The sequence below is a fragment of the Rhineura floridana genome, chromosome 11, assembly GCF_030035675.1.
Source record: "Rhineura floridana isolate rRhiFlo1 chromosome 11, rRhiFlo1.hap2, whole genome shotgun sequence".
Classification (NCBI taxonomy): Eukaryota; Metazoa; Chordata; class Lepidosauria; order Squamata; family Rhineuridae; genus Rhineura; species Rhineura floridana.
Window position 1 is genome coordinate 45,773,519 of NC_084490.1, and position 127,630 is coordinate 45,901,148.

At 41.0% G+C, this 127,630-nt stretch overlaps 1 protein-coding gene across 2 annotated transcripts; it reads right to left on the reverse strand.

The window, feature by feature from the left end:
• Positions 1-5,995: 5,995 nt before the first annotated feature.
• Positions 5,996-103,618, reverse strand: NPEPPS (aminopeptidase puromycin sensitive). 2 transcript variants are annotated; one of them, XM_061587999.1, is made up of 23 exons: positions 103,177-103,618; positions 86,365-86,449; positions 57,728-57,805; positions 53,325-53,446; positions 52,054-52,161; positions 48,143-48,343; positions 47,037-47,133; positions 46,891-46,924; positions 42,273-42,387; positions 37,469-37,633; positions 37,131-37,235; positions 32,300-32,360; positions 28,352-28,461; positions 25,007-25,070; positions 22,192-22,331; positions 14,685-14,819; positions 11,659-11,878; positions 11,147-11,289; positions 10,729-10,785; positions 9,372-9,479; positions 7,810-7,965; positions 7,679-7,726; positions 5,996-6,416 (listed from the first exon to the last, which is right to left on the reverse strand). In XM_061587999.1, the coding sequence occupies exons 1-23, from the start codon at positions 103,432-103,434 to the stop codon at positions 6,264-6,266; spliced, it is 2,763 nt and encodes a 920-aa protein (XP_061443983.1). In that variant the 5' UTR covers positions 103,435-103,618; the 3' UTR covers positions 5,996-6,263. The 2 variants fall into 2 exon arrangements, with proteins under 2 accessions (XP_061443983.1, XP_061443982.1); XM_061587998.1 differs by having other exon boundaries at positions 102,811-103,618.
• Positions 103,619-127,630: the final 24,012 nt, after the last annotated feature.

A 127,630-nucleotide genomic window follows, 5' to 3' on the forward strand; every position in this document is an offset into this window, starting at 1 on the left:
TGCTGGGCCAAGAGGGCAATAAAATAACTGCCGCCTGGACATAAGAAATGGGCCAAGCTGCCTTGAAGCAATTGTATGAGGAAGTGTTGCAGCATTTGGGGCTTTTTAGTTTAGAGAAAAGGCAAGTAACAGTGACATGATAGAAGTGTATAGAATTATACACAGCATGGAGAAAGTGGATAGATAAAAGTTTTTCTCCCTCTCTCACTTAATGCTAAAACTTGTGGACATTTAATGAAGCTGCATGTTGGAAGATTTGGGACAGACAAAAGCACTTCTTCACAGAGCACAGTTACATGGAATTCGCTCTCACAGGAGGCATGATGGCCACCAGCTTGGATGGCTTTAAAGAGGATTAAACAAATACATGGAAGATAAGGCTATCAGTGGCTTCTAGCCATGATGGCTATGCTCTTCCTCCACAACTGCAGGCAGCTTGCTTCTGAATATGTTACTGGAAACCGTAGGAGGGGAGAGTGCTCTTGTGCTCACATCCTGTTTACAGACTTCCCATAGGCATCTGGATGGCTGCTGTGAGAATAGGATGCTGGACTAGATGTGTGTAATACCTTTCTGTTGATAACCTCTTTTTGTGCATGGATTCATCTAGATCAATTTTAGTCTGGATTCAGGTCCAGCTTTGGTAGAGAACCTTACCTCGGTCATACTGATGGATGACTTATGCCAGAAGAATGGTGGCTTTCAATAACACTAACTATGGTATCCTTCTGGATAGGCTCTCTGTTTTGGAAACTGAACTGTTTAAGTGGGGGTATACTGGTTCTTCTGCATTTATGCTAAGGAGTCCCAGAGGGTTTCATTTTGTCCCCTCTGCTTTTCAGTAGTCTACATAAAACTTTTGATTCATATCATTTAAGGTTTTGGAGTTGTGTGGCACCATCATATCGGTAACATTTAACTCTCTCTTCCTAACATACAATTCATACGAGGTGAGGCGAGGGAAGAGACAAATCACTGCTTGGAATGAATTATGGACTGGATAAGGGCCAAAAAAGTGAAGCCCGATTTTAACAAGATAGAAGTACTAGTGGTAGGTGGTTTGTGTGTCCAGGGAAATGGGCTTTCAAACTGATTTGAATAGAGTGCACTCCCTCTTAAGGGATCATGTATACTGAGACTTGTGTGCTATCTGCAACCCCTCTTGGATACAGTCTAGCCATGGTTATCCACATTCTGGTAGTTTCTAAAATACAACTGTTGTCATCTGTTGTATAGGACTACCATTTAACACTGATTGGCAACTTCAGTTATGAAGCTGCCTTTTACTGGGTCAGGCCATTGGTTAATTTAGCTCCGTATTATCTGCACTGACTGGTACCCCAAGTTGGAGATGCAGGGATTGAACCTGGGACCTTCTACATGCAAAGCAGTTACTCTACTACTGAGCTACTGCATTCACAGTCAAGAATATAAGTGCTAGGCTCCTAACCAGGACCCGTCATTAGGAGCTTATCTTTCAGTCCATTTCCAAGCATAATGCGAAGTACTGGTGACTGCCTTTAAAGCCCAACAGTGCTTGGGACCAGATACTCAAGGGACCATATTCTTACCTGGCTGGTTATTAAGGTCAGTGTTTGAGGCTTTCCTCCAGATACCAATGGCCAGGTAGGTGGTGACTGGAAAGAATTTCCTAAGCTATGGAATCCACTTTTGGAAATTTTCTACCAAGAGAGAAACTGCTATTATTTAGGCACCAGATAGGACCCCCCTTTTTAAATTGCTGATGTTCTAACTTGAATGGCTGTAATGTTCAATACCAACATCAGTTTGTGTTGTTCTTTTGTCATTGTGTTTTAATTGCATTATGACCTACCCTGAAAATATCAGACTTAAGGGGTGGTATACACAAATTAAACAAAGTAAATAAGTCCCATCATTCCCAATTCTAGAAGCAGAAGAGGTTGTCTTTGGGGTAAAAGTACAGAGCCTGTAAAAAGGTTGCTTCTGTACCTCTCCAATCTGATCTGTTATCTCCAGTGTTCAAATCATTTTAATGTCTAAAATGAAGTATCAGGGCCCAAACCTGCCTCAAAACCACACTTTCAAAAGTCAGAGAAGCTCTACTCTCAGTTTAGTTGTGCTTCTGAATCTATAGAGCAATCACTTTTAATACTCCACACCTTCCACAGTTGCAACAGCTGACTGTAGCTATACTTTATTTTAAATTACTGTAGCTTTTGTCATTTCAAATGGAATTTGATGCTATATAACTGAAGACCCAAGCCTTAGAAATAATTGAAATCCACCTCCAGAGTTAAAGAATCCAGGCTAGAGAAGAATCAATGAACTTTATTTTGTCTACGGTAGTTCTTTATAGACCAGATGGGCTAGATTATCTTGCAGCTCCTGAGCATGCCGACATCTGAAACAGTTTAATAAAATTAAAAAAATAAAAGTCTTAACCTAGTATGCAAAAGAGAAACTGTCTTTCATCTTCCCTTTCTTTGCTCTAGGAACATGCTGTGGCTGGCGAGGTAAAATGCTAGGAGAGACAGGAAGAAGGCCAGAGCACCATCACTAACCAGGGGGACCACAAAATGAGAAGCTATGGAAAACGGACTAGGTGGCATGGGGAAATAGGAACATGGCAGTAAATTTAAGGGTTGCATAGCTATGTTATGTGCTAGACAGAGCAATACACTAAACCCAGTGAAGACAAATCTACAGATGGAGTAAATATCCACAGGCAAGTCTTCTGTACCAGCCTAAAGGGAGGGAGGCCACATCAATCTGTAGGATAATGTATGTACATCACAGGGCTATTTGTATTTGACAGCTGCACTGCATAATTGAAGAATTTGGTATTGGGTACAGTATTCAGCATCCTTGGAATATAAATTTCCATTTTAAAAGAAGTGATGTTTCTAGGCTTTAAGGCCTATATAAGGCTTGAAAGTTTACAGTAACGTCTAGTGAAAATTCACTCAAGGAGGAAGTTGCTTAACTGGTTCAAGCATGTGCACTTTACAGATGCTTGCTTCTCCCTATGGCCTGAAGAACAAAACATTTTCTGAGCATGTATAATTAATACAATTATCCAAGCATTTGGATTATCTTCTTATAGACTGTATTTTCATTCTGTATTTGCTGGTATGGAGAAGTCTGAACTTACTCTGTAAAGGCTTCCCATATATTCCAGACACATGCACCACTTATCTTCAAACACAACATGGGATAGGAATGTGGAACAAAACACCCTGAAGAAAAAAAGGCAGGTGCTGCTGCCAGCCTGGTTATGAGGAAGGCTAAAGAGCCCTTCCACCATTTAGAACCTGCAAATTTTGTTTTAAAAATGCTGCCCCTGGGCCCTAACCTCCAGCACAAACTTCTTAAGGGTGTGTACATTACACGCAGGTTGTTTAGAGTGATTGTTCCAGTACAATGCCATGTTCTTCAAAACGGCACTACTACTTTTAGTGCACTTGTTCTATGAAAGCTGGCACAACGTGCATGGTTCAGCACCATTTGGGAAGTGGCTGCTGAACAAAAGAGGGCAGAGTAGGAGGTAATCAACTGGGCTGGAGTTCTCACAATGTTCAACTCCAGACTAACACAAGATCATGTTGCAGTTTTAAGTGTGTGAGTGTTAGGTATATACTAGGGCAGCCAACCCACATCCTCTTCAAGAGCCCCATAAATCTCAATACAGGCACATAAACTCAGTGGTAAGGGAGAATCAATATTCAGTGCCAACTGTTAATTCCCTGCTACTTTGTTCCACAAGACAGCAGAAGTACATAGACAGACACCAACATTATAACTTAATAGCATTAATAAAGGTACTTTGATAGTGTGTGTAGTGCACAATAGGTATTTGGTTACAACAACTCTCTCTACATTAAAGTGCAGATATCCATTTAAAGACATCTCCTTTTTGGATTGCATTGTGGGCATACTCAACCCCTAACAATCTACGGCTTTGTGCATGCTGTATTGTAACGTTAGTTCACTCAAACCAGGGATTGTTGTAGTGTGGAGTGTGACCAAAAAAAAGTACAGAGAAAAAGCAGAAAGTCCCTTCAAAGACATCAATCCTCTAATTCAGGCATGACTAATGTTCCTTGGCCAAAGGGCCACATTCCCCTTTGGCCAGCCCTCCAGGGGTAGCATGCCAGTGGCAGGTGACCACCCACATGCTTTACATACACCCCTACCTCCTCAGCTGATCCATGGACATCAGATGGAAAGCATTAACTTATCCATGGAGTAAGCTTTTTTCTTTGGCTGCCATCACCAAAATCAGTGAGGTCTTTTGCCAGGGAGCTCTGTGTATGTGTCAGAAGCATTTGTGTGAGGGGCCAGATCAGCCCCAAAACATGTGGGTTGGATCCAGACTTAAGTGAGTTGAATCTAGTACCTACTGATATCAACAAGACAAGTCCCGAGTTAAGTTTCATAGATGCTAATGGAAACTAACTTGCCTGGAACCAGTGTTTTGGGCACAATCCATTATACAGTCCTCCTGTGCAAGCTCCACTGAAATGAACAAAAAATTCACATGCATGCTATTTAATATGAAGCACAACCCACTGAGAAATTCTCCTGCAGAAGCCCCATTGAAATCAATGTGAACTGCCCAAGAGTACTACTACTTCAATGGGGCTTCCATGGGAGAATGCTCCAGTGCATGTGCCCCATGGATCAGATGTACTTTATTCCACTGCCCTTTGTGGTACCCAAAATGTGTCTCTTGAAGCAACCAGCTGACTTTGCTTCATGATAGGGTCCCCTCTGGGTTTGAATAAAAACATCAGAAGTTGCAGTAGAATTAAGGATAAAGGGAAAAACTACAACTGGTTAAAACTGATTCATGGTCATGGTAATACACCCAAAGCTATGTACAAAAAAAACATTTTCCAACTTTGCCAACATACACACACCAAAACCAAGACTTCAGTTTCACATTGACTTTCCTTTTTATTAACGCCAACTTGTTTTAATTTTTTTCCTTTTGTTTTTCTTTTAAAACAATAGCACAAAAATGTGTTTCCAGGGAAGCAGATTGACAGCTAGTATCTGATGACCTTCTGAAATAACAGTTAAAGCCACACCAAATATGAATTCCTTTTCAAAAAGGTATCTTTTAAAAAAGGGAACTGTAAACGTCTGTGGGGGGAGTGGTGTCAGGTTTGAAATCTGGTTAGCAGGAACATGCTAATCTGGTAAGCAACTGATGGCACACAAATTAGGATTTCATCACCATGCCAGCTAGTACAAGTTTTAAGGCTTCTGAATCAAGTTACCAGACATCACCAAAGAAAGGGGGATGGAAAGCTGCAATCACAAGGAATTTAGGGCAGTGTTTTGGTTTTTAAACAGGGGGAGTCTTTCAGACTACAGTGTTCTGCATGAAGGGGGTCTGCCCTTATAGCGGCCCAGAAGAATCCAGTCACAGTACTAAATATTATTTGCATGCAGTGGAAGGATATACTTTAAAGAATGAGAAAAAAGTGGCAAGAATTCTCTTTTATGTGGCTGAAAGATGTTTTCATACCGGTTTTTAAAAAAAATTCTAAGGAGGACATCAGCAAATGAAATCAAAAGGAGAGGGGCAGAGACAAAACATTTTATTTCTTCCCTCCCCAAAAGATAATGAGACAAGGGATCAGGAAAGACAGGACTCTTACAAGCCTTCAAATATGAACCAAGATTACAGGACATCTTCAGAAACCTCCAACTCAGCACCACTCATTCGGTTATGCCAAGCTGTCTTTCAACATTGAGCCATTCCACACAACGTATACGTGTTTTTGCTGTCTTGTAGCATGCTCTCTGGCATGCTCAGAGGCATTAACATCTTCCTGCTCTTGATGTGCCATAGAATTCAACTTGCCTAGAAACCACTGGTTTCCTTGCTTCTTCTTCTTTTTTTTTTTTTAAGAAAAAGGGAGAGGGCTGGTTAAAAAATCATTCACCAGTAAGCGTAAGGAATGGTGGTGTTAAATATTTTGACCACTGACAAGGCTTAAGGAAGTTTCACAGTTTTGTTATGCTCTATTTTATTACTATTATATTTACAGGATGTTGTTTTTGCTGAATTGCTGATAAATTTTTAATAGAATTTAGTTCTGGAGTGTGAGCAGGACCCAGTTAACTACATTCATTGTCCAATCCCCATTGGTTTCAGAAAAGACTCCAATTTCCTTGGCGTATGATTCAGCTGTCAGGTAGCAGCTCCTCCTCCTCGCACCGAGGCAGTTGGGCCACAGCAGTTGGGATATCAGAGGTGGGTGAGGGTGTACTCACACAGCAGTTGGTGAGGCTTTGCGCTGCAGCAGGTACTGGTGGACACTTTCAGCATCACGCTTCAGCCATGCAGCATTCAACAGAATGTTTTCACAGCACTGCTGGATGGTGCGCTCAGCTGATGGAGCTGGGTGACTCTCAAAGAAAGCCTGTATGAAATGAAACAACATCCACTGGGAGTGCTACATATGATGTCATCTAAAATATTTTAATCTTATCAGTCAGGATATAGAGGGTCTCAACTGCAAAGCAAAGAAAGATTTTGCTTTTCTATAGGGGGGTGAGCACAGAGAGACCGTAACTACAAAAACAGACTGCTGGGTTGGGCATGTGCATCTGGACACTAAAGAGCATGTCTACCATTAAGGCATCTAAGAACACTTTAGCAAGTTTCCGTTTTAAATTGTCTTGATTTTTTAATGTTGCCAAAATGAAGGGACCTCCTATATTCTCAGGAGAAAAGCCAGGTGTTAAACCTACAGCCATAGATATATTTTTTTTACAATAAACTGTCCTTGCACTTATCCAAGACTGCAGGATGATGTAGAGGATAGCAAGACAATCACAACATCCTAGGATGTATTCATCCATCTCAGAACACTGAAGCTACAAACGGCTTCTTCACACAGTGTGAACGAAGTTAGTAAAATCAATCTTTGTTAAGGTTAAAACAGTGTTTCCTAGAGCCTTGTGGCACACTGAATAAGTAGTTACTCAGTATGCACCTTCACAGACCAAGTGAGGCTTGCCCTGAGGCTTGTGTCCCTGATCACAATGTACTCCCAAACTGTCATTGACTCTACACTTGCCTGATTTGGACCCCAACTAATTGATATAAAGGATTTGTTTGTGTTATCTGTGACTGTTATAGTTAAACCCCACCTTTACCCAGGTATAGCTCAATGACAGCCACCATGGCAGTAGGACAGCAGGTGAGCTAACTCTCCCAATTGTTTGTATGACAATGTTTTATGGCCTCATCCATTCTGATTAATCCCTCTACAGCACAATCCTGGAAAAAATGACACACACACCCTTTATTGTAGAATGCTTATAACTTTCAGCTCTTTTTACAAGTAAAAAGTCTACAACCATGGCATTCTTACAACTACTTGCTTGGTCCATCAACTCTTACAAGACAAAATCAATTTACACTAATGGGCTTTTTTGCACACTTGATTTTACGCATTTGGAGAGTGCACTGACTGGCCAAAAAATGCCAAGGGGGGTATACAGTTCTAGAATATCTTGCTCTGGCATACATTTGCCCTTTGTCTATGCCCCCTAACAATGAGGATGACCCAACAGTGTGAATAAAGGAATGAATTCATGTATTTCACCCCTTCATTGGAATCTAAATCCAAAACTCCTTACAATGCCAGCATCCAAGATGCAGATCAAACTGTCTTACCTTAACCTCTGCAGCCATTTTGTCAATTGCAAATCCATCCACCGATAGCTGAAATAATAAGGGTGTATGGTAAATCAAGAGGGGTATTTTAATCACATTTCTGATGACTGCTGTAGTCATTTTGTGCATACCTTTATTAGCCTGGATATTAAGAAGCCTCCCTGGTAGCGATTGTAGAGCTCTTCCCAGTTGTCCCTGACAAACTTCCAGGCAGCTTTTCTGCCATGCTTGCTGCCTCCAGCCACTCCACCAATGACAGATACTGTGTCCTGGGGACGTACCTCTTCCTGCAAATGGAATAAGAAGATGCAGTAACTCTAGCAGCCTTGAATCCACTAATTAACCTATCCAAGAGATGCTACTGTTGCATGCAGTTACAGCACCAGCTTGCCTATTTAAATTGTCTAGGAAAATGGTTTTCAGACATTCTAGCTTCATATAACTCATTCCATAGTGACCTGTCTGCTTCTCTGTGTTGTAAAGGATCCTTGGGGGGGCGGGAATTTTCCAGGACACCCTTGGTTCATGCCAGTACTAGCCAGGTCTCTTGGACTTCACTGTTGCACTGTGTATATTGTCATAACTAGGTATTACAAGCAGGAAGGGATATGAGATGGTTGGTTTTGATCATAGCACTGTTTTGTCACAATTACTTCCTGCGTGTATTACATCTATGGTGCATTCAGCACAGAATCAGTCACTAACCACTTCAGAAAATTGTTCATGCTTTCCCCCCCTCTAACAGTAGCAGGCTATTCCCACAGCCAATTTCAGCAGAAAATATTTCAATTCTGTAATGCTGACATGATCATTCTAAAGGAGATGCAGTTGTTACTATTTTTTGAAGATTTTTTAATTTGAATAATCAACAAACGTATAAAAGAACAAAAACTGGGTATTGCAATTGATCTAAAACAAGATCTGTGAAAGGAATGTTCCAACATGCCTTACACCCCAATATAATGCACCCCAATATAATACACAATTATTACTATTTCTTAGTTATTTAACCCTGTACTGTGAAGTTGCAAGTAACCAACACTTCCTTGCACTGAGAATACTGATTTTGAACAGACCACTTTACTCATTTTTCTATAGACTGAAGCATCTACTCTTAAGTAGCCCAGCCTCTTTCAAGCACCCAGAGGAAAACAGTAGCAACCGCTGATTAATCTTCCAAACTATCACAGGTCACATTAACCAGATGCAAGGGCGCACTCAGCAGTAAGCTGGTGGTAAACTACCAGTGCAAGTCTACCATCACACAGGTTTTTTCAGGGCTTCAGAGTAAGATATTAATTGTGGCTGATGCATGTTCCAATTCTGAAAAAACACAATGGCAAGGAGGCCAGTCATTCTGAACTCTATAGCTTTTGCAGCTTTGTATCATTGTTTTCCCCTCTAATCTCATCTAGGTTATTCTGCATAATTTATATTGCTTCTCCCTAATTGTGGGAAGGGCCAAGGAGCTAAATGGGTCAACTGGAGTACCAACTGCTGAATGTCTCTTTGGTTTCTCAGATGTCAAAAAACTGGGTACATGTTACAAGATTATGCTTGTAGCTAGACATTTTTTAAAAATTAAGTCTTGTGATAATATAAGGAAATTGTGTTTTGTAAGAATATCAGTAATCATTTACTCAACTGCCAACACATGGGATACACACAACCAAATATCTTGATGATTACTCACTGAAAGTGCAAAAGTGAGAACTTTCTGTATTAACTCAGGCTGAGATATTGCGCCAAGTACACGTTCTATTCGGTTCTTCTCTTCCTGCATATCAGCTTGCTTGTGGAGCTGCAGGAAACCAAACAGAACAAATGACAAGACTGCTTCTCTGCCATGAGAGTCATCCTCTGCTTCAAGCTAAATCCAGCGAAGCTAAATTAGAAACCTGACATGTGGTATGTTGGCAAATCTGCTCAGCCTCTGGGACATGGCCAATGGGTAATCCACACAGGAATATTTGCCACTTAGTTTAGTGGAGGTCAAACAGAGGCCACACTTCTGAGTAACTGCACATTTGATTTGCCAACAGAGCCACTAGGTGGCACCCTAGATCTACACAGTGGTGAAATGGGAGCCATTTCCAAATAACCTGCAGAACTACCTACATTTCACTGAACTACTAGTCTCATTTGAAGTGTATCCATGGCCGGGCTTGTTATATAGGGGTAACATGCCTCTTAGTTTAAAGCTCTTCTGCAGGAGCAAATACAGCTGCAGAAGGTGAAAAGCCACTTAGAATGATATGGGAAATGAATAATCTTCCTATAAACAAATACTGAAACAACTGGAGCTTGTCAAGATTGAAAAGATGGGGGAGAGGGCAGAACACGACAGATATCAACAGTTGTGCCATACAGTGCACATGTATCAGAAAAGACCCGTTTTTACAAAACTTTTGCATCATCCTCTGAAATTACAAGGCAAGTTGCTCTCCCACCTCTGGAATCAGTTGCTATGGAATGATTTGATGGCCACTACCATAAACAGGTAGTCAGGAATCAAAGGCTATTATAGCCAGAAATACAATTTCCATGGAATGGGATGGAGCAGAACCCAGGAAAGTCTGTTTAAGCTGCATTTCTCTAAGATTTTTAAGAGAATCAAGATCATTCAATAATATCCATTAGATTATGGTTTGTAATGCCCAATCTCTTTCTGTCAACATTGTACTCATGATTACAGCACTCCCAAGGACTTTCTGAATATTCTAGGCTTTATGGAACTGATCTGTTACTCATTTTGAAGAATATTAACAGGACTACATTCAAAAGAATGATTTCAGTTAATGTGTGCACACACATGTGGAATAAACATAGTAAGTAAATGTAAAAATCTCTCCCACTGAATTTAAGTGAGTATGCTTAAAGGAAATTGCTGTTGTCCACATAGGATAGAACAAAAAGCATACACTACTGAAACTGCAAAAATTCAAACCACCTGTGCCCTCTTGTTCATTAATCCACCTGGGCACATCAGGTTCATTTACAGATAGAATATTTTCTCCTTAGATTTTTACATGTACAAAAAGTCAACTCACCTTTAGCATAGTGTCTAAAGTAGTACTGTCACCGTGCTTCAAAACAGTAACATACACCTGGAAAAAGTGATTTTAAAAAAGCAAAGTAAAAAAGTAATTTTTTCAAAGCAACACATTTACTACCACCCAGTGTTAATGCCAAGGAATTTCAAAAATGTTTGGAAGCATGCTACCTTGCCCCACCCTATTAGCATATTTTCTGCTTGGACAATTACATTTTTTAAATAGTAGTGTTAACTGCTCTCTGAACTGGCAGTACTGGGGCATGATGGAAAGCTGCTCAAGGAAACTTATTGGCAAACTAAGCAGGCAAGTTACTCAGCCCTGTGTAAAAGACAGGATTTGTATACAGGCAAGGGACTGGGGGGTGGAGGAAGTACAGGTCCTTTAAGGAGGACAAGGTGTCAAAGCAACCTACAGGACTTCTCAGATCAGCGGAGAGGATGTGCTTCCCTTCCACATGGTCTTTAAACCGGCGCCGAGCTTCTTCCAATGTTGCCTTATGACCAGCTTTTCCTAATTTGCCTAGAACTAAACCCCTCAGAAGTGCATCTAGATGGCCTGATGGAAAACAAGAAAATAGTTTTAAAAAAAACATTAGCAGTTTTTATTACCTGAATCTGTGGGATTATAGAATGTGAATGGAAAAAGACACAAGATTATCCCCTGGGGCCTGGAGCCAAGACTTTGTGAAGCATTCTAAAAGATGCCCTCCTCTTCCTAAACGTGATTAACAGAGCTTCATATATGACCTAGGTGTGTGATGGGTAGTCACAGCTTGGGTAAACAGCTTCACAGGCCAAATTAGAACCTCTGCTGGGCCTAAATAAGCCCATAGGCCAAAGGTTCCCCATCACTGATGCAAGCGTCTGGAAGTCTATTCTACCACAGCTGAAGTGTTGAAAGATCAAAACAGAGAAACCTCCATACCCTCGCCAGGTTTGGCGTCCCAGCCCAGCTTCTCTCCTATGGGCGAAAATATATCACGGACGAATGCCTGGATCTCCTCATAGAAGTCTGTGTGGGACAAGAGAGTCGAGAGAATCCCCAGGTTACAGCTCAGGTCGCTCCACACGGTATAGTTGGGCTCATTCACAAATGCTTCCATGACTTTTAGAACCTCTACAGTGCTAATAATTCCAGCTCGGGCCTGAGAGAGGAAAAGAAACAAGTTACACTCATTTCCACAACCAAAGTGAAGTGTTAAGGCTTACCACATTGAAAGTTCTTTTGTGTTTCTCCCTCATATGTGGAGACTGGATGTAGATTGCACCTTTCTGAGGATAAGAGGTTAAGGAGAGAAAGGATAGCGCTAGTTCACATGGTCTGCATACAGATTTGGTCTCCAGCTACGCAATCAGCCAGGAAGACTAAGCATGTGTTTAACTCAGCCCTCTTTCTTTTGTAGGACATTTCAAGCTCTAATGGGTTCCTAGCCCAATATATTTCCAGACAAATGGTCAAGCCCCTAAAAGGGGATATGAAAGAGGTTTACTGATAAAACAAATGTGTGGAGAGAGAACTTTCCCCTCTCTGTCTCATGATTGTAGACTCTAGGGTGCCCTAATGGCATGGATTTGCAGTAGGTTCAGGACAGACAGAAATGCTTCATATAACTCTCAATTAATTTATGGAACTTGGCTCCAAGAGATGGAATTCAGGTCACTAGCTTAGATGGCTTTAAAAGAGGATTAGACAGATTCATGGGGGGTATGTTTATCCATGTCTATTAATCATACAATTTCTGAACATGGAAGCTACCTCTGAATACCAGATTCCTAGGATACCACAGGGGGTGGCCTGCTAATGGGTTTCACAGAAGCTGCACACTACTGAAAACAAGATGCCAGATTAGACAGACCTATCTTCCTCAATGTTGGTTCCTGCCTTTCCTTCCTCATTTCTCTTCCTACCAGATGCTCTTTTGGATGTCAATTTCAGCTACTCTTGGTGACAGATAACTTGCTACTGGGTAATCATTTCCATAAGACCCTCCCTCTTGGCTTGGCTCATGTCAGAGGCAGTGAACTCTATAGTTTTCAAACTGTGAGGAAAGGGTCCCTAGCGTGCTCCAGAAGATAGATTTCTCAATGAAATCAGCAATGGCAGACAATCATCCCTGAATTACAACTTGCCCATTGCTAATATACCCCTGCAACCTCAGGGCAAGGTAGACAAGTAAATTTGGTGCACTGTATCACTAAACCCCTAACATTCAAGTCTAGCTATAAAGTTGCACTTTTACTGATTTCATGATGGTTTCAAAGACTTCAACAAATGAAAAATATGCATTTATCATCTTGTACAAATACTGGCTTCCTAACTAGACTGCCTGTTCGTGCTCCCCTCTTTCCTCTGACGTGCAGAGAGCTTGAAGGAGAAGGTATTTCTTTCATTTGGACTGATGTATGATTGTGGTTCCTGCTGTTTCTACTGTCTCCAAATCTTATTGCAAGTGAGCTTAGCTGGAGGGAACATGCACCGCTGGAGATGTTGCTTGCCACAGGCACTCACCCTTAGCTATTTGTGGATGCCTGCAGCTAGTGATGGGCAGTGAGTGAACTCAGCCCGCAGAAGTGTTTATACTCTCAGATCATTTAGGATTACTGCAAAGCTCAAAAGGCCTGAGCAGTGTTCTGTGTTAAGTGAATGTGTGCCTAAAGCACCCCAAAATCCTTGTAAAACACTGTCTGCAGATAAATTGATGTGGAGGAAAGGGTTCACTGAATATGTACATTTAAAAAGAGATGGTTTAACTGAGTATGAAACATTACACCCACCTAAGTCAGTCATTCTTGCATTATCTTCACCATTCTCAATTTTAAAAGCCATGTCATTTGAGAAACAACTACATCCTCTATGCAGGACCCAATGGAACTTTTAGTTAAAAGTAAAAGCCCTAAGATCTCCTTAATCAACCCTGATATATCAAAACAACAAACCAAGTTACTCACAGCTTTATTGTGCAAGTCCTTCAATTTCACCTCCTTCCACATAAGAAAAAAACACTGAAACCTGGAGATCAGGAAGTGTGGGGAATCTATGGTATGGACATGAGCGTACGTGTTTCATGTATCTGAAATTGCTTGTGGAAGAGCACAGTTTAGCACTAGGCACAGAATACAGCACCACCTCTTTTTAAAAAGCAAATTTCTAGCACTTGCAGCTGTAGCAAGCACCTCCAAAATGCTAGTCACTGCTCATGAGAGATCTTGGGAGACAGGGCATCCAAATATCACAGAGTAGCGATTCTGTGCTCTGCATAGTACCTCTCCACCAGAAGCAGCAAAATGAATCATGCCAAAATTAGCCAAAGCAAATACAGGGTTGTATTCGACTAATTTTTATTCAGAGAAGACACACTGAAATTAATGGCCATAACTAACTTAGGTCCATTAGTTTCAATGAGTCTACTCTGAGTAAAAGTTAGTTACAATCTATAGTGGCCGGGAGCCAAAGAAGCATGAAACCAGTTTCAGCACTTGGCCAACTCCTTCTGAAATAGAGGGGAATATCAAAAAGCAGCTGGAGATACTACACAAGAATCACCTATTCAAACCAAATAAAAAATACCACTGGGCTTGCAGAATTCCCCTATGCAGCAATCTGGAACTCCCATGTGATACCTCATTTGCACAATTCATTCATGTTTCAGAATATTAGTTACCTTTAAACATACAGTACAGAGATCTCAGGCTGCTGATTTACAATCTCTCTCGCAGGAAAAGAACACTCTAGACAGCAATTTAAGATGCAGGGCCTTTGGTTATCATGCTGAGGTGAAACTTACACACCTCACTAACAAGATGTCAGATTCATTAACTGCAAAGATGCTGTGCCTCCAGAAATAGCACCTAGCTTTTGAGAGACATTTCTACAGCAACAGGAGCAATCTGCTATAAAGCAAAAAGGGGGGAAATCAGATTAGTAAAGAGGGAAGGCAGGCAATCACTTACCAAAGAAAAAAGATCATTCTGCAGACCCAGCCTGTCCACAGGGGGTAAGGAGAGGTCGCGGATCGCCGGGAGCAAGCTCTCCAGCATGTCAGAACTGTACTGTGTACGGTAAAACCCTACCGTTCCCAGGTTTAGCTGAAATATAGAAGCGGAAATCCAATCAGCCGCTCACAGAGGCCAAGAGCAAGCTTGAGAAATGAACCCATGGTCCCCAAGTTATCCTTGTCTGTATTTTTGAGCCAAATATGGAGAACAGAACCAAGCAGAAAGGTTTGATATTTAATAATCTCACTGGTGATATTTTGTGCAGCAAGGTAAAGAAGCATTACCAACAACAGAGGGGAGTTTCAGCAGAGAAGTGTTTCAGAAAAAGAGAACGAGAGAAAAAAATGAAAGTTCTGGTACTAACTGGCAATCAACAATATGGCCAGTTTTCCTTACTGGCAAGGAGAATGCTGTTTTTAAAAAAACTAAATTTGTGCATCAAAAGGAGTCCCCAAGTTTTACAGGAACAAAGCAAAATACAAAAATACAATTTATAACAAAATATTGGTTAAAATGATAAAAATATACTAGAAGTGTTCATCCGCAAGATCACTTAAAAATAAAAATTACCACCCTGACCCAGTGCAAGAATGATCAGTAGAAAACAGCCACTGAAAGCTAGACTATTGGTGATATCTAAACACCCCCTAAAAATAAATGTTTGCCTGACACCAAAAAAAAAAGATGACTATGTTGGCACCAGGTGAAGTTGGTGAACTTTCCTAGAGCCAACACAGAAAAGGTCCATTTTCTTGTTGCCATCCTCTGAACATCTCTAGGAAAAGGCACACAGAGAAGGGCTTCATCAATCTCAGGGTCCAGGTATGCTTCTTTATATGGGGAAAGGAAACCCCTGAAATATTGGGGTCCCAAGCTGTGCAGAGGACCAAGCCAGCACTCTGAATTGGGCTCATAATTAAATGGCAGAGGATGTGCCTCCCACAAAGCTCAGCTCAGGGGATTCCTTTTTCAAAGTGGTTGTAGTTGGAAACTTCTTAAGGTACAAATCAACACACTCATACTGACCACATTTTTGTCTTGTTTAAAATGAAGGAGACCATATTCTCAAAGGGAAAGTATACATCTGAGCAGGTCGATTAGCAATACAAACCACTGAATAGCCACAGTTGAATCTGAGTCACCTTTTGCCAAACCTTCAAAATGTCTACTAATGGTAGGTGTTGCTACTGCTGTGCCAAACAAGAGTGCTATTTTAATTTCTATAGCACTTTGCATATTGTGTTTCACAAGGGCTCTTGGGAGAAATATATAAAACGCTACAATTCGAACCTGTTAAAAATATATGTCAAGAAAAAGTAGAAATGAGATCTAGCTAGAAGGATTCTTGATGAAATATGAAGATGGGGCTATGGGAAAGAATACCATATTATACATTATGCATGAATCTAAAATAAAGTTTCTATAAATTAATGATGAGATGGTATCTTACTCTCAATTGTGGAGTGCCACAGGGTTCTATCCTCTCCCCCATGTTATTCAACATCCATGTAAAGCCGCTGGGGGCCATCATCAGGAGATTTGGGCTGCGGTGCCACCAATGACACCCAGCTCTATCTCTCATTTAAGTCCTCACCAGAGTTGGCTGTGGATACCATCTCCAAGTGCCTGGAATCCGTTAAGTGGATGGATGGGAAGGAATAGGCTGAAACTAAATCCCGACAAGACCGAGATGTTGCTTGTGAGAGACAGGGGCAGGCTGGGGGATATAGACCTGGTGTTCAATGGGGTAAGATTGCCCCTAAAAGACCAGGTTCGCAGCCTCGGGGTCATTCTTGACTCCCAGCTGTCCATGGAGGCTCAGGTCTCGGCAGTGAGCCGGGCAGCTTGGTATCAATTACATCTGATTAGGAGGTTGCAACCCTACCTGCCTGCCCATCTGCTCCCGGGGGTAATACAGGCTCTGGTCTTCTCTCGCCTAGATTACTGTAATGCGCTCTATGTGGGGTTACCCTTGAAAACAGTCCGGAAATTGCAACTGATACAGAATGCGGCGGCACGTTTGATTAAGAACAGCCGCCGCCGTGATCATATCACTCCGGTGTTGATAGATCTACACTGGCTACCAGTTGTTTACTGGGCCCAATTCAAGGTGTTGGTATTGACCTTTAAAGCCCTATACGGTTTCGGCCCAGTTTATCTGAAGGAGCGCCTCCAGCATCACCAATTATGCCGCCTGACGAGATCAGCCGTGCAAGACCTTCTCTCGGTCCCACCAGTTAGGACAGTGAGGCTGGTGGGACCAGAGAGAGGGCATTTTCGACTGTGGCCCCCACCCTCTGGAATTCCCTTCCTTTCGATCTTCGCCATGCCCCTTCCCTGATAGGTTTCCGCCGGGCCTTGAAAACCTGGCTGTTCAGGCAGGCCTACGGGACCTCTGGGGTGGTTTAGTTTTAATACTGATATTATTATGATTATGATTCTTGTGGTGTTATTGTATTTATTGATGAAATTGTACGTCGCCTAGAGTGGCCGTTGATTCGGCCAGATAGGCGACTCAGAAATAAAATTTATTATTATTATATTATTATTTATTATTAAATAGAATATACCCTAATGCTAGCTAGTTATTCACTAATAGGCAAAAAACCTTGCGGTTTAAGAATGTATTTATAGCCCACAGATATTTCTATCACACTTTAAAAAGCAGGGAAATTGGGCAGCTATAGTGAATGAACCAGGGGAGCTGGGGACCTGACCTCCTCTCTGAGATATTGGACTGCCCTACAATTTGGTCAAAATGCAAACACAATTTGGGTTGGTCTTTCACAGTCCAATCCACTTCCTGTGGAGCTTGAAAGAATTTGGTAATGTGTGCCTCTGGGCATATGGGGAGTGGTGGCATCACCTGCCACCTCCAAAGATGGAGAATTGTATTTATTTCTGTATGTTTCTGTATGCTTTTTACTTTGCTTCTTTCCTGTGTTACTAATGTTTCTACAGAGAATCTAAACTAGAAAATTTTATTTCCCTCATTATTCATCCTAGAAATCTGTGTCAAATTTATTTTTAATCATTTCAAAGCCTTTTTATTGGTCAATGTCATATGGTGGTGAGACAGCCTTTTGTATTTCAAATTGGAGGTTATGTTCTATTTCTATTTTGGGTGCATTAACAGTTGAATCTGAAACTGTAGTTTGATGTAAAATCAGACTGATTACAATATTTTGCTTATTCAACAATGACTCTAGCTGTTGGAAAAAAGAAGATGCATGTTTTCAGTCTGCTATGTGTAAACCACTTCATTTAAGACAAGGTGGGCATGGTCAATTAAAAACATAGAGCACACCTAGAATTTTGCTACAATATATTTCACCTCCCACTGTTTTTTACAAACTGAGACACTCCTGATGTCCACAGGAGACTAATCTGCAGAATAGTCAGTGCCATTATTCCACAATTATTTTTGGAGGTTTTTTTAGTGTAAATTTTGCAAAGTGTTGCTCTACTTCACATGTTCACAGAAATTGAAACAAAAGAAAATGATTTCCTATAGGAAAAGTCACTAAAATTACAAAGGAAATCAGACATATTTAAATTGACCATCTGAACTATATCAACTGTCTTAATAATGTTGCCTCCTCCCTACTAAAACAAGATCAGCACAGCACATGTCTTCTTTCTATAATTTGGGCTGATTGCAGGTGTTGCCACCACTCCCCATATGCTCAGAGGCACGTTACCAAATTCTTCCAAGCTACACAGGAAGTGGATTGGACTGTGAAAGACCAACCAAAATGGTGTTTGCATTTTGACCAATTTGTAGGGCAGTCCAATATCTCAGAGAGGAGGTCAGGCCTCCTGCTCCCCTGGTGCGTTCAGTGTAGCTGCCCAATTTCCCTGCTTTTTAAAGTTTGATAGAAATATCTGTGGGCTATAGGTACATTCTTAAACTGCAAGGTTTTTTGCCTATTAGTGAATTTCTCTGCTTTTTAAACTGGGAGGGAAGAAATGGGATCCTGTGCAAGTTTGCTGAGAATGGATTGATCATTTGCGTGCTTACTGAGTTCAGTGGGATTTACTCCCCTGCAATCATGCTTAGGATAGATGAAACTGACCACACGGGATGAGGAGGGGAGGAGGAGGAAGGGGAGAGGGGAGGAGGAGGAAGGGGAGAGGGGAGGAGGAGGAAGGGGAGAGGGGAGGAGGAGGAAGGGGAGAGGGGAGGAGGAGGAAGGGGAGAGGGGAGGAGGAGGAAGGGGAGAGGGGAGGAGGAGGAAGGGGAGAGGGGAGGAAGGGGAGAGGGGAGGAGGAGGAAGGGGAGAGGGGAGGAGGTGGAAGGGGAGAGGGGAGGAGGTGGAAGGGGAGAGGGGAGGAGGTGGAAGGGGAGAGGGGAGGAGGTGGAAGGGGAGAGGGGAGGAGGTGGAAGGGGAGAGGGGAGGAGGTGGAAGGGGAGAGGACAAGTCTGATCATTTGCATGTTTATTGAGTTCAGTGGGATTCACTCCTGTGCAATCATGCTTAGGATAGGTAAAAGTGACCGGCGAGGAGGGAGGTAGGCCTGGAGTGGGCAGTGGAGGAAGAAGAAGGAAAGGGGGAGGGGAGGAAAGGCAGGTCTGATCATTTGCATGCTTACTGAGTTCAATGGGATTTATTCCTATGCAATCATGGTTAGGATAGGTAAAACTGACCATGGGGGGGGAGGAAGAGAGGGAGGGAAAGCAGCAGATTGGAGGGGGGCAAAGGAAGGGGGAGGGGAGGGCAGAATGATCATTTGCATGCTTATAGAGTTCAATGGTATTTACTCCCGTGCAGTCATGCTTAAGATAGGTTAAACTGACCATGGGGAGGAAGGGGAGGGGGAGGACGGGGAAGGAGGGAATTAGAAGAGGAGGGGGAGGGGGAGGGAAGGACAAAGGAAGGTGGAGAGAAGGAGCAAGAGGGAGAGGGGAGGAGAAGGGAGGGTGGGTTTGATCATTTGCATACTTCTGAGTTCAGTGGGATTTATTTCTGTGCAACTACATGGGAAGTGTAGTTAGTGAAGGGTGCTGAGAGTTGCTAGGAGATGCCCTGTTCCCCTCACAGACCTTCAATCAGAGTGGCTGCTCTTAAACAAGTCTGGCCACTGGAGCTCTGTCAGTGGAATAGGAGTCTCCTCTCAGCACCTTCACAAACTACACTTCCCAGCATTCTTTGGGGGAAGCCATGACTGTCTCAAGTGAAATCAAAGTCTGGTGTGGGTGTGGCCCCCAATTAGGCAAGCCAAGCAGCTGTGACTCTGGCTTTTAAAACACTGACAGTTGGTTCTTACTGACCATGCCTGACACTATCATTCAGTTCAATGCAAAATTTCTTAATTAAAAATCAGCCAGGCATTTTTTTTAACTTTTAAACTGCAGAAGATGAAAGTCAGAGTATGGGGCAAGGTCAGTAATAGGATTACAGGTACTCTGTGAACATGGATGATTTTTAATGAATTTCAACAGATTATGACAACTCTGACAGAAAAAAGTCCAAAAGGGCTCTGGTTTTTTCTCTCTTTTTAGACTTTGAACTCTCTATTCTCTCTGACTGTTTTGTGTATCGCCATGAAAATTTAGAGGGTTGTTGAGCAAGCATTTTCATGGCTGTATAATGTTGGAGGTTTCAGTCACCAAATGTAGGGATTTTACACGTTCTCTAGTCAAATCCAAACACATTCTGTAGTCAAACATCTATATTGGGGCCAAATATTAATGGAAATATGGGATATGAACTGCCTCAAAATCCTTTAATAATATTGTTTGGATATGTCAAGGAAATTGTAACACAAGAAGATTAAGAAATGATTATTCATCTTCTTATAGCAGCTATGTAATGACTATGTCAAGCATGGAAAAAATCAAATCCTCCAAAAATCAAACTAACAAATATAATAAAGGTTAGAGAAAGTAGATGGCAAGATGATAGATTCATAGAAAAATTGAGTTTGTTCATACTGTATTGCAACAAAAGGATGCAGGAGGCGATAAACCGGTATAGCATATTGGGGGAGATATAGAATTAAATATATTTAAGGTACAATTGTATTTGAAATAGACTCAGTTTGATTAATCTTTTTTAGACCCATGATTATTATTTTCTTAATTTCAAGGATTGGATTATCTTAAATTTAATAACGTGGAATGCCTTTGTATAGCATGTATTTAATATGTGTATAACATCTGTATATTTATAGATGGATGAATTTAGTCTTCAATTTTTTGTATTTAGAAATTGTAATAAAATTTATTAAAAAAGAAAAAGAAAGCATATTGAATTTCTTCTGATTGATCATTGCAACAAACCTACAGTGAGAGGTCAGGCTCTGAGTACTGCTATGCATTAACAGTCATACTTGCAGAGGGATTAGGAAGCCTGCACCTCATCTCGCCCAAGCTCATTACTGTGTACACATCATCATACTCGGTAGCTACTGGTGGATGCTGAAACATGCCCAGTTTGCTGGCCTCCAGGATGTGGGACAACCACTTGGAAACAAAGGGACTGAAATGGCAAGCTACAAAGCCAGAGATAATCAGCCTCGACAGCAACGTACACTTTGTTCAGCAAGCCCATAGCCATAATCTTTGCTCTACCTGCACACATATATTAAAGTGCCAACATTTACCAAATTTCAACCCTCCTTTCCCTGTAAGTAAATTAGGTGTGATTATCTTATAACACTCCAAAAGTATGCAGCAAAAACAGCTTGCACATTAATGCAGATATCACAGGTTTGCATCATTTAATCTAAGTGAAAATGGAGTTCCCTACTTCTGGAACTCCCTCCCAAGGAATGTGCAGTTGCCATTTGTTCCAACTGACTTTTAATTAAGATGATTTTATTACAGTTGCTGCTGTTTTTTTGGAATCACCATTTTACAGCTGATTGGATTTTGTTATTATTTTGCTTATGCTGGGCTGAATGATGTTTTGTTACTAGCTAGCTTTTTGCTATGCTAATATTTGTACTTAATATTTTATTGGAATTGTGATGTGTGTTATATATTTGTAAGCCTGTTAGACAGAACATCCTCGAAATAAATAACCAAGCACATAGTGTTAGAATTCTTCTGTTCGGAAATCCACAACTAAACTAGCACATGAAGTATCCGATTCATAGGTACTTTTCAGACAACAGCAGCTACCATAACTTTAACAGCCTTCTGAATGACTCAGGACATTTCCAGAGTCCTGGGGTCGTATTCAACTAAGTCCTACTCAGAGTAGATCCACTGAAATGAATACACCTAAGTTAGTCAGGTCTATTAATGTCAATGGGTCTCCTCTGAGCAGGACTAGCACTGAATACCACGCCTGGCATTTGGGTCATGGAGTAGCACAACATTAAGAGAACATCATCATATCTTAGAATACATAGTTGAGGCTGGGTTGCTGGCTAATCAAGATGCTGACCATCTTAGGACAGCGGGTTGGACAATCTGTCAGATCTATTGAGACAAGTATCTCCCCTTTCTGCTCACCTTCACCCACTGCTCTGGTTTAACATCTTTCAAAACCAGGGTCAATTCAGGTTTGTCCATCAACACTTGCATTTTAGCATGGGTTGGGTCTTCACTTGTACAGATGCTGATGGGAATCATCCACAGAGGGTAATCCTCCCCTATTGGAAAGAAGAGAAGAATGCCTGACAGGGCATGGTATAGTAAACTGCCTGGCCCCAAAGAAAACCACCCCTTTAGAACAGTAAACTCATAGCTGCTTCAAGCCAGCAATTTTACAGCATCAATGCAATAATTCTGCAAGGGGGGAAGAAATCCAAATTCCTATTTTTTTGTTGTTGAAACAATCTGTACAGCACTTTGGAAATCTAGCATTTGTATTTGAGAATGGTAGCTCTCAGATGCTGTTTTGCAATTCAAACAAAGTGATCAGTTGAACTCCTTTTGATTGCAGCAGAAGGAAGCAGGCCCATTCCGTGGGCTCTGCTGAGATACCAGCTCCACTGGTCAGTTCCCTTCTTCAGCTGTCACTTGACAGCAGCCATTCCATCAGGCTGCAACAGAGGGAAAGATGGGAAGCAGAGCCATTATTAGCTCTCCTGGGAGAACAGCTCCATTTGGCTCCTGCTCCCCATGAACTGTTTCCATTACAGCTGGTTATTATAAGAACTACTATGTTACTAAGAACTGGTGTTGGAGTTTGCTTGTTTACCTCTTCCCTCCTTGTCCTTTTCATTTAGTGTTGTATCTTTAGGTTATAAGCCTGCTGCTTTGAGGATGGAGGCTTGAATAAAAGTTAGGCTATATTTACACAAACTATTCATATGTACACGTATTACTTCACACAGGCTTTCAAATCATATCGTGTTCAAGTTAGGCAGTGAAACTGAAAGTCAGAACTATGTGGTACCAGTTCATTCGAGAACTAGTTTGTGTGAAGCAGGGTCCACAAGGTTGCAACCATTGAACCAAGCCAACTTGAAAAATAAGGGGATTAGGTCTGGTAGTTAAAAGCAATGTGTCCATGCTGCAACTAAATGGTGTCATTCCACACAACCCAGATGGTTCTAATGTTTAGCTATTAAATGGAATGCCTGAGGGGGAGATAAAACGGAGGCAAGAAGAGCTATATGAATATATTTTTGCAGTTTGTGTGACCATTTGTTCTTCACCAGAACCTCTGTCAACCTGCGCAAATAGCTACTTAAGCAGAACCAAGGAAAGTTCTGGACTATCCCATGTGAGTTCACTTAATTAGTTATTCATGGAAAGGGGAAGAAATAGCAATATACTCCAACTCTTCCTGACTTTTCTTTGAAATGTATTTATACCACTTTTCAAGCACAATGGTTTTCAAAGTAGTTTAAAATATTGTTAAAACTACACAAACATCATAGAAAATTTACCCCTCTGAATAAGATCTGCAAAATTATTCAATTCTTCTGACTGACATTTACATGAAATCTTATGTTCAGTCTGGTAAATGAACATAAATAAAATCTAGTATTTGCAAGAGGAGCAAATAAAATGGTCATGGGAAGGAAGTATATCACTAAGATATGATAACCTAATCTGTTTAGGTAAGCAAAATAAAAGTTGAATAGAGATCACACAATAGATCATAGAATGAAGCAAAAATGGAAAGTAGAAATAGAAGCAGTTTGGGTTACAGATAATTGCAGATATGACTATGAACTGACCATTATCAAATATAAACTTGAAACTAAAGGAAAGTTTTGAACTACCAAGTTCTGGAACAGTGAAGATAGTTTGATAATTTAAAGGTATCTAGTTCCTCAGTTATAGCCCAATAGAGTAAAGAAGGGTTCTCTGCCATGTAATATTATGTGGATTCTCTCACTTCTCCTCTGGTGGGGGACTACCACAACTAGCAACAAAATATTATATGCTTTGGTCTTTCTCCTCAGTAAGACATCCTTCAGAAAAATTGGCTGAATGAGTCTATCTCAAACCCAAGGTCTGACTGCTATATTTGCTACCAGGAAAGTAATCCCCTCCCCCTCATGTTAGAGTAGCCAATGGCCCATTTGCCTTTTTATTGTGTGCTTCCGCCTGGAGCAGATGGTGTGACTTGCTTGCATCAGTCATCTGGAACTACTTGCTCTAAAGCAGGGGTTGTGGCCTTTTAGGGACTGTTGCACTCCAGTTCCCATCAGTCCCAACCAGCATGTCCAATGGTCACAGATGATGGGAGTTGTAGTCTAGCAACATCTGAAGACCTACAGGTAGCCACCCCTAGCCTAAAGGCCCCTTCCTAAAGTAGAGCTGCTCTGTTACTGCAATCCTGATTATATGGGTTGATGGCTCCGACTTCCACACAAATAATGCCAGAAGGTTTTTTGGTTCTTGCTAACTCCATGATACAATAAGCACTCTGCTACCTACTCACTACATGTCTGACAAGAGCCAAAAATCTGACTGGTCAGGTATGTGTGGCAGTGAAGCAGCTGAGTGCAGTGTTCAATGCTAGATTTCCACATGGATGGAAAAAGAAGAGCTGTGTAAATCAACTTCTACTGCGTTCCAGAAAGGCTTTGATATATAAAGACATTGTGCACACAATGTAAAATAATTTTAAAGGCAGTTTACAATCTTCCTAATTAAAACATGCAGACTGTAAAAAGGAAAAAATAATGAAGCACTGGAACATCAGTCTTAGTTGTTTTTAAAAAAATTCAAGTTATTTCAAACATCTAAATCCTAAAAAGGACACCTGCCTGCACAAACTGACAGTGCAAGTGCTGTTTCGCGGAATGGTTGGTGTCACGTACAATATGATGCGCTGCTTGGCTCCTGCTATTAGCCATCGCCTTACCACTATATGGTCCGCTGGCACAGAATTTCTTCTGGACTAGCTTCAATACTTTGTCATCTTCTTGCTGGAGTGGAGAACAAGAGGCAAGAACAGTATTCACAGGTTTCAAAATAACTTTGATAAAGATCCTATGGCCAGAACTCTTACAACTTTGAGGGCCTAATTCCTTCCCTTCACAGGCCACATTAGGTTGGTCAAATGTCCCAAAACAATTTGCTGAGCCAACTTCTATTTTCCCAATTCTTATCCCACTCTGTTGTTCCCCTCCATCCCCACATATTTTATTATTAAATTTATATCCTGTCTTTCCTTCCTTCTGTCTGCTGCTCCCAATAATCTCTGCTGTCCTAGTCACAGCTAAGATGTTTTCTTATGGCACTGTATTATATCACATATATCATAACTAAAATATGACAACTAGGACTAGGTTATCAGTAGCTACAGGTAACTAGGACAGATGAGACTCTAGCATGACAAATTGGTTAGTCTCTGGCCTGGCAAAATGTGGCACTGTCTCAACTTAATCCAGGGCTCATTTCAGCAACCTAATTTCTATATACAGCCTCAGACCTTTAACATAATATCATATAATCAAATGCATTTGGATGAGGGTCTTCATTAAATCACTATCCAAGCCTCTCAGACAATGCTGCTAATAAGACTGGAGGGATATACAGAACCAGCATATAAATTTTAGTGGTTGAATGTCTTCACCACAAAAACAGATGAGTTCCCATGTTTACTCTCAACCAGACAAACGTTATTCCAGGAGTGAATATTGCGGCTTATAAACTAAGTTAGCTACCTGAAAGATGGGTATCGAAGAGAATACCTCTGAGGACTCAACAGAGTAATCAAAGCCACTTCTTATCTGGGATTAGGGGGATGGTGCTCCCAAATCAATGGCTTCAGTGCCTCATAGCTCCTTACTTTTCATATGAAGCAAATTTGTCACAATTAATGCATCTTCATATTGCTGTACTATATATCTAAAGTACAATTATTTTAGAGCAAAGTCATACAAAAGCTTTGGTATAGTGCTTAAATCTTAATCTGTAAAAACATGAGTCACGACACAGGAAGTTCCTGGTACAAATCTCAGCCTAGCAATGAGATCACTGGATAGGCTTATATGAGGCACTTTTTCTGCCCCCAAATACCATCTGTAACATGGGGGTTAAACAGGCCCACTTTAGAGAGTTATGTCTACTAAATGGGTAAGATATGCACTGTGGAAAATGCTATATAAATAAAACTAATTAAAAAACAAATATGGATATTCATATACTAGTCAGAAAAATGAGGTTTTTACACCATTTGCACTTCCTGTTTTCTCCCCAATGAGTCTCATTTTCTCAGTCTTCTCCCATCAGTTCGACTCTCTACTGCTTAATCCTTTTGGTTTTTAGTTGCATCTCCAAGTATCAATTTAGGACAGTTTCATTTGTGCATTTACAATCATGCTATTTTTTAAGGTGGAAGCCCCCAGTAACACAAAGAACCTTCTCTCAAGGTTTGAAAGTTGTCAGAGCAGTGAGTTGTAAAAAGAGTAGGCTACGTGAAGTACTGAAGGATCAAGGAACATTATAGCAAAGCAGCTCATTCATCTCACATTTTTAGCATCTGCTGTTATTCCTCAGATGAACGGTATACAGGACTGGGCAGCGGGTGGAGCGGAGAGAGATGTGAAATAGTTTTAGGGATTTGGGCATACCCACTACATGTGTACGCAGCTTCTGAATGGACCTCAATGGCCAGTCCAAATTGAGCAACAGCCATTTCAGTGTTGTACAGCCTGTCTCCCTCATTAACTACTTTCCAGCAGGATGCACAAACACTTATGGTCTCACTTTTTTTCCAGCTTTAGATTTTGTATTATTTTAAATTGTTTCATGTTTTATTTGCTGATGTACAATGACTGAAAAGCAGCATAGAATTCTTTCTGTTAACTAAAATACTGAAAATTATGCAGCGCTATCACTGAGATCTGCAGGAGTGTCACTGATTGTCCCAAATGAGTTGGTGAGGCTCATTTGGCATCCACACTAAACCTTCAGTGTCATTGGCCCAGTCCTGTGGAATGCTCTTCCAATACAGATTCAGCACTCATCTTCTATAGTAACCCTTAAACTATAGTAAATTTTTCTCTGCCACCAAGCTTATGCAGACAGTTAAGAAAAACATTTTCTGTAATAGCTAGCTGGTGACAAGTTTTCAATTGTTCTGTTTGTGTGTTTGTTGTAAACCACTTTGATTTTTTTAATGAAATTACAGTATTTAAGTATTTTTATAAATAAAATATAGAGAAAGAATATGCCATCAACAAGGGACTCCAGACTGAGACTGTTGGTAATCCATGAACCCATGTAAACAGACACACCAGACTGTATCAGTGGTTTTGGTGCAGCAATCAGCTTTCGGAATTTCAGACTTTCTGGCTATGACGGGAAGACTTGAAAGTACATGAGAGCAATGCTGAAGTGAGAGGGGGTAGCTGAATAAAGTTTAAAAGTGGGGCTTCAATAACTTGCATCTTCATTCCTCATTTGTTCCAGAACTGGAACTACACAAAAATAAACGCAATTTGATTGAATTGCACAATTAACACAACACTGGATTTTTAAATGCAGAGCATGTACAATCAATATCATCATTAATCCCTACACTAACTACTCCATTTAGTTACTCCCACAAGTGATGCTAGCAACAGTTGTTTGCAAATTTGCTTCATTTGCATAATGTTCCCAGTTAATTCAACTATAGAAGCCATGCTGATCAGGAAGTCATTTTTTTACTTTTGGTCTTTGCCATCTCTAAAATATCACAAATTCTAAGAGACCTTCAACCTTGTAAATGTTTCTGAAAATTTGACTCATTTATTCAACTTAGATATAGGTGTTTTTTAAAAAATAGAATATTCATAACTATAAACAATTCGGGCATCATGTTCAACCAAGATTCAGGAAGCATTAAGTATGATTTGACATGTCTGCATTGAGAAACCATAGTTCATGATCAGCTGTTCTTCAACCTTGGGTCCCCTGATGTTATTGGACTACAATTCCCATCAACCTTGACCATTGGCTAAGCTGACTTAGGATGCTGGGTATTGTAGTCCAATAAGGTGGGGACCCAAGGTAGAAGAACACTCAGAAACCATGGTTTGTAACGTGTACACCAAACACTATTGCTCCAGAGGCCTTTCTCCAGGCAGAAATGGGAGTGCTGAGCAGATGGAAAATGAAAGCAAAGAAACTAACTGTAAACCATGGTTTCTGTCTATCTTTGGAACCACCAGCAGTTTTGTATGTGGTCTGAATCAAAGTAAAAAAATAATATATCTACCTGTTCTGCCTCCACATAAACAAGTGGAAACCCCATTTGCTTGGTCCATGTATTCATCACAGCAGCAATAGGTTTACCGCTAGCATATTCCAGACTTTCCCAAAGGTCCTCTGCAAAAGGAAAAAACACTTACATTAAATTACCCCATCTCCTACCACTAAAGACAACACTTAAGGTTTCATTAAGTTAATACTGATACACAACCGACTAAGATCCTAGTGCTGTTATCATTTTTACATCATTTTAATGTACAGAGTAATTTCCAAACTATTTGTTCACGGCTCCAACAAATTATTTTGATAAGGCAAGCTATAGCTATTCCCAGACAGGTAATAGATGGGGAAATGCAGCCACGAAATCCTACAGGGATATTTGTTTTCCCTGTTCAACTCTTTCTATCCACTAAACTACATGCAGCTGCAACATACACAGGATACTCCCAACGTAAAGCTGCTGCAACCTTTAAATGATTTCTATCTTGAGAAGCCTGCTTGGAGACAATGGGAATACTCCAGAAATAAGACAACAGTGTAGGAATGCAGCTGCCTCTGCAATCACAGTTTTAAGCTATGAGAGCACCCCAAATTACTAAATTCATATTTTCAAGGGATGAGCACTGAGAAAAAAGTATTTTGCTTCTGGCAGTCCCATTTGTTTTGTTTTCCATTCATTACTGTCTCATTTCATTTGTTTCTTTACAGTTTCATTTCTCATTCCTTATAGTTCTACACTGATTACAGTGCAGACTCAGCCTCTCTTCTGATGTCTATTAAGAATGTCATGAAATCTGCAGGTGTTTCAGACAGAATGCACAAGGGATTCCCAAAAGCAATTAAAGGGTGGCATTTGCTAAGCTTCTCATTGTTTTATGTTTCAGATTGGATAGGTTTCATGCCGTGTTACTTTCAGAGCACTCCAAGATCCCTTTTCCCAGTGCCCCAACAGGATGTTCCCTGGATGCATCCTTTGCTAAGCAATGTAATGCCATGACTGGGCTCCTGCTGGGAGAAAGGGAGGGATATAAATCAAATAAATAAATAAATAATGACTTGCCAATTTCTGGAATCCCTCTTATGAGACACTACTAAGAGAAACAAAATTAAAGGATTTTTGTTTCTTCCATTCATTTCTGTATTTTCATTCAATTATCTTAAGAGATGAATTAGAAACTAGTGGTTTTGTTTTTCATTTGTTTTAAATGAATATTTTACTATTCCTGTAATATTTTCTATAGGGCAAATATGGCTGCTGTTTTGTTTAAATAAAAAAATCTATCTTACTATTCACTGAAGTTCCATAGAGGTTTACAACAATTAAAACAATAACAAATATAACTAAAAATACAATGTAAGAATCAAAATAAAACAGCAGAGCGGTGGTTAATTCCCAAAGGCCAACTGAAACACGTCTGCATATTATGCATCTGCAGACAGGGGAGCTATGACCAGTTCAGCCTGCACTAATTAATGAATTATGTAAACACTGGATCTTAAAAATCACTGGGAGACCTATCAATCCAAGATCTGATTTGCATCAGAAATCTCTTCTCAGTCCTGTCTTGCTGACTGCCAATAAGTGGCATCTTAGAATCATTTGGCTGCTCAGTGTCCATTGATGCTGGCCTCCCAGCAAGAAAACAGGCTGCTGCCAGGCTGGTTCACAGAATGTGCCAGGAATTCTTTGCTTATGCTTTGGCCTGATCTCATTTGGGTTTTTCATTTGTTTCTCTTTGTCCCTTCTGTGAGCTTGCATTCTGAGGCTGTTTGTGTGCCCAGTCTCTTATGTTTGCCTGTTCACTCCTATCTTTCCACTCTGGCTTCCCTACTTCCAATTTGGTCCAAGCACCTAGGCTGCTCCTAGCAAGTCTCTGACAAATGGAAAATATTATCTGTAATGTATGGATTTGACTTGGCAACACACAATAGGAACAATCCAGATACAGTAGGGCAGGCATAAGTTCAGCTGACAATTAACATTTAAACCTTTAGTTAAGTACTTAAATCCCACTTATTTCAATGGGGTGTAGGCATGCCTCAGTTCTCTGGATTGTGGTCAATATGTTTTCCAAGGAAATGGAAAATTAGTCCAATACTTCAAAAAGCTAACATCTAAACTATCCCTGGGTTGTTATAACCTGCCAAGTTGCATTCTGTTAGAAAATAATTGCTGACAGAACTTCCTCCCCCTCTCTCCCCAAAAGCTCTTTCCCTTGATGAGAGGCTGGGATGTAAGGAACCACACAACTACTTTGCAACTCCCAAGTAAGCTTTGGATTTGCCTTGTTAAAAGGAGCAGCCTCTTTCCCCCAGGGAAACCTACTTTTGAAACAGAGGGGACTTTCAAAAGACAATTTGTCATATGGCTTGAGGCTCTGTTGGTCAGTCAAAAATCCTATTAAGTACTGTCAAGTCCCTGAGCAAGTCAAAGTAGTTCTTTGGATATATGGCCAGAAACACTACTGAATACCTGGAACACCAACCCCCAAAAGGCATCAACAAAGTGCAAGCCCTCTAGGCTTGGAGTTGGTGATGGGCTGGATGTGGACCAACAAATTGAGACTAAACCCTGAAAAGATGTTAGAGGTGTCATGTGTCCAGAGTTCTCATGTCCAGGAGGTGCAAAGATGGCATGTTCTGGATGCAGATGCACTCCCCTGGAAGGAGCAGGTCCTTAGCCTAGGGGTACTCCTGGATCCAGTATTGTCACTTGAGGCTCAGGTGGCCTCAGTGGCTAGGAGTATCTTTTTCAGCTCGGCTGCTTCACCAGCTTTAGCCCCTTTTGGACAGAGATGACTTGGCCGCCAGACTCCATGCTCTATAATTTCCAGATTGGATTACTACAATGCACTCCACATGGGGCTGCCCTTGAAGAAGACTCGGAAACTTCAACTGGTCCAAAATGCAGCAGCCAGATCACTAGCTGGGGCTCCTTTTAGATCTCACATAACCCCTCTTTTGAAAACAGCTGCATTGGTTGCCATTTTGTTTCTGGGCCAAATTCAAGGTGCTCATGTTAGCATTTAAAGCCCTAAATGACTTATGTCTCAAATTAAACCACCTCCTTCCCTACAGACACTCTCTCAGATGTAGAGATCAACAGAGGGGGTCCTTTGGTAGTTCTGCCACCACCCCTCTGCTCAGGAGAGGGCATTCACTGTGGCAGCCCCTACATTGTAGAACTCCCTCCCTACAGAAGTGCATCTGGTGACTTCATTGGGCAGTTTTAGGTGAATGCTGAAGATACCTCTTTACCCTGGTCTTTGACATCTGAGACATATTATTTTTAGGACCCACCCGACTTTGTGATTTTAGATTATTTTTTTTAAAAAAAATGATTGTTATACACCTTATACATAACATCTACCCTCACCTCACCCACCAATGTTATTAATGCCATATTTTAAAACTGCTGTAACCCACCCTGGGACCTCTGCATGAAGGGCGGGTAATAAATGTTAACAACAACAACAGGAAGAGAGGTTTGATTTCAGCTCTGTGTTCTGTACAGCACCTACTATATTGCTAATATTACATATATTAAGAGTAGTAACAGCAAAATACGAACTTCTTCCTATTCCATCATTTATTATTGATCTGCAGACATGGTCATTTTTTTTTAAAAAAAAAGAGAGCTAGCAGAGAGATCAGTTTGCATCTGGGGGAGGAGGTATCAAAAGATAAAAGAGCCAAGTTTCCAATCCAGAATATGATCTGAGTTTTTCCTAAAGTAAATTTATACTATTACTACTACAAATTTCCAGGAGATCAGAGAAAAGGACTGTGAGAAGGATCACACACATATAAAGGTATAATTCAATAGGAACCACTTTGCTGGTGAATTCCCCACCTTTCAAACAGAGAAATTAATTACTGGAGGGTGCAACTTCTGCATGTAATGTGATATTCTGGAGCTAAGGGGACAACAAAAGGGAGAATACAGCCTATTTACCTGTAGCTGCATTCTTATGTTGGAACTTCGTGAGATAGAGGTGCATTCCTTTCCGGAAGTCCTATGGACATAAGATTTGTAATTTTTAACAAAGTTTTCAAAATTAGCTTATCACTGTACTGGACCAGATGGTAATATGTTCTTTTCCACAAAACAATCCTTTTCGTGAGCTTACAGGGATTTTTTGGCAGCCAAAGCTAAACTTGTGCACCACTCTTCCACACCTTCCACACAACTGACAGACTGCTTCTAGTACCATGCATTCCTTTAAAATTGACACACAGCTGAGGAGCAGAGCCACAAGTATTTCATTTAAGACAGTGCTGGAACGTGTGAAACTCCCACATAACCCTTAACTACTTGTTATGCTCACCTCTCAGCTGTTCACATGGTTATTTTGTGCTATTTGCAACAATTTTGATGCAATAATGGTTGAAAGGCATTTGAAAAGGGTTAAAAAAGCTTCCAAAACTATGCATTAACTCTTAAAAGCAAGCCTTAGGAAACAACCTTGAAAATGAAAAAGCCAATAGAAAACCTACATTAATAGTCTAATTAAAATCAGTTTTAATCTGCTTTTTCTTTATTATCATAATTATTCTTGAAGACATCAACAAAGATGTTTTTAAAGTGGTTAATGTTGTTGTTGTTGTTATGTGCCTTCAAATCAATTTCGACTTATGGCGACCCTATGAATTGGCGACCCTAATAGCATTTGTTACAAACCACCCTGTTCAGATCTTGTAAGTTCAGGTCTGTGGCTTCCTTTATGGAATCAATCCATCTCTTATTTGGTCTTCCTCTTTTTCTACTCCCTTCTGTTTTTCCCAGCATTATTGTCTTTTCTAGTGAATCATGTCTTCTCATTATGTGTTCTCAGTTTCATCATTTTAGCTTCTAGTGATACAGTAGGGCCCTGCTTTCCGGTGTTCCGCTTTCCGGTGTTCTGCTGATGCGGCAGCTTTCAATCAGGGGAAATTCCCCATTTTAAAGCCGATTTTGCCGTTTTGTGGCATTTTCGCATGACGCGACCCATGAAAGTCAATGGGTTCCGCTTTATGGCGGGGGCCTGGTCCCTAATCTGCCGTATAAGCGGGGCCCTACTGTAGTTCTGGGTTAATTTGTTCTAACATCCAATTATTTGTCTTTTTCGCAGTCCATGGTATGTGCAAAGCTCTCCTCCGACACCACATTTCAAATGAGTTGAGTTTTCTCTTATTCATTTTTTTCAGTGTCCAACTTTCACATCCATACATAGCGATCGGGAATACCATGGTCTGAATGATCCTGACTTTAGTATTCAGTGATATATCTTTGCATTTGAGGACCTTTTCTAGGTCTCTCATAGCTGCCCTCACTAGTCCTAGCCTTCTTCTAATTTCTTGACTATTGTCTCCTTTTTGGTTAATGACTGTGCCAAGGTATTGATAATCCTTGACAAGTTCAATGTCCTCGTTGTCAACTTTAAAGTTACATAAATCTTCTGTTGTCATTAGTCTTCTTGTTCAGCTGTAGTCCTGCTTTTGTGCTTTTCTGTTTCACTTTCATCAGCATTTGTTTCAAATCATTACTGGTTTCTGCTAAAAGTATGGTATCGTCTGCATATCTTAAATTATTGATATTTCTCCCTCCAATTTTCACACCATCTTGGTCCAATCCCGCTTTCTGTATGATATGTTCTGCATATACATTACACAAATAGGGTGATAAAATACACCCGTCTCACACCCTTTCCGCTTGGGAACCAATTGGTTTCTCCATATTCTGTCCTTACAGTAGCCTCTTGTCCAGAGTATAGAGATTGCGCATCAAAACAATCAGATGCTGTGGCACCCCCATTTCTTTTAAAGCATTCCACAGTGTTTCATGATCTACACAATCAAAGGCTTTGCTGTAATCTATAAAGCACAGGGTGATTTTCATCTGAAATTCCTTGGTACATTCCATTATCCAACATATGTTTGTGATATGATTTCTGGTACCTCTTCCTGTTCTAAATCCAGCTTGATCTGGCATTTCTCGCTCCATATATGGTAGAGCCTTTGCTGTAGAATCTTGAGAATTACTTTACTTGCATGGCAATAGTTCAATAATTACTGCATTCCCTGGGATCCCCTTTCTTTGGAACATTCTTTGGAAAGTTGCACGCTTCCAGTTTGTGGGCCATCATTTTATTTTCCATATTTGTTGACAAATGTTTGTCAAAATTTGGACAGATTCAGTCTCAGTAGCTTGTAGCAACTCTATTGGTATGCCATCTATTCCTGGTTATTTGTTTCTTCCAAGTATTTTAAGAGCAGCTTTCACCTCACATTCTAAAATTTCTGGTTCTTCATCATACGGTTCCTCCATGAATGAATCTGTCATCCTAGCATCTCTTTTAGAGAGTTCTTCAGTGTATTGCTTCCATCTTCATTTCATCTTGGTCAGTCAGTGTGTTCCCCTGTTAATTATTCAACATCCCTACTCTTGGTTTAAATTTCCCTTTCATTCTCTAATCTTTTGGAATAGGGCTCTTGTTCTACCTTTTTTGTTGTCCTCTTCTATTTCTATACAATAGTTATTGTAATAGTTCTCTTTGTCCCTATGTACTAGTCACTGTATTATTGCATTTCTATCTCCTTTTGCTTTCCTTCTCTCTTGAACCATTTTAAGAGTTTCATCAATCGTCCATTGAGGTCTTTCTCTCTTTTTAACTAGAGGTATTGTCTTTTTGCATTCTTCCCTGATAATGTCTCTGACTTTAATCCATAGTTTTCTGGTTCTCTGTCAACTAAGTTCAAAGCCTCAAATCTATTCCTTTTTTATCTTTATATTCTTCTGGGATGTTATTTAAATTGTATTTTGGCATTATGATTGCTTTGCTGTTCTTCTTTAGCTTTACTCTGGTTTTCAATATTACCAGTTCATGATCTGTACCGCAGTGTGCTCCTGGTCTTATTTTCACAGAAAATATGGAACTTCCCCATCTTATGCTACCAATTATATAATCAATTTGATTCCTATATTGACCTTCTGGTGATGTCCATGTGTATAGTCATCTTTTCAGTTGCTCAAAAAAGGTGTTTGCAAGAAACAAATTATCGGCTTCACAGAATTCAGTCAGTCTTTCTAGTTCTTCTCTGTTCCCTACTTTTGCATTCCAGTCCCCCATGATTATCAGAACATCTTGTTTTGTTGTGTGATCAATTTCTTCCTGTACTTTTGCGTAAAATCTCTCCAATTCCTCCTCTTCTGTGTGCCATTGGAGCATAGACTTGGATGATGGTTATGTTAATGGGTTTCCCGTTAAATCTCAGACCTTGTGTTATAGCTCCTAATTGCTTTTGCTACATCACTTCTCACTACTATAAGCAACCCCACTTCTTAATTTTTCATTTCCTGTATAAAATATTTTGTAGTTGTCTGATTGAAAATGTCCCATTCCCATCCATTTTAATTCACTCATACCAAGTATTGTAATGTTGATGCATCCCATTTCTTGCTTGACAATTTCTAACGTTCCCTCTCACATTCCATATTCCTATTGTTTGTCATACAACACCGGACTCTCCTTTCGCATCTGTGCACGTCAGCCTCTGGGCTTCCATTCGGCTTTGACCCAGTGGCATCATTAGTCACAGTGCTACTCATATTTGTCTGTTGTTCTTCCCCAATAGCTTGTTGAGTACCTTCTGACCTGAGGGTCTCATCTTCCAGGACTATCTCATGTTGCATTTTGGATATTCTGTTCATAGGATTTTCATGGTAAGAGATATTCGGAGTTGGTTTACCATTGTTTTCTTCCGAGTCTGGATGCATCTTAGTCTGGTGTTTCAGCTTTGACCATTCTGTTGGGTGACTCTGCTAAGAGTCTAGCCTCTTGGTCTAGACTCCTGATGGCATTGCTCTCAGCTTCTTTGACACTCTCAAATCCCCTCATCATGTTAAGGTGTGCATCCTAGGGAAGGGGTTAATCTTAGAAAAGCCATATATGAGCAGCTATTTGGAATAATGAATCAATGTAAATTAAAACAGTAAAGGTTCAAGATCATTTTACTGGAGTATAATAAAAACTAGGAGCATGAAGCCTGGTTTTGACTTACAATCCAAATTATGCATACTATGCCATAAAAAACAAGGGGAATCGACAGCAAGTGAATATATGTTGCCTATTTACATAGTATGTAAAAGCAAGATTTGCAGATGTGCCTCATAGGTAGATTCTACACACCAGAAGATTGTGAACCAACCTTCAATCTTTGGAAAGGTGACAGTATGTAAGCTTAAGGCAAATAAAGATCCTGGGTTACATCTAGATTTATGGAGCATATATATTTAATATAAATAAAAACAGCAATTAGACATGATGGATAAACGCAGCCATCACAGAGATAACAAACGTCAGATGCTGAAGACAAAAACAAGGCCATCATTTTTGTGTTTTGCTTCTGAATCCCTAGAGGCATCTGGCTGTGCAGCTGCTGGAAACAGAATGCTGGACTAAATGGGCCTTCACGTGACCCACCAAGGGCTGTAGAGTTCAGTGGCAGAGTATTTATTTATTTTATTTGTTAAATTTACATCCCACCCTTCCTCCCAGATGGAGCCCAGGGGTCCCGGGTTCAATCCCCAGCATCTCCAGGTATGTTTGGGAATGCTTCCAGTCTGAGACTCTGGAGAGCTGCTGCCCGTCAACATATACAGTACTGAGCCAGATGGACCAATTTGCCTATGTCCCAAACCATCACCATACACTCTTCTTCCTTCCATACATAAAAGATCAGAACATCGACAGTTATCCTAGAAGTCAATGGCAGAAAAGTTTTATATATATATATATATATATTACCTCATCCCCAATGTAGTCATGTAGCATTCGAATTACTGATGCACCCTTGCTGTAAGAAATTGCATCAAATATTTCATCTACTTCAGATGGATGGCCAACACTGACCTGAGGTGAGAAAAACAAGTCATCAGAACAGACTGCATTTGACTTGCAACTTCAGTTATGGAAATACTAATCAGTGTTAAAGAACTAAAATCAATTAATCTCCAAGACACACTATTCTTGGTTGCTTCCCTCTACCCTAGTTGTCAGAAGAGTTTCGAATGATGAGAGGGCATGTGCGAACTGGAGGGGGGAAGCACATGCAACCCCCACTAATTACAATGGTTGACACTCACTTCAATAGGATGACTGTTGTCTAAGGCATCAAGCTCCTGTGCTCGTGTGTAATCAGCAGAAACAAACTGGGTCCAGATATCATATTCTGGAAAGCAATGGTCCACACAGAGGTACTCAATCCAGGATGCAAAGCCCTCATTGAGCCATAGATGGGTCCACCATTCCTATGAAAAATTGATAAAGTTACTGATACTAAACACAGAGCTTCAGAGCATCAAGATACAAGGAAAAGGAGTTGACATGAATTACTAGGATCTCAGTTCCCCCATTGCTGATACCCCTGATTCTTTTACATGGAATTGTGGAGCCCAACGCAGCTGCAAATATTGTGCATTTCTGTGCAAAAGGAAAACAAAGCCAGAATTCAGCGTTCTATGAATTTGAGTTTTTAAAACAAGTTGCTAATCTCCACACCTTAAAACTATTTGGACAACAGTGGATGAAATCTCAGAAGCAGCACAGGAAAATGTGGCTGCAATATTCATGGCACAAATAAATCAAATCTCTGCCCCTGAAGGAATGCTTTTGTTCAGTGGACTGAGATTTTTAACTGAACTGGAAGCACAATACAAATGAAAGCTGCAACATAATAACTCTTCTCTGTACAAATGAAATGTATCAAGTCAGCATGAACCCTCACCAGTGGATAAGAAATAACTGACTGAATTCTATATAGATAAACTCATCCTTAATTTGACATTGAGGAGGGAGATTCCCATCTCTATTGCAGTTCCAGTTAGATCAGGTTTCAAGGTAAAGTTCTATGGCTTCAGTGTGTGGAATCACTGCCAGGATTAATGCAAACAAGGAAAATAAAATCAATTCTAATCTCAACTTTCAAGTCCCTCCATGAAAAGTTTACACACTTTTCTGTAGTCTTTCAGCATTTAGGCTCAGCTAGGCAGATAGCTAAATGCAAGCCTGCAAGTCAACTTCAGCCATGAAGCAATCATAGCTGGTCCTGTTGCTGCCTTCCGTTTAGAGGAACAGGTTAAAAAGCCCTTTTCTCACGTCTTCATTTAGGCAGAAGAAAGCAGCCAGGATGCATAAGTGGTGTGCGCACATGCCTTAGGATTGGGCGTTAGAACAACCAGCTCAATCCTCTTAAGTTCCCAGCTGCTTTTCTTTACTACAGAGCCTGACCACTCAGTGGGTCACGCCATGTTGCAAAAACCACTTTCAGCCCTAGAACCACTAGCTGAGAAATAGTGCAGGTGCTGGACAACACAAGTTTGTCATCTCTGTCTTAGGCATTCCTGCATTAATTTAATGGAGTTTTCTACTTTGTTTTGCTTGCCCCTTGCTTTACACCTGTGCCTTATTTTGGCAGTTTTTTAAAAAAATGGTCATCCAATTATTATATATTCTATAGGTTAAAGCAGGACACACTATACAGATGGCTATGCAAACCTACACACACACACAAGTAACTTTACCAAGATGTGCAGATTTTTCAGGGGACGCTGATAGAAGCCAAGGTTAGATCCCATCCCAAAACAAATGATTATGTTCAGAATGTGTATGCCCTACACTTAGCTATTTCTGTACCACAATAACAAAAATTAAGCTAAAAATGAATTATGCAATGTGTATAAAATTATGTAAATTAGCAAGTCTATTTTCATATATTCTGTTTGCCAGTTATGGAGAGAGTCAAAGAACCACAAAGGGCACTGAAACACTGATTACTGAAAATCCTGCCTTAGCACATCTCCTTAGCTCCGCCAACTTCAATGTTTCAACAGGTGTTGTCTTTCAAGCCAATATTCACAGCCATGGAAGCAAGATGTGATTTTTTATTTTTTTAAAAAATGGAACCTGAGATTCCCACTATTATTAAACATATCCTTTCTTTCCTTTTCTTTCAAGGAAACTCAGAGAAGCTTATAAGTAACTTATGGGCAGCCTCCCATCCAGGCCACGGCACAACTTATCTCTAACATAACAGCATCATGGGATGCTCTTAGACCAGTCTCTGGATGTTTTCTTCATATATAATTCAGGATGCTGATTTATGCAACCAATACAGTAGGGCCCCGCTTATACGGCGGGTTCTGTTCCAGACCCCCACTGTAAAGCAAAAACCGCTGTAAAGTGGATCCCACTGACTTACATTGACCAAAATGGTGCCCGGCGGCAAAAAAACGCCATAAAAGCGGAACAAGTGCTGTAAAGCAGGGCCTTTCTACAATTCACAACCGCTGTATTAGCGGAACGCTGTACCGCGAAGCGCTGTAAAGTGGGGCCCTACTGTACACATTTCTGCATAGTCAGTCGGGGAACAGACAAAAATCAGATTTATTTATTTATTTAACAGGCAGAATTGAAGGAAAACAAAGGAAGACAATGCAAGACATTTGTCCACACAAAAAAATGGACATTCCTTGATTAATGTGGTATTAACCTTGAAGCTCTCATGCTAAAGAGTGGCACACATGGTATTCAAAATAGAGAGAGGATGAAATGTGAACTGCATGAGCTGCGTGTAGTATTGTTAGGCACAAACATGAAAATCTACCAGTGCAGTCACATTCTTAATCTTTGCAACAGTTATAGGAAAGAATGGAGAAGAGTTTTATTTAGGGATTCAGAACCAAGAGAACTATTTTGCCAACATCACATGCTCTCCCTTACTGTGAAAATTATCTGATTAGCTCATGTCTGTGGTGCCTGTTGAAGTCTAACACTAACACAGCAAGTGTGATGGAACCAATTCTTCCTGTGGGAAGTGTCTGTGCATGCCACTGGTTACCCATGCCAGACATGCAGGCAAAAACAAACAGTGTCTTGATATCATGCAAAGAGAAAGAAAATCTGATAATTCTTTTCCTTTTTTTAAAGGGAAAGAGGGGAGGAGACTACCTTGATTTGATACATGGATTTGAAAAGCCCTGAGGGACATGCCATGTTGCATGTTTTGGTGCAGCTGGGTTTAAAGAAAAAGTCAGCTCTCTCCAGAGTTCCTCCTTCTCTTCACAGAAGAGCTGGTTAGTCACACAAAGCTGCCTCTCCCATGTTTCCAACTGCCCTAGTGGCATGTCAACGGCTAAAAATACACAACAGGTTTTGTGATTAATACTTTTCCATTTCAACAACTCTCACTGTAGCAACTGGGAGGTCATGTGACAAATGAGGAAAGGTGGCCTTGTCAGTAACCATGTAGGCAAAAAAAATGACCCATAAAATATTACAGTGCTATGGAAAGAGATCAATTGCAAGTAAAGTGCACAGGCACATTGTATGTTATCTTATGGCTGCTGACAACACTGTGGTGGAGAAGCGCTCCAGCTGTTGCCAGACTACAACTCCCATCCACTCTGACCACTGGCCATGGTGACTGGAGCTGGTGGGGGTTGGAGTCCACAATATAAATATTTGTAGGCTGCTTTAAAGACTTTATTAAATTTATTAATCGTATATAAATAAATAAATAGCAGACAAATATCCGGAGGGCTACAGGTTCCCCATTACTGCTGTAATGTATCAAAATCTAACGAGCACCTTGCAGATTCACAGATAGAAATCCATGTCCACAAGTGGATATTATTTGATGGATTGTAGTGTTAACTTTATAAGTAGGCCTTTATTCAGTGATTTCACACCCACACCACCAAAATATAACTGGTGTCGAACTCAGCATCCCAAAAATCTCATCTCCCCCCCCCCTTTTTTTTTTCAGGCTTTATTGCTACAAAGTTAAGTTTGTAAAAGTGTGGGCAATGAACGGTGGATCACCCCAGATGCCAGATGGAACATCAGCTCCTTTTGTAGCTCCTCTCTCCATGTATAGTAAAAATATAATTATGAAAAATAAGCAAATATGTTCAGTGTGGTTAACTTGCATAATTTGTGGAAATCAGAGATTTGTGACCTGCCTAGACTTGAGGGGGGAGGGGCTCATGAAGCACTTTCATTTTCTTCTTCCTTTCTCAGGAGGAAATTATTTAATAGAAGGGTTTCCCTCTAATATTTGGGGGTGGGGGTAGAGAGAGAATTAAAGAAAAACATGTAAATTTGGGCAGGCAGAAAATGAAGGATGTTTTAAATGACTTTGTACAGCATGGCAATGTCACAACATGCCACCATGGGCTCCTGCCGGGAGGAAGGGCGGGAGATATATATCAATCAATCAATTCTCCAAAAGCCATGTGCCAAATGCATCCTATTTTTAACATATCCAGTCCTTTACAGAAAAGGGATGTCATAGCATTCTACAGGAAATGGGGCACATGCCCCAAAGAAATGAGAGAACACAGTCATTTTATAGCCCTGAAGCAGTAAGGAACTGATTCAACCTAGGAGGTGACCTTCCACTTTATACCCTTCTGCAATAGATCAGATCTACCAAGAACTCTCTATTATTTCATTGATGCACCAACTTTGGACAGCAAAGGCAAGGACAGATGCACTCTCAGTGGGTATGTGGGTTAAGCAGTTAAGTCAAGCATGAGATTTCAGCCTTTTTTATTAAGTCCAATAATCTATTGGGTATCATGGCGTATTCTTTTGCAATGCCAAGTATTCTAAGCCCTTCAAGTAGAGTAGATGAAATATCCACTTAAAGTGCACAATGCTTCTGTTTATAGTTTCTCATGAGCCAGCCCGTGGCCCAGATCTAGCCTGCTGAAAGCCTCCCAAAGCTTAAGTGGCTACCCTCGAGGCATATGCAGATATGCACACTTGCAGTACCGTATGAAAATAGAAGACATCTGCAATGATACACTCAGGACTAGTAGTAGGTGGCAAATTAAGTAACCCTGACCTAAACCCAGAGCAAGGTGAAGCCAAATACACTTTTAGTACCATAGTCACAAGGTTTCCAAACCACTGGTGAGCAAGCTCATGGCCCACAACGAGTGCCACCCACTGGCGTGAGGAGGAACAGGAATTTTTGGGATCAATCAGCAGTGCAGTTTCCCTGTGTATGAGAAAGAAAAAGGACTGAAGCAAGACAACTTAGAGAGAAAAGTACAATTTTTAAAATCAGTCAAACTAGAACTCATCTAAGCAAAACTTAGGAGTGCTTCTTGCTCATATGTGAAAACAAGGTTAACATTTTATATCTGCTAGGATGCAGCAAGGAGTACATCCTTCAGAGCATGCAAGGGAAGAAGAAAGCACCACCACCTCTCAAAGCCCACACGCATTTAATGACTAGGCTAAAAAAATCCAGCTCAGCAAATAACTTGCCACACTTACATGACAATTTGCTGTGTTCTTTTCATAAACAATCACAAAGCTACCAAATATCTATTCAACCCCATAAGAGCTCACCAGCCAAAACCCTCTAACAAAAGGAACTGTCATGTAATGATTTTTTAGATTTGGGGTATTTTACTAACTGGCATAACCAAAGCATTGAAAGAGGCTTCCAGGTCCCTGTAACTCTGTGGCTCTGTGATACTGCCAACCTATTTAGTGGGGCTCTGCTATCCACTCTCAGTTAAAGTGTTAATATGGCTGTTCTGCAGTAACCTACTGACACCTAGCAGCTTGCCCCACATTAATGAGATTTCTATTGCCACGTAGAACTCCAGGTAGTCTGGTTAACAGGGCCAGAGCTAAGAGGGTGGGCACTTTTTTAATGTTGTGTTCTTTAGCTCAGCACATCTAGAGATGCTAAGAGGGAGCTATAGATCTACAAAGCACAGGCTTCTTTATAAGCAGAATGTGGCATACCAAGTGAGCAGCAAAGCTTACTCTGGAAATCAAACACCCCCCACAAAAGGATACAAGATGAGTTGTGCTCAGGGGCACTAACTCTTCACACTAATACATCTGAACATCTCCAAATCAAACTGTTTTCAATCTAGCTACCAGGGTATAATATCAAAAAGGGCTCTGTCAAGGAACAAGAGACTGACAAAGAAGGAAATAAAACCAAATATGTGATACTGTGCAAAAAAGCGGAGGGATTTCCTAAAGCGCCTTGTATAATTATACAGGCAGTTGCTGGCCTATACCTCTTCGTTTTGAGTATGAACACTAATATATTGGCCAAATAGGCAAACCATGATCCATTTGTTCCAGTTTTGAATATTAATTTGGTCAGCACAGAGTGAACATTAACTAGGGCTTTAAAATAATCAATCAGTTAAAAACACTGACTGAAAAGTCAGGGTGGCTTTTAGACACTCAGAAGTTTTTTAGAAATGTATTGCTTCGTACAAATGCTTGTACGAACTGTAGATAGCAAGTGCATTTTAAAGAGTCATTCCCTCATATGAGAGAAAGATTGGGAAATGCCTTTAAGATGATGCCTGTACATGCATTCATCTAAAAACCAATAGTGGTTTTCTTTAGAAAAACTGCCTTCATTCAAATTTATGCAGATTAGCCCATTAACTAAATAATTAAATCCTCTACAATTGAAATGACTAACTGATCAGGATGTTTAAACTGGGTGGCAGTATTAATATTGGCTAGTGTTTGTGTGAGGAACTGTCTATGGGGCACAGATCCAGAGCCCCAAATGACCATCACCACAACTTCTTATCTTCTTCTTAAAACCTTTTAGAGCAAGATGTGCTGCTACAGAACAAAGCTCCAGACAGTCACATCTTCCATTTTCATTTATCTGAATGTCTCTGGACTCAGAGGGAAGGAACAAAAGAAGGGAACTTTTTACATAAGTGGTTGGATACTATGGAGTCAACCACACCTGATAACCTCAGTAAAAGTTTTGGAAATGGAAAGAAAATGGGACCATTTGTTCCCTTCCCACAGCTGATACCCAGTAAGCAGGGGAGGGGAGGGAAAAGCATGCAACCACGCATCAGGCATTATGGTGGGAAAGGAACAAATGGGTCCCCCTTTTTGTCCCCCAAACTTTTTACAGAGAAGGCTGTTGGGTACACAGGGCAGTAAAGCAGCTGAAGCTATGCTGTGGTTGCCCACTGCACCTTACAACAACCTCTGTGAAAGGGGAGGGTGGGAGGAACTTGTTCATTCTTGTGTTGACTCCTAGTAAGAAAGAGAAAAGGGCAGGATATTGGTGCACACAGAACAGGGCATCCCTTTAAGAGCCTCTTGCCCAGGGCCCCCTCAAATGTGGCAGCATCATTGTAACAAGCAACTCCAAAATGGTCCAGCATCCCACAATTAACACAGTAACTGCATAGGGAAACAGCTGCTATAGTAAAACTGACCTGTGACATGAATAGGCATTATGGGCTGTGGTCAAAGATACAGAAACAATGGCAACTGGATGGGAAAATCAGAGCCTGTTACTGTGGCCTACCAAATCCCTACTGATGACCTGGACAAGAGGTATTTTATTTTAAATCAAAAGATTTTAAAGGGCACATTCTTTTTCTTTCTCTCGCAGCTACACTGGTGGTGACAGTGAGCTCAGTCACCACTCCCCATTTTGCCCAAACTGCCTGACCAACCACAGCAATAGAGAAATAATGCTGGAGATCACTGGAAGAGAAGGGCCAGGATTATGTGCGAGGGAAAGGGGATGAGGTTCAGTCCACTGAAAGCTATAGCACTAGAGTGTTCTGACATAAGGGGACCTCTTTTTGTTCTGAATGTAAGATAAGGCTTTTAATTGATGAGCACATACCTGAGAACCCTAGGAGTTTGCCTGGCAGTTTGAAGCCTTTGGAAACAGCAGGATGGGTGGAGAAAAGAGTGTGTGTGCACAGGCCCAAAGACTGCAATAAATCTGGAGTGAGGGAATTAGTATTCCAAAGAAGGTAGATCAGCTAGAAATGTGAATGTGGTGGGAGTAGGGAAAAGGGAGCATCGAATGGATATAAAGGCTAGGGAGGAAGGAGAGCTTGGTATACTACTTTACAAATTCCACAGAGATTTTTTTCTAAGGGTGCAATGAGACTTATCCCCCTCAGATACAGCACAATGTTCTTGCATTTCTTTAACAGCCTTCCCCCGCCCCAACCCGAGAAGCATCCTCAAACTAAAGATGAGGTGGGGAGGGCAGATTGGTTTGAGAGAGTTCCTAACAGAGACACTGCCCCCATGGGACAAGTGTTATCTTTTACATGACCTTGGGTCAGCTGGCCTAGCAACAAACCCCTAACTGTTCTCTATATTTGTGGGAAATTAAAAGCAGTTTGGTGTGAAGGAAAGGAAGCTGTTCAAGGAAGTTCCTCCTAAGGAAAGACTGGTGTTCAATGCACTATGCATGCCACTGAACATGCACCAATTCCAAGTCATGTAGTTTTGGAGATTTACTGTTGGAAAACCTGTCAAAGGCATACACAGCCCCTAAATTATTTGAGAGTCATATATTAGGAAATGTACATGAAATTTTAAATTTTTGCATGAGGGGCTTATCACTCAAATAAAGCAGGACCAAAATATAGATAAAATTTATTTTCACCTTGTAATTACAGAAATTTACCTCCTTAATGAGAAAATAAAGTAAATTTTCCATCCTCTGAATGGGTGCAGGGCGAAATACGGATGTACTCTTGACCGTGATTAAATATTCTCCCTATCCCACTTCATCTTGGGCGTGAATTCCTCCTTAAGTAAAGTTATGTATGGAAGCACTGATGCTGTTCCTGATTATGTCTAAACCAACTTTAAACTCTGCTTTCAAATCTTGATCAGCTACCCTGGTTAGCCTTAACTAAAGTGAGCATCAGTGTCAATTAAGTTAACTGTGGTTAAGAAGAGGGCCAAATTCACTTCTGAGAAGAGGTATAGGGGGAAAGCATGCAATTCCATATCTTGTTTATGGCTGTATACACACAAAACGCAAAACCACAGTTTGAGTTTGTGGTCTTGTGTGTTCCCAACCTCTCTTCTTCAAGCACAGAAGATTGGAAGCTTTTGCTTCTGTTTTAATTAGCTGCAGTTTCTTATTATGTCTGAACAGGTAGCTGTGGTTAGTGTTATTGAAACAAACCCATCCTCACTAACCACACCTTGAAGTCTGACTTGTTTCAATAAACATTAGTTAACATTATCTATAGGTTGTCTGGGTTCAGACATAATGAAAAATAGTGGCTAGTTAAAAATAGAAGAAAAAGCTTACAGTCTCCTTGTGGCCATGGCAGTGCAAAAGATGTGAGCACATAAGCCAAAACATGGAACACTAAACTATGATTTAGCACTATATGTGATTGCAGCCTATGTCTGCACTGGGCCACAGAAAAGTGGGAGAAGATGCAGACCAAAGATGCAGACCATCTAAAAAAGACAACCTGATTTTTTTAAAAGCGTAATGCTCCCAAGTATAGTGCCATTATAAGGCTCTAATTTTTTCAAGGGGTCTGCTCAAACATATATTTTTGTGGAAATAGCTAGTTGCCCAAAACGGAAAATAATTTGGAGGAACTTACTGAACAAGCCCAAATCATTACAGCTCTCTACACCTTATCTGATAAACTTGGAAAAATTAGTCAACAAAGGACACGGAAGGGAGGAAAGACAGTATTTAACAGCATACCTATAAGTAACAAGGCCCCAGTTCTCCATGGCACCTTTATAAAATAAATACAAAGGTTTATTGATATTGATACACACAACCATCTCCTAAAACGTTTTACAATTCAAAGAAAACTCAGATTTCAGAGATAACACAAAATACTTTACCAGCTGCAAAGTCTGCAATAGCTATGAGATCAATTTTAGGAAGAGGGTAAGGAACATTGAAGTAGTCCTTATAAAAAGGCAGTGTTTTAGCAGCAACCTATGAAAAAAGGAGAAATATTATAGTGAACATGACATGTTAAGTCAAAATAAAGGAGACCTGCACTTTCAACAGACTTCAAGACACTCTTAAGCTTTCACTCTTACTCCTAAGCCAGCTGCAGTTGTAAAATCTAAATCAGCTGTAGACCTAGCCTTATGCATACACATGGCATGATTGCATATCACATGACATGATTTTCTAGTGAATACATGCAAGGAAAGGCCTGGACAAATCCTACACACTTGGCTGAATTATGTAAACACTGACTCAGAGAGGGCCAAATGATTGCCCAGGGGACAGATAAGGACTCTATAGCCATTTTATTTGCCTCCAAGGACCGTATCATATTCTTCTTTAAAATACGATGAAGTATGTGTGCATAATTTTACTCATAAGGAAAAAAGGATTTAACAGAAAGTTCACAATTTATCACCTCTTTTGGCATTTTGTTTGAAATCCCCAGTTCTACCCAATCACACAAGCCCCATACCTCTGAAGCCTTAACTATTAGGTGACATTACAAATTATGGACCTACCCATTCATGAGAAGTTCAGTTTGTCCAACAAAATACAGCATGCTTCCAATCAATGTCTATAACACATAGCGCCCTCCTGCCACAGCATGAAAAATATAGGAAGCTGTCTGAGTCAGACCATTGCTTCAGCTAGCTCAGTATTGTCTGCACTGACCAGCAGCAGCTCTCCAATGTTTCAGGCAGAAGTCTTTCCCTGCCTTACCTGAAGATGCCAGGAACTGAACCCGGGAACCTTTTACATCCAAACCACGTGCTCTGTCAGTAATCATCCTGCATTAGGCAATGGTGTCTAAGGTTTATTATTATTATTTACATTTTCTCCATTTTTACCCAGGAATGGCACCTAACCATTTGAAGCTGGAAAGTTCAAACATCATCAAAATGTTTCCCAAATCAGTAACTGGGAAATTGGTGTTTGTTTTTTAACCAATTGCCATAAAGCCATTGAGAGATATTGAAGCATGATTTACCTCTAATGCAAACTTTCCTTGTTCTGCTTTGCCAACAGGAGTGTAAACACGGACTAACACGCCATCAGTGGACCTGGTCTCAACGAAGTCATATTCTCCAACCACAAAAGCAACAAGATACGTTGACATCACAGGAGTTCTGGCAAACTTCACTTCCACCAGATTTTCATCATCAGGGTAGGGCCTCCGATCAGTGACATTCTTTCCAAGAAAAGATGTTTGGAAGAGACTTGTTAGGTTGGCTATGAAGCAACACCAGATTTCACGAGATTGCGGGATATATCAAGCCTGGTACTTCCCGGGCTATTTTGCAATATCAAAATAAATGTGTGAATACCCAAATAAAGTTTTAATAAGAGAAAAACTTTAAACAAATAGTGGGCCAATCAGGATTTCAATGGCTTTTTTGGAGACAAATTCATGATTTTCTTTCCTGCCCAAAAATCAAAGCACAAGAAATATCAAACCTATCATCTTTTGAAAATATAATTTTGGCAGCACAAAATGGAGAAAAAGGGATTATCTCTAGACTTTCTTTTAGATATGGGGTCAGAACAGATAATAGGACTCAAACATCAATGGGAAGGAGATTGGTTGACAGAACTGGGTCAGAGAGACTAGGAACAATTATGAATAACCATTTGATGCCCACTTCCTCCCATCAAGTTCAGAAGGTTATGTTAAAAATTGCCCATCACTGGTATGCTACTCCAGTATACCTACTGAGGGTGAACCACACCCTCTCCCCTAAATGTTGGAGAGGATGTCATTCAATTGGTACGTACCACCATATGTGGTGGACATGTGAAAAAGTTAAAACCTTTTGGAACGCCATTTTCAAAGAAATTAATCAAATAACCAATCAAGACATCACTCAAACACCACAACTTGCTATTTTAAATCTATTTACTGATTCCAATAAGACCGTACAATGTACGAACTTGATAGGTCATCTACTTATGGCAGAGTGTCTTACAATTGCCAAGCACTGGAAAGACCTAAAGGGTGCTTCAGTAAAATATTGGTCGCAGAAAGTATGGCATATAGCATTCATGGAAAAATTAACATCTAAACTCCGAATAGCAGGGGGAGAGTTGAAGAAATATTTTTTTGTGGACTCTTAGTACCCTTTCATAATGTATATAAGCCAAACAACACAGAGATAGACCCCACGAAGAGAATATGTGGCCAGTTGGAATGCCTAAACCATAAAATACTTTAATTTAGGTAAGGCTTTGTACACCTATTTATTTTCTAATTTTGTTAACATATTAAATATTATAATAAAGTACTTAAGTGCATATAAAATATACAATTGCCTGGGAGGGGGGATGGATATAGTTTGGGGGATATAGTAAATATAAGATAATTTAGTAAGTTCAATTTTTTATGTGCAGATTGTATTTTGATTATTGATGTTGTGCTAAAGATTTGTAATATTTTGTACACTTCCCCCAATACAATTCTATCATACGCATCTCCTTGCTTTCTGCCAAGTTGGCCTTCATTCTTCCCATGTCAATTGTCAAAGCACTGCCTGCTCTTCCTTTGAACCATACTTTAACCCACTTTAGTGAAATCTTTCCTGAATCATCCTAGTTTCCCTTTGTCATTGCCTTCACAGCTGCCTGGCACTCCCTTACCCTATTTCCATTATTTGGCAACACCAGATATATTCCCGACCAACTGCTTCAGGGTCTATTTCCATTTCAGGTTCTGAACAGCACAAAGGATATGGTTGGTTCTATGTAAGAGTGTAGCTGCAGCACCTACAAGGCATCGCCAACTCTGTCTTGTAACTCCAAAAGTGGCAAGTTTTTATTTTGTGGTCATTTATTTTTAAAGATAGTTGAGCACACCACACCATAAAAATGGGCAAGAGGGTCCATATCTCTAGTTCCTCTTTTAACCATTACCAATGCAGTTGAGGTACAAGGAAGATTAGCACACACTGTAAGGAAAGCAAGATTTTTAATTTCTGGATCTTCATACTATTTAGATAGCCAACTGCTGCCCTAGAAATATTCTCAAATTTATTTATTTATTTATTGTTTGTTTGTTTTATATCCCGCCCTTCCTCCCAGCAGGAACCCAGGGCGGCAAACAAAAGCACTAAAAACACCTTAAAACATCATAAAGACAGACTTTAAAATACATTAAAACAAAACAACTTTAAAAACATTTTTTTAAAGCTTTGAAGACATCTTTTAAAAAAAGGTTAAAAACATTGTTGTTTTTTTAAAAAAAGGTTTAAAACATATTAAAAAGCAATTCCGAAACAGACTGGGATAAGGTCTCATCTTAAAAGGCTTGTTGAAAGAGGAAGTTCTTCAATAGGCGACAAAAAGATAACAGAGATGGCGCCTGTCTAATATTTAAGGGTAGGAAGTTCCACAGGTTAGGTGCCACCACCTTTCATCAGTTTGTCCCCCTGAGCAGTTGAGCAAGCAGATTGTCCACAGACAGAATTGCCCATAGAGGTTATTAAACTGCATTACTAACAAAATATTAAAAGCTGCTAACTTTATTATACTTACATTTAGCAAACATATTCTGTGACCTGCATCCTAACCCCTATATCCTATTCACATGAAGTAGAGAGTTAAAAGTAAGGAAAAGTTAGACACAATTCCTCCCAAAAACTACTATAACCAAACCTTTGCTCCCGAAATCAAACCCACTCTTTTCTGTCCTGGGGTGTTACCTCTAACAGGGATAGCAAGACCAAACAGTATGATGGGATACACACACGACTCCCTGAACATAATCATCATATAGTCCTTTTTAGAAACTGACATTAACATGTAACTAAGGTTTATTTTCCTTAAACATAGTTAAGCACTGCATCTCAAAACCTACACCATTGTTAAGGTAAGTGAAACTATGGTACAATTTAACAAACGAAAATGTAGAATGGGTTCACATGTCCTTGCCTCCCCCTCCCGTTTCTCTAGTTAGCTGTTAACCATAGTTTAGTATTCTTTCTGCACCAAACCTTGGCTAGAGAGTTGTTCTAAACCAAGATTTGAATCTACATCAAGATTTCAGGATTGCTCAGAACCATACTTTTAAACAGGCTTGCAAAACATGGTTTAGGGCAATCTGAATGACCTAAAGGTTTGAAATGGGTGGTATTCCCTGTCTCTCTGCCTACAAGAGAACAAATGGATTCAAGTGTCTCTCTATACAAGCTCTCCTGGTACAGTGCTTAGCTTGGAAAAGATAGAAAACTCCAAGTGCACAAGAAAAAAGGCTTATTTAGCCCAGCCAAGTTCTTCCTCAGGGGTACTCTTGAAGGTTTGTTTCAAGGCACTTTCAAGATCTTAACTACACTTAAGGCAACAAATCATGGTATAATGCCAGAGGTAACCCATTTAAATACAAAGACCAATCACGATTTTGCATTACATGAACAAGTCCCCAAAGGCCTCTGGCTCATGCAGTCCTTCGGCCACCAACCTCTCATGAACTGTAATTCCTATCTACTTCCCCTTTCTCTGCAAACGATAGCAGGCCAGTTCACCCTTATGAGCAAACCAACAAGAAAATAAACCATTATTGGGTGTTAAGTCTGAACACAAGTCTGAATTGGGTGTAATGCTGCATTGGGCCTAACTCATATATGAACAGTATAGAAGATACACATTAAGTATTGGGTTTATTTTATTTAACAAAATTTATACACACTTGACTGTAAATAGAATTTCTGAGCGGTTTCGCAGCATTAGTCAAACTGAGTAGACCCACTGAAATTAAAGGACCTAAGTTAGTCATGTTAATTAATTCCAATGGGTCTACTCCAAGTATAACTAAAGTTTGATCCAACCCATTGCATGAGAGCTTCTTGTTGGTTTGCACACACTCACATTATTGATTTACATTTTACTCATTAAACTGTTTTAAACACTTACCATATTTGACAAAGCTACCCGATCTTTAGGAACCACCAATGAGATATCAAACGTTCCCTTGATGGCTGGCTCATCCCAGCAAGGAAAGGCCCTACGAGCATCAGTAGCCTGAAAGAAATATGAGTATTAAGCATGTGAGGGTGAGATTCTGACAACACTATGCAAGAACCGACCTAATAAATCCATACGGTTACATTTTTGCAAATAGAATGTAGCCTTTGGAAAACCTAGACAGAGGATGCACTGCAGACCAACAATGGAGAATCTGAAGGCAAATAAAAACAAAGATCCAAGGAAATGAGAAAAAACATAGAGCTGTTCAAGAATCATGCACAAAACTACATGACAGCTATGAAATTTGAAGAGGCCTGGAAGCATAAAACTTTGAGAGCATCTGCTTTGGTTCTACTGTGTTTTGCTTTGATTCCTGAAGGTTCCTAATAAGCTCTTTTCTATGGTATCTTGGTGTACAATGTATGTTTCAGTCCTTATCCTTTCAATGTGAGGTTGGTTATCAGTAACCCATTTTCACACACACACACACACACACACACACACACACACACACACACACACACACACACACACACACACACACACACACACACACACACACACACACACACACACACACACACACACACACACACACACACACACACACACACACACACACACACACACACACACACACACACACACACACACACACACACACACACACACACACACACACACACACACACACACACACACACACACACACACACACACACACGAGTTCATCACCCAAGCAAAGATTCAAATAATTCTTCCCAGGTTTAAAGTCAATGCTTTATCTACATGTTCCATGTTGGCAGTAGATGCAGATGAACCTTCAAACACCTGCACCCAATTTCTGCTAAAGGCTCAGGAATCAGGAAAAGTTTCAGGTGGGGCTTTTCAGTAGACCTCCTCCCCCACCCTCCACTAACACACATCTAAATGCTCCCTCGAGGACCATGTTACCATCTCCATAACTTCAATTTAAAAATTAAATCCGGGGTGGGGGGGTGGGGAAACAGAGCTTTAGTCATATTTTTATGATGAGCCTGCTGCTTCACTGACAAGAGATGGAAACAGGTGGATATCTAGGGAAGGAAAAACGAATGCTACATCTAAGAACGTATATAATCATTTTGTTAGGAAGTCTAAGGTACATGTACAAGTGATGCTACTTCCAATGAAAGTAGTGATGGAATAGGTAGACCACATATCAAAGGAGTTCATACCTCAAACTGGGTAACAGCAGCAAAGCGAGTATCTCCAGAAGGGGTGGTATATTTACTTCGATAGAAGCCTTTCATTTTATCATTCAGCTCTCCAACAAAATCTATTTTTAATGTCCCCATCCCTGTGATTAAAAAAAATAAAGAGACAGTTTATGAACCCTTGCTAAGTGAAGCTGCTACATCCAGAATATTTAAGTGGGCTATGGTTTTTGGACTATTTGTTGCCCCTTTGGAATAACCTGCTCCCCCTCCAAATGCCTTAGGATGCAGACCTTTCAAGCACATTCCAAATAAGATGCTGTTTATCTAGCATAAATGGCTCCTCCTCACTTGTTGCAGATAAGCATTACATGAACTAATGCAAGGGTGCAGAGATAAAGATGACACTATGGCTGGACTTCACAGCCTTACCACTACCATTAAATATTAATACAGCAAAATCCAAGAGTATGCAGGCTCCTAACCCTGAAGACTTTCAACCTGTATTAGTTAAGCAAATTAGGGATTTGGTACCGAGATAGAGCCAAATGTCAGTGTAAGAGAAAGTCATGAGTCTTGGGTGACTCAAGAAATCTTTTGCTTAAGAAGCTCATCTGGGGGAAGAATACAGCATGATGAATAAAGATGAGAACTTGGTTGTTCCATGTAAAGCACCACGGCAGCATATGACAGGAGAGAAGCTGAGCTTGAATATGATGGGGAATTCACTTAAAGGCAGAGGTAGACTACAGGTTAAAGAATCAGAGATGCCTGTTCATCCTGGCCTCTAAAAAACTGACAGTTGCATGCAGAATTTTTCCTGGAGCTGGTGAAGTTTTTTTTAAAAAAGGTTTCGAAGTTTAGACCAGCATGGTATATTCATGGCTGCTGACTAAATATCATAAGTGGAATTCCACCAGCTTTCTGAATTTTGGGATGGGGGGAAGACACTAGGAATAAGACTGACAATGGCATCTTTGTATGTTGCCCGATAGAGCAAAATAACTTTTGTATCAACCTGCAATCTTTTTGAACTTAAGAGCACAGTACTGCATGCCTCTCTTTCTTTCAGTGCAGCCATAAGGAAGCTAGTGGAAGCTTCTCCTTCCATTTTACATTAACTGCAGTTTGGAATATTGTCCAGACCCTAAACTGCGGTTAAGCGTAATTATGATTTACTGAAATCAGGCCAGCTCAATAAACTATGGTCTGAAGTAAGGCCATAGCTGCAGCTACTTGGAGAAGAACTAGGGCTGCAGCTGAAGAGAGCATCCTCATGGTGATCTCTCCCCTCCAAAATGTGCAAAATTGCTTAACCTGTGCCGTATCACTTCATTGCACATTACCCTGCCCTATAGACCTGGCTGTCTTGGAGAGGTCAAGAAAGCATTATGCCATGAGGTGCTCTCTATCATCATCCTACAGCAGCAGTAGCCAATGATATGAAATAGGGAAACAGGAAGAGAATGTATGAAATGACAACAAGACAGGGTAGGTAACAGTACGTATGGAGGAGAGAACTTGGCACAGGAATATAGTTCCCGGTGGTAGCCTTGGTCACCTGTAGTTTTGTTCCTACCCAACAAGATCTCTTTAACCAGGCTTGCAGGTGTTTATTGTTTGTAGGACTAACAATATATACTACGCATAGTCTTTAATTTGCTTCTTATTCCAAGTTTGTTTATGGGTAACTGAAAATGATGTTTATACTTTGTTTTAGGTTAGGATTTTTATTTGTTTTCGGTTTCTCACCACTGCTTCGCCACCACTGCATTTCAAGTTTAAGTAATCTTCTGCTCAGTATTGAATTTCTGTGCTTGCTGATATATTCTATTTTGATTTCTGTCCTTTTCTTATTCTGTGTAATAGCATATATGAAGCCTGGGCCAGTATTGACACTGAGAGAAAAGGGTTTGAAAAAGGGGGAGACCTTATAATAAGGAGACATCATAAATTGAGGAGGTTTCACAGCTTTTGGGAGAATACAATCTTTGCATTACTAGAGCATAAGAGTCCTGCTGAATGAGACCAAAGGCCCATCTAGTCCAGTATCCTGTTTTCACAGTGGTCAACCAGATGGTTATGGGAAGACCAAAAACAGGACTCTAATCCTTTAAAAAAAAAAAAAAACAACCAAGTTAGTGGCCATGGGAGCATATTCTGTAGTTTAACTATTTTATTTATTTGTGGAGTTTCTTATCTGCGCTTGACCACAATGTCCCAGGGCGGGTTACAACACAATAATATAATATTAAAATCAGTTACAAAAGATTTACATAAAAACAAGAAAATATTCAGAAATAGAGCAGGTTCTAAAAATCTCTCTCAAATGTCAAAGACCAAGGTAAAGAGGTGTCTGTTCAGCATATGGTGAAACCTATAGTACAACAGCACCAGATGCTCCTCTGTGGGGAGAGAGTTCCACAGCTTAGGGGCTGTCACAGAGAATTTCTTCTCTCTAGGGTTACCACCCCCTGAACCACAAAGGACAGTGGAACGACCAAGAGGGCCCCCTCTGTTGATCTTAACATCCAAGCAGGGCTGTAGGGAAGGAGGTGGTCTTTCTGATATTTGGGTACTAAGTCATTTAGGGCTTTAATGTGAGCACCTTGAAATGGAGCTGGAAAAGAACTGTCAACCAGTGCAGCTATTTCAAAACAGAGGCTATGCGGATTCTAAATAGAACCCCAACCAGCAATGTGGCAGCTGCATTTTGGACCACTTGAAGTTTCCAAGTACTCTCCACATTGCAACAATCCAATCTGGAGGTCATCAGAGTATGGAGTACCATATCCAAGTCATCTCTGTACAAAAGAGGTCACAGTTGGCAAATCAGCCATAACTCGAAATAGACCCTCTTATGCACCAAGGCTACCAGAGCCTCAAAAGTCAATTTTGTATCCTAAGCTATGAACTTGCTCATTCTAGGGGAGTGCAACCCCTTCCAGAACATAGCTATCTCCTCACTTCTCTGTGAATCAAGAACTTGATAAACACCTCTGGCTTATCAGGATTCAGCTTCAATTTATTGGCCGACACCCAGCCCATCACCGTCTTTAGACACTGATCTAACATCTGAACCACTTCTCCTGATTATGTTAATGGTTCTATGCATCTCACCACTCCAAAGTGAGGCAAATGTGTCGACATGCAGAGTATGTGCTCTAGGTAAAATAGTACTTTCTTTTGTCTGTCCTGAATCTTCCAACATTCAGCTTCATTGGATGGCCCCAAATTCTAATGTTATGAAAGAGGAAGAAAAACTTCTCTATCCACTTTCTCCATATCATGAATAATCATTATACCTCAATCATGACTCCCTTTGCTCGTGTTTTTTTCTAAATGTAAAAGGGAAGGGCTGAACTATTCACTAAAGCCTCAAAGTCTCATTTCTCATCAGCCTCTGCCACTTCAGACCCAATTAGCATATATGTGAAATTAGGAAATGTTTGCCTCATTGTGCATCACTTTACACTTGCTTACAGTACATTACATTTGCCATTTAACTGCCCATTCACCCAGTTTCACTAGATCCTTTTGGAGCTCCTCGCAATCCCTTTTTGCTTTAACCACACTGAACAATTTGTTATCATTAGCAAACTTGGCTACCTCAGCTCACCTAGATCACAACTAGATCATTTACAAAGTATAAAAGCACAGTCCTGTGCAAAGTTTTAAGCAGCTATTGCAATCACTTTTTAAAAACATTTTCATAACTATTAGTTTTAGAAGCATTTTTTAATTTACTTTGTGCTGGCATTCATAACTTGTCATGAAGACTGCTACAAGAGGAAATCCACACCATTCTGAAATCCTACTTGGTACATTGTTTTATAATGAATTCTGATAAAAAATAATCTCAGTCACAGATCACCTTCCACCCAGTACAAAAACAAGTACTGTAAGTACTTGTCCTACCACATGTTATACATTTGTACAAAAAAACCCCACCACCCTGACAAAAGTCAGGAAGAAATCACAGACCAAAAGTAAAAACAATGTCATGCATTTGTTAACTTAGTTATTAATGCATAACTTTCATCAGTCTGATGAAGCCAGTATCTGTTTTGATATATGCATACAATATTGTTGCAGTTATCATGGTGGGATTGGCCTTCATAGCCATCTAGTAAAAAAAATGACTGGCTGTCAAGTCCAGCCATGATTGGTAGATAGATCCCTGTATTTTTTACTAGGATATTAAAGCTTTTAGGAAAGTTTCCTGAGCTATAAGAAACTGAATTGTGTTTGTTTCAGTTACCAACATATTGTGAAATGCAGGAAGGAATGACTTTCAAAAGCACATTCCAGCAGGAGGCAAATAATGAAGGTGAGAACAGCCCTGCCCTGGGTATGGGGTACAAAATGTTTTGGAATTCTAACTGAGTCACCTTCTGAACCAAAATTTGTAGAGAAACCTTTACCTTTTTGAAGTGTGCTGGGAAAAGAGAGAGTCACTTTCTCATCTTCATTCTGGTAGTTGAATCCTGTCGCATGGATTTCTGAAAAAGAAAGAAAGAGTGCTTAAAAGCTCTGAATACCAAAGACTATTTTCTGTGACCTGAGGATGCTTGAACATTTAGATCTAGAAGGATGTAATAAATGATTAGTGCACAGATATATTAAAAACCAAATTATAAATTTATGTATTTTACTTACAACCTGTTTTACCATACATATATTTCAACAAACATTTCAAGGCAAAATAGCCAAATGAACTAAATACAGCTTAATAATAATGTTGCTTCAGACAATTAAAATCTGCAGAGTGAAAGTGAAGCCTGGCGTTCAGGAGCAACATTAGAACGAAGTAGAATCCAAAGAACATCAAGCTTCTATTTTTGACGGTGGCACAAATTCTAGCCTGGAGTCCCCAATGTGGTGTCCATGGATGTACTTGCTTCCATGAGGACTTTGGTGCCCTGATGGTCAAATATACAGAACTCTGCCAGCACAAGGCTTTCTTCCTCCCTTCCCAACCAATTCCTTCTTGCTCTGACAGGCCATCTCTTATTTTGAGTAAGTCTCCACTCTCCTTCATTTCTGATTGGCCACCCACCCTTCCATTATGAAAGGAGGGGAAGAGAGAAGATTCTCTGGAGGCACTGCAACGTAACAAGCAGTGGTGGTACTACAAGGTCACAATAAGTTCTAAGTGCCCATGGTAGGTTTGGTGAGGACAGGGCAAACACCCACACAGGGAAGTTACCTCATGCTCATCCTCAGTCATTCAGCCTTTCCATGAGCTCCTTCAGGGGATGATGCGGGGGGGGGGAAGAGATTACTCACATACCTCGTGCTAGTCACAATATCAGCAACAGCACTAAGCCAGTTAGCAGGCTGTGGGTGGTTGCACCCCCAATCAGCCTTCCTTTTGGCTCCTTTGGGGGCAATGAATACTGGGGGGAGGTGATTGGTCTCCTGCCCACATACCTTGCACAAATTGATGCAGCAGTGAGGAGAAATTAGCAACCTGTTTTTTCACCCCATGGGGTAATGTGGTGGAGGGAATAGACCACTGTCCTTGCGATGGTGATGAGATCACCCAGATGACCTTCATTTTGCCCCTTTGTATCATGATCTCTGCAGAGAACTCTTAGTAAAGTGGTCCGGAGGAGGAGAAGAATTGGTACCCTGGAGAGGAGCTTAGCCAAGGGAGGGGGCAGACATCAGGGTAGACAGTGATAGTCTAGCTAGTGAAAGCCCCACCCCTGAGATGCCTGCAGCTGCAGAACAGACAGAGCTGGATGAAAAGTCCCTGCCCGTCCCACCCCCAGCGCTGCCCCAGAAGTCAGATCTTCCAATCTGCTAAGAGGGGGAAGTTGGAGGCTAGACCCAAAGAGATAAAGAAGTATCTGTAGGAGATATCTCCCCCTTCATCACCAAGGATGCACCAGTGGATGCACAGACACGAACAGATTGAGGCCTCTCCCCAATCCCTGTGAAGCAGTGCCCACTTGCTTGTCCAGTCCCAGTCTGGGAGACAGTTGTGAGCCCACCCCAAGCCTACTTAAGAAGTCTCAGGGGGCGTGACAAGTTGCTGCAACAACGTCTTACATTGAGGAGCCATACTGTGTATAGTCTCAGAGACCTGTGTGTTCTGTAAGCTGTTCTATGAAACACTCTAAGCTGAGGTTTTTCATTCAATGTAATGGATAAAAGCACATCAGCGAGTCTGAATCAAATAGAGTTAGCCAGGACACTTTGGGAGTGAAGAGTGCTGGGGGACACTGCTTTCTCTCCCATCCACCTGTGCTGTCCAGGGGGATATTGAATGATAAGAAAAAGCACAGAGAAATGCAACTCAGCAAACTTTCCAATATTGGAACAAAACATTGGGAAAGGAGCCTCCACTGAACTAGGGTGGGTGGAAGGAAGGAAGTGTCAGAAGGCTCAGTCCTGTTAGCCAACCTCCTTGGGGCGAGGGTGTGTGTACAAACTCAGCTAGAGTATTACTACAGGTGGTTTATTTGCTCTTTCCTTCAGTTTTTCTCCTCCTTTTGCCCAATTCTGAATCCTACACCCCACCATTCCTTGAGGCTCAATACATCTCCCCCTCTACCCTCTTCAATCCCTCCTTTTGTTGCTGTCCCTCCCCCATACCATATCTTGCAAGGTATCTAGGGAAATTTTAAAAACTGTTCCTAGTGACATACCTATTGGAGGGAGGAGGGCCCCCCCTTATTTGCTGGCTTTCATTCCCCTCTTTTTTCAAACCTTGTGCTTCATTCCTTTCCTTCCTTTCCAGTTTTTTCATTACTGCACTACTTTCTCCTTTCTAATATTGAAAGTTTCTGTCAATTTCTGATTGGCATCATCCTTTTTAGCACTTATTTTTGAAGCTAGACTGACTTTTAGACAAAGGAGCTAAATTCCTGCCCACTTTTTCTAGAGTTTTTTTTTTAAATCCCTTTTTGTGATGCTTAATATTCACTTTATCACTACTTCTGCAAAGAATGATCCAAGAAAGTCCTCAACGGCAGAACAAGCAGAGGATAACAATGTGTACATTACAACGGCTGTGAAGGCGGATGAAGGCTGCAGCACATAAAAGACTTCCAATCATCGTGGTATCCATGCCATTGGATCAAAGCCTTTTTCTGTCAAGATTGTGTGTTGATTGTCGTGCGCCGATCTCCCCACATAAAACAAATTCACGCACAGGTGTCTTCCAACCAAACCAAACCAAAAGTCCCACGGCAATTGGTGAATGGCGACGGGGGCAGAAATCCAGAAGCCCCTAGTCATGGACTGGCACATGGGCAGTGGATACAGACTCAGTCGTCCTGGCTCAAGGACTGAGGCAGTTGAGTACTTTGGCAGCTATATCCACAACTGAGCAGTCCTATTCAGGATCCTACTCTGCTCACCCTGTATGGGGAGGGGGCTAGAAAAGGTGCCCTAAACATAGTCTGCCTCATCTCTCTCCCTGACTGGATTACCATGTCCAGTGGGGTCACCACTTAACCATCACAAAAGACAATTGAATTTTGGAACATGGAATATACGCACATTGCTGGACAATATAGATAGGGAACGTCCTGGAAGCAGGACTGCCATCATCACAAGGGAGTTGAGACATTTTAATATTGACATAGCAGCACTCCAAGAAACTCGAAGAGCAGGAGAAGCACAACTGAAGGAACAAAAAGGAGGTTATACCTTCTTCTGGAAAGGACTGCCTGAACAAGAACAACGAATACATGGAGTAGGCTTTGGTATTAAAAATAATCTTGTGAAGCTCTTGTCAGAAGTTCCTATTGGCATTAATGAACAGCATTAATGAATCAACTCTCCGATTAAAACTTGCCCAAAACCAGCAGGCAACTATTCTAAGTGCTTATGCACCAACATTAGATGCTGATGAAGACATCAAGGAATTTTTTATAAACAGCTGGACACCATCTTATCAGAGATACCTAAGGAGGATAAAATTATCCTCTTGGATGATTTCAATGCAAGAGTTGGACATGATTTCGATTTATGGCCAAAAACCACTGGGAAAGAAGGAGTTGGCAATAGCAACCTGAATGGCATTCTACTTCTGACTTAATGTGCAGAGCATAATCTTGTTATTACAAACACACTCTTTCATCAGAAAAATAAATTTAAAACATCATGAAAGCACCCTCGGTCAAAACACTGGCATCTCCTGGATTACGTAATTGCCCATGCCAGAGATCATTGTGATGTACTCCTCACTAGGGCCATGATGAGTGCTGATGACTGTCCGATTAATTCGATCCACTATGGCCATTAATATTGTTCCTCAACATAGGCTCCAAGGAAGAAAACCAAGGTGTAAAATGAACATCCATGCCCTTCAAGATCCTATTAAGCGAGCCTGCTTTCAAACAACTCTCAAGAAACATCTATCGACGGAACTCCCTGAAAATGTTGAGGAACACTGGATTAAACTGAAGACATCCATTATTGCAGCATGTGAACAAACTATTGGATACCAAACTAAGAAACATCAGGACTGGTTTGATGAGAATGATAGTGAGATTGAACATATCATCGACAAGAAAAGGAAAGCCTTCCAGATACGGCAGAATGACATTAACTGTGCTGCTAAGAAAAAAATCTATGCCAGTACAAAGGCTGAGGTCCAAAGAAGAACGCCTGGTGGATAAAGAAAGTTCAAGAAATCCAGCACTTTGCAGATGCTCACGATGCACGGGGCTTTTTTAATGCCACAAAGGCCATCTAAGGACCAACAAATTATGGTACAAATCCCTTACATTCAATGGATGGTAGCAAACTTCTTAAGGATAAAGAGTCTATTGCACTGCACTGGAAAGAACATTACCACGACCTCCTTAATCGTAACTGTACTGTGGCTGACGAGGTCTTCTTGCAAATTCCACAACAACAAACTAGAGACGAGCCAGGGCTGTGGAGTTGGTATGTCAGACCTTCGATTCCCACTCCGACTCCTCTATTTTTCTACTGTCCGACTCCAACTCCTTCATAAATGGCAAATGTATATTAACTAGTAATAACAAATTTACTGTAGTAAAATGGTAGCACAAGGCATTTCATCACCACCACGTGAATCCAGAGCTTGGAAAAGTTACTTTTTTAAACTACAAGTCCCATCAGCACCAGGGATTGGGCTCATGGGAGTTGTAGTTCAAAAAAGTAACTTTTCCAAGCTCTGGATTCACGTGGTGATGAAATGTCTTGTGCTACCATTTTACTACAGTAAATTTGTTATTACTAGTTAATATACATTTGCCATTTATGAAGGAGTTGGAGTCAGAATCGGAGTCGGTAAATTTCTACCGACCCCGACTCCACCCAAAATTGCTCCCGACTCCAACTCCACGACTCCGACTCCACAGCCCTGAGACGAGCTTGCAGTATCCCCTAATTTGGATGAAGTCAGTAAAGCCATCAATCAAATGAAGAACAACAAAGCTAGTGGACCTGATGGGATTCTTACTGCAATCGTTAAAGAAGGTGGGCCTGAACTTACACAACAACTTCATAAGCTCATCGAAAAAATTTGGATGAGGGAGGCGATCCTGGAAGACTTTAGGGATGCCATAATTATCACCCTTTTTAAGAAGGGTGATAGAACAGATTGTGGGAACTATTGATGTATCTCTCTTCTTGCAACCACAGGTAAAATCCTTGCAAGGATCCTCGCAAATCGCCTCCTGCCAATCTCAGAGGATGTCCTCCCTGAATCTCAAAATGATTTCCACCCTTACAGAGGGACAGTGGACATGATCTTCACTGCACGACAGCTTCAAGAAAAATGCCAGGAGCAGAATCGACCTTTATATATGGCGCTTATTGATCTGACTAAGGCCTTTGACACTGTGAATCGAACAGCTCTCTGGACCATCCTTCTGAAAACTGGATGCCATGATAAATTTGTGAATATTTTGTGACTCCTTCATGACAACATGACAGCAACAATTTTGAACAACAATGGCTTTCAGAGCGATCCACTCAGAGTCGGATCAGGAGTAAAACAGGGATGTGTCATTGCTCCTACCTTATTTGTTATCTTCATTGCTGTGATTCTACACTTTATTGAGGAGAAACTTCCTACTGTGTGGAAATCATATATCGAACACATGGAAAGCTTTTTAATCTCAGTAGGCTGAAAGCAAAAAGTAAGGTAATGTCAACCTCTGTCGTAGAACTTCAATATGCCGATGATAATGTAGTCTCTGCACATTCAGAGAAAGATCTTCAAACTATCCTAAATGTCTTCGCAGAAGCATACGGAAAGCTTGGGCTCTCACTTAATATTAAAAAAACCAAAGTGCTTCATCAACAGGTACGAACTAGTCTCTCTGTAGCACCATCAATCCAGCTTAATGGTGTGACATTGGAGAACGTTGATCACTTCCCCTATCTCGGCAGCCATCACTCTGTAAAAGCTGACATTAATGTTGAAATTCAACATTGTCTGAGCTCTGCGTGTGCCACATTCTCCCAAATGAAGCGTAGAGTGTTCGAGGATCGGGATGTTCACAGGGAGACCAAAATGCTTATTTACAAAGCCATTGTACTACCAACCTTACTGTACGCCTGTGAAACCTGGACTATTTATAAACTCCACTCCCAACTTCTTGAAAGATTCCACCAACGCTGCCTCCGGAAAATTCTGCAAATTACTTGGGAAGACAGACGGACTAATGTTAGTGTTTTGGAAGAAGCAAAGACAACCAGTGTTGAAACAATGATCCTTCAACATCAACTTCGCTGGACCGGCCATGTTGTTTGAATGCCTAATCACCGTCTTCCAAAGCAGCTACTTTACTCCTAACTTAAGGATGGAAAATGGAATATTGGTGGACAGCAAAGGAGGTTTAAAGATGTTCTTAAAGTGAATCTAAAAAAATGTAACATGAACATTGACAACTGGGAAGTCTTGGCCCATTAACGTCCCAAATGGAGGTCGGCTATTATCAAAGGTGCTGTGGACTTTGAAGAAGCACGAATACAGGGCGAACGGGACAAACGAGCTAAGCGGAAGGCACATCAAACAAATCCTCATCATGACCATCTTCCATCTGGAAATCTATGTCCTCACTGTGGGAGGCTGTGTGGATCCAGAATTGGCCTCCACAGTCACTTACGGACCCACTGTTAAAGACCTTATCTTGGAAGACAATCTTACTCGGCCACAAGTGATCGCCAATGAATGAATGACTTCTGCATAATCAAGAATTATATTTTGGTGATTTGAGTCTCCCCCACTTGAATGCTGGAATAAGAAAACCCTTACCTGTTTTGGAATAAGTCAACACACTTCTGTCCCCCTCCAGTTTTTTGTTTGTGTTTTTGATGCTGAATTGTATTAATTTCTTTCCCTCAGCATGAAGTTCCTCATAAATTGCAACATGCTTGGGCACCCCACGTCTGAATTTGGGAAGAACTACACTTTGGGAAGAAACATTCAATCAGTCTCTGCTACTATTTTTCCAAGTACTAACTAGGCCTGACCCTGCTTAGCTTCCGGGATCAGACGAGATCGGGAGCATTTAGGGTAGTATGGCCGTAGGGTAATCAGACCCTGTAAGATTGTAAATGGCAACTAACTCAATTGGATTGTTTTTTTGTCTGCTTTAGTTTCTGATTTAAAGCATTTTTATCTTTTTATCTTTAATATCATGTTTTTGTATTTGTGGTCGGTCGACTGTAAATAAAGATTGTTGTTGCTACTATTTCCACCCATTTTAGTATCTATTTCTTCTCATTGTTCTGTCCCATCAGAGGAAAGGCTATGTTCTTAATAAACTGTGGATCTGTATGCCCCACTTGCTTTCCTTCAGGCTAATTCCTAAATCAGGTGACTGAGGGATCATATCCATGTGCCGTTCTTTGTTCACACCTTTCCAAAGTAAAATGAGGATGTCACCTTTCTGTAGCCCTCAAGCTCCCCTAGACTGGAAATTGTGAGGAGACAGGAAGAGTATTGTTTGCAACCTCCCAACGTTTTATAATTGGCCATGAGAGTGGCAGCCATGTCTTCTCTCTCCATGTCCTCCTATAACAGTCATTTTCTGGCAGTTCCTACAGTACTCTCTCAAAATTCCAGATGCGCCCACAAGAAACAGGTGGAAAACCTTTATAACCAGAGAAAAACCTGAAATGTGGGGAGTTTTTATTGACAGCTCAAGAAGACACACTGCATCTTGGAGGTGGCTCTACATGGCATTCACTCCAAAACTCTTCCCCTACCACTGTTTGTCCCCAAGCCCAAGTAGCACGTGCCAACTGCTCTGTAATGATTACAGCACAACAACTGTTCATTAAGTTAGCACAATGCTGCTGCAACAACATGAACTACAGGACTTCTCTGGCATCCAGAATTCTAAGAATCCTAACCTCTAAGAAACCCTTTTTTAAAAAAAATGATTCAAAAACTAATAGTTACAAAAATGTTTTTAAAAAGTGATTCCAATGGCTGCTTAAAACTTTGCACAGGACTGCAGTAAGCTTCCAGTAGCCATAGAAAGGGGGCTTCTTCAAATAATTCTTCCTTCACAAACTCTGTGCCTATTTTAAGTCCCAGACTGCTCAGCCATCTATGAATTCATCTCCACCCTATTTTACCATTGTCAGAACATACCTAATCCAATGTAAGCGGCACTGCTTGAAGGAACTAATATTACTAAATAGAGTTATATTCAAAGACCTAACAGAATTGCTGAGAATAAAACATTTAATTTCATGTTTCAAATAATTCATAGGCTTTGCAGTCACAGCTAATGTGTATCTCTACTTTTGCTTGTTATATATTTGATTATGTGAATTTGTATGTAATGTATGGAAAAGCTATTATGGGCAAACAAAATAACTATTCAATATAGCCAGAATAGCTGTATTTTAATGTGTGTTAACTTTTTACAAAAGGAAAAGGAAAAAAAGAAATTCATTTTATATTGGGAAAGGAAGCATATTCTGTGTTCAATCTAAATCTATTTTAAAGCCAATCAAGTTGGTGGCCATCTCTGCATGCTATGGGAGCAAATCCCATACAGGGAGTTTAACTACTCTCTTTTGTCTGTCCTGAATCTTCCAACATTCAGTTTCAATGGATAAACCTGAGTTCTATGACGTAGAAAAACTTCTCTGTATCCACATTGTCCACAGCATGCATAATTTTATTCTGCTCTATCTTGCCCCTGACAAAATTCACATTTTTCCTTAACTTAAAGCATCAAACATTGTAACCTTTCCTCATCAGGGAGTTGCTCTAGCTCCTTGATAATTTTGGTTGCCCTTTTCTGAACCTTTTCAAACTCAACATCCTCTCTGAGATGTTGCAACCAGAACGGTACCCAGTGTCAACATGCAATTGCACCACAGATTTGTGTATCAACGTTATGATATTGGCAGTTTTATTTCCAGTCCCTTTCCTAATGATTATCTAAAATGGAATTCACCTTTTTCACAGCTGCTGCACACTGGGTCGACCACTTCATCAAGCTATCCACTACAATCCCAACATCTCATTCCTGGTCAGCCACTGCCACTTAAAATCCTATTAACATATATGTGAAATTAAGATTTTTTTTTACCACAACATGCATCAATTTACACTTGCTTACACTGAATTGCATTTGTGATTTCACTGCCCATTCACCCAGTTTTGAGAGATCCTTCTGGAGTTCCCTGCAATTCCTTTATATTTTGACCCCCTTGAATTGTGTTTTCACTTCAAACTTGGGTACCGCATTACTCAACCCTAATACTCCTACCTCAACTCTGCTACCCCAGACCCTTTGCTGGGGGCACCAACTACTCAATCTGGAACCATATACCTGCAAGAGAGAAGCAAAAGAGCCCTCACCATGGTGTTTTGGCATATATTGGGCTGCTAGCCAACATTATGGGCAACTATTCTCCTACAGAGAATTCTCCTCATCAACAGTAATCTGAAGAATTTCTTAGGGAAAGCCAGGAGAATTCAACTGATTAAGTACAGGTTTTAGTTGTTTGCGTGTAAGTACATCTGGCTGCCCAATTATCAAAGGTTTAGGCACAGACATCCAAATGCTCTTTTCCTCTAGAGGTAGGATTTCCAAAACATTAATTCCACAGGCATCTTTCACACTGCATACTTCAGGAGCCGTCACACAATGATTTCACAGCTCAGATAAGAATTCTTGTCTCCTGTGTTTTAAGTTATTTAGAAGAATAGGGCTAGCCAATGATACTTGACAGGACATTATACTTGACTGGCAACTGTGCTGCACACTTGTCTTGATGAGTGATGGTGCTATTTGCACAGTCATCCAATGCACTGAGACAAGGTAACTTAATAGGATATTAACAGGACTAAGAGTTGAGGTTGTTTCAAAAAGCTGAATTTTCTCTAAATTATTCCCAAGGAAGATTACTTAGAGGGTCCCTCTAGGCAAATAGCATTCTCCCATCAATGCTTAATTTTCTGGTGCAGTATCTCAAGGCTATCTGAAAACTGCTCCAAGCACAGGCATTTGCCCCCATACCCAACCTTCAGCAATGAACCTAAGGGTAAACTGTATTTAATAATTGGCAAAGAGAAGATACTATGAACACAGCACAGAGTAGACGCTCTGCCGCTGACAAAACAGAAACAGATTTTCAAAGGTAGTGAATGCAATCTTTGCATGGAAACTCACTTCTAAAGACTGATCTACTATACAATATATGTTAAAACTCTGTTGCTTGCATCCAGCTATCTAATAACGGGGACGAACCAAAATGAGACACTGTTCTTCTGGTGGTATAGCAGCATTCCTAGCACTGAGTTGGAAGGAATAACAAACAGCTCTGGGAACTATTGTCTCCCAACAGTTTTTTTATGCCATGCAAAACCTATGCATTAAACAGTGCTTTAAAATGCTTAAGTTGTATAGCATCAAGAATGGAGCTCAATTTGTTGCAATAATCACGGGTTCCAACTTGGAGAGTATCCTATCTGCAAGTGAATACCTGTACAAACAATGCACAAGAAATGGTTCTGCTCTTAAAACACAGGCATGTACTAGGGAATATTTTTCAAAGACTATAGAGTTCAGGAAAAGGCTAATGGGACCGCTTTTTATTGTTTAGACAAAGAAACAGTATATTGAGTTTTAATGCGCAAGAATGAACTTCCTCCCCTACCCCACCAAGGTTCAATCCTTGTTTGTAGGATGCCATTTCCTCACACACATTTTGAAGGTCTCTCACACACATACACCTTCCATTTATTCCAGCCTCTCATTTTCTGCAAGATACATTCAGCTATTTATCTGCACAAACAAATAATGAGTTCAACAAAGCTTAGCTGAAGAACTGACTGTCAAAAACAAGTCTAGGTCATGGAACAAGTGAATAATGTTGAAGAGGGTCTTTGAGGATGTGTATAAAGTGCCTTTTCCTCATCACTGAGCGAACGCTATGTGCATATGGGATTTATTGTTTCATTAGGAAGATTTTTACCCTGCCTTTCAACAACGGAGATCCACAGAGAAAGATTTTTAAGTTAGATGGCATGATTTGCAAGTAGATACGAGACTCACCATTTCTTTTTCTTTTCTTAACAGCCCAAGCAATAATTTACGCTGCACAGGTATTACAGGTCATTGTGGAAAAACTTAACATGTACTCGTTTTACCTTTGCTTTTCATATGTAATATTCAAAAAGGAATATTAAAAAAAGGAAAAAAGGAATATTTAAAAGAAGACCTGATTCACTAGAAAAGACAATAATGGTGGCAAAAACAGAAGGGAGTAGAAAAAGAGGAAGGCCAAACAAGAGATGGATTGATTCCATAAAGGAAGCAACAGACCTGAAATTACAAGATCTGAACAGGGTGGTTCATGACAGATGCTCTTGGAGATCACTGATTCATAGGGTCGCCATAAGTCATAATCGACTTGAAGGCACATAACAACAAAATTCAAAAAGGAAAATATGTATAGGACCCTTAAAAGAGCCTGGGAATTACTTTATTAACACAGATGTTAAAGAGTTAACATAGGAATAGATTAGTGAATGCAATCTGTGCATTGGAACTTGCTTCTGAACACATATTTATATACCAGGTGTGCAAAACCCCTTGCTTGCACCCAGCTATATAGCAATGCATGGGCAACCCACAATAAGGCACTCTTTGGTGGCACTGCAGCATTGTGTAGTCTTCTCTTGCTGTTGTTCCTGGCACATAGCCCTGTCTACTGATTTAGATAACTACTTGGACTCAAGAATGCACATGAAAGAATAAAAAACTTAAGACAAGCATTCCCATTGTTGTTCAGAAGCCAGGAATATGCAATCTTGTTGAATTGCTGCCTTTATGCTATCTTGGTGTGGATCTCCCCTGTTTGGTAACCTAGAAATGTAAACTGGGTGTCTCAAATGTTTTAGAGGTCAACTGAGTCACTGGAAATGGTCCTAACATTGTCCGGTGAGCAGCAGGAAAGAAAAGCAGCCTGTACCCAGCAGACATCACCCACACTCCTCTGTACTCACCCCCTCCCCAGATTGTTCACATGTGTTCTCTATGGTACAATTGGTTAACCAAATCAGTTTGAACTTCACTGCAGGGATCTATGCTAGGGGCCATACAAGATGTGACTAGACTGGCAGTTGCAATCAAGGAGACAGTGTTCCCATGGTGAAAAGTCAACTGCTTATAATGCAAGGACCATGAAGAATCTTAAATTATATAAAAATTTGCAGCAGTCTATAAACCCAGTGTATTCTGTGCTGGAAAAGCAACAGATATATTTTTTGCCTAAAATGACTACAAAAAAGGTCATAGCTCATTGGCTGAGCACATGCTTTGCATGCAGGAAGTCCCATGTTGAATCCCGAACAACTTCAGTTAAAAGGATTAGGTAACAAGTGATGTGAAAGACCTCTGCCAGTCAATGCTGGTCTAGAAAGAAATAATAATCTGGCCTAAACTATGTAGCTTCCTATGTTTACTCAGAGCAAAGTCTGCTTCTTGTTTTTATAAAATTAGCTCCCTTTCCATTCTGCCCAAACAACTTTTATAATACACATACTTAGCACAAGAAGCTCATTCAATAAAGGAGCAAACCTACTCTTTTCCCAGGCAAACCACCACAAGACCAAGGGCATACTGGTAGAGTTAAAAATATAGAGGTGCATTCAGTCAGCTTGCAAGACCAAGAATAAATATAACCTCTAAAAACAGACAAAAGAATAAGCTGCATAAAAGCATTATTCACAACTGTTGGCTTCTACAATGTACAACAATTTAACAGAGATACAAGGGAAAGATGTTAACAAAATCTATCCTCATCATAAACAAAGCCAAGTCTTAAAATGAGTGGGGAAGCCAATATGGAAAATCAAGTTTTAAACCTAGTACATATTTTGTGTTTTCATTTTGAAACATGGACTCTTTCCCCAACTTTCACAACTGCTAAACTGAAATAAAAGTAAATACAATATACAGTTCTACCTTCAGGGAACCCTTCTCACCTAGACTCATCTGCTGAGCAATTCCTGCATATGTCAGGGTTCTAATGTATTCTGGACACTCAGTCAATGTGGCACTGCTTAACATGTCCTTTAGGTGCATGCCGTTCTCAATGGCTCCCAGTCCCCAATCTCAGATATTGTCTTTGTTCATGATACAACAGAGCATAATATCTAAAAGAAAGAAGACTAGCTTGGGACTAGGTGCCAAGAAGGAAGCTAGTGTTAACTGTGCATTGAATAGAAAGTTGGGCTTGGCTGGTGGAAAACTAGGTTAACCCACGGCAGACATCTCCGAATAGGAGGAAGGCAAGGTAAACCAAGACCAACCCTTTTCCTCAAAGAGAACACAGCAAGTCAAACCCCTCTCCTCCATTGCCTGAAAGGGTTTGAGGGATGCAAACAGGAAGATGGGGAACAAGAATTAGGAAGCTCTCATTTTCTCTTCCTTTCATTTTTTTAAAATTGTTTTGAGGGGATAAGAAAATACATTGTTTCTCTCCACAATACCCCCCAGGGGACTAGTTATCTCCTACACTGGATGATCTCAAATCAAATCATCATTTCCATCAAACAAATTGTGAGCAGAAGCAAACTTCATCCCCAAACAATTTGATTTTACATGTACACACACTGATTAAGTTCTGTTTCATTCAATAGTATAACCTTTCAAAGTATAATAAACTATGGTTTGGCATTATGTCAGGAACGAGCCTGTTTGAGTTTCAGGCTCGCACATGCGCTCCCTCTGCGCTTTAGCTTTAGAATAAAGCAGTTGCTTGTGACATCTGAACTCGGCACTGTGGTCTGTTTTAAACTGTTGTTACTTAGCAAACTAAGATATCAAACCATGACATTTAAAGAGGTGACATCATTCTATAGGAAGTGGAAACAACAGCCAAGGAGCCATTAAAAAGCACTGTGGCAGCTGTTAGGCATTTGAAATTATAAAGAGCAAACTACAAGCCAGAAATGTGAAGTTTGAAATGGTTTGTATGATCACTGGGCAAAAACGCGGTGGATTTTGATCCCTGCTATCTTTAGATTCCAAATGGAAAACAAGCCTGTAACAGGATAGTGCAACAGTGTTCTCAGCAAACTGAAGGGAGGGGCTGAACATCTGCCTTGAATATTTCAGTGATTGGAAAATGTACATATCCCAACCAGAAGGGCCATAAAATCCTACTGACAGACAGTCTTTAACCAGGATGGAGACACATACAGCCAAAGGAAAGACTAGCGGAGAAGTCACAGAATAGTTGTTACTTTTGTGGTTGTTTCACAACCCTTAACACTACATACAGTGGCATAAAAATCATTTACTGCCAGCTAGTTATCTGCAATAACCGTAACGCCGGGAAATTGCAGCTGTTAAGGGCCACACCCTTAACAAATGTGTTATTTAAGCAATATGGATATGGTACCGTATACTATGCTGTGGTTAGCTCAAGCTTCACCATTACCTTGGAGTGGACGGCTGTCAGTGACAGACAGATGAACCTAAGTCCCAGATTTGTCTGTTCACTGCAACAGGCACACACAGTCTATGCAACTGAAGTTACAACTCCACAGTACAAGTACCCAACAGACACATTATTATGCAGAGCCCAAAGTTGATCCATTGAAAGAGTACAGGAAGCCAATCAGAGTGGATGTGATCCGCTGCCAATTTGTTAATAAATTGGCAAACCAGGATGAATAGGATGTATAAACATGTACAGAAAGATTATGGTCTGCAGTGAGCTAGTCATTCCAAAGATTACTGAAATTGGTAAGTTCTAAAGTACATATTTCTTCAAAATGGCTAACATTAAAGATATGTCATAATAGGCACAATTAGCGCTCTCTTTATTGGTTGGTATTTTATTATATGTAACTACACTCATAATTATTCTGGGTACAAAACCACAGACAAGCAGAGCCCTTCCTGCAAAGGATATACCGTTTCTTATGAGCAACATTTTTCGTGTTCTATCAGGGTTTTTTTGGTGGTGGTCTCTCTGTTTAATATATATATGTGTACACAAGCATTCATACACATTGCTTTGACTATAATCAAAACACATGGTGAGTTTTTTGCTCAAATTAGTTTTATATGAATAGTGGGCATGGAGAAATATACTGTTTTTAAAACTGATGCACCTTTTATAAATTCTCAAAGTGGAGAGAATTAATTAGAGAAGAAATCTGATTGTATTCATCCAAATCTGGAAGAGTTTCGTTGTTTTTTAAGGAAGCACGCAGCACTTAAAGCTGCTGGAGATTATTTTTTTGGGCAAAACACATCTGACAAATTGAAATTTTAGCTTTTAATATCTACTGCCAGCATGTTACCTCTATTATGTTTCTTTTAAAGTATGTGTCCAATTTCATACTGTGTTTCAAACGTAAAACCTTTTAAAAATACTACAATTGCATTAATATTTTGCATGTTTGTAATTTATAATATCTTCGATAGGTAAAACATTTTTGCACACAAGCTACACAAACATTTTTCCCACTTGTTGGTTAGGAATATCCTCCCCCCCCTTTTTATTTTTTGCATTATAGCTTATAATAAAAGTTAATGTCACAATATATTTGCTTGCTTGAGCTAGGACTCTTATTCTGAGACTTGTGGCACTCAGACTAACATTACCTTTCCCCCAAAGAAAATAAGTCTTCAGTATATTTACTTCTGTTTAGATAGTCTGAGTTGGGAAGGTTTCAGGTATCCCTGTGTTTAAAAAAGGATGCTGTCACTTTGAGGTTTCAAATATTGTCCCACTACATTAGAATTCTAATCTTACTAAGATTGCACTATCAAACTTTTAGGAAGTGAAATGGGGTACAGAGAAGGAGGAGGAAAGGACAGAGAACTGGGATAACAAAAAAACAACAGAAGCCACAGAGAATGAGGAAAGAAAAAATGTTGCACAACTAACTTAATCCAAATTCTATGGGCAATGAGAAAGGACACTGCATTCTATGAAACATTAACTGAACTGATTAGTAGCTCAGCATCTCGAAGTCAAAAGAAAAGTCTCTTGACTGTCAAGCGCAGGAGGAGCTTTTGCATTAAAACTGAAAAATGAAAAATGGATTTATATTCCAAGATATAATTTGTCAGCCTAATACTAACTGTGTTTATCTGGAAGTAAATCCCGTCAACCACCAAAAATGTGCTTAAGAATGAAGACTAAATTCAAAGGAGCCTGTAAGGTTAGAAACAATTCATTGATTGATGTGGAGTTCCCATCGACTTCATTTAGATTACACATGGCTGTATCACTTTGAAGTAACTTCTTTCAACTGAACTGAAGACAACTGACTATTTTGAAGCGACAGAAGACATGTTCAACAGAAGTCAACTGCTGATGTGTGGGAAATTGTAACTCAAATTTGGGGCTGATGTGTGCATGCCTGGGGGGGGGAGAGAATCTTCCAGGTAGCTAGGCTGTCTATCTTTACCTATGCTCAGCTACCTGTCTTCCTTCTGTTGTAAATTGATACCCTTAGGGAAGCTGACCACTCCTTAACATCTCTCCTTCCTCCTCTTCCTCCTCTGACCAGCCAAGGGAGAGGAGACATATTGCCTTTGTCTCCCCCCCCCCCAGAATGGGGGGCAATGTTCAAGTCCAACTATTGTATCTCGAACTTAGAACTAATTACCTTTCCTATCAATTACGTATTTCTATAAATAAAGTAGCTGTTTTGTTTTTTTCTACCAATTCTGAAGTCTCAGTTATTTAAAGCAGGGAACCAGCCTGCTCCTTTCAGGTAAAATCACACATGCACACTGCTTGATCCACTGCTGATGCTGTACCACAGGTAATCTAATCTGCTCACAAATATTCAACATTAACCAGGCTGAGCATCCCAATGCAGCAGTAAAGATCACTTTGGAAAATATTGCTATCATATAGTTAAACCTATTACTACAACAAATGACCTCCAGAAATGTACCAAATTCCTTGCAGCCAGCACCAGGAGTTATCCCTAGAATCAAAAGTGTTCCAAATTCTCAGACAACTGCATAATATTTCTAGGAATCCAGGCAAATGGACATGTGTTTTTTTTCTGCCCTGTTAAAGACTTTACGAGCTGCAAGTTGTCCAACCTATACTAAAATATTGCTTGAAATTTCACAAGTACCTGGCAGAACTGACAAGTACCTGAAAGAAGCAGGAGTTTTTGAGAGAGATGACTGTCAGAGGCATGAGTTCATCACTACATGCTGAATCAAGCCATCACAAGTGACTATGGCAAGACTGCTGTATCTGAATCAGAAGCAAATTGAATCAGAATCCAAATAAACTGCAGTTTCTTGTACTGACAGCCATTTAATATAAAAACTCACTTTAAACATGGTTTTCTGATGAAACCTGGCCATTATTTGCATATTTAGTTAAATTGATTCTTAATGAATTTCTAGGATATTTCACTAGTTATATGAAATATACTGCACAGGACATCTTTGGGCTCCTTTAGGTTTATTTTACAATACTATTCTGAGATTTCACTTATGATCTGTTATGAAATAAAAGAACTATGGCAAACTATGAAAGACTACAAGCCTTCAGAGCATTACACATATACACAATTTGCAAAGAACATCTAGCACAGATCAAAATAACTGAATATACAGAGCAATTCCTAAAATTACACAGTCGCCAGATGGTTGTCAATTAATTCATGATTCCAATTTATAGTCCTGCAATATAAAAAAGTCTGGACCCTAGCCAAAGGTTGTTCATAGGACAGACAAAGGCAACTGTTCAAACCAGAACTGCACATGCGGGATGTCGATTATATTCAGTCCTTTTATAGGACTGAAACACTCGTGTTTGGGCATTTGTCCACAGCTTCATAAGCCATAGTTTATGAAGCTCTGGATATACATTCATATCTCATCCCTCACTGTATGCCTGCTTCTGTGCAAATATCCTGGCTTGCATTAAACTGAAGTTCCCTATTCCAACTGTCACTCTGGCAAAGCTGGTTAACCAATAAGTCACAATCTGGTCAGGTGAGCCGAGGGGCCTGCAGCATGTAAATGAAATCTTTAAACAATTCATACATTTGGCTTGGTTTTGGTTTTTAAAAGGTACTTAATGAATGCACCGCCCCCTTCCCTAACCCCACTCTACAATTTCTGCCCTGGCAGTGAGAACACACATGCATCCAGATAAGGAAGCACATATGCACAAAGCACATATGCAAGCCAATGAACCACCACTGAAAATATGCCATCCTGAAAACAGCCTTTTCTTTAACAATTTCAAATGATGCATATAATACTGACCAATTCCAAAGCAAGATGAAGTAAGTACACCTATCACTAGCAGCAGTGGAAAGAAACAGGGCTGACTGTTGGTATAAATAAAAACCAGAGCTTGGAAGATTACTTTTTAAAGTAATAAATTACAGTTACATGGCCCAAAAAGTAGTAATTACCATCACAATTACTGAAAGTAACTGATTACTTTACTTTTTCTGAAAAGTAATCACTGCAATTACGTTTCAGTTACTTTTTTTAAAAAAAGCCTGCAAGGTGCTGGCCTTGGCTGCTGCACATCGAAGTAGCCTAAAACAACATTAAAAATAAACACACACATACAGAGATAGTAGAATTCTTTTTATACATAAGATAGCAATGGTGGTCTCTCTGCTGGTAAGGGAGGTGGGGAGAGAAGCAGAGGCCACTACTCTGATCTTTGCACGTCAAACCAAATGCAACCTCCCCCCAGCCAGCAAGCATAACCTCTCTCACTGAACCACCTCCCGGATCCTGCCCTGCCACCAACTAAGGGACACTCACCCAAGCAAACATTTTCCCCTGAGATGCAAAAAGTTAAAATACTGCAAATGCAGCACAGTAGCCAGAGAGGGTGGTGGAGGCCACTTTGAACACCAAGTGCAAACACAGTATATTCTCATTCTCATTCTTTCTCTCTTTCTCACTCACTCACTCTTTTTTCACCTCCACAGTTCTTTATCTCCATTATGCTGCTGCCTCCTTCCCCTCCTTTATGCATGGTCTTGCCCTCCGGCTCCTTTTTCCTTCCATTCCACCACCACCATCCATTTTTTTAAACAATTGTTTTCTCCACTCCACCCCATCTCACTCTCCACCTCCTCCCACATCGCCTCGACCCACCCACAACGCATGAGGGAACAGCAACACTGCAGAGAAGCCCAGTTTGAGGCACATGATTTTCATCCACAAATCAGAGGAGCTTTCCCCCCCCACAAGTAATGCCCAAAAGTAATGCTGGAAACATACAATTACTCCACAAAAGTAATAACATTACTCCTATTACAATCAAAATGTAAAGGAATTACCTACTCGTTCCTCAAAAAGTAACGAATTACAAGTATAGAATGAATCAATGAATTACAAGTAATTCATTACTTGTAACAAATTACTTCCAAGCTCTGATAAAAACACTTGGTCAGTGGTGAATGGCCTGGATTCTTGAACTTGGTTTTCTGTGGTCTCAGGGCCCACTGTTATGTTCTCTCAAGATACTGGGAGTTAAATCTGGGACTTCTTAGATCTAAAGCTTGCATTCTTAACACTAAGCTTACATCAAGCCCTCTCATTTTCAGGAAATTATTGAAATAAATATATTTAAACTTGCATGTTTGTGCATGATTTGTTTAACATAATGTCCAGTATCTTGCAGCTCCTAAGCCAAATCTGCTTCCTGAAACTTTGTTCTCTTTTCTCAATTGATTATTCATGTCTTTAGAGAAGTTTTGTTTTTTTCTAAAGAACCTGGAATTCTTGTTGAGGACTACGGTTGGGGAAAAGAAACAAGAAGGCAGGTGGGGGATAATGGTGTTACTTTGAAGCATTAAGAATGCTTTTAAAAGCAAGCAGTATGAAGCTAGTTCCTGTCTGGACTGGTGGAGATTTCAGGATTTCCTTTCCTGTTGCTGGGTAAAGAAGCCTTACAAAGTTATTTCAGCCACCAACAGGATTTCTGATTTTATAGAAGGCATTTAGATGATGGAGCTGTTCTTCCCAGCTGGGAGGGGGATTTAAGAGCTTCTGAAAATTAGTGGTGACATTCCAATGATTCTTAAAGGAGGCATTTAAAAAGTGTAATATTTACACTTGTCCAGAGAGAATTCATTATAGGACTTAGCAGAAGCTTTTAGTAGTTATGAACTTGCCAAGTCTCAGGGAAATATCTTAGAACACAGTGTAAACGTAAATGGAGTTCCACAAAAGACCCACTCATCCTCCCTTTCCCTTTAATTATTATTCATTTCTCTTTAGACCTGTGATCGATTCTTAACTTGTGTGTAAATTACCAACCCCCTCCTCATGGCTGGAAAAATCCCTGGCAAATAAAATCGTGATGTTAGTGCCTTGGGACTTTGAAACAGAGTTGTAGCGCTACTGCTACTGGTATGATAGTGGTCAGTCAATCTGAGTCAAAGCACTGTGGCAAAGGGCCAAGCCAGTGCATTTCTTCACCTTTTGAGACTTGCCATTACTAGCATGCTTCATAGGTGGTTGAAGTTAACAGTTCAGATCACTGCTGATGTCCATGCTGAAGATTGGGGAAAAGAAATAACAAGAGGAAACACAGGGTTGGGCACAGCTTTTGCATTTATAGCAGTTTTCTCAGTTTCTTATATGTAAATGCACTGCCTTCAAGTCGATTCCGACTTATGGCAACCCTATGAATAGGGTTTTCATGAGGCTGAAAGGCAGGGACTGGCCCAAGGTCACCCAGTGAGCCTCATGGCTATGTGGGGATTCGAACCCTGGTCTCCCAGGTTGTAGTCCAACACCTTAACCACTGCTATTAAATAGTTGTCCAAGGCTAAAGGCTTGCTCAGCCACTTGGGGGCATAAGTGAGCAGTGGTCCAAGTTATTTGTGGACTGAATTTGTCTGTTCTAAAGGGCTTAAGTGGCCTCCACATTCTTAGATCTATTTTTGTAACTAATTCTCATCTTGGTTGTTAAGATGTGAATGCTCTAGCAGATTTCAATAGTTTTCCCTAAACGAGCAGATTTCTTCATGTTTAGTATACTAGCAACTTAGTGCTGGAACACCTCCTCCCAACCATTACCAGGCAGAATTCGCTTACCACAAGCTGAGAACTACAGCATATTGTGCAGAAGCGGCTTGTCTCAAGCCAGGAAAACATAGAAACACTGTTTGAACACCCAACTCCTACTGCACACAAACTAATGTTCTCTAATTACTAACAGTGTGCACTGTCTGATCACTGAAAAAGAGCTATCTACTTATTTGCTTTACTTTCTTTGTATTTAACATTTACATGGCACTTTTAATTTACAAGGCGGTTTATCACCGTGTGTGATAGAGCCCTACTATCTATATTTTAACATGTTACCTTATAGTGCATGAGTATGCATGGCTTGCCTCATGCCCCATGGCAAAGGTTAGACGTGGAAACAAGTGTTCCAAAACCAAGACTACCAGAGGACAATGTCTCTCAAAAGTTACTCTAGCTTTTGCTCTTAAAACAATCCTGTATTCATATTGACCATTAACCCAATATCTGCATCAGTGGCAAACAAATAGCGCAGTATTTCATTCTGCAGAGCAACCAAAAATGTAAAAGCATCACACATGCTTGTCAGAGTTGAGTTAAATAAAGGCATTGACTTCTGACTCTTACCAACAGGTGCCACAAAGCATTTCCCCAGTAAATCCTCCACCAGATACATTCTATTCCACTTTCAAAGCCATTATGCTCTGGCAGCCTCCCAAACTGAATCAAATTTCTTAACCCTATCAAAATAATAGTCACAGTATTTGAATAAACCTATTAAGAATACATTTCCAGAGCAACAAAGCCATGCACTTAGCATACTAACAACTATAAAACAGTTCAAAAGAAAAGGGAACTTACTGGGCATACTAGGAAATTTTACAAGACAAATTCAGGTTAAGATTCAGGATTAATATCAATTATCATTACTATGCCACAGGATCTTAGTTTTTTGCTTTTAACTTTATAATGATAAATTGAGTTATTAGCTCTTTATATTAAATTCCACAATTAGCAGCTCCAAACTAGCCTTAAGAATTATCTACTTAGGCATTATGTCAAACCAATGATCCACTTTATCACATTATTCCTGACAGATGAGAGCCAGACATTCTGAGATGTGAAGAAGCAGGGCACAAATATCACTGCTTCCACATTCTGGGAACCCCAAATTCTATAGGAAAGTTGTGGTTTATAAAAACATCAGTCCCTGCTGATAGGACAGTAGGAGCCAAAAACTGCATGCATGCTACTTTCAAACACTGGCAGCACAAGACAGCACACAGGCAGGAGCTCTCAACCAGCAGGGCTTCCTGGCTTAAACAAGGGGTAGATGATGCAGCAGATCCCTGGGCTCAGCAAAACCCACGCAACTTCAGAGATGTCGACCACAGTGTACCTGTGAGCAGGGTGCTTCTATTGCATTTAACTGTCCTAGAGCCACCTCCATTTAGAAAGACATATTGATCCAACCAAGGCAGCATTTCTCCCAACTGTGGGCCAGGGACCACTAGCAGGACTCTGCACCACAGTCTGGTCGTGCATTACTTTTTGGTTCAACAGATACTAGCAGCAGCAGCAGCTCACCACATACGTAACGCATAGGCTCATGTAGGAGCAGGAGCTGGCTAGAAAGCTAAGACTGTTGCATACAAAACTGTAGAGGAGGAATGGAAATGGACAACGTGACCTGCTGAATGTGAGGGAAGGAAGAACTGAGTGAGAGGAAAAGGAGATGCTCCTTGAACTGCACTGAATTTTCTTGCTCCTCCGCTGCACACACAGGCACACACCAGTGCTCCTTCTTTAGTGTCTTGCCAATTTAGGAGCCCATTCAGGATAAGAAGTAAGTTGTTAGAGAAGGAACATTTGAATGTAAAAAGGGATTAGAGAGGAAAGAAACTGGCAGTTTGGGTGATAAATAGGGCACAGGTTAAGTGTGAAAGGAAAAGAAATGACAGGAAAAGTAAAAATACTTGGAGGCAGGGGGATATAAAATAAAAAGCTTTACTACTTAGAACCTCTGGATCAGCTAATTGCTCTTTAAATGAAGAGGCTAGACCACAGTACCTCTAAAGCCAGTGTCTGTCTCTTAGCTTGAGAAAAGCAGAACTGTGGATCTCCCTGTCACAAGGAAATAGCAACATAGGAAGCTGCCTTATAATGAATCAGACCACTGGTTCATCCACCTCAGCATTGTCTACCCTGACTGGCAGCAACTCTCCAGGGTTTCAGGTGTGGAGGGATCTCTCCTAGCCCTATCTGGCGATGCTGGGGATTCAATCTGGGACCTTCTGCATGGAAGGCAGATGCTCTACCAATGAGCTATGACCCTTCCCCAACTCTGTGACAAAGAATTTAGTAATTTAAAAGAGGGGTTAGGTATCAATTGAAAATGATCCAACTGTCACCTGATTATGCCTATGTATCTCCACCTTCATCCAGTGCCATTTTTTGTACTGGCTCCAACTCTTGTATTGCCAGTTTGTGACATGCTCAAGCAGACCCTGGTTTGAGAACCCCTCAGCTAAGGAAGCATGAATGTAGAAACAGGCTTTAATGAACAGAACTCCTTAGAGCATAGGTCTTCAACCAGCCGGTAAGGACCAAAGGTAGGTTGCGAGATCATGCCAGATAGGTTTCAGTAAAGCTGTTATTGCCATGTTGTACTCCAGCTAAGGTTGACTAGATCGGACAAGTACTACATGTGGTGTCTGAGTTAGGATGTGTTTTTCTGATGAGACACTCATTTTATCAATTTCCATGAAAGCTGCAACGTGGCAAGAGAAAGGCATGAACCTTTTCCAATAAGTACAGATTTCTGGCTTATCATATGCCCCACCTTTCTATAGTTATGCCTGTAGGGAAGAAGCTCTATATGGAGCATGGGCACTCTGCTCACTTTCTAGTCTATTTCTATGGCTTTCTAGACTTCTCAAATATACATATGCTGGGGACCAGAATGCATAAATGCCTAAGATAAATGGTTCTGCCCACAGCATCAGCTCTTGTTGTGGGCTCAGCAGCAGCTCATCTCACAGTCTGAGAATTTCTTCTGTCTTTTTAGAAAGAAAATTAAGATGGTAGAAAAGTGCACTCTCTTACTATCTCAGTGAGAAGCGTGTGTACGCCCACTTGGGCTGCAGCACTTCAGACGTGGAGGGTAAGAGAAGAGTTACAGGATAGAATGCTTCTCTGTACAAAAAACTAGCTTGTGCAGGATAAGGGACCTGAAATAGACCCCCACAGCACCATCTGCAGTATGAAGTGATATGACCCAAACAGGTTTACCACCTCAATGAGAATTAGATTCTTGTTTCTGAATAATGAGAGACTTGCTGTTTCCAAAAATGTGCATCATCTGACCAACTTTGCTCCCCCACACCATAAAAAGTCACACAGCTCTTGGGGTGGACTGTCCAAAACATAAAGCAACACCACAGTTTGAACCAAGCTTTTTGTCCACTATATGGTTAACATTAAATTGACAGGCTCCAAAACTGCTGGAGCCATACCCAAACTCTGCTCCTTACTCTGCTTCCAACTTTCTGCAGTTTCTTTTCCAAAATATGTCCTTTGAACACTGCTTCCTGAGAATAAAAGTGCATACCCTGCAGCAAGACTGAAAGGTTTCTATTCACCAGATTATAAAAGGCAATGTATCATATTTCTTTAGGTCTTCCACAGATCTACCCACAAGTAAAAACACACTTTTAACTGTTGTGCAGGTAAATCCCTCTTATGATTCCCATTAGACACAATTTAGATTAAATTGAAGTAGTAAGTACTCAGAAACATTGAAGCTACAGATTTAATTATTCCTGTGCTTTAAATATCACTTGCTTTGTCATTATGACCACCCTGAAGGTACTGATGCTCACCATTCTATAGATGGAAAACTGATTGAGAACAAGGAACATGAAATGCTTCCACAGCCTAGAAGCCAACAGCAACATTTTAGACATCTGGTATTTTTCAGTCCAGCCCAAGGTCACCCAGTAAGTCTTTATTGAGGAGGGATTTAAACCGTCATCTCTCAGGTCCAATACTCTATCCATTGGCTCACACTATCACTGGAAAGATGCAGAAAGCAACCTTGTTCAACATTCCAAAAGAAGAATCTATTCACTAGTTTCATCCCACCTGCCCCCACCAATCAACTGTATTCTCTTCAAACCACACCAAAGACATGCAATTTGTTTTTTATTTTTTAAAAAAGTTACTCTTGAAGATCCAAATGACTCCAAAAAGTGAGCTCTCATCACTAAGTTCATACTAAGACCAAAAAAAGTATTAATAAGAAAACCAAACATTTTTGGACACAGGCAAGTTGTTATCAGGGTGTATGGATCTTCTCCTTTGACATGTCATAGAAAAAAATATGGAAACTTTGTATCAGATAGAAGATCCAGTCAGCTCAATACGGAAATGTAAAAAATGTCTCATTGCCTATGCCTGAGAGGTTCCCTATTCCCTACACTGTTGCAATGCTAGAAAGAATTTTCCACTAAGTCGTGACATGTCAAGTTAATATGGAGTGGGGCAGGGGGCCACACTAGGGAACTCCACTGCATGAAAGGATTTAACATATGATGGACACCATGAGCACCACACTATGAGAAGTCATGGAGACCAACTTAACTGACTGGATCCAACTAGCCTCTAGGATATGGTCCCTTTAGACAGATCTGGGTCTCACAAAAGCTCAAGAAACAGAGGTTGAACTGTTCTGATTATCTTGGAAGTACACATACAACCTGTTCTGCTCAAGGATGTACACTCCCCTGAAGCAGCAGATATGCATCTTGGGAGTACTCCTGGACCCAGCCTTTCACTTGCATGCCCATGTGGAGGCAGTGACCAGGAGCTCCATCTAACATGCCAGCTGTATCATTTTCTGCAGAAACCAGACCTTGCCTCAATTATTCATACTCTGCTCTCCTCCCAGTAAATTATTATAACATGCTTTACATGGAACTTCCCTTGAAGATAAGTCTGGAAGCTTCAGTACTGACCAAGCTGGAAGATCAGATCATGTTAAACCAGTCCTTTGCCAGCTACACTGTTCACCAATCAGTTTTCAGGCTCAGCTCAAGCCCTGAACAGGCTGGGACCAGAGTATCTTAAGGACTGCCTCTTCACCTTGAGTCATATAGCGGCTCCCAATATTTTATAGGGCCAACTGCTGCTTTTAAAACTGCACTTGTTTTTAACTGCTGTTTAGTTTTTAGGATGCCTTTTGTCTTGTTCTATAAAATGCTGATTTATTTTTATATATATTTGTATATCACAATTTCATAAAAAATATCAAAGTGGTTTACAACAATTATAATAAAATAAAAGACCACACAAAAATTAAAACAGATCACCAGCTGACTATTATGGAAAATGTTGTGTAAGCCACTTTGTGTACTCTTGTAGAAAAATGGAGCATACATTCATAAGTGATAGTAGTAATAAATAAAATATTCATTAGCCTGATGCATTCCAGTTAATAGTCAACCTCTTCCTCCACTGTTAACAGATCTGCCTTTATGTCCATACCAGGGGTGAGAAACTAGATGCAGCTGGTGGCCAGATCCTTAATTTTCACATTCCCCTCGCCCAAGGACCAACTTTGACAAGTGGGTGGGGCGTCACTCCCTACAGGCTGCATGAGAGCAGCAATTCTGGGGCATGTGCAAAATTCCAGCTGAATTGAGCTTTCTGATAACACCATCCATGTGCTGTTACCAGGTATCCAGTGGTTTGAGCTCTGCAGATAATCCAGAAACCCAGATTCCTGCCAGCTCAATTGTGCTGACATGGATTTAAACAGAACCCACGCCTATTAAATTGTGATAAACTTCTTAATCAAGAGAGAAGAGGAGGTATCCAGATGACAGGGTCACCAAGAATCCTCTCTATTTTCAATACCACCTTTTGCATTTTACAATTCTACATAAATGGCATAGGATCAGGTGATTGAAAGAGACAGATTATCTACTCCAATCTCCTATTGTAGGGCAGACCACAACGATGGAATTCACTATAAGAAGATACAGTGATGGCCACCAATTTGGGTGGCTTAAAAGGGGATTAGATAAATTCATGAGGGTAAGGCCATCAATGGTTAGTAGTCATGATGGCTATGTACCATCTCTGATCATCACTTGATGCAGCGCATCTCTGATCATCACTTGATGGAAATTATAAGCAGGAGAGGGCAACTACATTCATTGGCTCCCCACAGGCATCTGGTTAACCACAGTGGAAACAATACTGGACTAGACAGGCCTTTGATCTGACCCAGCAGGGCTCTTCTTCTGTTCCTGTACTGACACCACCACACACAACCAATGCAATTCAAGCCAATGTGCTACAAACAGAGCAGCCAAATCACAAAAAAGCTGTCTACAAAACAAACAAGTTTCAGATTACTCATTCAAGTACCTCAAGGCACACATTCTAGAGGAAGATGGATCGCTGTCCAAGTCAGATTCTGAGCAAAATGTCTCCATGGCATATTAAACAGGTTTTTCATCTAAGAGTGGCCTGCAACTTACAATCCTCCAAAACAAAAACAGCATACCAACCATGTGTGCTGTACTGCCAGATACTCAACAATCCCTCTGTGGCAAGCAAAAACAGGTTTGCATCAGGGGTCGGTCACCATAGATGGCTAATAAATTATATCCAGTTTGCAAGATTACATGTTTGCAGGCCTGGAACAAAGTATTCAACAGTTGAAAATATTGAAGTAATCATGCTGGCAGCCATTACACTGTCTTGTTCATCAGGAGTCTTCACTTTCTTGAAGAACTGGGATAAGCCATATTCTTATCAGATCCCAGATTTCCACCACTATAGCCCAGTTCTCATGCTGCACTAAGCCAAACCATGGCTAAGCATGAATGAGCAAGCTGCATAATGATATGACAGAGGAAGATGTTTTGGAAGTTAAAAAGTGATAATGGCCTGGTTCATGGAAATACTAAGCCAAATAATGGCTTTGTGTGAATAAGAAAGTGTGTGAGTACACAAAGTGAAAACCATAGCCATTTCATCCTCCTTGAGCCCTGCTGCTGTCCACTACTCAAAATCAAGCCATGGTTTAGCTTAGAATTAAACCACAAGCCTAGCTTCACACGAATCTCCCCCAAAGAAACCACGAGCAATAAGACAAGAACAAACCTTGGCTACAGCCCATGCTGTGTTTGGAGTGAGACAAACCGCAAGCCCAGTTTCACAAATAACACTAACCTAAACAACAGCTTGACTCATGGTAACATGGCAGCAGCAGGACCAGGGCAGGAGCAAACCAGCTGCAGTTTTCACTCTGTATACCCACATGCTTGCTCATTCACACTTAGCCATTGTTTAGTTTAGTGTTATTCATGACCAGGACATTATCACTTTTTTACTTCAAAACATCTTCTTTCATATCACGCAGCAAATTTTAGATGTCATTCAAAATGTAGAATAAATAGGCTACCTTCAAGTCACTATATCAAAATAACCAGGAAACAGTACAAAACTAAGTTGATTAGTTGATCAATATTGTGTCTGGTAACCGAACACACAGAAACTTCATTCAGATTTCCTCTTACCTTCATCCCCCTCTGGTGCATAGGAAGCTGTAATGATGTCGATGTCAGCACAATTCATCACAATCTGATTGGTCGCCTGTTTCACCTGCAAATGACACATTCCGCTTTATAACTTGATCTTTCATGTAACATTGAGCATGGTACAAACAATCTAAAATATAGTTCAACAAGCTGGTAAATTATTTAACTTTTCGAGGAGCTTCAATGCAAATAAAACCCAAGACTAATATTTTCCCATTTACCCATACAGCTTTTTCATAGAAGTGATTGTTTCTAACATAGTGAACAACCATTAGAATTATACCTTTATAACAAGTTCTATAACCTCACAGTGAACAGCTTCCCTCTGGATAAGGAGCTTACCAGACCTAAAGGAGAGAAATCTGCATGGAACAATTGGAGAGCCAACTGGAATTTGGGAGTTATGGTACTCAACACCAATGTATCAGCTAGGACTAGAAACCTCCTGAACTGTGGCCATGCAACTGCCTAGAAATTTGAAATGTCTCCAGAAAACCAAAATAGTTTCTCAGCTCTCCACATGCTGGTGTGTTTATAAAAAAAGGTTGATTTCCAGGAATTTAATTCTTTATTTCAATCTAACCTACTCATGCTATTTGAGATGTTAAGGAGTTAAAACTTCTTTCCAGTGCCTAGATGACTAAAATACTATTCCATTTCTGCATGCACCAGTTAAAAAGCCACAAATCCCCAAATTATACAAATTTGTTCAAATTCCAAGGATGAATTCAGAAGACTATCATTCCCATCAACATCACATCACACACACCACAGATGTGTAGCTGCCATGCACTGAGAATCAATTGAAACTCACAGGTCCAGCACACAAAGGCCTCCACAATCTATGTTAGTCAGGAAAGCTGGATTTTCAGTCTGTCCAACAAGATCCCTTTAGCAAACTAGTTCCACTCAATTAAACCATGGCAACTATGTAACATGTCAATGAGGGGGGGCAACAGTTCGTCCAAATTTAGCCTAAAGGGATTGATGCTACATTTACCTTTAAAGGCAAGCCATTAAAACCCTACACTGGGGCTTCCCACCAGATGCAGCCAGTTACGGATAATGGAGTTGGGAGTCCAACAACATAAGGCATCACGGTGGATTGATTTAAATCACCAAGAGAAACACTTGATTTAAATCAAGTTTGTCACTTACAGTTCTTCACATATTTCTTAAACAATGGTGCAAATCTGATTTCTAAAACATGTTAATTTACAACTCAATACAGCATTTCACAAGGAGAGTACATTTTGTGTAATTGTTTAGATAACTTGATTTTTATTTATTTAGGAAATAGTACATAATAGTGACAGTGTCAATCTGCTGATGCTTGTCTTTTCGAGAAAAGAAGTACAGAATGGAGTTCCCTAGGGAAGTTGAGTTATGCTAAACTAAAACAGGGGAAGTTATTATTACTACTACTACTACTACCACCACCCGCCCTTCACCTAGAGGTCCCAGGGTAGGTTACAACCATTTTAAAACACATAAAACAGTTAAAAACAACCTAAACAACATCACAGAAAATAAAGTGGGTCCTAAAAATATACAACTCAGATATCGAAGGCCAGGGTAAAGAGGTACATCTTCAGCATTCGCCGAACGTTGTACAGTGAAGTTGCCAGATGCACCTCAGTAGGGAGGGAGTTCCACAGCTTAGGGGCTACCAAAGAAAATGCCCTCTCCCAGGCCACCACCCCTCCCGAGCTTCTGAGGGTGGTGGAACTACCAAAAGGGCTCAACACCCAAGAGAGTATGTAGGAAAGTAAGTAGTTTTTCAGATATTTACGACCTAAGTTGTTTAGGGCTGTAAATGCTAACGTGAGCACCTTAAACTGGGCCCAGAAACAAACTGGCAACCAATGCAGTTGTTTTAAAACAGGGGTTATATGAGTTCTAAAAGAAATCCCTGCCAGTAATCTGGCTGCTGCATTTTGGACCAGTTGAAGTTTCTGAGTCATCTTCAAGGGCAGCCTGCATTACAATAATCCAGACTGGAAGTTACCAGAGCATGGAGCACTGTAGCCAAGTCTTTTCTGTCCAAAAGGGGCCAAAGCTGGCAAACCAACAGGAAGTAGAAAAAGGTACTCCTAGCCACTGAAGCCACCTGAAGCTCCAGTGACAGTATTGGATCAAGAAGTACCCCCAGACTAAGGACCTGCTCCTTCAAGAAAGAGCAACCCCATCCAGAACAGGCTACCTTCCCACCTCCTGGACATGAGAACTCTGGACAGATAACACTTCTCTCTTGTCAAGATTCAGCCTCAATTTAATGGCCCACATCCAGTCCATCACTGCTTCCAAGCACCAGGAGGATCGCATTCCTATCTTTCTCCCGAAGGTATCATCAACCAGGGCAACTAAGGCAATGCCTTACACTGCCATGGCCAGACCTGAAACCAGACTGGAACAGATTCAAGTAATCAGTTTCCTCTAAACATGCTTGAAGCTGGACCGCCACTACTTCTCAAGCACCTAGACTTATGGCACCACCATTATGGTCTGCCATGATGTTCCAAAATATGTAATATCAAAGAAGAAAATGACACCCAGTGACAACTCTTAACTCCACCTTTCTGTACCATAAACTTGGGTCATAGATTCTAAACCTAGTTAACTGATTAAACAAGTAGTAAGGAGCTATGCTTTTTTTCTATTAAAATCCCAACATAGCAAACAGCTTGGTGAATAATATTAATACTAAAAGGCATAGAATCTTGATGAATGATGCATCCCCATATTGCATTACGAAGTGAATTATTCAATTTACTAAAAAAATTGAGCCACATTGCTCTTCAGACATATCCACATCTTCATCCACATCATTTTCTCCCAATAAGCAGGTTTCATTATGACATTTCATCCTACTTGCAACTAGGCCCTGCATCTCCTTCTTGCACTGTTTACACTTTGCACGCTTTCCTTTTTTGCCCAGGGAAGGAATTTCCTCAAAATATTTCCATACAGGGTCTCTCTTACACCCAGAAGCCGTGACAGTTTTTCTGTGGCAAAAGTGTGGGGGAATACAGGAACTGGAAACTGTGTGTGTACTATAATGTCTTCCTTTTTTTCTTTCCATTCCTCTCCCTATTCCTTTCTACTCTTTCTCCAGCTGCTCTTTTCTATAGCATCTCTGTCCTAATTCCTTTGCCTTGTGTGGACCAGGTCAACCACCACATAACCTTAGAACAATAATCACATTCTTATCCAGCCTGTGTCTTTGCACATGTAACTTTAGTCAGAGAAACAGCAACTGAAAGTCCAGAACTTCCAAAAAGCAAGTGTTTGTAGTTAGGTTGGGCAGAGCCATTTTCATGAGATAAAATGTAGGTTTGACATGTTTGTAATAAGATGGAATTGAATGAGAGAGAAATTTACTATTTTATTAATGCTTTTTTTAACAAATAAAAAATCCTATTTAAATTTAAAAATCCATTTTTTATTCTTTTTAAAAAATCACTGAGTCTTATTCAACCTTTAATGAATGCACAATCTATACCTTCACATGAGCAATGTGAGAGTCTGTTTTTGAATGAAGCTTCACTGCCACTTAAATACAAAAATGTTTTAATTTAAAATTCTTGCAAATACATAAGGAAACCTTTGTGAAGTGCCAGAAAACATTTACAGGAACCAAGTTAATGGTTAAATATAATTAAATGTTCAGCTCCACGAAGACCCACAAACAAGGCATCAACAAATTACACACCCAGGCAGCAGATTATACAATATGTGAGCTTGTGAAAATGTATTCATGCTAGCACAGTCCACTTGCTTTCAATGAGACTCCACCAACATGACAGACTCAAGATTTAATCTTGTTTGAAAGCACCAAAAGAAAGCATCCAAACGCAATTCAACATACAACATTTTGTACTGCAGACCAATTTTAAATGCAGACATTAAATGCTGTGTAGGGAAGCAGATACATTAAGGAAAGAACTATGCAATAATGATTAATATATGAAAGCCTATTACAGAGCAGGAAAAGCTGTTATCTGGATATAAGCTAGTACAAATATGAATACTGACATGAGACCTATGAAAAAAGAATCAAATAATTTTAACAGAAACTGGATTATATCCAACTATGTTTTACTCTGAGTAGATCCGTTAAAATATGTGGACCTACATTACTCATGCCCATTAATTTCAATGGGTCTGCTCAGAATATGACTAATGTTGGATACAACCTTGTAAGCTCATTAAAAACATTCACTATAAGTTTTCCCACATACCACCTTACAGTAAGTAAGTTCTGGAAACATGTCATCCTTGATTATGGCCTATTAATTTGATGGCTTGCACAACTGCAGAGAATATCAGCTGTTGTGGACTACAACACCCATCATATTTTACCACTGGCCCTACTGGCTGGAGTTGATGGGAGTTGTGGTACATAACATCTGGAGGGCACAATGTTGGCTATCCCTACTTTAAGGATCTTATTGGCATCATGTAGAATTATAGCATATGTGGATTTTCCTATGTCTTTCGTTTCCAATTTAAACAACAAAGAATGTTGTTGCAATTGCTCTTTATGTATATTTATTTTTAATTATTAATTTAACATAATTTGTATACTACTTAATTGTAAAAATGTCTAAGTGGTTTAAATAAAATATAAAACATATATTAAAATTATCAGTGAATGCCAGAAATTAAAAACAAATTGACCTAACAAATGTCAACATACAAATAAATTCAGCCATTAACAATATATATTGTAAAATAAAATACATGTCAGCTTTATATATCTGGGCAGGCTTGCCTGAACAAAAAAGTGTTTAGGAGGTGCCAAAAACAGAACAGTGAAGGTGGCTAATGGGCCCTAACCAGTCCTGGGCCCTAATTCAGAGTGTCATCAGCATACTGGTGGCACTTTGCTCCAAATCTCTTAATTACTACTCCCAGCAGCTTTATATAAATAATAAATAAGATTGAGGAAAAAACAGTGCCCTATGGCACCCCATATAACAACTGCCAAGAGGCTGAAAATAACTTTTCAATATGACTGCATGAACTCAGCCATGTTTATTCAATATTATTGTTGGTGTGCTAAGTTGCTTTGGGACCAATAATAACAATAACAACAATAACAGACAGACAGGACTAGAACCACTGTAACACAGTGACCCAAATTCCCATCCAACAGAGCTGGTCTAGGAGGATACCATGGTCAGTGGTATCAAAAGCCACAACAAGATTTAGAAGCGGGAACAAAGTGGCCCTCCAGATGTTGTCAGACTCCAATTCCCACTGACCCCAGCCAACATGGTCAATGGCCATGTATGATGGGAGTTGTAGTCCAGCAATATTTGAAGGGCCACAGATTCCCCATTCCTGCTTTAATAGTTAGCCTTTAATTACAAATATTTTATAAGACACCATATTTCATATTCTATCTTCTACTGACATTCTACTGGAAATAGACTTTTATATGTCAGCAATCTGTGTGGAAAGAGTTTCTAAAAATCAACTAGCTGTATTAAAGTATGCACATCCCTGTGTGAAAGACATCCACAGATATCAATGCATAGCTAACCCCAATTTCTTACCCCTATGGGGTCTCAATGCATCCCCAAATGTGTGCAGAAAGCCCCATTTATCAACAGGTGCAGTAGTATATGCGGTTATTTTCACAAGTTATCTAAATCTGGGCCAGAACTTATACATTATATGGAGAGAACTGGGAAGGGTGCTTTGTCTTCTGCTCACAGAGTGAGCAAGAATGTGGATGAAAACTAAATAATCCGCCACCAAGATACAGGAATTGCAGAAAAGAGCACTGAATAGGACTGCCTTTGAAAAATACTTGTAAACTATAATGGGTCCAGAATACAGTGGCTAGACTCTTGATGGCGTTGGCCAGAAGAATCAACCTACATTTAGCATAAACTACAAGTGTTAATTTACAATTTGTTCCAGGCCCAACTCAAAGTGCTTTGAACTTTAAAGCACTCAACAACCTTAGCTTAGGATATATCCTTCTATATATTCCCTTATGCAATACGCTCTTCAAAAGAGGTCCCATTCCCTCATTTATGAAAATGTGGATGAGGACAAAGATCTAAGGGAAGCAGCAGGATGTGAAGACTAGGAGAGCAAACAGATGAGTAGCAAACCCCCTCAGTAATTTGTTACAATCCACCATTGCTCAGAGCTTCAGTCAATGCCAGGCATCTAACCCTCCCAATATATTAAGACAGTGACTAAGTTATTCATTCTCCAAAAAAACTTGAACATTAAACCAACTCCCACCCAAGAACAAAAAAGCAGAAAAAACTTGGTAATATCACACCTGTGAGTCTAGGGCAAGCAACTACATTATTAGGACTTATCTAGGCAACCACATTTTCCCACGGATTTACATCCAGTGTGGCATTACACTAGCCAAGCAGTAAACGGCTAATACAAAATAAAGCAACACCCTTCTCTGCTCAAGACTCCTATTAATTTTTTGCAGGAGAAGAGTGCAGTTCAGCATTTAGATAAGAGATTGAGAGTCTCTATCAAAGTGAATTCCTATGCAAATGTTGTTCTTAAACTTGTATAACTGCTTGGCTAAGTTCAGCTAATTATAACATTGCTGACACCAGGAATTTAGAGATCTGAGGGCCAAATCTGCAAAGATCTGGAAATAATGGGCCAACAGGCTAGACATGAATACCAAGAATTTCAAGGTATCCTGCTTCAAATATTGGAACTTGCAAAAGAGAATAGATACAGTACTTTAGGTTTGCCCAAGTACTATGGTATACTTAAAGATTTTTTTTTCTTTAAAGAGCAGTGCCCCCACCAACATAACACAGTCTTTAAAAGTCTCCAGAGGATCAAGACTCACTTGATATGTGACATAGGAAGCTTCAGCTCAAGAAAAAGTTCAAAGCTCATTTAAGTGTGTGGAACTAGCTGTGTGGTTCTTTTGATCCCAGCCACTACCCTAGCTACTGAAATTTGTAGAGTCTCAGTTAACCACTAGGAGAAACTTACTACCATGTTAAAATGTTTGACCTTCAACAATTGGCCAACCACTACAAATATATTGTACACATACAAAGCTGGTGAATATCTTAAACAGAATGAATTGAAACACAAAATCACCTTATCAGCATGATCCACAAACCTGGCAAATACTGCACAAGCAAGCTATAAAAAGCAATAGGCAGGCTAAACTTTACTAAGTACAGCAGGATGCCCTTCAGCTAAACTAGAAGACCAGTGAGACACTGCAAATGAAGAAGTTTAAAAGATTCTTCTTTTGTCTGACCTTTGAGGCAGAAGATGGCTTCCGCAGAATAGGTAAGCAGGACTTTTTTCCTGACAGCTTATACACATAGCAGAAACTTAGTCTATTGTAATTTGGAGAATATTACAGTAGGGCCCCACTTTTTGGCACCCCGCTTTCCGGCATTCCACTAATACAGCGGCGCCAGCGGGGAGATCAGCTGTAGCGCAGGGAGCTCCAGCTGCTGCGCTCCAGCTGATCACTGTCAGCTGTAGTGCGGGGAGCTCACACACTACAGCTGATCACTGTCAGCTGGAGCACAGCAGCTGGTATACAGTAGAGCCCCACTTTCCGGCAGTTTTTGCTTTTCGGCGGGGGCCTAGAACGTAACCTGCCGTATGAGTGGGGCCCTACTGTATTTTACATTTGCACACAAAGTCAGCACTATACCCAGACACTATACTCTCAAACACAGAGCACTTTACACCATTACAGTGCTTTGGTTCTACAGGCTTGCTATATAGTTTCTGTGTCAAGAGGTCAGTTTAGCTTATCTGGCCCAGTATTGTTTTGCAACAGCTCTCCAAAGACTCAGGCAGAGGTCTTTCTTAGCCTTACTACCTATTTAACTGTCCACAACTGACCATGAAGTTAGATACCTCCATCTTCCTTCCCTAACTCACCCCTACACATTTATTCACAGCTACTATGTATTTATCCAAACAGAAAGGTCTTAACTGTTTCAAAAAATATGTTCAAGGCAAGGGCTGCAGCAAACCTCTAGTGGGAGGAATTCTACAAACACAAAAAAGTTAAACATTCATGACCATTAGATGTCTAAACTTGGCCACAGAGCTGGTAGAACAACAGGGTGCTCTCAACTGGGCACTGAGAAAGGGGCAGATTCTAGGCTTATGTTGAACACAATACTCTTTGGGTTTTCTAGTTTATGGCTTAGCTTACTATCAAAACCAATAATTGTGGTTACCATCAATTCATCGTTCCTCCAAGTCCTTCAGCACGTGCAAAGGGGCATTATTCTTCTCAACAGTTTTTGCAAGAAAGGACAGCTGCATCTCACTCCTGCTGCCACCTCTCCTAAAAGCCCAATGGGAATGGAAAGAAACCTCCTTTCCTCTATCAAGATGTTTTCGTGTGCGTGTGTGCAGGAAAGGAGATTTCTCTCCCACAAATAGGGCTTTCACGTAAGGTACAGGAGTGCTCACCAATAGGAAAAAGGTACTCACCACTAAGAGTTTACAGAAACTTGGCTGTGTCACAAGAACGGAAGTGTAACAAGAATATTTTGATTTCCAGGAAACAAAGAATATCTTATCAAAGAATGGGCCCAGAGAATTTCTACACTTAGCATAAAAACTGCACTTTACATCACAATCATATGTAAAAAAAGGTTTTACTGTTGTGATTGTGTTGCTTATATTTCATATAAATTGTTTAAATGCTGTAAACTGCCATGGGAAAATACTGTATTTTGAACAACAGCTAACTATTTAAATAAATATGCATATCTACTCAGAACTCCCATTAACCTCACTGGAACTTATTCCTAGGTAAGTATGTACAGTATTGTAGCCATAATAAGTTGCCTTATCCACACAGAATTGAGTTTTCATGGTTCTTCATCACATAACGAGAATGATGCACCATGCTTGTAACATGTCACCTAGACAGGGAAGTATTTTCTAGCTACCTACAAGCTTAGTCACCATGTTATATTATTATCAGTGTATGCACTAACTTATTACACTTAAACAAATTGTAGTACTGGATTTTTCTTCCTAACATGCCAGGTTTCTCAAGTAGAAAAACAAAGTTGTGCCAAAATAAAAGGCTGCAGATAAAGTGTAATTCATTTACCAGCCTTCAAAATTATGAGGCTTGCTACAGTATCAATATCAATCAAATATCTTATCAACTGATCAAATATAGTTTCCTGCTCTCTGCGGTTGGCATGAATACAAGTGAGCTGTCACTGAGGAGTAGATACAAAAGGTTCCATTTAAAAGTTTATATGTTTGGGCATCTAGTGTCCTAAGAAGAGATTACAAGCACCATTTAACATTTCTTGTTTGAGACTAAGAGCATAAGGTGTCACCAATGGAAACTCTGTGCCAACAGTTGAACTCCTATTACAAGTCTCTATCACTGATAAGAGTATTGACCTTTTACTAATCTGGTGCTTAAAAGTGGTTGGTTAACATTATGGTTTTCAGTTGTTCTATGGCTGTACATTGATCATGTGAAATAGCAGAGGAAAATACACTTTCAAGACAACAGCTGCAAATGTTTCCTTCAACATTAACTCCAAGTTACTCAGGTTGCAACATTTTATTATTTTTTATTATTAACCTTTGTATCCCATGTTCTATGCAAGGAGTTTAGAGCAACATGTGCAGGGATTTATCCTAACAGCCCAGTGAGATAGTGACTGGCCCAAGGTCATGCAATGTGCTTCACAGCTCAGTGGGGATGTGAAGCCAGGTTTCTCAGTCAAAGTCCACTACACCACACTTGCTCTCTTTTAACCTTCAAGTGAGAAAATATTTTGTCCCAGTTCTTAGCCAGTATTGCTTTACAGCTGTACAGGCAGTCATTTATGCTTTCTCTCAGTTTCAGGCCCTTCAGGTTCACAAGTATCTCAATCATTTTAAGAAACTCAGCATTGTTAAGCCAGGTTTGTTTTTCATTTGTACCCACACAGAAAATTATAAGCTCAATAGATATTATAAGTTATTTCCATATAATTTTGATTCCCTTAAAACATTTTCTAGTAAGAGTTTTAATCAAATTAAGCACATTGACTACAACAGAATTCATTCAACGTGTTAACATTCCTTTTTCTCATTCATCTTCTCTACAATTCTTTAAAGAAGGCCCACTGTATATTAGTTCTATTTTCCTTCTGGGGACTTGTTCAAAATCACCAAGTGCATACAGAGTCAAATATGTAACTTGAATCCAGGGCCAAGACACACTTTAGACCAGTGTTTCTCAACCTTTTGCAACCTATGTCCCCTTTTAGCTAACATAAAGATCCCATACATCCATAATGCCGAACTACACCCATGATGACGTGCAAATCACGTAGTAAGTTGCATATAATCTTCTTACCTTTCAAACATAACATTTCATACTTTTATATTTTAATATTGTTAATCATTTACTTACATTGTACATATTTTTTTAAAAACACCCATGCCTCCCCCCCCATCGTCATACATCCACTGGCACTGTGTTGGACACTGGACCATCTTACATGCTGCTAGCATCTACCTAACCACATATTCTGACCCTTATACAACTGAAGGAACATGATAAAATACAGCATAATGTTTTGTATATATTGTTCCTTAAGGTGATTCAAACTGCTTCCAGGATAAATAAACATAAGGACAACTGTTAGGAATAGTTCAGAAAGTAACTTAAATAAACTAACGCACATTCAGGTTCCTGAAAGGTTATCTCAAGATACTCTAGAACAATAATTTCAGGATATCCCCACCATTTCCACCAACTGTGAAATGGTACTTGATAAGGTCATACTAGTCATTTACATATCACATTAATTCTCAACAAACTGCCCATTTCACAAGTATTAACCTTCAGCTATTAGAAACATGCAATGTTTCTATGCTAGGGCTCAAACAAGGAGTAATGTTATCTTTTATTTTAAACATGTTATCATCAGCCACAGACTCCAACACTTTTTGAAATAATTGTTACAAGTGTCAAAAGCCAGTCACAAAGTGCTAGAATAATTGACTTTACATCAAGGAAGTAAGGAAATAATTAATATGCTGGTTCAGTCTTGGCTATCTCCCATCCTAATTTAACAGCCACCATTTGCAAGTGTTACCACACCTACTGAACGCCACATTTTCTTGAGAAATCTTTTTTTATTCAGCTGCACTGGTGGCTTGTTTATAGCCTCATTCTCTTCCCTCCCACCCATCCCCCTTCAACACACATACCACAGTCCACAGTTAACTTGGAAATATGCACACCATTCCCTGCTTGAGTTATTTTCAAAATCAGAATCATTTTAACAACTTGCATTCCATTTCACTGTAAATTGTCTCCATGGTATTTACACAACAGGCCACCTTTCAGTGTTTTCTAAGCTCTGCTCTGCTTATGTAGCCAACCAGCTTCCCAAAACTCTTCAAACTGAAATTTTCTCTTGCTGAGTTATGGGCAAAACATTTTTTCTCCAACCCAAACAATTTGGGAACTGACTGGACACTGCTCTCTTAATAATGGAGATTAACCTGCCCTTTAATATCTATAACCCTCATTGCCAATGCTGAATTACCTGGTCCCTACTGCCTTAGTACGAACTTTCTAGCATTGAAGCACTCTGAACAGAACTAATTTTGATATTTCAGTACCATTCTGAACCAGAAAAAGTCCCAGGTCCCCACTGATCCATCTGTCTGATTTAATGCTGAAATCTAAGAAATTGTTCAGTCATAGGAAATATACATTTTCCCAGGACTGGTTAAATAGCATGTTTAAAATATAAAAGCACTGCCTTCAAGTCAATCCCGACTTATGGCTACTCTATGAATAGGGTTTTCATGGTAAGCGGTATTCAGAGGGGGTTTACCATTGCCTCCCTCTGAGGCAGGGCCTGCTCAGCTTGCCACAGCTCACAAGCCAGCCCCTTCCTTGTCCGCAACTGCCAGGTGGGGGACAACTGGGCTCCTTGGGACTATGCAGCTTGCCCACGGCTGCACAGGTGGCAGGGCACATAACCCCTGAGCCACTCATTGTGTGGGTGATCTTTAGCTGGCCCTTTACACCCAGGAGACACAAGCGGGGATTTGAACTCATAGACTCTGGATTCCCAGTCAGGCCCTCCTCCCCACTGTGCTATACCATCTTTCCAAATGTGGATCTAAAAGCCAACTACTAAAAACATAGTGCAAATACACACTATGGGACACTAACTGGGGTTTAAATGAATTGTTGGAGATTGCAATTTTAGCTAAAGGAGATACAGAACTTCTATTGCTTCTGTTTCTTCCCTGTCTATGACACAATTCTAACCATGTCTAATTAGAAGACAGTCCTGTTCAATTCAATGGGGTTTACCTCCTTGTGAAACATGAGGTTAAGATTGGACTAAGTTCCATTGAATCCAGTGGAGCTCACTTCTGATTAGACATGTATTGGAATGCAGCCTTGAAAATGGAAATGGACTGCCTTCAAATCAATCCTGACTTATGGCAACCCTATGAATAGGGTTTTCAAGGTAAGCGGGATTCAGAGATGGTTTATCATTGCCTTCCTCTGAGGCTGAGAGGCAGTGACTGGCCCAAGGTCACCCAGTGAGCTTCATGGCTGTGTGGGGATTCAAATCCTGGTTTCCCAGGTTGTACAACACTCTAACCACTACACTACACTGGCTCTCGGATTGCAGCCTTAGTCACCTGTATTCTTCAACAGTGCCTTCAAGGTTCTCACCAGTCCCAGAAATTCTCTCCAATTTATCATACTGTCCTCCCTAAGTCTAAAGCACACCAGCAGCTTAACTAGTTTAGCATACTCTTTTGACCCAGTCATGCCCCAGGGGACTTAACCAGTCTTACTCATGAAGGATTCATTATTAACGACAATGTTTTAAGAACTCTTCATGACAAAGAGCTGTGTTACAAAGCATGGAGGCTCTTCCTGGTATCTTAAACTGTACCTTATTCATCTGAATGATCTCGGATGAGGAAACAGCCCAGGGAAATCTAGCAATATCTACATTTCTAACACATTAGTTTCACAAGAAAAATGTTCTGTTTTTTAAAAATATCAGGGTTTTATATTGCACAGACATTTCCTCAAATAGGCTGATCTCTGATTTCAATGACCTATCAGCCATCCCATCTGCATTTTAACTTTGTGCAGAAACTTTACCAAAATATCACCCCACTGTTCAGCTCACTTAAATAAATAGTCCCATTTCTAAGGAAAACTAGAACAATGTTTCCACAATACTGAGAAGAAAGCCAAATATACTGGTCAAAACTCTATGTGACTTCAAGAACCAAAACAGCATCAACAACACAAATACACATACTTCTTTAGGCTTTAAGTAATAATAATAATAATATTAAATTTATTAGTCGCCCATCTGGCTGGATGTCCAGCCACTCTGGGCGACGTACAAGATAAAAACAATACATTAAAACGTTAACATTTAAAACCATAACAATAAAAACCTAACCCACCCCAAAAGCCTGCCTGAAGAGCCAGGTCTTCAAGGCCCAGCAGAAGCTCATCATAGAAGGGGTATGGCGGAGATCATTTGGGAGAGAGTTCCACAGGGTGGGGGCCACTATTGAAAAAGCCCTCTCTCTAGTCCTCACCAGTCTAGCTGTTTTAACCGGTGGGATCGAGAGAAGGTCTTCTGAGGCTGATCTTGTTGAGCGGCATCCCTGACGATGCTGGAGGCGCTCCTTCAGATAGACTGGGCTAAAACCGTATAGGGTTTTAAAGGTCAAAACCAACACCTTGAATTGGGCCCGGTAAACAACCGGTAGCCAGTGCAACTCCTTCAGCACTGGAGTGATGTGATCTTGCCGGCGGCTGCCTTTAATCAGACAAGCCACCGCATTCTGTACCAGTTGCAGCTTCCGGACCGTTTTCAAGGGTAACCCCACGTAGAGCGCATTACAGTAATCTAGGCGAGAGGTGACCAGGGCATGTACTACCGGTGGGAGCAGATGGTTGGGAAGGTAGGGGCACAGCCTCCGTATCAGATGGAGTTGATACAGCGCCGCCCGGCTCACAGCCGAGACTTGAGCTTCCATGGTCAGCTGGGAGTCAAGAATGACCCCCAGGCTGCGGACCTGGTCTTTCAGGGGCAATCGTACCCCGTTGAGCACCAGGTCCACATCCCCCAGCCTTCCCTTGTCTCCCACAAACAGTACCTCGGTTTTGTCAGGGTTCAGCTTCAGTTTATTCCTTCCCATCCAGCCACTCACCGACTCCAGGCACTTGGACAGGGTTTCTACAGCCAACCTCGCTGCAGATTTAAATGAGAGCTAGAGCTGCGTGTCATCCGCATACTGATGACATTGCAGCCCAAATCTCCTGATGATTGCCCCCAGCGGCTTTATATAGATGTTAAACAGCATCGGGGAGAGGATGGAACCCTGTGGCACCCCACAAGTGAGAGGCCAAGTATCCGAAACCTCATCCTCCAATGCCACTCTTTGGTACCTACCAGAGAGGAAGGAATGGAACCACTGCAATACAGTGCCCCCCACACCTAACCTCTCCAGGTGGTCCAAGAGGATAACATGGTCAACGGTATCGAAAGCCGCTGAGAGATCAAGGAGGACAAGGAAGGTGCATTCGCCCCTATCCCACGCCCTCCTCATATCATCTACCAAGGTGACCAGGGCTGTTTCAGTCCCATGTCCAGGCCTGAAGCCCAATTGAAATGGATCCAGATAATCCGCTTCCTCCAAGTGCGCTTGCAACTGTTTTGCCACCACCCGCTCAATCGCCTTGCCTAAGAATGGCAAATTTGAGACTGGGCGAAAGTTGAAAGTTAGGAGTTTTGCCCTTTGGGAATGTAAGGCAATGAATGAAGTTTGATAATAGGGTTCCTTAAGAGATACACAGGGAAAGAAAGTGTGGTACAAGAACACATACAAAGATGGAAGTAAATAACTCTCCTTGCATCACTTTCCTAAAAAAGTTCTACTCACCTCCATTCCTAATAGTAGGCAGACTACCTCACAACCTGAAATTTGCAGGCACAAACTACTAAAAATACACACTTCATTCCTGTATCTTTCAGACCACACAAAAGCCCTTCTGATGAGCAAGGCTCATTTGCTGGTATTATTCTCTATTAAGGAAGTCATTAAATGGAAAGAACCGAAAGTTCCCATCTCTTACCAAATGAGCCCTAAAGGGACAGTCTTGCACATATGATTCTCAATATGTCACTCACTGGCAAGAGGCTTTCTCAGGCTCACCACTCTAAAAAGTATAAGATTTCCAGTGACAGTTCATGATCCTAACTCATCCCAGAAGAAGACATGCCAAACTCATGGTACTCTCCTCCAAAATTCTGAAAATCTAAAACAGTATTACATAATGCCCAATCTTGAAATCATTTCCCTATAGATTTCACACCCCTGGAGTCCAAGGGCTGTCCTCTAAATCAAGGAGAGAACACTCCAATTTCAAATCCCGAAGACTAAGATAAGAAAACACAAAATCCTATATTAAATGTTCCCATCCTGAGAAAAACAGCTTCCCAAAACCTATAGGACTTCCAGACCAAGAGAAAAACTATCAACAGTCAGGATTTCTCGCCCCATTCAATCCTACAAGAATTCATCCACCCCTTGTGAATTAAACTTCCTCAACAGAACTAGAAAATCTCTGCTCCTTGAAGAAGTCAGAAGGCAGCCTCCCATCTTAGAGAACGTGTCCTTCACTCCAATGCACACACAATCCCACGGAAGTTTCTCCCAATTAGAAAATGTATTTCCTCACAGTACTCAAAGAACATATCCTCCTCTCTCAGCAATGGCAAGTATTCTTTACCACTCAGAGAGGCCCACCCCAGTCATGTATACACAATACAAGATCTCAAAAGAGCTGCAGCCACCACCCTTCTCAGGCTGCTGTCCACCAAAAGTTAACATGGTCCGGAGTGATGACTTCCCAACACCAACTCATCAAGGGCCAGTATCCCCTAAATCCCTCCTTTTATCCCCAATGTACAACGCACTCGCCAAAACCCTTCTTCCCCTCTTACTCATGCACCTTCTCCCATCCTTACTCTGCAAGTCACACACCCGCCACTTACTCCAATTCTGTCCATCACGGAGCTATCTCCTCTCCAGGCGTACATCCCCCTACCAATCACCTGCCCGTTTACCCTAGCCCCATTCTTATCTTCTCCCTGTTGGGGCCGCCAACCACTCCCCACCTTCCTCCCCAATCGCACCTACCTTCCCCACACCGAGGCCCTCCAAGTCACGTTCCCATCACCATCACCCGTCCTGAGCCCTGCGCTCCTCATCCTCTCCTTCCCCCCGCCCAGTCCACACATGCATCCCCTCCTCCACCACCCCTCTTAGTCCAGTCACCCAGACCCACACACACACATATGCCCAACCCACCACCACCCGCGCCCAGCTACCGCCCCGCATTACCTCCACGGCGGCCTCGAGCTTTCCCTCGAAGGTGAAGTCGATAAGGTCGGGCTTGAGACAGAGCCCATAATTGATGGGGCGCACCTCGGCCGGGAGTCGCTCAAAGGGCCGCTTCTCCGGCATCGCAGCAACGAGACGGGAAGAGGTGGTGGTGGTTGAGAAGGAGGTGGTGGTAGGGGAGGAGGCGGCGGCTGCTGAGGCGAAGGGGGAGGCCCAGCGCGAGCGCGCACTGAGGGGGAGGCGGCGACCCCCCACTGACAGAAGGCGGATACGGAAAGGAGAAGAGAGGGGAGGAGGCCGCGCGCGCCGCGCCTGGCCCGACCGAGAGAGAGAAATGAAAAGGGCCTCCCGCGAGCGAGTGCTGACCTGCTGCAGGTCCTCGTCCTGCTGCTGCTGCTGCTGCTGCTGCCACCCTCCCTCCTTAGGCGGCCACCGATGGAAGGGCCTCCACTGCGCATGTGCGCCCCAACTTTCTCTCCTCCCCTTAGTCCCGCGCCACAGAAAAGCTGAGAGGCGGAGGGCGCTCGTGCTATGACGCACGCGCGGCAGCGCCTGCGCGCAAGAAGACGCTAACGCCGATAAGGCGCCTGAAATCAGGCGCGCAAGGAGATGTCCATGAGCCATTTGAATCCCCCCCTCTTTCTCTCTATGCCCAAGCTTGTCTTGTACGGCGAATAAGGGAAGGGGAGATGACAGCTAACGCGAGTAGCGGAGACGTCAGCTAGAAACTGAAGTGGGAGGGAAAGGGAATTGCCGTGTTCGCGCACGCGCGTTGCAATAGAAAAGACGCTACTTTGCTGAGAGAAGGGAGGGGTGATATGGAGCGGATTCCTGTGTTCCGCCGGCGAGACAAGAGGAAGAAATGCGGCACACGCGGGTCAGGTGGTGCTTTCGCTCTTCTCTCAGCTGTCTCCAGAGAGCTTAGTGCGGGTGCTCCTCCCTTCATCTGGAAATCTCTGCAGAAATAAAAAGCAAATGCAGAAGGAGTAGCAACGCAACGGAACGTTTTCCAAAACACACACCCGCGCCTGCAAAAATATACATTAGCAAAAGCATAATTAATAAAACCATTAATGTTTAACTGCGACAACAAATTAGGTATTAAAGGAGACTTTGGTTTATCTCAAATTTTGTTTTACATATTCTGAGTGTGGGTGGGTGCAATTTTATATTTTGGTATTATATGTGCAAAATCCAGCTGAGTATCGCCAGGGCCTGTTTTATGCTGAGTTAGGTACTTTAGACCTATTGAAACCAACAGGTTTAGGTATGCCTATCTCTGCATAAGATTGCAACATTAAAATCTCATTGATTTCAAAGGGAGACTCGCAACCCAGTCGTGTATATCAAGGATAGCTAACACCTGCCCTTGCGGTCTAATATGGCCCCAACCACATACACGCCCTGACTCCACTGATTTTGGCAGCAGCAAAAAGATTTTTTAAGTATATATATATTATATTTATTTATTTATATTTATTTATTAAATTTATATACCGCCCCATAGCCGAAGCTCTCTGGGCCGTTTACAACAAACAAAACCAGTAACATACAATTAAAAACCACATATCATCAATTAAAATAAGTTAATTATACAAAAGTTAAGACAAAATTAAGCACATGTTGAATGCATATTAAATACTAAAATGCAGGAATGTTAGAATGCTAAATGCTAAAAATGCTAAAAGCTAAAATGCTAAAATGCCTGGGAGAAGAGGAAGGTTTTTACCTGACGCCGGAAAGATAGTAATGTTGGTGCCAGGCGTATCTCATTAGGAAGAGTATTCCATAATTCGGGGGCCACCACTGAGAAGGCCCTTTTTCTTGTCATCATCTTCCGGGCTTCTCTCTGAGTAGGCACCCGGAGGAGGGCCTTCGATGTTGAGCATAGTGTATGGGTAGGTTCATATCGGGAGAGGCGTTGCATCAGGTATTGTGGTCCCATGCCGTGCAAGGCTTTATAGGTTAAAACCAGCACCTTGAATCGAGCCCGGAAACATATAGGCAACCAGTGCAAGCGGGCCAGAATCGGTGTTATATGTTCGGACCGTTTGGTCCCAGTAATCAGTCTGGCCGCTGCATTTTGCACGAGCTGCAATTTCCGAGCCATTTTCAAGGGCAGCCCCACGTAGAGTGCATTGCAGTAATCTAATTTAGAGGTTACTAGAGCATGGACAACTGAAGCAAGGTTCTCCCTGTCCAGATAGTGGCGTAGCTGGGCCACCAGCCGAAGTTGGTAGAAAGCACTCCGTGCCACCGAGACTACCTGAGCCTCCAATGACAGGGATGGTTCTAAAAGAACTCCCAAACTACAAACCTGCTCCTTCAGGGGGAGTGCAACCCCATCCAGGACAGGTGAAACATCCACCATCTGGTCAGGGGAACCACCTACTAACAGCATCTCAGTCTTGTCTGGATTGAGCTTATATTTGTTCGCTCTCATCCAGTCCATTATCGCCGCCAGGCATCGGTTCAGCACCTTGACAGCCTCACCTGATGAAGATGAAAAGGAAAAGTAGAGCTGCGTGTCATCAGCATACTGGTGACAACGCACTCCAAAATTCCTAATGACGGCACTCAGCGGCTTCATGTAGATGTTAAAGAGCATGGGGGACAGAACTGACCCCTGCGGAACTCCATATTGAAGAACCCAGGGTGCAGAGCAATGCTCCCCAAGCACTACCTTCTGGAGAGGCCCGCCAAGTAGGAGCAGAACCACTGCCAAGCAGTACCTCCAACTCCCAAATCCGCAAGTCTCCCCAGAAGAATACCATGGTCGATGGTATCAAAAGAATAAAACAATTATAGACTTAACTGGTGGGTCTAATCCTCAATTCATATGTTACATTGTCCTTAGAATCTCCTACTAGCAGCCTAATAGCTCACCCATTAAATTAATAAGTCACAAATGGAGAGTTGCTGCTATAAACTAATAACAACATTTGTCTTATAAATGGAACATGGGAGGGGCTTATTTAGCTGTTCTCTTCTCATTAATTTTCATTTTTAAGCTGGGGAGTAGCATCTGATGCTCCTGGTTCCTGACATTAGTATCAGGGAACAGGGAGATGCACTAGGGATAACAGGATTGCTATGGATTTTAGAATGCGATTTAAATCTTGTGTTGACTTAATAAGAATTTCCTTTTATTTTATACTAGGGGCTGCTGCCCCTGCTTGCCAACCCAGCCTACCTTCACCAAAATCTCCCCACTCCTCACCAACCCCAACTTCCCTTTCCCCTTTCAGCTCCTAAACTGTTAAGCCTCTTCCCTTCCCCACTTTAGACCTTGCTAACCCCCTTTTTCCCCTTAGATCTCGCTAAGTCCCTCCCTTTCTTCCTTTATATTTCACTAACCCCATCCCTTTCCTGCTTTAGATCTCATGAAGCCCCTACCCTTTCCCTCTGTAAACCTTCAGACCAGAAGGCCTGGAGACTAAGCAAATGACTGAGAGGAGTTGAGAGAGTGGGTAGCGGAGGTCTGGACAAGTCATGGAGCTGGCTCCTGGAAGGCTTCATCCCTGCCACAAGTCCTCTCATGAAATGGGTCGGCCAGGCCATCGCCTAGCGCTGCTTCCCACACATACCTGTGGATGTCAGCTTGGTATCCTTCCCCTGGCTCAGTCACACTGCAATTTGTAGTCTCGTTCATTTGCTGTTCATCCCCTGCCACCACCACCTTCCCAAGGCACCCACACTCCCAACCCCAACCTGCTTGCTTTGGCTGTTCTGCCACCACCAGCTTCCTGCCCAGGCTGCAGCCACTGCTGCATAACCCATTCGTTTACCACCACCCTGTTCCCTTGCCTGAGCCACTCACTGTGGGGGTGATCTTTAGCTGGCCCTTTTCTGTAAACAAGGATGTTTCAGGACAAAGGAAATGAAAAAAAGCCCCACATCTTATCTCCTTCCCTCCCCCACAACATAGCTATAAAATACTCAGGTTCAGAGATGGCAGATAGCCCAAAACCGGGATCTCTAAGTACTATGTAGGAGAGTAGAAGAGGAAGATCTTAGCAGGTGTCCTTTCCTCTTTCCCCCTGCCAAGCATCTTCTGGTCCAAACATGCCAGAGCTCTGAACAGGAACACTTTTCTTAGGGAATGCATATATATATGCAAGAATGTAAGAACATAAAAAAGCCCTGCTGGGTTAATGACCCATCTAGTCCAGCATCCTGTTATCACAGTGGTCAACCAGATGCTTGTGGGAGGCCCACAAGCAAGACATGAGCACAGGAGCACCCCCCCCGTGGTTTCCAGCAGAGCTTGGAAGATTACTTTTAAAAAGTAATAAATTACAGTTACAATTACTTGGCCCAAAAAAGTAGTAATTACCGTTACAATTGCAATTGCTCTGAAAGTAACTGATTACTTTACTTTTTCTCAAAAGTAATCACTACAATTACATTTCAGTTACTTTTTTAAAAAAACTCCTACAAGGTGCTGGCCTTGGCTGCTGCACATCTAAGAAGCCTAAAACAATATTAAAAATAAACACACACACACAGGGGGTAGTAGAATAAAAAAAATTATCCATAAGATTAACATAATGGCATAACAGAATCTCACATCCCCCCAAGCAATGAAGATACCCCAACTCTTGAAATCAAATTTTACACTTGAAATGCTTTTATAATATGTTTCTGTTATGTCTCAAAAGAACAAGATGCTCAAAGAGCATGTCAGACAAGGAATGTCTTTTTACAGTCATTACGTTGCCACCAGTACTGAACAGGTGTTCTACTGCGGCGCTTGAAGGCATGCCTGTGTTGTGCTGCAAAAAACACCGCAGCACACGTGGAAAGCCATGGAGTGATGACACTTCCCTGCTGGGAGACCTCAGGTACCTCACCAGTTCCTCCTCAGCAGTGTCCACTGCTGACTTCTTGCCCTGGGGCAGAAAGTTAAAGAAGTCATCTTCTAAGTCATCTCCTTCCTGGTCTTTATCTGAAGACTGATCACTGTCCTCATTAAGTACACCCATCTTTATTTCAGCTTTCAACAAGGCTTCCATTGTGTATCTAAGAAAGAGAGAGGATATGTTAACACATATATGTTAGGAAACCATCATCTGCTCTTCATTTCCAGATGCTTGTCATGTCCCCTGGTTCAGGGTCCAGCCTGAGCCTGTGGATGATGACATGGAAGGTAGGAAGGTGACCAAGTCACCACACTCATGGGGCAGCACAGCAGACCCTTAAGGATTACCTGCAGCAACCCAAGGTTGTGATGAGGAGCCCCAGGAAGAAAAGGACCAGCCCCTGCCTACCACCTTAAGCCCTCTGATGCCTCCCTTGAGACAACATTTCCCTTGGAGTAATCCACCCAAAGGGCTTCCCTAATGTTCTTACTTGTTGGTATGGGTGGTGGCCTGACACGATTCCAGCCGATCTAGTTTGAAGCGAGGGTGTAGGCAGGCTGCCAGAAGAAGCAGATCCCTGCCAGATCTCCACCTCTCAAGGGTTGTCTGATGCTGCTTCAGCATTTTGGGAGGAGGGGTGTCATGCATTGGTTCAGGAAGGCCACATCTCCTTGCCTTTATTGCTTCTTCAATTGCTCTCAGCTTCTCAGGGTGTGCCCTCTGAGGAAGAAGAACAAAGCATGAATCCAATAAAAAATGGAAGAGGAACTTCACAATTTAAACATAAATAGACAATGGACACTCTTTGAGGACCAGCATGACAAAGGCTTACCTCAAAATGTTTCTTCACATTGGATGAGGGGGAAACAGCTGATCTCAGATTTTTGATCCTTGGAAGGCAGTAATTGCATCGTACAACAACATTTTTCCCACTCTGGCTCACAAATGTACAAGCTTTCTCAAAGCCAAACCATGGTATTTGCTGTTCTGCAGATGTGGCTGTGGGCAACTGGCACTGCTTCATGCCCTCCTCCTCCTCGTGCACAGGGCCTCCTTTCTGAACCTCACTTTCTAGTTTTGCCTCCTCAGGATCAACAAGCTGTGACTCAAGTGGCCGCACTAACTGACTGCTGCTCTCAGCAGCAAAACCTCCAACAGGCGTCTCTGTAATAAACAAGAGATAATGCTCCTATATGGGTGAACTTCAGCTGTGATGTGCCCCCATCTCTTCCCCATGCTGCAAGATCCCCCAGTCAGAGTGGAAGTAAGCAGGTCGATAGCACAATTAAAAGAGATCCTATTTGCTCACTGAATAACCCTGCCTGGGCCAGTCTAACCTACTATCTCACAGGGTTGTTGTGAGAACAAAATGAGACTAGGGTTCAAATCCCCACATAGCCATGAAGCTCACTGAGTGACCTTGGGCCAGTCACTGCCTCTCAGCCTCATGAAAACCCTATTCATAGGGTCACCATAAGTTGGAATCAACTTGAAGGCGGTACATATATTTTTTTTGAATATGATTATTATGATAATAAATATGCAGCATTTCAAATTAATTCTGTATGAGAAGCATTCCATGCCAAGCTTGGAAAACCAAGGATGAGGTATAAAATGTAGACAAAAATACTTTTGACAAAATGCCGTTTATATTTTATATATATGAGCCTGGGTAGGGAACATTTAATCTAGCCTACTTGCTTTCAGCAAGAAGGGTTAAGTGCCTTCAGGCTAGGGCAGTCACCAGAAGGCCACAGCAGAGACAAAGGAGCCTAGTGTTGTGGAGATGTTAGATGGGAGCTTTGGGGAGTAAAGATGGAGGCTCCTGAAGGCTGCAATTCTAAACACACTTACTAAGGGATTAAGCCCCATAGAACTCAACAGGACTGACTTCTAAGTAGATATAGTTTGGACTGTGCTGTTGGTAAACCTTGACTAGGGTTCTTCTGCAAAGACATCCATATCCAAGCAGGGTTGGCAACCCCCTGCCTGGAGTACCCTGCCCTTATCTTTTAATGTGGCTGCTCCAAATGTTTTTACAGATTTGACCCTTTACTTCAGAAAGAGGTCTGAAAAATGAGTAAGAGTAAGAAGTATCTTTTAAAATTGTTCTTTTCAATTCACTCTTGAATGAACATCATACCTAGGGCAGATCCACACAATTCCTTTAAAGCACATTCAACACCCATTTGAAGCACATGAATCCCACCACAGAATCATGGGAACTGCAGTTTGTTAAGAGTGGTGAGAACTATAACTGTGAGGGGGAAATGACACTTCCCAGAATTCTTTAGGGGAAGTCATGTGCTTTAAATGCGAGTTGGATGTGCTTTACACATATTGTGTGAATCCGCTTAATAAATTTTGCCTGCATGTAAATTGTTCTAATTAATTTTTCAAAATGAAAATAAGCTATAAAGTGTAGTGGGTGACCATGGGCTACTCATCATTTCTCAGCCTATCTGCCCCTCAGGATGAAAATAATGGAGAACCATGACTACCCCAAGGCATACTTAAAATGTAAAGGAAGTATTGTACAACCATAGTATGCAATTGGATACTTATAGGGACACAGCATGACAAAACTGGGTGGAAGTAAAAGTTCTACACTTAGGAAAAAGAAACCAAATGCACAGTTATAAATAAGATGGGGGATACTTGGCTCAGCAGTACGACATGCAAGAAGGATCTTGGAATTGTTGTTGATCACAAGCTGAATATGAGCCAACAGTGTGATGTGGCTGCAAAAAAGGCAAATGCTATATCAGGCTGCATTAACAGAAGTATAGTTTCCAAATCATGTGAAGTATTAGTTCCCCTCTATTCAGCACTGGTTAGGCCTCATCTTGAGTGCTGTGTCCAGTTCTGGTCTCTGCACTTCAAGAAGGATGCAGACAAACTGGAACAGGTTCAGAGGAGGGCAACAAGGATGATCAGGGGACTGGAAACAACGCCCTATGAGGAGAGACTGAAGGAACTGGGCATATTTAACCTGGAGAAGAGAAGACTGAGGGGAGATATGATAGCACTCTTCAAGTATTTGAAAGGTTGCCACACAGAGGAGGGCCGGGATCTCTTCTCAATGATCCCAGAGTGCAGGACACAGAATAATGGGCTCAAGTTGCAAGAAGCCAGATTTCGACTGGACATCAGGAAAAGCTTCCTAACTGTTAGAGCCATACAACAATGGAACTAATTACTAGAGAGGTAGTGGGATCTCCGACACTGGAGGCATTCAAGAGGCAGCTGGACAGCCATCTGTCGGGAATGCTTTGATTTGGATTCCTGCATTGAGCAGGGGGTTGGACTTGATGGCCTTATAGGCCCCTTCCAACTCTACTATTCTATGATTCTATGAAAATATTTATATAAGCATGACTATCAAATATGTTTATTTATATAACCTGTAAAGATATTTATAGTGCAATCCTATGTTTGTTTACTCAGAAGCAAGTCCCAATGTATTCAATGGGGCTTACTCAACCAGGGAAAACTGCAGCCTCAAGTGATAAGGAACTTGTTCTTTTAACAAGTCCTTTAAGTTGAGAGCTTATCCCAGTCTGCGTCTGTGTTGAAATTGCTTTTTAATATGTTTTTAAATTTTTTCTTAAAAAAAAATGTTTTTAAAGCTTTTAAAAATGTTTTTAAAGATGTTTTGTTTTAATATATTTTAAAGTCTGTTTTTATGATTTTTAAAGTGTTTTTAGTGCTTTTGTTTGCTGCCCTGGGCTCCTACTGGGAGGAAGGGTGGGACATAAATAAAATAATAAAAATAAATAAATAAACTTCATTCATTTTTTTAAAAAAAGAGTATTAGTTTCCTACATAATAAAAACTGTGATAAACCCTGCCTAATTTCTTTAAAAATAGGGTTGGAGGGAGAGAGATTTACAACACAAACACAAGTCTGCACTTTACTCACAATCATGAAAGGGCGGGGTTGCAGCCAGAGCTTTGAAAAGTTACTTTAAACTACAACTCCCATCAGCCCCAGCCAGCATGGCCACTGGATTGGGCTGATGGGAGTTGTAGCTAGAGCATGATCTGTTTAAAAAAAAGTTGTGCAGGGGGGGTTTACATTTTGGTGTATATCTCGAGAATTAGACCACCTAGAAACTTTTTTTTTTAAATTGAAGCGGACAGCCCAGAGAGTAAGGGGTGGTAGCCAGAGAGCCGGAGCCCCCCCCCCAAAACCAGAGACTCCAGCTGAAAACACACACACCGGGGCACACACACACACAAATCATCGTCACTCACCTCCACAGCTCTTCGCCATTCTGCCTTCCTTGCCCTGGCTTTTTCCTCCGGCGTCCATTTTTTCCTCTCAGAGTCAGACGCTAGCAGGCTCCCCCTGCCTATTCATCTCTTCTATCGTGCCTCCTAACACAGATCATGAGGGAAGAGACAGTCTGCGCAGAGGTCCAATCAGTGTGAGGCACATGTCTTGTGTTAACCAATCACAGCCAGGAGCTGAATTCCCCTTGTTCCCGCCCCCAAGTAACGTCCAACCTAACGTGGAAACGTTAAAGTTGAAGCTGAAAAGTAGGGAAATTACTATTCGTTCCGTTACTTGCCAAATGTAATGGAATTACCCACTCGTTATTTAAAATTGTAATGAATTAAAAGTAACTCGTTAAAAATAACGAGTTACTTCCAAGGTCTGGTTTCCAGCAAACGGTATTTGGATGCATACCACCTCCAACTATGGAGGCTGAGCATAGCCACTAACGTGGAGTGACCATACCTGCTTTTGGCCACACTAAGTCATTGTATCCTCCTGAAGGGTTGGTTAAAGGGGAATGTAGCCCTCGGCCCAGAAAAGTTTTGCTTCTCCTGCTATACGTGGCTGCTTGGTCTACTGTATCCAGTGGGGCATATTCAGCCTGCAATCCTACACACACCTGAGTGGGAGCAAGTCCTACTGAACTTTATCAGACCTACTGATTCTGAAATTCTGTTATGTTCAAGTCAATGAGGATTTATTCTGCATTCCCTAAGAAAAGTGTTCCTGTTCAGAGCTCTGGCATGTTTGGACCAGGAGATGCTTGGCAGGGGGAAAGAGGAAAGGACACCTGCTAAGATCTTCCTCTTCTACTCTCCTACATAGTACTTAGAGATCCCGGTTTTGGGCTATCTGCCATCTCTGAACCTGAGTATTTTATAGCTATGTTGTGGGGAAGGGAAGGAGATAAGATGTGGGGCTTTTTTTCATTTCCTTTGTCCTGAAACATCCTTGTTTACAGAAAAGGGCTTTTCTTTTACCTCACCACATGCCTCTCACCTCCCCACCATTCGGATTTTGCAAAGCAGTTCTCCAGCCAAGTTAAAAATGTAAATGTACTGCCTTCAAGTCGATTCAGACTTATGGCGACTAGGGTAGCATTCAATCCTAGTCCTGCTCTGAGTAGAACCATTGAAGTTAATGGAAAGTGGAAATGGATTGCCTTCAAGTTGATCCCAAATTATGGCTACCCTATGAATAGGGTTTTCATGGTAAGCGGTATTCAGAGGGGGTTTACCATTGCCTCCCTCTGAAGCTAGTCCTCCCCAGCCAGCTAGGGCCTGCTCAGCTTGCCACAGCTGCACAAGCCAGCCCCTTCCTTGTCCGCAACTGCCAGATGGGGGGCAACTGGGCTCCTTAGGACTATGCAGCTTGCCCACGGCTGCACAGGTGGCAGGGCACGTAACCCCTGAGCCACTCACTGTGGGGGTGATCTTTAGCTGGCCCTTTACACCCAGGAGACACGAGCAGGGATTTGAACTCACAGATTAATGAACCTAATTTAGTCATGTCATTGAATTTAATAGACATGACTAATTTAGGTTCATTAATTCCAGTGGATCTTCTCTGAGTAGGACTTAGCTGAATACAACCCATTCATGCATATACTGGAGTAAAGTATCCAAAAATGCACATATTAATTAACATAAGAAGAGCCTGCTGGATCAGGCCAGTGGCCCATCTAGTCCAACATCCTGTTCTCATAGTGGCCAAACAGATGCCTATGGACGCATGGTGAAAATAATATGCAAAATGCATTATTTTAGGGGGAATTACTTTGCAAAAATTGTGTATATTAGGCAAGATTGCATACAAGCCTGTGTATATTAGCATAAATTTGCATTAAAATGCTAATGAATTTTCATTAGTATTTTTTTTAATCAACTAATGTGGAAATATGGAGAACCAAATTTAAGATTGGGAAGCTGTGAAATAAACCAAAATGAGCAGATTTGCCCATCCCTATGAGCAGGCCAAGCCCCTAACAGCTTCCTCCTCCCATCTCCAGATTTCTTTGCCCATTCTCAGCTGCCACCTGAATTTCTGTACATCCTGGAAGCTCACAGGCCCTTGTCAGGCCGTTTGTTTGTTTTCCCCCTTTTAATCTCACAAACGTCACATCTAGGCTCTCTCAAGAGACCTTCTTATTAGTCTGTAAACAGCATGCACATTGATGCTGTTTTATATTCATGTGTGGGAAGGTAAAAATATACTGTGGGCCAGTAACTTTTGTGGATTTATTTGCATGGTTGCATGGTTACATATACCTTATCACATATGTCTCCCATGCAGAACCAGCACCAATTATTCTGTGGCTGAAACTGTGGCTTTCTTCTCAGGTATCTGATCTGGGGCATATGGAAATAATCCAGAGTATAAAATCAAGGGGATTTTTCTCTCTCGTTTGTGCTGAGAGGCTGTACCCTAGCATTTTGCACAGACTTTGTACATATTTGCATACAAAACCAAGCAGCCCAAATGTTGCCAGAAGTGGGAAGAATCCACAAATGCAGTGCTTGTGATGTTCCTGTATTAGTGTATATATGGTAAGTGCTGTTTGGATAGGAGATACATGGTAAGTGGAATGAAAGAGGAGGGGGGAGTAAATGGGCAGTAGAATGCTGGATGATTGGCTGAGTGTTTGGATGGCTGGAGGATATAAATGGAAGGATGACAGTTGAATCTGGGTGGACGGTGATCGTGAGTGGGTTGTTTTGGTGGGTTTTTGAGAGGAGATTGGGTGGAGAGTTGGTGGATGTGAGGAGAGTGTGGAGTTCAGATTAATACTAAGACCAGTACCTCAGGAATAGATGAAACCATATGCTTAAGTGCCTTTATAAAGAAATCTTGTTATCTCTGTTATTTAATAAATATATTTGGTTTACCAAAGGCCTGATCCTTGGCTGGGGTTGCACAGACCAGAAGGGAGGGTAAGGTAAATACCAAGGCTGAAGGGAAACAAATGGTGGCAGCGGTGAAGGGGAGAATATAACACCACAAGTATTCAGAGCAAACCAGAATTATCTGCATTGATACAAAGGGAGTGGGACATCTTAAGCACTCAGTCACAGAGGTAACCTGATAGAGAGACTCAGGCAGAGTCTCTGGGAATACTGGTTATAGGACGTGACTGGTGGTGCTGCCTAGCAGGGGGATCTGTTGAGATCTGTGCTAGAGCGGGGAGAGAAACCATAAAAAAGGACAGTCCGGACTGGTGGAGTCCCTGGTGGTGCCTAGTGACAGGCAGTAACCACGAGCAGGTAGGAACCTGACAGGGAGAGCCAGGGAAGGGCGTCACAGTGCTCCTCATAGAAGTATGGATTTTTCACTTACGCATGTTGGTCTGTGCTGCAATTTCCAAAAGCTTGTAAACCTCTCTGCATATGCATATCCTTTTCCAGATGTCATGCACAAGAGCTTCTTAGGATTGTGTACAAAGTTCAGTAGGATGTTTAATTAGATATGTATAAGTGGGCTTAGATGGCATGGCTGCATATTATTTTTAAAACCAGATACTGGTATGCTAGTTGATTATTGAAATTCAGTGCTTACCCCATACACTTATAATTTTGATGCACGTCTCCTCTCTAGACTCTGCATTAGGGTTTTTCCCAAACCTAGATGGTCATTCACAATAGCTGCACAAAGAACAGCTTTGCTGCACAATCCTATACATGTCAGCTCAAAAGGAAGTCCCACTGAGCTCAGCAGGGCTTACTCTGCTGAGTAAATAGGGATGCTATACTGCAGCCTTAAGAAAGAACTCTGTGAAATTAAACCTGTCTTATATGAAGATGGGTTACCCAAGGCACCTTTCCCCTCTCTCCTGCCTTTTCATGAAACCTGAGGCAGACAACTCCCTTTCCATCTTGCTTTTTAATGTTTACCATTTCCCTGAATGAACAGAACAATGTGAAAACCTGTAATTGAACCAAGAACGCCTGCATATCTCCTTCTGGTTATAAGCACTAATCTAATTAAAATCTCAGATGCCAACAAAATAAAAAGTAGCAATCAAGTCCTCTCTCTCATACAGTCTTCTTTATCAGGGTTTAGAGGAAAGCAAGGGATGCTTATCCAGGGAATGGAAAGGGATTGGGTGGTTCCTGTTATCTCTGAAAATGGTGTTTTTCAGGAGGTTTAATTTCAGTTCAAAGTGATATCTCACTGTTTTAAATATAAGTTAGCACAGATCATGAAAGACTGTGAAAGAAAGAATGCTAATTTAACACAAGTCCTGAGGCGATGCAGGAAGAAATTGGGGCAGGTGGGTAAGGACAAAGATTTTGAGCTGTAATTTAAAGACAACTGATAAACCTGGAGTATATTAATATTAATTAGTTCTTCAAAAGATTGATGGGTATTTCCCTTTTGAAGGGAAATGCATCAGAGGATCTCAAACTCATCTTCATATGCATGTTTAATAGGTCTCAGCTTTTCTATGGCCCTCAAATTCAAACTCCGGGTTCTAGCTACCAAATTCTGATTGACAGGTCTGCAGTCCAGCTTTGACTGGCCAAAGCAGTCTTTATACTATATGAGTTTGGCTAAAGTTCTGAAACATAATACCTACCTGCAAAAATCGTCAATGTTGCCCAGCCTGCTGGGATCTGTGTTACATAAACCTTCCTCGATCACTTTTAATTCCAATCCTTTTTGTTGTATCAGTGAGGAATAACTATTTTGCTTCCTTAATCCAATGCCCCTCCTGTTAGGGGATGAAATTAAATCAAGTTGGCCAGGGTGGGTTTAACGTGGCCATGTGTCCTACTTTGCAGAGAACAGTTCCCTCTTTGAAGGGCTGCCCAGTTGAAGTTTGATTCAAAGATAAAGAACATTTCTACCCATAACATATGTTCCTTTTATACAAAGCTATGTCCTATTTATTTTTTTTGCAATTAATTCCCTCTTTTTGGCAATGCAAAGTAACTGTTCATTGTTCTTTATAGTAGCCCCTAAGGAGAGCCCTGACCTTCAATGCACCTGGTCACCTAAAGAGAGAAAAATAGACATATATCATAAAATATTCTAAATGGCTCTTGGTTGCATATGGGATTGAAGGTATGTCCTGAGTATGAAAAGGTCAATGATTGCTATTTTAGAAGATCCGCTCTTGGTTCCTGAAATGCACCTTACCTACCCACCTACCCTTTTCTCTCTTCTGTTGTGTGTACTTTTTTTAGATGCCTTATGCAGTAGTAGTATAATATTTGGGGAAATAATCAGTCAGCAGAGATAATAACACTATTAATATATATCCTGTTGAAACAGTCTGCATTGAACAGAACAAAGCTGAAAAGGGCTGATAGTCAAAAGGTCTTTATGAGAGCTGTTAGCACCTAGGGGAAAATGCCAATTGTATGTTGCTGCATAGGTTAAGTTTACTTAGATATGCATCTTTTCACCTTCCATTGAAAAGTAGCTTCTGCACAGATTCTGGCCACAGTCTGAGAGCAAGTTTTTTGCCTCCTGTGTTGGAAGATGTAAGCTTTGGTTTGGCACGGTGCAAGCACATTTGGAATAGATCTATTTCTGGAATAGTTTGGCTTCTTGTTCTGCCTCAATCAAGGGATGTTTGTTTGTTTCAAATGGCTTATTCAGATCTCAAGTGTCTGTCCATTTAAATACCGTAGCTTGAGAAGATCAAGGGACTCATCGTACTGCCTGGGGTTTGTATTGCAATATGAAAAACTGCATTGTGAAGAGCAGAAACTGTAAAAAAAATAGCCTCTTCCCACCATGCTCTGCATGCTGCTTGCATCTGTCACATTGGTCATTCTTGCAGTTAATGGCATCAAAGATTTATAAATTTAAAAGTTAGGACCAGAATAGAGCTGGGAATGAAATTTTGTACAAAATGCAAACTCTGACATCATCTCAAAATTCAGAGTTAATTGATTGGCTTATTTCTGCCATTGACGTACCTGCTCATATAATTACAAATTCATGTTTTTAATCTTAAAAGTGTTGTTTTTTGAAATTTGATTGCAATTCAAGGCATTTTTTAAGCAATAGTTGTATGTCCAAGTAGACATCCAGTCCTAGCTTTTGGACACCCAGTGGACATGAATGGACAGACACATAAAATTTAATAAATGAACCAAAATTCAGATTGGAAGCCACTGAAACGCCGAGTAGAGGTATGAAATTTTAATAAATGGAATAGAAAGTGGCACATGACACAATAATTCTTAGGGTTCTTATAAACCACCATATAAAATTTAAAACTTCTTACAAAATCTTTCTCCCTGTACACTTTGATGTCTGGTTCCCTGTATCTTTGTTCTTTTATTCATAAGAATTCTGCTATATTGGATCATAAGCAGCAGTTTGTAATTTGAATTTGCTTTTTAATTCATGTACGTACTGGTGGGTGTCTGGGCAGGCTACAAAGAATTTTGCCAAGCTAGTAACTTGTCCAAATTAATTTGCAGGGCTGTATTCATTCTGTGGGTTTTTTTGGTTTTTTTTAGGTTTAACTACTTTTGCTGCAGTCCAAATATCGGCTTGTACATGGTAGAGAACGTACAAGCCGTTTTAATATAAAAACAATGGACACCCAATAACAATTCCTTTAAAAAATGCCTTGCTGCACTGTTAAGCACACTTACAAGGAAATAAGGCTCACTGAACACAGAGGGACTTTCTTCCAAGTAAACATGCACAGTTACATGGAAATAAGTCTCATTGAACTCAATGGGGATTACTTCTGAGTAGACATGTATTGGATTGCATTGTTAGAGGCAGGGGTGTCACTACCAGGGTGCGGAGGGTGCGGACCGCACCCGGGTGACACCCTGAGGGGGGTGACACCCAGAGCTGCCCCGCCCCGCGCTGTTGCCCCACGCCAACTCCTCCTCGGCGGTGGGCGGGCAAGACCAAAAGCAGGCGCCCGCTCGCTGGCGGTGAAGCCAGGACAGGCCTCCCACCGCCAGCCTGGACCGCGTAGTGAGTGTGTGTGTGTACGCACGCAAGACCAGCCACCCCCATCCACGCACCTGGGAGGGTGCGTGCCGGAGGTCCGCATCCCCCCGCACTCCCGCTAGTGATGCTGCTGGTTAGAGGGGTACTTCTTTTTTTTTTTCAATAATTTTTATTCAGATTTTCATAAAACATACAAGACAAAATCATAAAACATTCAAAGACAAAAAACAAAATCAAAAATAGTTAAACAAAAATAAAAAAAGAAAAAAAAAAAACAAAAATAAAAAAATAAAGAGTAAAATATTGACTTCCCATTTGTCAAAGATCAAATCAGTTATAAGTCTATAATATATAACAATCCTGTCTCTTAAGTCATATTATAAAATCACTTTCCTCCAGTAGTTATCTTACTTAATCATCAAATCTCATAAACATTACTTTATTCTTTCCACAAAAAGTCAAAGAGAGGTTTCAATTCTTTAAGAAATATATCTATCAATTTTTTTTTCCAGATAAGCATATCGATTAATCCATCTCATTACTAATTATGATAATCTTATTGTCATAACCATAGTCAAAATAAACATTTCAATTAATCCATCACATCAGAATCTGTTAGGTTCAATAATTTCAGTAGCCATTGTTCTATTATCTCTATTAGTTCCATTTTCCATCTTCCATCTTCAGTAGTCTTGTTAAGTCCAGTAATTTCAATATCCAATCTTCCATTATCAGTATTCCATAATAATCTTGCTGTCAAAGCCATAGTCATATAGTAAGAGTCTGATGGGAATTACCTCTATCCCAAATATTTTCTTGCCATCCATTCTGAATAGGTTGCTGAAATACTGCTGTAAAATCATATCTCTGTTCTTTTTTTCAAAATACACTGGGTCATCTCTTAAAAGTTTTTCCATTGTCACATGGCTGCAGTTAATTCCATAGATTTTCTCTATATTGGGCTCCATCACATCATTCCAGTCCAGAAGATTATCCATGCCATTGATAACTTTATCTCTAGAATCTTCATTCATTTCTTCAGAGATAACATTGAGTTCCAAACAATAGATTTTATTTCTAAAGTCCATAGACTCCAAATCTTGTTCCTGTTCCACGTTGGTTCCAATCTCCGGGATCTCCTCTCTCACAGGGACCCCTATTCCAGTCTCCAGGGTCTCCTCTCTCACAGGGACCCCTGTTCCAATCTCCGGGGTCACCTCTCTCACAGGGACCCCTTCCAGGGTCACCTCTCTCACAGGGACCCTTATATCTTTAATCTCCTGCTTCATTTTACTCAATTCAATTTTCATTATCTCAATCTCATCCATTATTTTCTGAAACATAGTTATTTCCAGATTTTCAGCCACTTTCTTAATTGCCATTTTAAAAGAAAAATATAGGAAAACCACTTCTTATTTCAGCAACAATTGGGTTAATACTCCAAACTTGGTGACATCACAGTATAAACAGAGCAGACAGCCTTATCTCTCCAATAGTTAAGTAAACAAAATGCAGTTCCCAGGATCGAAACAATTAATGGCAATCGTCAAGAAACAGATTCGTCAAAATAAAATAGACCAAAAAGAGAGTAGTCTCAAAACAGTATAATATTTTTCAAAATAAAAATCTGGAATAGAAATCCCTCTTCTGTGTATATCTTTAGAATGCAAATCCAGGACAGCTTTTTGCAACAAAAACAGAGATAAGCTATTAATTAGTGCGTAGCAGAGGGAAGTTATGGCTCCCCAGTGAGATGTCAAAAACTGATCAATCTGGCAAATCTCTTTTAAACAGCAACAATTTAAGTCAAGTAAAAGAAAAATATAGAAAGAAGGGTGCTTGCCTGTTAGTGCGTTCTCTCTTAGAAGATAAGATGAACGTTCGCTTTAACAGATAGAGCTTGCTGTTGAAAATCCGTCCCACCTTCGTCGGCTGGACCTCGTCCCATAAATTAATGAGATCTGGTCGTCCCAACAAAAATAGGCTTTGAGGTTAATCTCTTCGTTTCTCCCTACCCGGGAGAAGTTTAATCAGTCAAAAAAAAAAGAAAAAACTGACTGATATATCTGAATAAGCTTCTTTTGAGGCAGGAGCCCGTCTCAAAAGCAGGCACAGGCTAAGTCACCCTTCCCGGAAGTCGTTAGAGGGGTACTTCAAAGGCCATCAGCTTAATGTGATATGGTTTGGTTATGGTTTATAGTTTGGCTTAGCATGCTGTGTGAACTAGGTCAAGGTTTTAATACTGTACCTTGTTTAGATCACCCATTATTGTTTTCCCTTAATCTCATAGAATCCATAACTATAAATGGGGGGGGCAACAGACAGCAGTGGGGGCAGGGAATTCAGGTTAGCAGGAAAATGATACATAAATTAAAGGATGTATTCAACTAAATTCTATTCAGAGTAGACCCACTGAAATTAATGAATCTAATAATGTTTGTTAACTTAAAGTAGTCTACTCTGAGTTGGACTAGCACTGAATAACATCCATATTCAATAGCATTTTCAAGTGTTGAAAATGCTTCACATGCAGTATCCAGTTGTAATCCTTCCAACAATCCTGTAAAGTGTATCTGTGTTATTAGTACCCCATATTGCAGATGAGAGAGACAGGCTTGCTTAAGGCTTTTTGGTAGAGATTCAAACTGGGGACTTCCTGATTCCTAGCTCAGGCTATGTATGCACCATACATTTAAAGCACATGACTTACCACTACCCCAAATTCCTGGGAACTGTAGTTTACCTTTCATGGAGCTACAATTCCCAGCATCCTTAAACTACTGGATTATTCCTTGGATTATTTGGATGAAGTCACATGCTTTAAGTGTATAGTGTGTATGCAGCCTCAGTCTTTTAAGTCACTATGCTGCACTGCACCAGCTTGCTTTAATCTTTCTCCTAATTAATTTCAGCTCAGAAATCTTTGCATTTATTCCAGTCAACTAGACCACAATAAAAGTGCCATGTTTCTGGTGTGTGGCACCTTAGAATGCCATCCACGTTGTACAAAATGTACTTGCAGTGCATCCTGGAATATATAGTATAATCAGGGTCAGGCCAAAGTTGAGCAAACCCAGTGCACTGAATCATCCCAAGGAAATTTTGGCTATCCTGCCTATAGTTGCATAAACTGAGGCCCCAGAGGAAGGTGTGGTTGAAGTACATCTGGGAGCAGCTTCAGCGGAAGAAGTCTTGTACACTCTCAAGTTGTAAAACAAGTCATCGATTTGCCTGGAAAACATTCATTTGCTGCAAAGGAAAACAGTTAGGCTATATAACATGTCCAGGTAAAAGGTGTCCTCACCAAAACACAAAACTTTAGAGCAGTGTATAGTTAGTGTTTGTTGGGACTTGAGGAAACCTTGTTTGTTCCTTTGATGCTACACAGCCTACACTTGGCTCTGCCTTGGCAAAAGACTGTTCTTGCTTTATACCTCTTTACATATTTCCATCTCCCCTATCTCTAGCAAAACACTATTGAGGAAACGTGTACTGAAGATATTTTAGGCAGTCTTTAACTTCTTGATAGATGTCAAGACAAGGTGTAACAGCAGCAAACTCTTTTTGCTACCTAGCACAGAATTCTAACCCTAAGAGCCTCCGCTTTTCGTAAAAAAGAAAAAATAAAGAGCAAGTTTCTAGACCTTAAGATTTGGAAGATGCTATTGAAAAGAAGAGAGTCGTGCATTGGAAAAATACTTTTTTAAAAATGAGGAAGCTTTAAATTTATCTGCTGCATGACAACTTTTGTTTCAGTATGGACTCTTTTTCAATGTTGGTTTTATTTATTTTTTAAATAGCTGCATTTGCAAATGGATTTGTTTGTATCCCTTGCTTAATATGATTGTTTGTTTTTATTGGCATATTGCAGCAGTGGGGTACCTATGGCCCTCCAGATGCTGTTGGACTCAGACTCCCATCAGTACTAGACAGCATTGCAAATGGTCAAGGAAAGATGGGAGTTGTATCTGCAGGTTCCCCATGCCCTGCTCTAGGGTGAACATACCCATCTGGAGATATGAATCCATCTGGTTCACCCTGCTCTAGGGTGAACTTACACATCTGGAGGTTTTGTTTCAGAATCAGCACCTAGTTCTGAGCCATTTCAAGCCACCTGTACTCTCCCTTCTCCTGGAAGGCCAGAAATACATTATATAATGTAGCCTGCAGCAAAAATGTGTTGTTAATAATACTTATTCAGTAGCAAAGTTAGAATCAAGTGTTTGCAGGATAGGCAGCTAGAAGTAGCACTCCTAGATTCCAAGAAGGCATGCCCTGCTTCCTTCGTTTAGGTGGACATTTCTATGAGTGAGTGATGATGAGGGCTATTTAACAGATGCTGTTGCCCATGGAGTTGGGCCTGCTGCTTCAAAATGCTTGTTCAGAACTGTAGAGAAGTTTGACCTCGCTCCTACCAGTGATACTACAAATCTGGGGAGAAGGACTGAGGTCAGTAGCATAGCATGCAAAATTATGCTAGGAACTGTTTCACATACTTTCCTTCCCTGTCCCCTGTTCATCAGCTGTGAAAAATGTCTCTGTCGCAAGACTTGTGAATGCCATCAATCCCCAACTGGGATTTGAAGTCCAGCAGGGAAATCAACCCTGCCCTCAGCAGTAGCAGAGAAGTAGTTCTGTTCCAACAGCTACAAAAACCCTGGAACATCTCCAACTCTGTCCTCGGCAACTGAGAGATTCAAAGTGTGAAACTGCTGGGCACCCTGCAAAGAGCCAAAGAAACACGATCTCTTTTGCTGGAGTCACCAAAAGCAGAAGCCAGATGGCATATCCACCACCACAGAAGAGAAACAATTGCCCAGGATGCTAGCCTTGTGTGGGACATTATGTGGACAACACTTGAGATCACTCCTATCCCTGTTACAGCCTCGTTCCTCTACTCCCCAATTATTTTTGTTTCCAGTTTCCAAACATTCTTGGCTATGGGATGGGGAGGAGTAAAGGTATTAGCAGGATCAATTTAATTTCAGATTATACCTGGGCAAGTAACTAAATCTCCACCACCACCACCTCACTTGTAGACTGTTCAAGGAATTACCACAAATGCATTTCAACACTCTTCAGTAGTTTCTAATTAATTTCACTATCGTTTAAAGGAAGCCACATCTGACTCTGCTACCTGATATATTAATGACATGTAAAAAGTGTATTCTAGAGAGGAATATTATTATTATTAACATTTTATTTACAAAACAATTTCATATTGCATAGCACTCAAAACAATTACAACAAATTTTAAAAGTCATAAAATAGTAATGATATCACAATCATATTAAATATTAAGAAACTGCACAGAGCAAGTAATTCACAATTAGTTTAATAAAACATCCATCTCAGCCCTTGACAAATGTTCCTGCTAAAACAGCCTGGTTCCTTCTTGCTAATGAAAAATAGTAGAGAGTAACCAAATGGTTCTCCCTGTATGGGGAGTTCCACAATATAAGCACAATCACATTTAAGGGTGCTCCTGGATCCAGGGTAGTCATTTGAGGCCCAGGCAGCCTTGACCACTAGGGGCATCTATTTCCAGCTATGGCTGGTTTGCCAACTACTGTCCTTCCTAGAGAGAGATGACTTGGCATCCATGCTCTGGTAGCCTCCACATTGGACTATTGAAATGCGATGTATGTGGGGCTTCTCTTGAAGCTGTGACAAATGCAGAATGCAGAGGCCAGAGTGCTGACCATCACAGCTGGCAGTACTCTTGTCACTACAGTCTTGAAAGAACTGCACCAGTTACCTATTTGTTTCCAGACCCAGTTCAAGGTCTTGAATTTCATGTATAATGCCCTAAAATACCTGAAAGACCACCTCATTCCAGGCAGACCAGCTCAGGAGTTAAGATCGGCAGGGGACGCCTTATTAGTAATCCCACAGGCTTCAGAAGTCTGTGGGGCAGCAGTGTGCAACAGGGGTTTCTCTGTAATGGCCCCTGGACTTTGGAACTCCCTGCCTTTAGATGTGTGCCTGGCACCAACTCTGCATATATTCTGAAGGCATAGTAAGGTGCACTTTTTTACATAAGATGTAGGAAATGCAAAAAACACACACGCATATACACTTATAGGTGTACAGGGTCCTGTTCTGCAAAATAAGCAGGAGGACCCTCAAATGCAGGAGGGCTGGATTACCACATTTTAAAGTAAGTGAAGCTCTACATATTAAAATACCACTAAGTCCAGAGTCTAAAATGACTTAGCTATAGCACTGATAGTGTAGTGTATGAAGACTCACTTTTCTAGACCACTGTTCTTCAACCTTGGATCCCCCAAATGTTGTTAGACTACAGCTCGCATCAACCCCACCCAGCTTAGCCAATGGCCAAGGATGCTGGGAGCTGTAGTCCAACAACATCTGGGGACCCAAGGTTGAAGAACAGTGTTCTAGACAAAGCAGCAGTTTAATTTGATTTGCAGACACAGGAATTTATGTATGCTTGCTTGAAAGTGGAGTCCCAATGAAATACTTTTGAGCGCACAGAACCTGAATTTTACTTCTTTTCTTCTTCCCCCCTTGTCCCTTTCTGCTTTTGCTTCCTGTCTATTAAATTATCAGCCTTTATTTTAGCATGTGAACTTGACTGTACTGACCAAAAAAAATGTAAATGTACTGCCTTCAAGTCGATTCTGACTTATGGCAACTCTAGGGTTTTCATGAGGCTGAGGGGCAGTGACTGGCCCAAGGTCACACAGTGAGCTTCATGGCTATGTGGGGATTTGAACCCTGGTCTCCCAGGGGAGACACCTTAACCACTACACCACACTGGCTCTTATATTGACAAAAAGGTGAATATAAATGTAGTAAATAAATTACAAAGTTCAGATTGGGTTGTACATGTTGCTTGTGAAAATGTCTGCAGTGCCCCAAGCCCTCTGAAACATCCAAGTTTTAAATCTGCATAGCCCAATATGGCAATCATGATCCTAACTCTGAAAGTGCAACTTAACTGGGTCAGCTGCAGAAAATTGCACTCCGTACATGATGCCCATCCCATGTCATATCCCACCTACCATGGCAGGAAGACAGTACAGTAGGGCCCCGCTCATACAGCGGGTTACGTTCCGGACCCCCGCTGTAAAGCGAAAACCGCTGTAAAGTGGATCCCATTGACTTACATTGACCAAAATGGCGCCCGGCTGCAAAAAAACACCATAAAAATGGAACAAGCGCTGTAAAGTGGGGCCTTTCTACAATTCACAACAGCTGTATTAGCGGAACGCTGTAAAGCAAAGTGCTGTAAAGCGGGGCCCTACTGTATATGCTTTGCAACTTGCAACAAAAGGTTGCAATGTGGAGTGTTTCTGTTCAGGATTCCATCCACACATGCCCTTTGCCAGGATATTTTAACCCATTCCCCTTGGTTTTCAACTCCCTCCAACATGCAGTCAGCTTTCTTTGCCCACTGAGTATGCTCCTCATTGAACTCTTTTAGGGTTCCCCCCCCCTAAATATTTTTGTACTACTGAAAATGTTGGAATTTCTTCAAACCTGCTGATACCTCCCTCTTTTTCCTGGGTGGTGCCACTTTGCTACATAAGGATCCATACTTGGAGAACTGAGCCCACTATTAGTATATATAGGATGGGCTGCTTGCACATCATACATTTAAAGCACATGGCTTCCCCCAAAGAATCCTGGGAACTGTAGTTTGTTAAGGATGCTAGGAACTGTAGGTCTGTGAGGGGTAATCTATAGTTCCCAGGATTCTTTGGGAAAAGTTATGTGCTTTAAACATATGGTGTAGGCGACTTTTGAAGGAAAGGGGCTTGCTGAATGCAGATTTGTCATCTGTTTGTTCATTCTTTCATTCATTCATAAAAGTGTTTCTATATCACCACATCATAAAATATCAGGGCAGTGTACAACAATAAAACATAAAACACCATTGAGAACAATACAAATAATAATTAAATAAATTTGAACAGCTGCAAGGGCCAGTCAGCATAAAATGGTCTTCAAGATGCACTTGAAAATCAAAAGCGAGAATGCCTGCTGAATCTGTGCTGGAGGAGTGTTCCACAGCATGGGACCAGCAACGTACTTTATTTCATTCCTTTATTCCTGTGTGAGCCTGTACACAGCCAGTGAGAGGTGATGCTCCAATTCCATAAGCCCATTGCTGTGGCAGGTCTGGGGGAATGTGTTATCCTATCCCTGTGTTTGTCTGAATGGAAGCAGTGGTGCAAGTCAGATAATTTTAGACTTTGGACTTATGCGGTCCCCCACTGTAGATGGTAAATGTGTATTTATTTGCTTACTTCAAAATGTAGTAAGCCAGCCCTGCTGCATTTGGGGAGGGGGCTCCTGCTCATTCTAGTAAGTGGGACCCTGAACTTCTGCCCCAAAGTCCTGCCCTGACAGCACCACTGAAAGGAAGGAGAGCTGGCAGGACTCATGTCCCTAGAAAGCAACCTAGCAGCTGCTCAGAACCACAAGCAATGTTGCCTTCTGTTTAATCTCTGACTCAACATGTAAGCATGTTGCTTGGGAGGTGAACGGCAGCATGGGGATGAGGGATGTTATACAGGAATTCTTCAGATGCCTCTCTAAGGCCCAGCTCTCACTGAGGTGGCAAATCTGTGCCTGGACTGCACCACTTCAGACTGCAAATGGGAGCAGACATAGTAGAAAGCTCCTTTTTCTTTTTAAAGTCCCCCACATACTCACATAGCACACTGGCACTAGCAGGTCAAGGTGAAGGGTTCTAAGCTAGTTGTTGGCTATAGCCCACCTC

Coding starts and splice junctions, on each gene's coding strand:
- NPEPPS (XM_061587998.1), bottom strand. CDS start 103,434: ATGGCTCATGGACATCTCCTTGCGCGCCTGATTTCAGGCGCCTTATCG. Junction 86,450..102,810: donor AGCTCGAGGCCGCCGTGGAG/GTAATGCGGGGC, acceptor TGTCATTTGCAG/GTGAAACAGGCGACCAATCA. Junction 11,290..11,658: donor GGACGCCAAACCTGGCGAGG/GTATGGAGGTTT, acceptor GTTTTCCATCAG/GCCATCTAGATGCACTTCTG.